At 42.0% G+C, this 127,417-nt stretch overlaps 3 protein-coding genes, 1 long non-coding RNA gene, 41 other non-coding genes and 1 pseudogene across 63 annotated transcripts; 44 read left to right on the forward strand and 2 right to left on the reverse strand.

Moving 5' to 3' along the window:
* The first annotated feature begins 19,944 nt into the window (after positions 1-19,944).
* Positions 19,945-20,051, forward strand: LOC145909786 (U6 spliceosomal RNA). The gene has a single exon (XR_014403154.1). It is a non-coding gene; the product is annotated as a U6 spliceosomal RNA (small nuclear RNA).
* A 1,038-nt stretch (positions 20,052-21,089) lies between these two features.
* Positions 21,090-21,196, forward strand: LOC145909798 (U6 spliceosomal RNA). Its single transcript, XR_014403165.1, has one exon. It is a non-coding gene; the product is annotated as a U6 spliceosomal RNA (small nuclear RNA).
* Positions 21,197-22,234: 1,038 nt separating this feature from the next.
* On the forward strand, positions 22,235-22,341 carry LOC145909809 (U6 spliceosomal RNA). Its single transcript, XR_014403176.1, has one exon. It is a non-coding gene; the product is annotated as a U6 spliceosomal RNA (small nuclear RNA).
* A 1,038-nt stretch (positions 22,342-23,379) lies between these two features.
* Positions 23,380-23,486, forward strand: LOC145909820 (U6 spliceosomal RNA). Its single transcript, XR_014403185.1, has one exon. It is a non-coding gene; the product is annotated as a U6 spliceosomal RNA (small nuclear RNA).
* A 1,038-nt stretch (positions 23,487-24,524) lies between these two features.
* LOC145909776 (U6 spliceosomal RNA) lies at positions 24,525-24,631 on the forward strand. The gene has a single exon (XR_014403144.1). It is a non-coding gene; the product is annotated as a U6 spliceosomal RNA (small nuclear RNA).
* Positions 24,632-25,669: 1,038 nt separating this feature from the next.
* On the forward strand, positions 25,670-25,776 carry LOC145909777 (U6 spliceosomal RNA). The gene has a single exon (XR_014403145.1). It is a non-coding gene; the product is annotated as a U6 spliceosomal RNA (small nuclear RNA).
* A 1,038-nt stretch (positions 25,777-26,814) lies between these two features.
* Positions 26,815-26,921, forward strand: LOC145909778 (U6 spliceosomal RNA). The gene has a single exon (XR_014403146.1). It is a non-coding gene; the product is annotated as a U6 spliceosomal RNA (small nuclear RNA).
* Positions 26,922-27,959: 1,038 nt separating this feature from the next.
* Positions 27,960-28,066, forward strand: LOC145909779 (U6 spliceosomal RNA). Its single transcript, XR_014403147.1, has one exon. It is a non-coding gene; the product is annotated as a U6 spliceosomal RNA (small nuclear RNA).
* A 1,038-nt stretch (positions 28,067-29,104) lies between these two features.
* LOC145909780 (U6 spliceosomal RNA) lies at positions 29,105-29,211 on the forward strand. Its single transcript, XR_014403148.1, has one exon. It is a non-coding gene; the product is annotated as a U6 spliceosomal RNA (small nuclear RNA).
* Positions 29,212-30,249: 1,038 nt separating this feature from the next.
* LOC145909781 (U6 spliceosomal RNA) lies at positions 30,250-30,356 on the forward strand. Its single transcript, XR_014403149.1, has one exon. It is a non-coding gene; the product is annotated as a U6 spliceosomal RNA (small nuclear RNA).
* Positions 30,357-31,394: 1,038 nt separating this feature from the next.
* On the forward strand, positions 31,395-31,501 carry LOC145909782 (U6 spliceosomal RNA). Its single transcript, XR_014403150.1, has one exon. It is a non-coding gene; the product is annotated as a U6 spliceosomal RNA (small nuclear RNA).
* A 1,038-nt stretch (positions 31,502-32,539) lies between these two features.
* Positions 32,540-32,646, forward strand: LOC145909783 (U6 spliceosomal RNA). Its single transcript, XR_014403151.1, has one exon. It is a non-coding gene; the product is annotated as a U6 spliceosomal RNA (small nuclear RNA).
* A 1,038-nt stretch (positions 32,647-33,684) lies between these two features.
* LOC145909784 (U6 spliceosomal RNA) lies at positions 33,685-33,791 on the forward strand. The gene has a single exon (XR_014403152.1). It is a non-coding gene; the product is annotated as a U6 spliceosomal RNA (small nuclear RNA).
* A 1,038-nt stretch (positions 33,792-34,829) lies between these two features.
* Positions 34,830-34,936, forward strand: LOC145909785 (U6 spliceosomal RNA). Its single transcript, XR_014403153.1, has one exon. It is a non-coding gene; the product is annotated as a U6 spliceosomal RNA (small nuclear RNA).
* A 1,038-nt stretch (positions 34,937-35,974) lies between these two features.
* LOC145909787 (U6 spliceosomal RNA) lies at positions 35,975-36,081 on the forward strand. Its single transcript, XR_014403155.1, has one exon. It is a non-coding gene; the product is annotated as a U6 spliceosomal RNA (small nuclear RNA).
* A 1,038-nt stretch (positions 36,082-37,119) lies between these two features.
* On the forward strand, positions 37,120-37,226 carry LOC145909788 (U6 spliceosomal RNA). The gene has a single exon (XR_014403156.1). It is a non-coding gene; the product is annotated as a U6 spliceosomal RNA (small nuclear RNA).
* Positions 37,227-38,264: 1,038 nt separating this feature from the next.
* On the forward strand, positions 38,265-38,371 carry LOC145909789 (U6 spliceosomal RNA). Its single transcript, XR_014403157.1, has one exon. It is a non-coding gene; the product is annotated as a U6 spliceosomal RNA (small nuclear RNA).
* Positions 38,372-39,409: 1,038 nt separating this feature from the next.
* On the forward strand, positions 39,410-39,516 carry LOC145909790 (U6 spliceosomal RNA). Its single transcript, XR_014403158.1, has one exon. It is a non-coding gene; the product is annotated as a U6 spliceosomal RNA (small nuclear RNA).
* A 1,038-nt stretch (positions 39,517-40,554) lies between these two features.
* On the forward strand, positions 40,555-40,661 carry LOC145909791 (U6 spliceosomal RNA). The gene has a single exon (XR_014403159.1). It is a non-coding gene; the product is annotated as a U6 spliceosomal RNA (small nuclear RNA).
* Positions 40,662-41,699: 1,038 nt separating this feature from the next.
* LOC145909792 (U6 spliceosomal RNA) lies at positions 41,700-41,806 on the forward strand. Its single transcript, XR_014403160.1, has one exon. It is a non-coding gene; the product is annotated as a U6 spliceosomal RNA (small nuclear RNA).
* A 1,038-nt stretch (positions 41,807-42,844) lies between these two features.
* Positions 42,845-42,951, forward strand: LOC145909793 (U6 spliceosomal RNA). Its single transcript, XR_014403161.1, has one exon. It is a non-coding gene; the product is annotated as a U6 spliceosomal RNA (small nuclear RNA).
* A 1,038-nt stretch (positions 42,952-43,989) lies between these two features.
* Positions 43,990-44,096, forward strand: LOC145909794 (U6 spliceosomal RNA). Its single transcript, XR_014403162.1, has one exon. It is a non-coding gene; the product is annotated as a U6 spliceosomal RNA (small nuclear RNA).
* A 1,038-nt stretch (positions 44,097-45,134) lies between these two features.
* Positions 45,135-45,241, forward strand: LOC145909795 (U6 spliceosomal RNA). The gene has a single exon (XR_014403163.1). It is a non-coding gene; the product is annotated as a U6 spliceosomal RNA (small nuclear RNA).
* Positions 45,242-46,279: 1,038 nt separating this feature from the next.
* Positions 46,280-46,386, forward strand: LOC145909797 (U6 spliceosomal RNA). Its single transcript, XR_014403164.1, has one exon. It is a non-coding gene; the product is annotated as a U6 spliceosomal RNA (small nuclear RNA).
* A 1,038-nt stretch (positions 46,387-47,424) lies between these two features.
* On the forward strand, positions 47,425-47,531 carry LOC145909799 (U6 spliceosomal RNA). The gene has a single exon (XR_014403166.1). It is a non-coding gene; the product is annotated as a U6 spliceosomal RNA (small nuclear RNA).
* A 1,038-nt stretch (positions 47,532-48,569) lies between these two features.
* Positions 48,570-48,676, forward strand: LOC145909800 (U6 spliceosomal RNA). The gene has a single exon (XR_014403167.1). It is a non-coding gene; the product is annotated as a U6 spliceosomal RNA (small nuclear RNA).
* Positions 48,677-49,714: 1,038 nt separating this feature from the next.
* LOC145909801 (U6 spliceosomal RNA) lies at positions 49,715-49,821 on the forward strand. The gene has a single exon (XR_014403168.1). It is a non-coding gene; the product is annotated as a U6 spliceosomal RNA (small nuclear RNA).
* Positions 49,822-50,859: 1,038 nt separating this feature from the next.
* Positions 50,860-50,966, forward strand: LOC145909802 (U6 spliceosomal RNA). Its single transcript, XR_014403169.1, has one exon. It is a non-coding gene; the product is annotated as a U6 spliceosomal RNA (small nuclear RNA).
* Positions 50,967-52,004: 1,038 nt separating this feature from the next.
* On the forward strand, positions 52,005-52,111 carry LOC145909803 (U6 spliceosomal RNA). Its single transcript, XR_014403170.1, has one exon. It is a non-coding gene; the product is annotated as a U6 spliceosomal RNA (small nuclear RNA).
* A 1,038-nt stretch (positions 52,112-53,149) lies between these two features.
* LOC145909804 (U6 spliceosomal RNA) lies at positions 53,150-53,256 on the forward strand. Its single transcript, XR_014403171.1, has one exon. It is a non-coding gene; the product is annotated as a U6 spliceosomal RNA (small nuclear RNA).
* A 1,038-nt stretch (positions 53,257-54,294) lies between these two features.
* LOC145909805 (U6 spliceosomal RNA) lies at positions 54,295-54,401 on the forward strand. The gene has a single exon (XR_014403172.1). It is a non-coding gene; the product is annotated as a U6 spliceosomal RNA (small nuclear RNA).
* Positions 54,402-55,439: 1,038 nt separating this feature from the next.
* On the forward strand, positions 55,440-55,546 carry LOC145909806 (U6 spliceosomal RNA). The gene has a single exon (XR_014403173.1). It is a non-coding gene; the product is annotated as a U6 spliceosomal RNA (small nuclear RNA).
* A 1,038-nt stretch (positions 55,547-56,584) lies between these two features.
* LOC145909807 (U6 spliceosomal RNA) lies at positions 56,585-56,691 on the forward strand. Its single transcript, XR_014403174.1, has one exon. It is a non-coding gene; the product is annotated as a U6 spliceosomal RNA (small nuclear RNA).
* A 1,038-nt stretch (positions 56,692-57,729) lies between these two features.
* On the forward strand, positions 57,730-57,836 carry LOC145909808 (U6 spliceosomal RNA). The gene has a single exon (XR_014403175.1). It is a non-coding gene; the product is annotated as a U6 spliceosomal RNA (small nuclear RNA).
* Positions 57,837-58,874: 1,038 nt separating this feature from the next.
* On the forward strand, positions 58,875-58,981 carry LOC145909810 (U6 spliceosomal RNA). The gene has a single exon (XR_014403177.1). It is a non-coding gene; the product is annotated as a U6 spliceosomal RNA (small nuclear RNA).
* A 1,038-nt stretch (positions 58,982-60,019) lies between these two features.
* Positions 60,020-60,126, forward strand: LOC145909811 (U6 spliceosomal RNA). The gene has a single exon (XR_014403178.1). It is a non-coding gene; the product is annotated as a U6 spliceosomal RNA (small nuclear RNA).
* Positions 60,127-61,164: 1,038 nt separating this feature from the next.
* LOC145909813 (U6 spliceosomal RNA) lies at positions 61,165-61,271 on the forward strand. Its single transcript, XR_014403179.1, has one exon. It is a non-coding gene; the product is annotated as a U6 spliceosomal RNA (small nuclear RNA).
* Positions 61,272-62,309: 1,038 nt separating this feature from the next.
* On the forward strand, positions 62,310-62,416 carry LOC145909814 (U6 spliceosomal RNA). The gene has a single exon (XR_014403180.1). It is a non-coding gene; the product is annotated as a U6 spliceosomal RNA (small nuclear RNA).
* A 1,038-nt stretch (positions 62,417-63,454) lies between these two features.
* Positions 63,455-63,561, forward strand: LOC145909815 (U6 spliceosomal RNA). Its single transcript, XR_014403181.1, has one exon. It is a non-coding gene; the product is annotated as a U6 spliceosomal RNA (small nuclear RNA).
* A 1,038-nt stretch (positions 63,562-64,599) lies between these two features.
* On the forward strand, positions 64,600-64,706 carry LOC145909816 (U6 spliceosomal RNA). Its single transcript, XR_014403182.1, has one exon. It is a non-coding gene; the product is annotated as a U6 spliceosomal RNA (small nuclear RNA).
* Positions 64,707-65,744: 1,038 nt separating this feature from the next.
* Positions 65,745-65,851, forward strand: LOC145909817 (U6 spliceosomal RNA). Its single transcript, XR_014403183.1, has one exon. It is a non-coding gene; the product is annotated as a U6 spliceosomal RNA (small nuclear RNA).
* A 1,038-nt stretch (positions 65,852-66,889) lies between these two features.
* LOC145909818 (U6 spliceosomal RNA) lies at positions 66,890-66,976 on the forward strand (annotated as a pseudogene).
* Positions 66,977-72,434: 5,458 nt separating this feature from the next.
* Positions 72,435-119,635, forward strand: LOC145908231 (uncharacterized). 19 transcript variants are annotated; one of them, XR_014402961.1, is made up of 8 exons: positions 72,435-72,688; positions 72,779-72,909; positions 72,968-73,017; positions 73,253-73,368; positions 73,980-74,106; positions 118,206-118,304; positions 118,396-118,928; positions 119,331-119,635. It is a non-coding gene; the product is annotated as an uncharacterized LOC145908231 (long non-coding RNA). The 19 variants fall into 19 exon arrangements; XR_014402962.1 differs by having other exon boundaries at positions 72,968-73,012; XR_014402967.1 differs by having other exon boundaries at positions 72,435-72,586.
* LOC145908789 (uncharacterized) lies at positions 86,486-87,555 on the forward strand. Its single transcript, XM_082996119.1, has 6 exons — positions 86,486-86,652; positions 86,717-86,867; positions 86,929-87,040; positions 87,100-87,249; positions 87,307-87,357; positions 87,416-87,555. Exons 1-6 carry the CDS (start codon positions 86,486-86,488, stop codon positions 87,553-87,555), a joined length of 771 nt encoding a protein of 256 aa, XP_082852245.1.
* On the reverse strand, positions 90,136-93,231 carry LOC145908790 (uncharacterized). The gene is made up of 9 exons (XM_082996121.1): positions 93,220-93,231; positions 92,991-93,084; positions 92,792-92,931; positions 92,622-92,735; positions 92,413-92,562; positions 91,645-92,332; positions 91,314-91,539; positions 90,843-90,982; positions 90,136-90,608 (listed from the first exon to the last, which is right to left on the reverse strand). Exons 1-9 carry the CDS (start codon positions 93,229-93,231, stop codon positions 90,136-90,138), a joined length of 2,037 nt encoding a protein of 678 aa, XP_082852247.1.
* A 2,566-nt stretch (positions 119,636-122,201) lies between the features above and the next one.
* On the reverse strand, positions 122,202-123,680 carry LOC145909669 (general transcription factor II-I repeat domain-containing protein 2B-like). Its single transcript, XM_082997023.1, has one exon. The coding sequence runs from the start codon at positions 123,678-123,680 to the stop codon at positions 122,202-122,204; it is 1,479 nt and encodes a 492-aa protein (XP_082853149.1).
* Between the last annotated feature and the right edge of the window lie 3,737 nt (positions 123,681-127,417).

Genomic DNA, 127,417 nt, shown 5'->3' on the forward strand with positions numbered 1-127,417 from the left:
TGAGAGAGTAGATTCTAATACCTTTTAGGTTTTCAAATTCGCATACCAAATGGCCCTGTAACCCGAAGGAAAATTTTGTCAATGGTTAGCTCTTTTTATGACCCACTCGGTTTAGCAGAACCTGTGTTGCATTCTCCAAAAGTGTTGTTGCAAAGATCAATTTGACAAATCTAACATATCTGTTTGAAAGGTCTTAAGTGACACTTGGTAACGCAGCGCAAATGATTTGCCAGCGTTAGAAAAAAACGACAAATTGGGGACCTTCAGTAAGAGTTGAAATCCATACCTTTTGTGACGCATCCTTGACAGACTACGGTTGCGTTTTGTATGTTCGCTTTTTCGATAGCAACGATCATATTCATTGTAAATTTTTGTGTGGGAAAACTAAGTTAACCCCAACGAAGCCAATGGTCGTCCCAAGATTGGAGCTGTGTGTTGCAAACGTAGCAGCAAAACAAACTGAATATGTCCAAGCCATGCCAGTGGTAGAATGTGCCGACTTTTGACAACCCTGCTGACCGCGTGTCAAGGGGACTAACAGTGACGAGATTTTTGAAGTGTAAGCGATGGCTGAACGGGCCAGACTTTCTTCGGTGCAGTGATACTGGTTTTCCTCGACAACCTAATTTCTCAAACGCCATTTCAGATAATGATCCAGAAATTAAACTGGCAGCAACAACATGTACTGTTGTTACAAATTCCAATAGTGTTTTGCACAGGGTGTTCGAGAGGTCCTCAACCTGGCAATCGATGATTCGTATTGTTGGTTGGGTTCTTAGGTTTCCAGAAGCATTACGCAATCCTGACCAGAGAACAACTTTAGGCACTCCAACCGTAAATGAACTGAAGCAGGCGAAAAATCGAACACTCTTTATGGTTCAACAAGAGCATTACGGTAAGTATAAACTCCTAGAAGTGGGGAAACATATCCACGAATCCTTGTTTAATTGATGAACTAATTTGTGTTGGCGGGAGAACTGGCCTTTGTAAAGCGCCTTAAGTAGACCACAACAAAATTTCACGTAATTTCTGACCACAGTGGAAGGGAACACGCTTTAGCTCTGATAAGAGAACAATTTTGGATGGTCAGAGCTAATACTCTGGTGCGTTCTGTGTTGTGTGGACTGCAAAAGAAGAACGGGAAGGCGTGGCGTACAACAGTTGGCGTCCTTACCAGAGGACAGGTTTACCCGATAAGCCGCCGTTTACGTTTGTGGGAGTTGGCTACTTTGGTCCTTTCAATGTAAAGCGTTCTCGATCACAAGTTAAAAGATACGGAGCATTATTTACTTGTCTTACAACCAGAGCTATTCATATAGAAGTAGCAAATAGCTTGGACACAAGTTCTTTTATTTTAGCCGAGCTTCGACGAGGACAAGTGGCCGAGCTTCGTTCCGACAATGGAACCAATTTCGTCGGTGCCAAACGAGAGCTATGGCAGGCGCTCCAAGAGCTGGACCAAACTAAAATCGTAAATTTTTTGTCTTCAAACCAGATCAAATGGCACTTCAATCCAGGTGCGTCCCATCACGGTGGAATATGGGAACGATCAATACGTACTGTACGGATGGTTCTATCGGCCATCACCAAGGAGCAAGTCTTTGACGAAAAGGGGTTAACAACTCTGATGTGTGAAGCACAGGCAATTGTTAATGGGCGACCTCTGTGTACAACGGTGTCCGGCGATCCTGATGATTTGGAGCCCTTGACTCCTATTCACCTTCTACATTTAAAATTTTACCAAACGAGGCATTTATTCAAGGCGCAGTTTTTGAAGCAGTTTCTTTAGCGTAGATTTGTTGCGGTATTGTAATCCACTCGTGTTGTCTTTGCTGACCAGGGACAAGATGAGGTTGATGGTAAAGTACACTGGAATATTAGTAAAAAGACTCGACACATCGAGTGTGGCCCAAATGGAATTCACTGGCAGCGTTTTAATTCTGTCAATGAATTCGAAGGTGTCCTTCACGGTGTTCCCGTAGACTCGTGAGACTCGTGAGACTCGCAGATTTGTAATTTGTAGGTAAAACTGCTGATTGATCGTCTGCTGCTGATGGAGTCGCCGCCCATACAACAGCAACAACCACAACCTAATGTGGACGGCCCTTCTGCACAACTGTTTTTTATTCAATGTGTAATGTGTTTTTTTTGCGTCTTATGCCGTCTTTTTTTTTTTTTTTTTTTTGACCACACCGGGATTCGAACCGCTGATATCCTGGCCACGTCTTTTGCGTATTTTGCATTTTGCGTCGCTTACTTTTCCGCCTCTAGTGGTGTGTGGCCGACAGCAAAATGACGTCACCACCCGCGCAAGCCTTATCTGTGACATCGGTCAGGTCAGTTCCTTACAATGATGGAGCTACACCAACCGCGTCATTCAAACTGATGAAGGCATAAGTTTTTGCCGAAACGTTTACTTTTTGACATGACTAAAGAAAAATGGATATCCACTCAAGTTCATTGCGAACTGTGTACGTTCGGTGCTACGTAAACAATATCAGGTGGACACCACAAAACCCACACAAGAAATTTTTGGGTTAATCGATTTTTTTCGGCCACGGCCTGAAGCTGAAAAAAAGAACGAGAACGGGGAACAGAGAACTAACACTGAGCGAGAAGGCTTTCGTCGCTGCATTTTAACGTTGTATGTTTTCAACCAAGGTATGTTTCTTTATCGTTTCATGTTTTGATTAAAAAGTCGCAAAGGTAGTACTTGGTATATGTTTTTTGATAGTAATAGGAGTCAGATACACGGTGTGTTTTTCTCTGCAAAACGTGAGTCCCTGCACATGAGCCATGCAAACTTGCGCAGCAGTTTCCATTCAAAGATCGCTAGAAGAACCTGTACCTCTCGTCCGTGGTGTATAAGCTATCCTGTTTATGCGGACAAACCTACATCGGACAAACATCTCGAAACTTGTACACGCGGATCGCTGAGCACAAACGATCGCCAAAATCGGAGGTGTGCAAACACCTACTTGACCACCCGACTCACAAGGTTAAGTTTAGTGAGCCAAAAATTCTTGCGCTGGCGAGAGACAGGTATCGTCTCCTGCTGATGGAGTATAATTAGAACAAGGAATAGAAGTTCCTAAAAAAGCGAGTGGGTGCGTGTGTTATAAAGCGGTCTTTGACATTCATCCGAGATATCAGAAAGCTAGAGTGAGTGTTGCTCAGGTATTTAGCATGGAAGCCGCTCAACGTAAGTTTGTTTGTCAGAATTTTCAAGCCAAGTTTTGGAACCCCGACCAGCTTGATCTACATATGGTGAACTGTGATGTCAAAAATGTGTGCAAGAATATATTTGATTGCGTAATCGTAGTTTTGCATTAAATTTTTTTTTAGCAAACAGTTTTAGCAACAGGAACAACCGGGATCAGAGATTGGAGACCGATCGTTTGCTGTCAAAGTGCAAAAGTCGAATTCCGGAAAGATATTAAGGTTGTGCTAAAGTACGTTTAAGTAAGAAATGTCGTATTTAACCATTATGTTTTTCCGTAGTATTGAAAGCTGGGATTGTGTCGCGATCAGCTCTGTCGATGAACAAACCTCTGCTACGAATTCGATCAAAAAACAAGGTGAACAAATTATTTCTGCGTTTATCACATTTGGTTTTTGACAACAATCATGTTTTGTTTTTGTAGAACCTATGAGAATTGCGATGTTGGCTTGTCTGTCGACCAGTTAATTAATTCAACAACTGATCAAGTGAAAGTGGATAACCCGCAAGCTGGTGTATCTGGGTAGGTTGCATGCGGCGAGGAAATGTTTTTCCGTTGGATTTTTTTCATGTTTTTTTTCCGTTTTAGAATTACTAATCATGAAAACCAACGTGCGGAAGGTTTTTTGGATACACCTCAATTTATCGATGTGCAATCTCCGGGCGAAATTTCACAGCATTCATTTGTCGAAAGGTTCGTTGACTAATTTACTTACTTGTTATGAAGTAACTGACATATTTCCCTGCGTTATTTCCGTGTTGTTGTGTACCTTACAGCTCCGACACATTCCCGGTTGATTTTCGTCTAACGCTACGTGAACATACCACTGAAACGTTGGAAAATGGAAAAATAGTTGTTGCATTCCAAAAGTCTTCGAAAGATCAAACAAGGTTTGAATTAGTGTTGACGTTTGAAACAGTTAATATATGTTGTGTATCGCAGCAGCGTCGATGAGGAAAAGATGTAAAAGGGGAGTGAACAAGTACAGGGATATAGTCTGTACACGAAAACCGACTCTAAAATCCTTGAATATTGCGCTATAATCGAAAAGGCGATGGAACTTGAACTACATTGAAAGCGGGGAACGAACGCCCCTGCTACAGGATCTGAGTGAGTACAAGTTATATCGTTGTTTGATTTGGCCGTGATAACATCTGAACGATGTATGGGTGTAACGTGCAGGTAATTTATGCTGGGTTTGTTCTTACAGTGTAAGAAATGGCGGGTTGATCCAGTTGCAAGAAGACGAAAAGCCACAGGAAGAAATAGAAGTAGACGAAGAAGATGGTGGAAACAACAGCAAGAATTTGAATCAAAGTAAGTACAAGTTTAATACGTGGGTATTTTTAAACCTAATTGTTTGTATATGCATTCTACGTTGCTATAACGTGTTTAGACCGGTTTTGATACTTGTAGTGTGACCGAAGGTGGCTTGATGGGAGACGATAATGAAGGTTTTCATTTGGAATCGATCGAAGTAGGTGGGTATTCTGTCGAATGTAATTGACAAGAGCTGGTTAAAAAGTAAACACTGAATAATTGTTTAGTGAAAAAAGCGATGGGAGACCTCGAACACGCTCTCAACCAATTCAACATCGGGAATCTCCCCCGGGTGTACGCAACTTTCAAAGACGGGAAAATGTTTTAGCTTTTGCCTACCGATAAACTGGGAACAAGTAAAAAATGACGCGATCTCCATTTCTATTTGACAAACATTCCGATTCTGACGTATAACGGATCATCATATGATTTAAATCTCGTAAAAAAGTATCTCATACCCGCTCTGATAAACACCGAAACAATTTTGAAAGTAGTAAAACGAAACAATCAGTATTTGTCGATAAAAACAAGGTGCTTTGAATTTCTCGACTTGCGGAATTACGTGGTGACAAACTGTTCCTATGACATGTTGTTACGCGCGTTTAAATGTAATTGCTGAAGGGGAGTTATCCCTATGAATATATGACAAGTATCGAAAAGTTGAAAGAACCTTGTCTACCCCCGCAGACGGCTGTCTTCAATTATCTCAAAAGAACCGGTATTTCAGACGACGACTACCGGAGGTGTTTGGACACATGTCTTTCGGAAGGCATGACATCCCTCAAAAAAGACCATCTCATCTGGTACAATAATCGCGACGTCGATCCGTTATGGAGGTTGTTTCAAAACTTTGCACGTTTTTTGAGGGGCTCGGCGTGGATCCGTTTAAAGAAGCGATTTCCGTTCCCGGAATAACTCTTGTTTATTTTATAAAAACGATCAATCCGGACATCGGTCTAACGCTCTTTGGTAAAAAGTTTAAAGACATTTTTAACCTTGACGCGAAAATGTTGTAGGTGCCCCTGCCATTATTTTCCATAGGTATCACGAGCGCGGCATCACCAGAAAACGCTCGGTGAAATTTGGTCCACAGGCGAGAGTTTGTCAAGCTGTCGTTGGCTACGATTGCAACGCTCTCTATCTCTCTGCAATGGGAAAGGCCCACGGGACGTCTTTTTGTTTCTGTGCTCACCTATGAGGCTAATACCCGCCATCCCTTTGGACGGTTATTGTCGCGAACACAGAAATATTTTTCAGTTTCACGGTTGCTATTTTCACGGGTGTGAAACGTGCTCATCGCGTTTTCGTCACGGCCTATTTTCAGCGCCTTGGGTACAAGGTTTTGCACGTATGGGAGTGTGAATGGTATGCACTGCAGCGTCGCGACAAGTCAATGCGCGATTTCGTTTCTGTTCGAATGTTTTAAAAACTTCACATTCCAACGGTTCGTAATTTTGCGAACGTACTCGAGGCTGTCCGTTCCGGCACCTTGTTTGGTTTGGTGGAATGCGATATCGCTGTTCCACTCGAAAAGCGCGAATATTTTAGCGAGATATGCCTCATTTTCAAAAACATAGATGTTTCGCGTGCCGATATCGGGCAATACATGAAAAATTTTGCAGAAGAACATAGCATCCTAACCACCAAACGTCGATCTTTAATCGCTAGTCTCAAAGGGGACAAAATTTTGCTTGCCACCCCTTTGTTTCGGTGGTATTTATCGCACGGTCTGGTTGTCAGTCACATTTACCAAGTCATATGCTACGAACCCAACCGTTGTTTCGAATCGTTCAAGGACGCGGTCACCACGGCACGTCGCTTGGGGGATGTTGAACCTGACAAAAAGCTAATCGGAGACACGTTCAAACTACTCGGTAAATATTGTTGTTTAGTCAAATGTTTTTGTTGTGTTTTTTTGTCACTTTTGTGTTAAATTTTGGTCCTTTTCCAGGCAATGCCAGTTACGGTAAAGTAATCACGAACAAACGAAAACATTAGGAGACAAAGTACCTGCGCGAAAAAAACGCAAAAAGATTGATCATCTCTCCCCGCTTCAAGCATGTGGAAAAGGTTAACGACGATCTGTACGAGATTAAACTCAAAAAGCGAACAATCCATCAAAATCTACCGGTTCATGTTGGTTTCTTTGTTTATCAATATGCCAAATTGCGCATGCTCGAGTTCTACTACGATTTCATCGATCGTTTTGTCGACCGTTGTATTTTGGGTTGACAGTTTCGGACACTGATTCGTTTTTTATTGCTTTGGCAGCCGACAGTTTCGATGACGTGGTTCGCCCTAGCTTGAAACGAGAATTTTTTTAAAACATTCACAAATAGTTTTCTTTGCCTTGCTGTGACCTCCATTGCTCCGGAGTTTCTCGAAACACGTGTCGTCAACCGTCCGTTGATCCAGCATCCGTACTGTAAAGTTCGCGAGCGTTCCGACCTTCGCACACTCGGTCTTTTCAAGATCAAGTGGTGGGGAACCGGAATTGTAAACCTCGCTGCAAAAACATATTTGACGACAAGCAAACGTTAAAAAGACCGACGTGGACGACAAGCAAACGTTAAAGGGACTCAACAAATCCCAAAACCGGCACTATCTCGACGTGCTAAACACCGGCGTGAGCGTGACGTGAAAAAAACACCGGATTCCGGGTCATGAACGAATCCGTTTTCACCTACGAACAATCATGAAGTGTAATCGCCAATTTTTATTGTAAACGTAAAGTCTTGGTCGACGGCGTTTGCACCGCACCGTTGGATTTGTGAACCGCCGAGATTTTTTGAACATCGACAGTCGTCGCTTGTGCATCGAACCCTTTACTTTCTTTCTTTTGTTTTTGGTGTGTGTGTGTTTTTTGCGTGAATGCGTAAAGAAATAAAACAAAAACAAACGGTTGGTGGTGGTGGGGAAGAGCTTCAAGGTCAGTTCGGGTTGGTGCGAATGATGATTGAGGACGATTTGACAACAAGTTACAGTTTCGAAATTGCGGCGTGGACAATTCTGTTGTTTTTACTCATGTCGAATGAAAAGGTTTTGACAATCTGCGACATAGAATAACCGCGCGCGCGAAACAGTAAATAGTAGATGCAATGGGCACCGCACGCCGACGACAAGGGGTGTTGGACGACACGCGAATTCGACGTCCACCGGGTGGCGTTTTTATTTAAAAAATTTCTCTGTGAAAATGTCGCCGACCGAAGGTGTCGTAATATTCGCCGCGACCCTCTGAATCGAAATACAAAGCGAGCCAATGCGTTCCTTCGCGGTTACTTTCGTCGGGTCTTACGAAGTAAGCCTTGGGATTGGGGTGATTCAGGTTTGTCATCTCGTCGCTGCGGGTTTTTCGCGTATGTTCCGTTGTACGCGTCGTTGTCCACAAAACCGATCACCATGCGTCTGGGAATTTGACCTAAGATCGGGTAAAGCGAGCTCGATTTTTCCAACGCTTTCAGGTGACCGAACATTACGGGTTCGGTCGGTATGATCTTGCGAACAAACGGATGGAAGTTTGGCCAACATTCGAATGTCCTGTCTATTGCTCGGGCTCGTCTCGCCGTAAAACCTCTGTTTCGACCGTCTAGCGTTTCGAAGTGACCGGCGGTGTCACTGTGCCAAAGCGCCGCAGCGCCGCCGTCAATTGCGTGGTTTTCGCGTCGCTTCCGAAGTTAAGCAAAGCCTCGATGTACGCCCTATAGGAATAGGTGTTGCTCTCCGGCGTGCCGAGTTTGTTGTTTAAACTCAGATCCACCTGATCAAAAAGGGAGTGCATCCAATAGTTGCAGAGCGCCACCGCGACGTCGGCGTCCATATTTGTTCTGTCTCCCTTGTTAACGCGGGCTGTACACAAAAGCATTGTATTGGATAAATCAATGTAGTCTTCACCGGTTCCGGAAACCTGGAACTCGATTGGTCCCGCATCGGTAAGGGTCGAGAGGGGTGCGAATTCAACCCAAGTCGATTGTTCTACGCTGACTTGGGTCGGTTTGACCGCGAATAAGTCGAGTACTTTTTGCGCACCTTCCAGAGTGTTGGTTTATGACGCTGCCCATGTTACGAGAATATGTCACAGTTTTGTCGCCTCGGCGCACGTTTTGCGCGGCAAATCTCCGGCGAATTCCGCCCCCGAATGAATTATTTGCTTCCCAACCTGTTTAGCTTCACTTTTCAAAAAAGGCAAAACTGCTATGGTGTATGCTGCCTAAACCGTGGCCTCGTTGTGAAACGGACCCCGCAAAGAACGGCATCACGCCGCCGGCCTGTGTAACGTAATATCTTTCGAAATCGTGTATGTCATTTTGGACGCAATAAGGAACACCTCAATGTTTCTCGAATTGTATTGGTTTCTTTCGGAGGTGAAGAGTAATTACAACGCGAATGCCTTCAAAAGGTACCGCCGCGCCAAAGTCGTTTCTGGCACCCCTCGGGTATATTGACAGTGGTATAACGCGTCACGAGGTCGAAGACAACGAGATTTTATACAGTTTCATCGCTTGGGGAAAATGTTCGGTCTCCAAGCCACGAAGAAGTCTTCTGAAACCCTTCGACCCTTGTTATCTCAATAACGTCATCATCCCGCGCACAATTTTCCTTCCCGATTCGTAGTGGCCGTCGGGCAGCACAAAAGTTTCCCTGGCAATTTCGTCCGTTTCGCTTATTTTAATAGCGAACCACATTTCGTTAAATTTCACGTTCGCCCAACTGTACGGATATTGAATGTCGCTCAGAGCGATCTCTTTTATCGCCCCTGATCGAGGTGGATCGCTTTAGGAAGCTTGGTCGTGTAATTCGTCGTCATGTTCTGGGGGTAATACTGCAAACTGCTGTTGCTCGGAAGCTTTATGAAAAACATGTTACTTTTGCAAACTGGATGCCGGCAACAGATAATCGACGCCGCTCGCGAGTAAAGCTGTTCAAACATACGGGTTCGGATTGCCCAGATTCAAATTCCCGAGACTTGCGGCGACCACAATGAACACGAGAATGACTTGAGTGAAAAATACAACTTCTTCGCGGGGTAAATTCGACCGCACCAAATCCAATCGCTTTTGGGCGTTATCGAAATGTCAGCGGGTCTGCAAATGTACAACGTCCTTCGCGTTTACCGAGGAATTAAAACTTTCAGGGTAGTTTGACCATTTTGAAAGCAGCTCTTTCATCCCAGCCTTTTTCGTTTTCAAGAAAAGATTTTTTTCCACGTTTTGTAATTCCTGTTCGTAAAAGGAGCCGCTTATTAGCTCCCCGTTATAATCGATCAGGGAATAGGTGTGGGGGTTTGTCCGACGGCGAGCTTTTACAAGAAAACCTCGTCCGACCAGTTTGGCAGATATCCTTTTTTGAACGTTCGACGAATGACGGCGTTTCGCACCTGGGCCCCAACCGCCCACGCCTTGGCCGGTCGCGGAGGATCGCCGTATAGGTTTTCCCAAACTAACTCCTGGTTCGCTGGGCTCGTTCGAATGCTCCTGTGGAAGGAATTGTTATAGCTCTCAAAGAGTCCTCCAGCACGTCGGTGTACTTTATTTCGCCCTTGTGCGTAAAATACTGCCACATGCGCTGTTTTAAGGTACGATTAAAACGTTCTACGACCGACGCCCAGGTTTCGTCGTTGAAGGTTGTAAAAAACTCAGTGTTGTGTTTTCGCAACCAATCTTGAAACTGTTCATTAAAAAACTCCTTGCCACGATCCGTGTGCAGTTTTTTGGTCTACGTGTGGTGCTTTGAAAGATCGCCTCGAACGCACGGACAAGAGCGACACCTGTTTTCGTTTTTATTGCAACGACCCAAGCGAATTTCGAGAAAAACGTCAATAACAGTAAACAAGTACTTAAACCCGTTGTTTCGCGAACTCAATTTCGACAGGTTGATGAGGTCCGCCTCCCACTGGCTGTCGATACCCCCCACCACCACCCGCATACGTTTAAACTTTCGACGCAGAGGCCTGTGAAGCGTATAAGTGTCCTGCTTTTGCAGCCCCTTTTCGACATCACCTCTATTCCGTCGAGTGGCGCAAGCGAGTCGGGCGACGCCTCCGAAACTACCGCGATGCGAAGGAGAAACGTATTCGTTTGAAAAATCTACAGATTGATCCATGGCTGAGGAAAGCGTCTCGTCTTTGCCCGTCACGCCGCGGGTGCAACTGGGTGCGCTCGACTTGGAAGGCCGCTTTTTTATACGCAAGCATGGTTGATGGTACGTTGACTTTTTCCAACGCCGAAATGAAATCGGTCCAGCCGGCAGGTTTGACGGCGAGACGCGACGGCCGCACAGCGGAATGCACCTAATCCTCGATGCGACTTCAGTCGATTGCACGTCATTGCACCAACAGTCGTCTGTTCGACGAGAAATCGATATCGGGGTTTTCGCGAACGATGTCCATCAGTCGTTTTGCTTTGTTTTTTAACGTTTTCGGCGTTGATTCAATTAGTCTTTTCTCTAGCATTACTTTTTCGGTATTATTGTTCGGTTCGGCGCTGCTGTGCTGTTTGTCGGCGACCGCAACTTCCAAAGGTTTATTGGCGACGGTTTCGTTGTAAAAGCGGTAACGATGAAGTGCTTGATTGTAAAGCTTCACTTTTTCCTCTAGCGGTTTCGGTTCGGACAAAATATCTTGCATTTTTTTGTCCAACCTCGATATAACACCTTTTCAACGGGCGTTGATCGCGAGGTAATTTTGTCCTGGAGGGACTTTAGAGTGCTCGGATCCACGAGGGCAAGTTTTTGTACACCTTCCATCTCACTTTCCGCCGGTTAGGAGTTTACCGAGGACTGGAATTACCGATCCTATGAGAGGGCCAATCAATGCGGAAAGAAAGCCACCTCGTTGGATAATTCGACGTTTTTTGGCTAGCGACACCGACTTTTTTCCCAACTCGCGAATCCCCTTTTTATATCTGCAAAGTTCGACGCGTTGGGCGCGAGTCGACGGTACGTTCCCCTTAAGACGTTATACGCACACTCGCAAATGCACTGAATTAACTGTCGTTCGGAAGGATTTATAATCGTGCGAACCAGTTTCGGTTTTGCCGACGCCAGAGTGAGGAGAGTCGGAGCGACTTGACATGTTACACCGTTTTCGTAACGTACACAATCTGAGTTTCCCCGCGAAACACGTTGGTCAGCATGCGATATTGCTCAGGTGTTGACTGTTTAAATTCCAAGACTAAATAACCGTGCGGCCTGCTTGTTGCGTCTCTATATGATTCCTGCAGGGCTCTTCCGCGTTCAGGTTGGACTTGCTTGGCGAGATAACCGATTTGCGACGCGTCTCTGGTCGCCATGCCGCGAACAAACTCGACGCCGTCTAGCCCTTGATGGACGGATGGCCACTCACCGTAACACCAAACAACGCGCTCGGGATTTGAAACAGTTATTTTTTCCTTTATTAATCGCTTTCGGAGCAACCGCGTTTTGTACACCCTACCGCCCCTCGACAAAAGTTAGTGTCACAAAACAAGCTTCTCGTTTTAAACAGTTTATTTTTTGCACAACACACAACAAAAACACAAACATTTACAAGACACAAAAATGCATCAAAAGCCCCTGAGAAAGTAGCTGAGCGTCTCGGCTATTTCCGGTGCCAGCTTCTGTCGCTCCTCTCTCAGACACGCTTCTTCCCAATTCGGACTGCAAACGTCGAAACCTTCCCCGCTTCTCGTCGCAACAGAAACTCACATCGTGGTGAATGTCGGGCGTACTCCACCCACGGGGAGTCGTTTGTTTCCCAGTGAAACAAACCTCGCCCGCAGTAATAACATTTCACCTTGTCCTTGCGACCTGTGAAATAAAATCCGGCCTCCGCGAGCTCTGCAGGTGATGCCGTGATGTGGAATGGCCACAGTCCGCTCTGAAAAGACCGCCAGCGCCGTCTTTCGTCCGCCATGCACGGCACTCGTGGTTGAAGACACCGAAATCTTCTTGCTCGTTCCACGAGCCAGGTAGGTGTTCCCATACTTTACAGCTCACCAGCGGTCAGCGTGATCCATCCATTCGTTGTTCGACATTGTTTTTTAGTTACCAAGAAAGCTGTATGTCTATCTTGCAAACCGCGACAGTATTTTTGCACCACAACTTACCGCCGAAAAACGGCCTTTTCCGTTTACACTTGACCACACAAAACAAATAACAGAAAATCAATCGCCCAACAGGAAAACACAGTGTTGTTTTCTTGTATTTGAAAGTATCAGGCAATAGCACGTACAAATTAAGACTGTCCATTGGGTAGTGCAACCGTGGTTTTATAGGGAATGCGGCTAATCACATTTCTGTGCAATTAACGTTGGAATGTTTACAGGGTGCGAAATCATACGATACAGGGTACGAAAAATGTTACACTTCAATGATCACAACACCTCCCCAACAAGATTATATTATAAGCAATGTGGAGCCAATAATATGAATTGTGTATAAGCTGCAGACAGATGGCCACTGTTTCGACCTAAAAGGTCTCATCAGTGCAGATTATATTAATGTAACACTTATATTACATTTGAAATAATTGTCGCGGTTTGCGCGTGCGATTGGAACGCCGAAGGTTCAAAGGTCCATACTCCAGTAGTACCGGAAGAGTAGCTCTCTCTGGAACTACTACCTCGGGTTCATCGTGAATTACATCCTTGGGCTCATCATGATCTGAAACATGATCATCAACCGGTGTGTCAGTAATGTTACTCGGTGGAGACGACACCTGGTTGGTTCACCGCCAGGCTCCTCGTCTTCTGTGGAAGTGTATCGTGGACGGAGTTGTTCCACATGTCTCCGCCACACTGCACCATTTGGATACACGCGAACATCAACACTGCGTGATCCGTGACGTTTAAAGACAGTTGCAGGCACCCATCGTACTTGACGTAGATCTTTTGTATCGAAATGCAAAAGCATGGATATCCGCTTTGGTACGAGATTTTCTTGCGATTTTTCCGAGCTTCTTCTGACTTTCTAAGCAAGTCTCGTTTGCCGACCTTGCGCCACGTGTACAGGCGATGGCAAGAGTATGTCCAACTTTGTGCGGATTTGACGACCGTTTAACAATTCACTTGGTGGATAGCTGTTCGTCGTAGGAGTTCTTCTGTACTGCATTAGGAACTCTTGTAAAGCATGTTTTGGTGGTTTTGAAGACTTCTTGAATGACTGTTTAAAAGTTTGAACAAGTATTTCTGCCGCACCTTTCGTTGCAGGATGATAGGGGGCACCACTTAGGTGCACGATTCCTTTGGAGTTGCAGAATTCCTGGAATTCTTTTGAACGAAATGTTGGTGCATTATCCGTCACTATGGTGTGAGGATATCCAAAATGCGCAAAATCCATTTCCAACAAGTCGATAGTGGCCTTTGCAGTAATTGACTGAGTGAATCACAGGATATTTCGAGTAGCTGTCAATCAAGACCAACCAATTATGACCCATAAAGTTAATTGCGTGGTCCATATGAACTCTGCTCCACGGCTTTTCTGGGATTTCCTAGGGATGAAGAGCGCACTTCTGGCCAACATTCTGCTGTGTTGCACATGACTCACATTTACGACATAAATCAACAATGTCGCTGTCAATGTTCGGCCAATATACCGCGGTACGTGCCAGCTGCTTCATTTTCTGCTTACCGAAGTGTTCTTTGTGAAGTAACCCCAGAACCTTAGGTCGCAGTTCCTCAGGAATGATAACGCGAGAACCGTACAACAAATACCCATGACAAGAACTGAGTGATTGCGAAAACTTCTGAAATGGTTTAAGAGCCAAGTCTGTAATACTTCTGTGCCAACCAACCTTAGTGTATCGCATGATCGTCGATAACGCACGATCTTTTGCAGACTCTCTTTTCTGAATCCGCTGGTTTCACTTGAAGGCTAATTGACCGAATCGTGCAAACTGTATCCACGTCATGACACCTCTCTTCCTCGACAAAAGCATTGTCCGGTGCAGCTGGGAATAGGGTGGAAATTTTGTCTAAACCCACCTATAAAAGGTGTAAAATCATTTTTTTTTAAATCCACCTTTTCAGTTTACAGTGTACAACTACCCAGCAAACATTTTCGAACCGGGTGGCTCCTGCCGCAACACTTTATATTATTCTTTGTTATTCATTGTGTATTGTTGTCAAAGTCGCGTACATGCGCATATGTTATTTTGGGTTAATCGCTTCGCTCCTCCTTGACATATGGGTATATCTCTGACGTACGGAAAATCGGCTTTGGGTTTAATAATCAAATTGACGTTTTCATAATCTTGTCCATTACTACGTTTCCATGGCCACATTTGTACATAGCCCGAAAACATGGCCCGATCATATACTATGCCCAAACGAACAGGCGCAAAACGGCCTGCGTTTCCATGTCCGTTTCGCGACTGTTCAGACTTGTGCATGTTATGGAAAATACAGCTAAATAATGCTGTCTTTCTGGTTATTAGACATAAAAGAGTGCCACAGTACATTGAATTCCCAAGAAAATTATAAAATACCGTCAAACACCACCAACCTAGTCTATTTCCACTTTTTGTAGAAATTTGTACACATTACAGATTACATCATATAACTGTGCCCAGCATGAGACAGTAACATACTTTCTATATCTTTGATTTTTTCCTGACAAACCGAACAAAAGTTTGTGATTTAATAAATTGAATTGAAACAAAACATGGTACACAAATTCATTCATAGGTGAGCATTCACAAGATCCATCTTCTTTCAATGTTTAGGTCCATGCACACATAATACTGTGCACCATGACCAAGCCCATGTTAAGTTTCAATGACTGGATTAGCAACCCAACAGAGCATTTGTATGTGTTAACAAGTCGTCAAAATGTAATTCCTAAATCCATCATTTCGTGGAATGCGGTTTTGGTAATAGACAACTTTTTTCGGTGGGAGACGTCTTGCCCAAGCATGTATATGCTTCGGCATGGCGTGGACAAACGCGAAAAAGACGCCAATAAATGTTCGTATGGAGAGGGAATGTTGGCGTATTCAGCTGTTATGCCAAATAAAAACATTTCTTCATTGGGCAGTTTCTCTGCAAACGCGTATTCCTTTTAAGCGCCACACCTATTTCGCAAAAATTAAGAAATTTTTACTAGTTTTCTTCATCAACTTCAACCTTGTATAACTCTTTTTCCACAAACGCTAAACATAAAAATCATAGGCAATTTACTAATCTACACATTTATCGTATGTTTTTGCAATAATCTTATTCCATTAAATTGTTACACCATAAAATGCAACCACGCCTGATGGAAAAAATACTGAAACATAGTGTCTGTTTCCAAATTGCCATGAGTTTTTTCCTTACCGAATTTTTAAAAAATTCAACTGTTACACCAAGCAGTGTGAACGCAATCTCCAAAACTAGCGAAAATATGGCGTCGCTACATTTGATTATTTTGCGTTGCTACGGCGGAGATTACACTGCATTTTTTGAAGATTTCTTGATACATATCTTGGAAACAAACTATTGTTGAAATCGCTTCTCAGTTTTTAGTTCATGGTCATAGGAGACGATAGTGACAGTAATTCTATCACCTTGACCGACAATCTGGGGAAGAGATCGACTCCACAGCTGACGAACTTGACCAAATTGCTTCTGATGATGAAGAAGAAGAAGCAACTGAAAAACACCTTCTAAGAAAAGAGGCGAAGCTGTCAGCGAAGCATTTTCTTGGTTCGCTGAGCGGATGATGCCTGGATTGGCAACTTCAATCAGCAAGTTGGTTGCTTCACCTGTCAACTTCCTGGAGCTGTTTTGGACGCCACACTTCTGGTAACGTTTGGATCGTGAAACCAACAAATACGCTGACGAGCGTATAATGAAATTGTCGACATTAGGAAAACTGACACAAATGGAAGCCTGTGACGACAGGAAAGACAGAAACGAACCAGGATATGATCGTCCTTTTCAAAATGGACCTCATATTACCACAATTTTATTTATTTTATATTTTAAGTATTATGTGTATTTTTGAGTTTTCTATATTTTTTACCATTATGCACCACACCAAACAAGTCTCACTCGATGAGATGGCAATGGTATTCAAGGGAAGAACTTTGCACGATTTTTTTCTCTGCTTACAGCTAAAACCCGGAGGTAAGCAATATCCTTACATGCAAGAACAAGACGAATGTCTTCAAAAACAAGTGTTCAAACAGGAAGCACGTGTGATGATCACCTAACAAAGCCAGCAGCTCGTCCATTAACGCCGATAGCTTTCGGGCGCCTAAGGCAGGCAAGTTGAATAAGCGTGATGCGCGCTCCTGGCGAGAAAAGTCGAAAGTGTCGAGCCACTGTGCCTTGATGGCTGCATATTTTTCTTTTTCAGGTGGCCGTTCCAAAATATATATGAGTCGACGTGCTGTGTTCTGGTCTGTCTTTATGATTCTAAAGTGCGCATTGTGCTTCCACTTACTGCAGCAAAACACGCGGCTCAGAAAGCCAAAAATGTAGGTAGGATACCGTAACAGAATTTCCGATTCCATCTTGCGTGTCAACTTCCTACAGAAAATCGTTGTTGGAATTCGGGAACACCAGTTAAAGCGGTTGCAACTTTACTTGTAAGCACTACAGTAAAACAACCAAAAACGCAAGCGTTCAACATTTTTAAATGGAAACAATACCCGCGCAAAAGGCACACTGCACACTTCGGTGTACAAAGGTTGTTGAACGTTCAGTGAGGTCGCGAAACCACCATCCATCAACAATCCACTGAAATAATTTTGGAAATACCAAACTTAAGACTTATTTTCCTCAAGATCTTTAAACCACATTTGAGAAATGTAAATGTGATATTTAAATCAATAACCAATTACATATCGATGTATTTTAAGGACGGAAAGTAATACCTGGCCATATATTATTATAGTGACAAAGTATTTTTAGATGCCATTGCCGCAATGGATGCGGAAGATTGCTAAGCTCGTGAACCGGGGGCAAACAACACTCGACTCCGAACTTGTTAATCACTTAGCAGAGACTGGCGTACATTCTGACCGGGATTTTTGCCCGTCCGCGTGGTACTCGAATTGGCCAACTCTCCGTCTTTCGTTTTTCAAGTAACGAAATATGACACTCCCGACCTCGTCACCTTCTGAACCGACTAGTCGGCCTAACGCAATAAATTGCGTTGGCGTTTTAAGTCACTTTACGACTCCCGTCGATCGATGCGGCTGTCTGTACCCGCAAATCCCTCTCAACGCTTGCAACCAATCTCGATTCATTATGAATCCATTTATTGTTGGTAATCCTGTGACGAAATATCGCATATAGCGCAGTAGTGTCGTCAGCACTTACAAAGTACTAATGTTGAACCAACAACCTAGATCCTCACTCGACAACTGTGAGTCAATACTGATCTGCAGGTAGTATTTGTTTTACTTATATAGTAGGACACTTGTTGATACCTGATATGCAGTTGTTTATTTGTACCTTGAACATTTTTATGACTTCCTGCCCTAATAAGGACTTGTTTATCATTTAGCCCAAAACTCCGTCTACAAATTTGGAATTGCTTAAACAACTTGAAATGACTTACCGATTAGTTCGATAACGTCAGTATCATATATAGCTTGATTACCTAAGTGTCCCAAATAGGAACACTGTTTGCGGATTTGCTCATAATTCTGTGAATCCGGGTTGATGATGGCTTAAGTTCATGCCGAAACGTTTTTTCGTACGAAAGATGACAATGTTGACGACAGTATTGGCCAGTCTCAGAATTATGCCCTAAATAGGTTATTTATGTTGACTTGACTTTATTAGTCATTGGCCAATAAATACTTATGTCTAATTTGACATTACTTGCGTAATTAGATTGGTTACTGAGGTTATTATTAGGTTTATAATGCAATTATAATGTCCCCAAATTCACTGGCTTGCATTCACTCCACTGCTACCAGATCTGCAAGTTTTTGCAACTGAATTGTCCGATAAGGCCTTGACCTAAACAGTCTTTTTTTCCCATGCCACGTTGTTGGATATCACAACTTGGTAATGCTTGGAACGCATGGATTGCTGTAACTTTTGAGTTAAATCTCGGCCATAACATAGTAACATGTGTTGTGTAGCGACATCATATTGTGTGGGACTCAAAAATACTTGACAACGACTCCACGAAATCACAAAACTTCAAAATATTACATGATTAAGGTATATTTCTATAGTGGCCACAGTTTCGACGCTGGGATTAAACCTGGTGGGAATAAACCTGGTGGGAATAAACCTGCGTAGACCTCTGTCATGAATAACTAATAGTTTGTAACAAAGAAACAATGGGTAACAATTACACAATACTCGGTGCTTGATATAAAGGTTATACCGTTAGGAAATTTGAAGTAAGATGGAATTTAAACTTCTACTACGTTTATTTGCATGCTAAATCAACAAAATCATAGCTTTTGCTACCTTAAAATGTTCCTTGCGCAGTTGCGCGGGGACCATTGTCATCCCTGCGCCAACCCTTGCACTTTGTCGGCTCAAGTTTATTAGAAGCTTTGACAGGGTGGGGGGCAAAAAAGATGGCGGAGGTATGTTGAAGTGCTCCCTCCAGTGGCAAAAAGCCGCTGCCGCCACGTCGCACAGAGCCCCATCAAAACGGATCCCTGCATTGCGCACGGTTTTCGGATCCCTGCATTGCGCAAAATTGAATACCCAGGTTTTCTCGAATTCCAGCTTTCTCCGACAAAGAAAGTTTTGCACTTTGCCAACGTATGGGTGACAATCTCTCCAGGAGCAGATTTACGGGTAAACTGGCGCGTTGTAGAGCACGTGTGGCTCATAAAAGTAACAAGACGAACTTGTTTTTCAATGTCGTCTGCAACAACACACCCTACCGAATGTTCGGACAGCCTGCTAAAAAACAATTGTTTTGGCTTCCTACTCATGAGGGGCCACAAAATATTCTTTGGGAAAAATACTGCGGTCTCGTTGGACAGAGCAAATGTCCAATCAGAGGTCCAATGCCCCAGGGGCGGTAGCCAATCCATACTTTTCTGGTTACTTTGTGACGTAATCTGAACTATTGTGACAGAGGATCTCGAAAAGGGCAATTTCCCACCTACGAAACTTACTTCAATAGAAATACAGGTATGCGTTCTTCAAAACTTGGCCCCGGGAGCGATGGAGCTATGTTTGCAGCGCATTTCAACGTACAGGTGCAATCGTTCAAAGAATTTTTTCCTGTGGCAGATTTATCAATTGACTTTCTTGCGGCGAACTTGGAATATTGCTCATTTCACAAAACGGTTGTTTAAATGTTCTCGTTGCCCACCCCTGCGCTTTTCCGCTCCCCAACAGTGTAACAGGAGCAACGTACAGACAACGTAGTGGTCTTAATCCGGCGGCAACGGCTTAAAACCACAAATAGGAGGACAGCGAGGAGTGATCCTCACTTATATGGGGGTGAAGCACTCACTCTCGTACCTGCTTCGGCGGTACATATACTAAAATTGGAACGATACAGAGAAGATTAGCATGGCCCCTGCGCAAGGATGACACGCAAAATCGTGAAGCGTTCCTCATTTTCTTTTTCACCATCGTTTCCGCATTAAACAATGATCAACATCGAAACAGGAACAACAGTAGTTCTAGGGATGCAGTCCAATCCTTGCACTTTGTCGGCTCAAGTTTATTAGAAGCTTTGACAGGGTGGGGGGCAAAAAAGATGGCGGAGGTATGTTGAAGTGCTCCCTCCAGTGGCAAAAAGCCGCTGCCGCCACGTCGCACAGAGCCCCATCAAAACGGATCCCTGCATTGCGCACGGTTTTCGGATCCCTGCATTGCGCAAAATTGAATACCCAGGTTTTCTCGAATTCCAGCTTTCTCCGACAAAGAAAGTTTTGCACTTTGCCAACGTATGGGTGACAATCTCTCCAGGAGCAGATTTACGGGTAAACTGGCGCGTTGTAGAGCACGTGTGGCTCATAAAAGTAACAAGACGAACTTGTTTTTCAATGTCGTCTGCAACAACACACCCTACCGAATGTTCGGACAGCCTGCTAAAAAACAATTGTTTTGGCTTCCTACTCATGAGGGGCCACAAAATATTCTTTGGGAAAAATACTGCGGTCTCGTTGGACAGAGCAAATGTCCAATCAGAGGTCCAATGCCCCAGGGGCGGTAGCCAATCCATACTTTTCTGGTTACTTTGTGACGTAATCTGAACTATTGTGACAGAGGATCTCGAAAAGGGCAATTTCCCACCTACGAAACTTACTTCAATAGAAATACAGGTATGCGTTCTTCAAAACTTGGCCCCGGGAGCGATGGAGCTATGTTTGCAGCGCATTTCAACGTACAGGTGCAATCGTTCAAAGAATTTTTTCCTGTGGCAGATTTATCAATTGACTTTCTTGCGGCGAACTTGGAATATTGCTCATTTCACAAAACGGTTGTTTAAATGTTCTCGTTGCCCACCCCTGCGCTTTTCCGCTCCCCAACAGTGTAACAGGAGCAACGTACAGACAACGTAGTGGTCTTAATCCGGCGGCAACGGCTTAAAACCACAAATAGGAGGACAGCGAGGAGTGATCCTCACTTATATGGGGGTGAAGCACTCACTCTCGTACCTGCTTCGGCGGTACATATACTAAAATTGGAACGATACAGAGAAGATTAGCATGGCCCCTGCGCAAGGATGACACGCAAAATCGTGAAGCGTTCCTCATTTTCTTTTTCACCATCGTTTCCGCATTAAACAATGATCAACATCGAAACAGGAACAACAGTAGTTCTAGGGATGCAGTCCAATCCTTGCACTTTGTCGGCTCAAGTTTATTAGAAGCTTTGACAGGGTGGGGGGCAAAAAAGATGGCGGAGGTATGTTGAAGTGCTCCCTCCAGTGGCAAAAAGCCGCTGCCGCCACGTCGCACAGAGCCCCATCAAAACGGATCCCTGCATTGCGCACGGTTTTCGGATCCCTGCATTGCGCAAAATTGAATACCCAGGTTTTCTCGAATTCCAGCTTTCTCCGACAAAGAAAGTTTTGCACTTTGCCAACGTATGGGTGACAATCTCTCCAGGAGCAGATTTACGGGTAAACTGGCGCGTTGTAGAGCACGTGTGGCTCATAAAAGTAACAAGACGAACTTGTTTTTCAATGTCGTCTGCAACAACACACCCTACCGAATGTTCGGACAGCCTGCTAAAAAACAATTGTTTTGGCTTCCTACTCATGAGGGGCCACAAAATATTCTTTGGGAAAAATACTGCGGTCTCGTTGGACAGAGCAAATGTCCAATCAGAGGTCCAATGCCCCAGGGGCGGTAGCCAATCCATACTTTTCTGGTTACTTTGTGACGTAATCTGAACTATTGTGACAGAGGATCTCGAAAAGGGCAATTTCCCACCTACGAAACTTACTTCAATAGAAATACAGGTATGCGTTCTTCAAAACTTGGCCCCGGGAGCGATGGAGCTATGTTTGCAGCGCATTTCAACGTACAGGTGCAATCGTTCAAAGAATTTTTTCCTGTGGCAGATTTATCAATTGACTTTCTTGCGGCGAACTTGGAATATTGCTCATTTCACAAAACGGTTGTTTAAATGTTCTCGTTGCCCACCCCTGCGCTTTTCCGCTCCCCAACAGTGTAACAGGAGCAACGTACAGACAACGTAGTGGTCTTAATCCGGCGGCAACGGCTTAAAACCACAAATAGGAGGACAGCGAGGAGTGATCCTCACTTATATGGGGGTGAAGCACTCACTCTCGTACCTGCTTCGGCGGTACATATACTAAAATTGGAACGATACAGAGAAGATTAGCATGGCCCCTGCGCAAGGATGACACGCAAAATCGTGAAGCGTTCCTCATTTTCTTTTTCACCATCGTTTCCGCATTAAACAATGATCAACATCGAAACAGGAACAACAGTAGTTCTAGGGATGCAGTCCAATCCTTGCACTTTGTCGGCTCAAGTTTATTAGAAGCTTTGACAGGGTGGGGGGCAAAAAAGATGGCGGAGGTATGTTGAAGTGCTCCCTCCAGTGGCAAAAAGCCGCTGCCGCCACGTCGCACAGAGCCCCATCAAAACGGATCCCTGCATTGCGCACGGTTTTCGGATCCCTGCATTGCGCAAAATTGAATACCCAGGTTTTCTCGAATTCCAGCTTTCTCCGACAAAGAAAGTTTTGCACTTTGCCAACGTATGGGTGACAATCTCTCCAGGAGCAGATTTACGGGTAAACTGGCGCGTTGTAGAGCACGTGTGGCTCATAAAAGTAACAAGACGAACTTGTTTTTCAATGTCGTCTGCAACAACACACCCTACCGAATGTTCGGACAGCCTGCTAAAAAACAATTGTTTTGGCTTCCTACTCATGAGGGGCCACAAAATATTCTTTGGGAAAAATACTGCGGTCTCGTTGGACAGAGCAAATGTCCAATCAGAGGTCCAATGCCCCAGGGGCGGTAGCCAATCCATACTTTTCTGGTTACTTTGTGACGTAATCTGAACTATTGTGACAGAGGATCTCGAAAAGGGCAATTTCCCACCTACGAAACTTACTTCAATAGAAATACAGGTATGCGTTCTTCAAAACTTGGCCCCGGGAGCGATGGAGCTATGTTTGCAGCGCATTTCAACGTACAGGTGCAATCGTTCAAAGAATTTTTTCCTGTGGCAGATTTATCAATTGACTTTCTTGCGGCGAACTTGGAATATTGCTCATTTCACAAAACGGTTGTTTAAATGTTCTCGTTGCCCACCCCTGCGCTTTTCCGCTCCCCAACAGTGTAACAGGAGCAACGTACAGACAACGTAGTGGTCTTAATCCGGCGGCAACGGCTTAAAACCACAAATAGGAGGACAGCGAGGAGTGATCCTCACTTATATGGGGGTGAAGCACTCACTCTCGTACCTGCTTCGGCGGTACATATACTAAAATTGGAACGATACAGAGAAGATTAGCATGGCCCCTGCGCAAGGATGACACGCAAAATCGTGAAGCGTTCCTCATTTTCTTTTTCACCATCGTTTCCGCATTAAACAATGATCAACATCGAAACAGGAACAACAGTAGTTCTAGGGATGCAGTCCAATCCTTGCACTTTGTCGGCTCAAGTTTATTAGAAGCTTTGACAGGGTGGGGGGCAAAAAAGATGGCGGAGGTATGTTGAAGTGCTCCCTCCAGTGGCAAAAAGCCGCTGCCGCCACGTCGCACAGAGCCCCATCAAAACGGATCCCTGCATTGCGCACGGTTTTCGGATCCCTGCATTGCGCAAAATTGAATACCCAGGTTTTCTCGAATTCCAGCTTTCTCCGACAAAGAAAGTTTTGCACTTTGCCAACGTATGGGTGACAATCTCTCCAGGAGCAGATTTACGGGTAAACTGGCGCGTTGTAGAGCACGTGTGGCTCATAAAAGTAACAAGACGAACTTGTTTTTCAATGTCGTCTGCAACAACACACCCTACCGAATGTTCGGACAGCCTGCTAAAAAACAATTGTTTTGGCTTCCTACTCATGAGGGGCCACAAAATATTCTTTGGGAAAAATACTGCGGTCTCGTTGGACAGAGCAAATGTCCAATCAGAGGTCCAATGCCCCAGGGGCGGTAGCCAATCCATACTTTTCTGGTTACTTTGTGACGTAATCTGAACTATTGTGACAGAGGATCTCGAAAAGGGCAATTTCCCACCTACGAAACTTACTTCAATAGAAATACAGGTATGCGTTCTTCAAAACTTGGCCCCGGGAGCGATGGAGCTATGTTTGCAGCGCATTTCAACGTACAGGTGCAATCGTTCAAAGAATTTTTTCCTGTGGCAGATTTATCAATTGACTTTCTTGCGGCGAACTTGGAATATTGCTCATTTCACAAAACGGTTGTTTAAATGTTCTCGTTGCCCACCCCTGCGCTTTTCCGCTCCCCAACAGTGTAACAGGAGCAACGTACAGACAACGTAGTGGTCTTAATCCGGCGGCAACGGCTTAAAACCACAAATAGGAGGACAGCGAGGAGTGATCCTCACTTATATGGGGGTGAAGCACTCACTCTCGTACCTGCTTCGGCGGTACATATACTAAAATTGGAACGATACAGAGAAGATTAGCATGGCCCCTGCGCAAGGATGACACGCAAAATCGTGAAGCGTTCCTCATTTTCTTTTTCACCATCGTTTCCGCATTAAACAATGATCAACATCGAAACAGGAACAACAGTAGTTCTAGGGATGCAGTCCAATCCTTGCACTTTGTCGGCTCAAGTTTATTAGAAGCTTTGACAGGGTGGGGGGCAAAAAAGATGGCGGAGGTATGTTGAAGTGCTCCCTCCAGTGGCAAAAAGCCGCTGCCGCCACGTCGCACAGAGCCCCATCAAAACGGATCCCTGCATTGCGCACGGTTTTCGGATCCCTGCATTGCGCAAAATTGAATACCCAGGTTTTCTCGAATTCCAGCTTTCTCCGACAAAGAAAGTTTTGCACTTTGCCAACGTATGGGTGACAATCTCTCCAGGAGCAGATTTACGGGTAAACTGGCGCGTTGTAGAGCACGTGTGGCTCATAAAAGTAACAAGACGAACTTGTTTTTCAATGTCGTCTGCAACAACACACCCTACCGAATGTTCGGACAGCCTGCTAAAAAACAATTGTTTTGGCTTCCTACTCATGAGGGGCCACAAAATATTCTTTGGGAAAAATACTGCGGTCTCGTTGGACAGAGCAAATGTCCAATCAGAGGTCCAATGCCCCAGGGGCGGTAGCCAATCCATACTTTTCTGGTTACTTTGTGACGTAATCTGAACTATTGTGACAGAGGATCTCGAAAAGGGCAATTTCCCACCTACGAAACTTACTTCAATAGAAATACAGGTATGCGTTCTTCAAAACTTGGCCCCGGGAGCGATGGAGCTATGTTTGCAGCGCATTTCAACGTACAGGTGCAATCGTTCAAAGAATTTTTTCCTGTGGCAGATTTATCAATTGACTTTCTTGCGGCGAACTTGGAATATTGCTCATTTCACAAAACGGTTGTTTAAATGTTCTCGTTGCCCACCCCTGCGCTTTTCCGCTCCCCAACAGTGTAACAGGAGCAACGTACAGACAACGTAGTGGTCTTAATCCGGCGGCAACGGCTTAAAACCACAAATAGGAGGACAGCGAGGAGTGATCCTCACTTATATGGGGGTGAAGCACTCACTCTCGTACCTGCTTCGGCGGTACATATACTAAAATTGGAACGATACAGAGAAGATTAGCATGGCCCCTGCGCAAGGATGACACGCAAAATCGTGAAGCGTTCCTCATTTTCTTTTTCACCATCGTTTCCGCATTAAACAATGATCAACATCGAAACAGGAACAACAGTAGTTCTAGGGATGCAGTCCAATCCTTGCACTTTGTCGGCTCAAGTTTATTAGAAGCTTTGACAGGGTGGGGGGCAAAAAAGATGGCGGAGGTATGTTGAAGTGCTCCCTCCAGTGGCAAAAAGCCGCTGCCGCCACGTCGCACAGAGCCCCATCAAAACGGATCCCTGCATTGCGCACGGTTTTCGGATCCCTGCATTGCGCAAAATTGAATACCCAGGTTTTCTCGAATTCCAGCTTTCTCCGACAAAGAAAGTTTTGCACTTTGCCAACGTATGGGTGACAATCTCTCCAGGAGCAGATTTACGGGTAAACTGGCGCGTTGTAGAGCACGTGTGGCTCATAAAAGTAACAAGACGAACTTGTTTTTCAATGTCGTCTGCAACAACACACCCTACCGAATGTTCGGACAGCCTGCTAAAAAACAATTGTTTTGGCTTCCTACTCATGAGGGGCCACAAAATATTCTTTGGGAAAAATACTGCGGTCTCGTTGGACAGAGCAAATGTCCAATCAGAGGTCCAATGCCCCAGGGGCGGTAGCCAATCCATACTTTTCTGGTTACTTTGTGACGTAATCTGAACTATTGTGACAGAGGATCTCGAAAAGGGCAATTTCCCACCTACGAAACTTACTTCAATAGAAATACAGGTATGCGTTCTTCAAAACTTGGCCCCGGGAGCGATGGAGCTATGTTTGCAGCGCATTTCAACGTACAGGTGCAATCGTTCAAAGAATTTTTTCCTGTGGCAGATTTATCAATTGACTTTCTTGCGGCGAACTTGGAATATTGCTCATTTCACAAAACGGTTGTTTAAATGTTCTCGTTGCCCACCCCTGCGCTTTTCCGCTCCCCAACAGTGTAACAGGAGCAACGTACAGACAACGTAGTGGTCTTAATCCGGCGGCAACGGCTTAAAACCACAAATAGGAGGACAGCGAGGAGTGATCCTCACTTATATGGGGGTGAAGCACTCACTCTCGTACCTGCTTCGGCGGTACATATACTAAAATTGGAACGATACAGAGAAGATTAGCATGGCCCCTGCGCAAGGATGACACGCAAAATCGTGAAGCGTTCCTCATTTTCTTTTTCACCATCGTTTCCGCATTAAACAATGATCAACATCGAAACAGGAACAACAGTAGTTCTAGGGATGCAGTCCAATCCTTGCACTTTGTCGGCTCAAGTTTATTAGAAGCTTTGACAGGGTGGGGGGCAAAAAAGATGGCGGAGGTATGTTGAAGTGCTCCCTCCAGTGGCAAAAAGCCGCTGCCGCCACGTCGCACAGAGCCCCATCAAAACGGATCCCTGCATTGCGCACGGTTTTCGGATCCCTGCATTGCGCAAAATTGAATACCCAGGTTTTCTCGAATTCCAGCTTTCTCCGACAAAGAAAGTTTTGCACTTTGCCAACGTATGGGTGACAATCTCTCCAGGAGCAGATTTACGGGTAAACTGGCGCGTTGTAGAGCACGTGTGGCTCATAAAAGTAACAAGACGAACTTGTTTTTCAATGTCGTCTGCAACAACACACCCTACCGAATGTTCGGACAGCCTGCTAAAAAACAATTGTTTTGGCTTCCTACTCATGAGGGGCCACAAAATATTCTTTGGGAAAAATACTGCGGTCTCGTTGGACAGAGCAAATGTCCAATCAGAGGTCCAATGCCCCAGGGGCGGTAGCCAATCCATACTTTTCTGGTTACTTTGTGACGTAATCTGAACTATTGTGACAGAGGATCTCGAAAAGGGCAATTTCCCACCTACGAAACTTACTTCAATAGAAATACAGGTATGCGTTCTTCAAAACTTGGCCCCGGGAGCGATGGAGCTATGTTTGCAGCGCATTTCAACGTACAGGTGCAATCGTTCAAAGAATTTTTTCCTGTGGCAGATTTATCAATTGACTTTCTTGCGGCGAACTTGGAATATTGCTCATTTCACAAAACGGTTGTTTAAATGTTCTCGTTGCCCACCCCTGCGCTTTTCCGCTCCCCAACAGTGTAACAGGAGCAACGTACAGACAACGTAGTGGTCTTAATCCGGCGGCAACGGCTTAAAACCACAAATAGGAGGACAGCGAGGAGTGATCCTCACTTATATGGGGGTGAAGCACTCACTCTCGTACCTGCTTCGGCGGTACATATACTAAAATTGGAACGATACAGAGAAGATTAGCATGGCCCCTGCGCAAGGATGACACGCAAAATCGTGAAGCGTTCCTCATTTTCTTTTTCACCATCGTTTCCGCATTAAACAATGATCAACATCGAAACAGGAACAACAGTAGTTCTAGGGATGCAGTCCAATCCTTGCACTTTGTCGGCTCAAGTTTATTAGAAGCTTTGACAGGGTGGGGGGCAAAAAAGATGGCGGAGGTATGTTGAAGTGCTCCCTCCAGTGGCAAAAAGCCGCTGCCGCCACGTCGCACAGAGCCCCATCAAAACGGATCCCTGCATTGCGCACGGTTTTCGGATCCCTGCATTGCGCAAAATTGAATACCCAGGTTTTCTCGAATTCCAGCTTTCTCCGACAAAGAAAGTTTTGCACTTTGCCAACGTATGGGTGACAATCTCTCCAGGAGCAGATTTACGGGTAAACTGGCGCGTTGTAGAGCACGTGTGGCTCATAAAAGTAACAAGACGAACTTGTTTTTCAATGTCGTCTGCAACAACACACCCTACCGAATGTTCGGACAGCCTGCTAAAAAACAATTGTTTTGGCTTCCTACTCATGAGGGGCCACAAAATATTCTTTGGGAAAAATACTGCGGTCTCGTTGGACAGAGCAAATGTCCAATCAGAGGTCCAATGCCCCAGGGGCGGTAGCCAATCCATACTTTTCTGGTTACTTTGTGACGTAATCTGAACTATTGTGACAGAGGATCTCGAAAAGGGCAATTTCCCACCTACGAAACTTACTTCAATAGAAATACAGGTATGCGTTCTTCAAAACTTGGCCCCGGGAGCGATGGAGCTATGTTTGCAGCGCATTTCAACGTACAGGTGCAATCGTTCAAAGAATTTTTTCCTGTGGCAGATTTATCAATTGACTTTCTTGCGGCGAACTTGGAATATTGCTCATTTCACAAAACGGTTGTTTAAATGTTCTCGTTGCCCACCCCTGCGCTTTTCCGCTCCCCAACAGTGTAACAGGAGCAACGTACAGACAACGTAGTGGTCTTAATCCGGCGGCAACGGCTTAAAACCACAAATAGGAGGACAGCGAGGAGTGATCCTCACTTATATGGGGGTGAAGCACTCACTCTCGTACCTGCTTCGGCGGTACATATACTAAAATTGGAACGATACAGAGAAGATTAGCATGGCCCCTGCGCAAGGATGACACGCAAAATCGTGAAGCGTTCCTCATTTTCTTTTTCACCATCGTTTCCGCATTAAACAATGATCAACATCGAAACAGGAACAACAGTAGTTCTAGGGATGCAGTCCAATCCTTGCACTTTGTCGGCTCAAGTTTATTAGAAGCTTTGACAGGGTGGGGGGCAAAAAAGATGGCGGAGGTATGTTGAAGTGCTCCCTCCAGTGGCAAAAAGCCGCTGCCGCCACGTCGCACAGAGCCCCATCAAAACGGATCCCTGCATTGCGCACGGTTTTCGGATCCCTGCATTGCGCAAAATTGAATACCCAGGTTTTCTCGAATTCCAGCTTTCTCCGACAAAGAAAGTTTTGCACTTTGCCAACGTATGGGTGACAATCTCTCCAGGAGCAGATTTACGGGTAAACTGGCGCGTTGTAGAGCACGTGTGGCTCATAAAAGTAACAAGACGAACTTGTTTTTCAATGTCGTCTGCAACAACACACCCTACCGAATGTTCGGACAGCCTGCTAAAAAACAATTGTTTTGGCTTCCTACTCATGAGGGGCCACAAAATATTCTTTGGGAAAAATACTGCGGTCTCGTTGGACAGAGCAAATGTCCAATCAGAGGTCCAATGCCCCAGGGGCGGTAGCCAATCCATACTTTTCTGGTTACTTTGTGACGTAATCTGAACTATTGTGACAGAGGATCTCGAAAAGGGCAATTTCCCACCTACGAAACTTACTTCAATAGAAATACAGGTATGCGTTCTTCAAAACTTGGCCCCGGGAGCGATGGAGCTATGTTTGCAGCGCATTTCAACGTACAGGTGCAATCGTTCAAAGAATTTTTTCCTGTGGCAGATTTATCAATTGACTTTCTTGCGGCGAACTTGGAATATTGCTCATTTCACAAAACGGTTGTTTAAATGTTCTCGTTGCCCACCCCTGCGCTTTTCCGCTCCCCAACAGTGTAACAGGAGCAACGTACAGACAACGTAGTGGTCTTAATCCGGCGGCAACGGCTTAAAACCACAAATAGGAGGACAGCGAGGAGTGATCCTCACTTATATGGGGGTGAAGCACTCACTCTCGTACCTGCTTCGGCGGTACATATACTAAAATTGGAACGATACAGAGAAGATTAGCATGGCCCCTGCGCAAGGATGACACGCAAAATCGTGAAGCGTTCCTCATTTTCTTTTTCACCATCGTTTCCGCATTAAACAATGATCAACATCGAAACAGGAACAACAGTAGTTCTAGGGATGCAGTCCAATCCTTGCACTTTGTCGGCTCAAGTTTATTAGAAGCTTTGACAGGGTGGGGGGCAAAAAAGATGGCGGAGGTATGTTGAAGTGCTCCCTCCAGTGGCAAAAAGCCGCTGCCGCCACGTCGCACAGAGCCCCATCAAAACGGATCCCTGCATTGCGCACGGTTTTCGGATCCCTGCATTGCGCAAAATTGAATACCCAGGTTTTCTCGAATTCCAGCTTTCTCCGACAAAGAAAGTTTTGCACTTTGCCAACGTATGGGTGACAATCTCTCCAGGAGCAGATTTACGGGTAAACTGGCGCGTTGTAGAGCACGTGTGGCTCATAAAAGTAACAAGACGAACTTGTTTTTCAATGTCGTCTGCAACAACACACCCTACCGAATGTTCGGACAGCCTGCTAAAAAACAATTGTTTTGGCTTCCTACTCATGAGGGGCCACAAAATATTCTTTGGGAAAAATACTGCGGTCTCGTTGGACAGAGCAAATGTCCAATCAGAGGTCCAATGCCCCAGGGGCGGTAGCCAATCCATACTTTTCTGGTTACTTTGTGACGTAATCTGAACTATTGTGACAGAGGATCTCGAAAAGGGCAATTTCCCACCTACGAAACTTACTTCAATAGAAATACAGGTATGCGTTCTTCAAAACTTGGCCCCGGGAGCGATGGAGCTATGTTTGCAGCGCATTTCAACGTACAGGTGCAATCGTTCAAAGAATTTTTTCCTGTGGCAGATTTATCAATTGACTTTCTTGCGGCGAACTTGGAATATTGCTCATTTCACAAAACGGTTGTTTAAATGTTCTCGTTGCCCACCCCTGCGCTTTTCCGCTCCCCAACAGTGTAACAGGAGCAACGTACAGACAACGTAGTGGTCTTAATCCGGCGGCAACGGCTTAAAACCACAAATAGGAGGACAGCGAGGAGTGATCCTCACTTATATGGGGGTGAAGCACTCACTCTCGTACCTGCTTCGGCGGTACATATACTAAAATTGGAACGATACAGAGAAGATTAGCATGGCCCCTGCGCAAGGATGACACGCAAAATCGTGAAGCGTTCCTCATTTTCTTTTTCACCATCGTTTCCGCATTAAACAATGATCAACATCGAAACAGGAACAACAGTAGTTCTAGGGATGCAGTCCAATCCTTGCACTTTGTCGGCTCAAGTTTATTAGAAGCTTTGACAGGGTGGGGGGCAAAAAAGATGGCGGAGGTATGTTGAAGTGCTCCCTCCAGTGGCAAAAAGCCGCTGCCGCCACGTCGCACAGAGCCCCATCAAAACGGATCCCTGCATTGCGCACGGTTTTCGGATCCCTGCATTGCGCAAAATTGAATACCCAGGTTTTCTCGAATTCCAGCTTTCTCCGACAAAGAAAGTTTTGCACTTTGCCAACGTATGGGTGACAATCTCTCCAGGAGCAGATTTACGGGTAAACTGGCGCGTTGTAGAGCACGTGTGGCTCATAAAAGTAACAAGACGAACTTGTTTTTCAATGTCGTCTGCAACAACACACCCTACCGAATGTTCGGACAGCCTGCTAAAAAACAATTGTTTTGGCTTCCTACTCATGAGGGGCCACAAAATATTCTTTGGGAAAAATACTGCGGTCTCGTTGGACAGAGCAAATGTCCAATCAGAGGTCCAATGCCCCAGGGGCGGTAGCCAATCCATACTTTTCTGGTTACTTTGTGACGTAATCTGAACTATTGTGACAGAGGATCTCGAAAAGGGCAATTTCCCACCTACGAAACTTACTTCAATAGAAATACAGGTATGCGTTCTTCAAAACTTGGCCCCGGGAGCGATGGAGCTATGTTTGCAGCGCATTTCAACGTACAGGTGCAATCGTTCAAAGAATTTTTTCCTGTGGCAGATTTATCAATTGACTTTCTTGCGGCGAACTTGGAATATTGCTCATTTCACAAAACGGTTGTTTAAATGTTCTCGTTGCCCACCCCTGCGCTTTTCCGCTCCCCAACAGTGTAACAGGAGCAACGTACAGACAACGTAGTGGTCTTAATCCGGCGGCAACGGCTTAAAACCACAAATAGGAGGACAGCGAGGAGTGATCCTCACTTATATGGGGGTGAAGCACTCACTCTCGTACCTGCTTCGGCGGTACATATACTAAAATTGGAACGATACAGAGAAGATTAGCATGGCCCCTGCGCAAGGATGACACGCAAAATCGTGAAGCGTTCCTCATTTTCTTTTTCACCATCGTTTCCGCATTAAACAATGATCAACATCGAAACAGGAACAACAGTAGTTCTAGGGATGCAGTCCAATCCTTGCACTTTGTCGGCTCAAGTTTATTAGAAGCTTTGACAGGGTGGGGGGCAAAAAAGATGGCGGAGGTATGTTGAAGTGCTCCCTCCAGTGGCAAAAAGCCGCTGCCGCCACGTCGCACAGAGCCCCATCAAAACGGATCCCTGCATTGCGCACGGTTTTCGGATCCCTGCATTGCGCAAAATTGAATACCCAGGTTTTCTCGAATTCCAGCTTTCTCCGACAAAGAAAGTTTTGCACTTTGCCAACGTATGGGTGACAATCTCTCCAGGAGCAGATTTACGGGTAAACTGGCGCGTTGTAGAGCACGTGTGGCTCATAAAAGTAACAAGACGAACTTGTTTTTCAATGTCGTCTGCAACAACACACCCTACCGAATGTTCGGACAGCCTGCTAAAAAACAATTGTTTTGGCTTCCTACTCATGAGGGGCCACAAAATATTCTTTGGGAAAAATACTGCGGTCTCGTTGGACAGAGCAAATGTCCAATCAGAGGTCCAATGCCCCAGGGGCGGTAGCCAATCCATACTTTTCTGGTTACTTTGTGACGTAATCTGAACTATTGTGACAGAGGATCTCGAAAAGGGCAATTTCCCACCTACGAAACTTACTTCAATAGAAATACAGGTATGCGTTCTTCAAAACTTGGCCCCGGGAGCGATGGAGCTATGTTTGCAGCGCATTTCAACGTACAGGTGCAATCGTTCAAAGAATTTTTTCCTGTGGCAGATTTATCAATTGACTTTCTTGCGGCGAACTTGGAATATTGCTCATTTCACAAAACGGTTGTTTAAATGTTCTCGTTGCCCACCCCTGCGCTTTTCCGCTCCCCAACAGTGTAACAGGAGCAACGTACAGACAACGTAGTGGTCTTAATCCGGCGGCAACGGCTTAAAACCACAAATAGGAGGACAGCGAGGAGTGATCCTCACTTATATGGGGGTGAAGCACTCACTCTCGTACCTGCTTCGGCGGTACATATACTAAAATTGGAACGATACAGAGAAGATTAGCATGGCCCCTGCGCAAGGATGACACGCAAAATCGTGAAGCGTTCCTCATTTTCTTTTTCACCATCGTTTCCGCATTAAACAATGATCAACATCGAAACAGGAACAACAGTAGTTCTAGGGATGCAGTCCAATCCTTGCACTTTGTCGGCTCAAGTTTATTAGAAGCTTTGACAGGGTGGGGGGCAAAAAAGATGGCGGAGGTATGTTGAAGTGCTCCCTCCAGTGGCAAAAAGCCGCTGCCGCCACGTCGCACAGAGCCCCATCAAAACGGATCCCTGCATTGCGCACGGTTTTCGGATCCCTGCATTGCGCAAAATTGAATACCCAGGTTTTCTCGAATTCCAGCTTTCTCCGACAAAGAAAGTTTTGCACTTTGCCAACGTATGGGTGACAATCTCTCCAGGAGCAGATTTACGGGTAAACTGGCGCGTTGTAGAGCACGTGTGGCTCATAAAAGTAACAAGACGAACTTGTTTTTCAATGTCGTCTGCAACAACACACCCTACCGAATGTTCGGACAGCCTGCTAAAAAACAATTGTTTTGGCTTCCTACTCATGAGGGGCCACAAAATATTCTTTGGGAAAAATACTGCGGTCTCGTTGGACAGAGCAAATGTCCAATCAGAGGTCCAATGCCCCAGGGGCGGTAGCCAATCCATACTTTTCTGGTTACTTTGTGACGTAATCTGAACTATTGTGACAGAGGATCTCGAAAAGGGCAATTTCCCACCTACGAAACTTACTTCAATAGAAATACAGGTATGCGTTCTTCAAAACTTGGCCCCGGGAGCGATGGAGCTATGTTTGCAGCGCATTTCAACGTACAGGTGCAATCGTTCAAAGAATTTTTTCCTGTGGCAGATTTATCAATTGACTTTCTTGCGGCGAACTTGGAATATTGCTCATTTCACAAAACGGTTGTTTAAATGTTCTCGTTGCCCACCCCTGCGCTTTTCCGCTCCCCAACAGTGTAACAGGAGCAACGTACAGACAACGTAGTGGTCTTAATCCGGCGGCAACGGCTTAAAACCACAAATAGGAGGACAGCGAGGAGTGATCCTCACTTATATGGGGGTGAAGCACTCACTCTCGTACCTGCTTCGGCGGTACATATACTAAAATTGGAACGATACAGAGAAGATTAGCATGGCCCCTGCGCAAGGATGACACGCAAAATCGTGAAGCGTTCCTCATTTTCTTTTTCACCATCGTTTCCGCATTAAACAATGATCAACATCGAAACAGGAACAACAGTAGTTCTAGGGATGCAGTCCAATCCTTGCACTTTGTCGGCTCAAGTTTATTAGAAGCTTTGACAGGGTGGGGGGCAAAAAAGATGGCGGAGGTATGTTGAAGTGCTCCCTCCAGTGGCAAAAAGCCGCTGCCGCCACGTCGCACAGAGCCCCATCAAAACGGATCCCTGCATTGCGCACGGTTTTCGGATCCCTGCATTGCGCAAAATTGAATACCCAGGTTTTCTCGAATTCCAGCTTTCTCCGACAAAGAAAGTTTTGCACTTTGCCAACGTATGGGTGACAATCTCTCCAGGAGCAGATTTACGGGTAAACTGGCGCGTTGTAGAGCACGTGTGGCTCATAAAAGTAACAAGACGAACTTGTTTTTCAATGTCGTCTGCAACAACACACCCTACCGAATGTTCGGACAGCCTGCTAAAAAACAATTGTTTTGGCTTCCTACTCATGAGGGGCCACAAAATATTCTTTGGGAAAAATACTGCGGTCTCGTTGGACAGAGCAAATGTCCAATCAGAGGTCCAATGCCCCAGGGGCGGTAGCCAATCCATACTTTTCTGGTTACTTTGTGACGTAATCTGAACTATTGTGACAGAGGATCTCGAAAAGGGCAATTTCCCACCTACGAAACTTACTTCAATAGAAATACAGGTATGCGTTCTTCAAAACTTGGCCCCGGGAGCGATGGAGCTATGTTTGCAGCGCATTTCAACGTACAGGTGCAATCGTTCAAAGAATTTTTTCCTGTGGCAGATTTATCAATTGACTTTCTTGCGGCGAACTTGGAATATTGCTCATTTCACAAAACGGTTGTTTAAATGTTCTCGTTGCCCACCCCTGCGCTTTTCCGCTCCCCAACAGTGTAACAGGAGCAACGTACAGACAACGTAGTGGTCTTAATCCGGCGGCAACGGCTTAAAACCACAAATAGGAGGACAGCGAGGAGTGATCCTCACTTATATGGGGGTGAAGCACTCACTCTCGTACCTGCTTCGGCGGTACATATACTAAAATTGGAACGATACAGAGAAGATTAGCATGGCCCCTGCGCAAGGATGACACGCAAAATCGTGAAGCGTTCCTCATTTTCTTTTTCACCATCGTTTCCGCATTAAACAATGATCAACATCGAAACAGGAACAACAGTAGTTCTAGGGATGCAGTCCAATCCTTGCACTTTGTCGGCTCAAGTTTATTAGAAGCTTTGACAGGGTGGGGGGCAAAAAAGATGGCGGAGGTATGTTGAAGTGCTCCCTCCAGTGGCAAAAAGCCGCTGCCGCCACGTCGCACAGAGCCCCATCAAAACGGATCCCTGCATTGCGCACGGTTTTCGGATCCCTGCATTGCGCAAAATTGAATACCCAGGTTTTCTCGAATTCCAGCTTTCTCCGACAAAGAAAGTTTTGCACTTTGCCAACGTATGGGTGACAATCTCTCCAGGAGCAGATTTACGGGTAAACTGGCGCGTTGTAGAGCACGTGTGGCTCATAAAAGTAACAAGACGAACTTGTTTTTCAATGTCGTCTGCAACAACACACCCTACCGAATGTTCGGACAGCCTGCTAAAAAACAATTGTTTTGGCTTCCTACTCATGAGGGGCCACAAAATATTCTTTGGGAAAAATACTGCGGTCTCGTTGGACAGAGCAAATGTCCAATCAGAGGTCCAATGCCCCAGGGGCGGTAGCCAATCCATACTTTTCTGGTTACTTTGTGACGTAATCTGAACTATTGTGACAGAGGATCTCGAAAAGGGCAATTTCCCACCTACGAAACTTACTTCAATAGAAATACAGGTATGCGTTCTTCAAAACTTGGCCCCGGGAGCGATGGAGCTATGTTTGCAGCGCATTTCAACGTACAGGTGCAATCGTTCAAAGAATTTTTTCCTGTGGCAGATTTATCAATTGACTTTCTTGCGGCGAACTTGGAATATTGCTCATTTCACAAAACGGTTGTTTAAATGTTCTCGTTGCCCACCCCTGCGCTTTTCCGCTCCCCAACAGTGTAACAGGAGCAACGTACAGACAACGTAGTGGTCTTAATCCGGCGGCAACGGCTTAAAACCACAAATAGGAGGACAGCGAGGAGTGATCCTCACTTATATGGGGGTGAAGCACTCACTCTCGTACCTGCTTCGGCGGTACATATACTAAAATTGGAACGATACAGAGAAGATTAGCATGGCCCCTGCGCAAGGATGACACGCAAAATCGTGAAGCGTTCCTCATTTTCTTTTTCACCATCGTTTCCGCATTAAACAATGATCAACATCGAAACAGGAACAACAGTAGTTCTAGGGATGCAGTCCAATCCTTGCACTTTGTCGGCTCAAGTTTATTAGAAGCTTTGACAGGGTGGGGGGCAAAAAAGATGGCGGAGGTATGTTGAAGTGCTCCCTCCAGTGGCAAAAAGCCGCTGCCGCCACGTCGCACAGAGCCCCATCAAAACGGATCCCTGCATTGCGCACGGTTTTCGGATCCCTGCATTGCGCAAAATTGAATACCCAGGTTTTCTCGAATTCCAGCTTTCTCCGACAAAGAAAGTTTTGCACTTTGCCAACGTATGGGTGACAATCTCTCCAGGAGCAGATTTACGGGTAAACTGGCGCGTTGTAGAGCACGTGTGGCTCATAAAAGTAACAAGACGAACTTGTTTTTCAATGTCGTCTGCAACAACACACCCTACCGAATGTTCGGACAGCCTGCTAAAAAACAATTGTTTTGGCTTCCTACTCATGAGGGGCCACAAAATATTCTTTGGGAAAAATACTGCGGTCTCGTTGGACAGAGCAAATGTCCAATCAGAGGTCCAATGCCCCAGGGGCGGTAGCCAATCCATACTTTTCTGGTTACTTTGTGACGTAATCTGAACTATTGTGACAGAGGATCTCGAAAAGGGCAATTTCCCACCTACGAAACTTACTTCAATAGAAATACAGGTATGCGTTCTTCAAAACTTGGCCCCGGGAGCGATGGAGCTATGTTTGCAGCGCATTTCAACGTACAGGTGCAATCGTTCAAAGAATTTTTTCCTGTGGCAGATTTATCAATTGACTTTCTTGCGGCGAACTTGGAATATTGCTCATTTCACAAAACGGTTGTTTAAATGTTCTCGTTGCCCACCCCTGCGCTTTTCCGCTCCCCAACAGTGTAACAGGAGCAACGTACAGACAACGTAGTGGTCTTAATCCGGCGGCAACGGCTTAAAACCACAAATAGGAGGACAGCGAGGAGTGATCCTCACTTATATGGGGGTGAAGCACTCACTCTCGTACCTGCTTCGGCGGTACATATACTAAAATTGGAACGATACAGAGAAGATTAGCATGGCCCCTGCGCAAGGATGACACGCAAAATCGTGAAGCGTTCCTCATTTTCTTTTTCACCATCGTTTCCGCATTAAACAATGATCAACATCGAAACAGGAACAACAGTAGTTCTAGGGATGCAGTCCAATCCTTGCACTTTGTCGGCTCAAGTTTATTAGAAGCTTTGACAGGGTGGGGGGCAAAAAAGATGGCGGAGGTATGTTGAAGTGCTCCCTCCAGTGGCAAAAAGCCGCTGCCGCCACGTCGCACAGAGCCCCATCAAAACGGATCCCTGCATTGCGCACGGTTTTCGGATCCCTGCATTGCGCAAAATTGAATACCCAGGTTTTCTCGAATTCCAGCTTTCTCCGACAAAGAAAGTTTTGCACTTTGCCAACGTATGGGTGACAATCTCTCCAGGAGCAGATTTACGGGTAAACTGGCGCGTTGTAGAGCACGTGTGGCTCATAAAAGTAACAAGACGAACTTGTTTTTCAATGTCGTCTGCAACAACACACCCTACCGAATGTTCGGACAGCCTGCTAAAAAACAATTGTTTTGGCTTCCTACTCATGAGGGGCCACAAAATATTCTTTGGGAAAAATACTGCGGTCTCGTTGGACAGAGCAAATGTCCAATCAGAGGTCCAATGCCCCAGGGGCGGTAGCCAATCCATACTTTTCTGGTTACTTTGTGACGTAATCTGAACTATTGTGACAGAGGATCTCGAAAAGGGCAATTTCCCACCTACGAAACTTACTTCAATAGAAATACAGGTATGCGTTCTTCAAAACTTGGCCCCGGGAGCGATGGAGCTATGTTTGCAGCGCATTTCAACGTACAGGTGCAATCGTTCAAAGAATTTTTTCCTGTGGCAGATTTATCAATTGACTTTCTTGCGGCGAACTTGGAATATTGCTCATTTCACAAAACGGTTGTTTAAATGTTCTCGTTGCCCACCCCTGCGCTTTTCCGCTCCCCAACAGTGTAACAGGAGCAACGTACAGACAACGTAGTGGTCTTAATCCGGCGGCAACGGCTTAAAACCACAAATAGGAGGACAGCGAGGAGTGATCCTCACTTATATGGGGGTGAAGCACTCACTCTCGTACCTGCTTCGGCGGTACATATACTAAAATTGGAACGATACAGAGAAGATTAGCATGGCCCCTGCGCAAGGATGACACGCAAAATCGTGAAGCGTTCCTCATTTTCTTTTTCACCATCGTTTCCGCATTAAACAATGATCAACATCGAAACAGGAACAACAGTAGTTCTAGGGATGCAGTCCAATCCTTGCACTTTGTCGGCTCAAGTTTATTAGAAGCTTTGACAGGGTGGGGGGCAAAAAAGATGGCGGAGGTATGTTGAAGTGCTCCCTCCAGTGGCAAAAAGCCGCTGCCGCCACGTCGCACAGAGCCCCATCAAAACGGATCCCTGCATTGCGCACGGTTTTCGGATCCCTGCATTGCGCAAAATTGAATACCCAGGTTTTCTCGAATTCCAGCTTTCTCCGACAAAGAAAGTTTTGCACTTTGCCAACGTATGGGTGACAATCTCTCCAGGAGCAGATTTACGGGTAAACTGGCGCGTTGTAGAGCACGTGTGGCTCATAAAAGTAACAAGACGAACTTGTTTTTCAATGTCGTCTGCAACAACACACCCTACCGAATGTTCGGACAGCCTGCTAAAAAACAATTGTTTTGGCTTCCTACTCATGAGGGGCCACAAAATATTCTTTGGGAAAAATACTGCGGTCTCGTTGGACAGAGCAAATGTCCAATCAGAGGTCCAATGCCCCAGGGGCGGTAGCCAATCCATACTTTTCTGGTTACTTTGTGACGTAATCTGAACTATTGTGACAGAGGATCTCGAAAAGGGCAATTTCCCACCTACGAAACTTACTTCAATAGAAATACAGGTATGCGTTCTTCAAAACTTGGCCCCGGGAGCGATGGAGCTATGTTTGCAGCGCATTTCAACGTACAGGTGCAATCGTTCAAAGAATTTTTTCCTGTGGCAGATTTATCAATTGACTTTCTTGCGGCGAACTTGGAATATTGCTCATTTCACAAAACGGTTGTTTAAATGTTCTCGTTGCCCACCCCTGCGCTTTTCCGCTCCCCAACAGTGTAACAGGAGCAACGTACAGACAACGTAGTGGTCTTAATCCGGCGGCAACGGCTTAAAACCACAAATAGGAGGACAGCGAGGAGTGATCCTCACTTATATGGGGGTGAAGCACTCACTCTCGTACCTGCTTCGGCGGTACATATACTAAAATTGGAACGATACAGAGAAGATTAGCATGGCCCCTGCGCAAGGATGACACGCAAAATCGTGAAGCGTTCCTCATTTTCTTTTTCACCATCGTTTCCGCATTAAACAATGATCAACATCGAAACAGGAACAACAGTAGTTCTAGGGATGCAGTCCAATCCTTGCACTTTGTCGGCTCAAGTTTATTAGAAGCTTTGACAGGGTGGGGGGCAAAAAAGATGGCGGAGGTATGTTGAAGTGCTCCCTCCAGTGGCAAAAAGCCGCTGCCGCCACGTCGCACAGAGCCCCATCAAAACGGATCCCTGCATTGCGCACGGTTTTCGGATCCCTGCATTGCGCAAAATTGAATACCCAGGTTTTCTCGAATTCCAGCTTTCTCCGACAAAGAAAGTTTTGCACTTTGCCAACGTATGGGTGACAATCTCTCCAGGAGCAGATTTACGGGTAAACTGGCGCGTTGTAGAGCACGTGTGGCTCATAAAAGTAACAAGACGAACTTGTTTTTCAATGTCGTCTGCAACAACACACCCTACCGAATGTTCGGACAGCCTGCTAAAAAACAATTGTTTTGGCTTCCTACTCATGAGGGGCCACAAAATATTCTTTGGGAAAAATACTGCGGTCTCGTTGGACAGAGCAAATGTCCAATCAGAGGTCCAATGCCCCAGGGGCGGTAGCCAATCCATACTTTTCTGGTTACTTTGTGACGTAATCTGAACTATTGTGACAGAGGATCTCGAAAAGGGCAATTTCCCACCTACGAAACTTACTTCAATAGAAATACAGGTATGCGTTCTTCAAAACTTGGCCCCGGGAGCGATGGAGCTATGTTTGCAGCGCATTTCAACGTACAGGTGCAATCGTTCAAAGAATTTTTTCCTGTGGCAGATTTATCAATTGACTTTCTTGCGGCGAACTTGGAATATTGCTCATTTCACAAAACGGTTGTTTAAATGTTCTCGTTGCCCACCCCTGCGCTTTTCCGCTCCCCAACAGTGTAACAGGAGCAACGTACAGACAACGTAGTGGTCTTAATCCGGCGGCAACGGCTTAAAACCACAAATAGGAGGACAGCGAGGAGTGATCCTCACTTATATGGGGGTGAAGCACTCACTCTCGTACCTGCTTCGGCGGTACATATACTAAAATTGGAACGATACAGAGAAGATTAGCATGGCCCCTGCGCAAGGATGACACGCAAAATCGTGAAGCGTTCCTCATTTTCTTTTTCACCATCGTTTCCGCATTAAACAATGATCAACATCGAAACAGGAACAACAGTAGTTCTAGGGATGCAGTCCAATCCTTGCACTTTGTCGGCTCAAGTTTATTAGAAGCTTTGACAGGGTGGGGGGCAAAAAAGATGGCGGAGGTATGTTGAAGTGCTCCCTCCAGTGGCAAAAAGCCGCTGCCGCCACGTCGCACAGAGCCCCATCAAAACGGATCCCTGCATTGCGCACGGTTTTCGGATCCCTGCATTGCGCAAAATTGAATACCCAGGTTTTCTCGAATTCCAGCTTTCTCCGACAAAGAAAGTTTTGCACTTTGCCAACGTATGGGTGACAATCTCTCCAGGAGCAGATTTACGGGTAAACTGGCGCGTTGTAGAGCACGTGTGGCTCATAAAAGTAACAAGACGAACTTGTTTTTCAATGTCGTCTGCAACAACACACCCTACCGAATGTTCGGACAGCCTGCTAAAAAACAATTGTTTTGGCTTCCTACTCATGAGGGGCCACAAAATATTCTTTGGGAAAAATACTGCGGTCTCGTTGGACAGAGCAAATGTCCAATCAGAGGTCCAATGCCCCAGGGGCGGTAGCCAATCCATACTTTTCTGGTTACTTTGTGACGTAATCTGAACTATTGTGACAGAGGATCTCGAAAAGGGCAATTTCCCACCTACGAAACTTACTTCAATAGAAATACAGGTATGCGTTCTTCAAAACTTGGCCCCGGGAGCGATGGAGCTATGTTTGCAGCGCATTTCAACGTACAGGTGCAATCGTTCAAAGAATTTTTTCCTGTGGCAGATTTATCAATTGACTTTCTTGCGGCGAACTTGGAATATTGCTCATTTCACAAAACGGTTGTTTAAATGTTCTCGTTGCCCACCCCTGCGCTTTTCCGCTCCCCAACAGTGTAACAGGAGCAACGTACAGACAACGTAGTGGTCTTAATCCGGCGGCAACGGCTTAAAACCACAAATAGGAGGACAGCGAGGAGTGATCCTCACTTATATGGGGGTGAAGCACTCACTCTCGTACCTGCTTCGGCGGTACATATACTAAAATTGGAACGATACAGAGAAGATTAGCATGGCCCCTGCGCAAGGATGACACGCAAAATCGTGAAGCGTTCCTCATTTTCTTTTTCACCATCGTTTCCGCATTAAACAATGATCAACATCGAAACAGGAACAACAGTAGTTCTAGGGATGCAGTCCAATCCTTGCACTTTGTCGGCTCAAGTTTATTAGAAGCTTTGACAGGGTGGGGGGCAAAAAAGATGGCGGAGGTATGTTGAAGTGCTCCCTCCAGTGGCAAAAAGCCGCTGCCGCCACGTCGCACAGAGCCCCATCAAAACGGATCCCTGCATTGCGCACGGTTTTCGGATCCCTGCATTGCGCAAAATTGAATACCCAGGTTTTCTCGAATTCCAGCTTTCTCCGACAAAGAAAGTTTTGCACTTTGCCAACGTATGGGTGACAATCTCTCCAGGAGCAGATTTACGGGTAAACTGGCGCGTTGTAGAGCACGTGTGGCTCATAAAAGTAACAAGACGAACTTGTTTTTCAATGTCGTCTGCAACAACACACCCTACCGAATGTTCGGACAGCCTGCTAAAAAACAATTGTTTTGGCTTCCTACTCATGAGGGGCCACAAAATATTCTTTGGGAAAAATACTGCGGTCTCGTTGGACAGAGCAAATGTCCAATCAGAGGTCCAATGCCCCAGGGGCGGTAGCCAATCCATACTTTTCTGGTTACTTTGTGACGTAATCTGAACTATTGTGACAGAGGATCTCGAAAAGGGCAATTTCCCACCTACGAAACTTACTTCAATAGAAATACAGGTATGCGTTCTTCAAAACTTGGCCCCGGGAGCGATGGAGCTATGTTTGCAGCGCATTTCAACGTACAGGTGCAATCGTTCAAAGAATTTTTTCCTGTGGCAGATTTATCAATTGACTTTCTTGCGGCGAACTTGGAATATTGCTCATTTCACAAAACGGTTGTTTAAATGTTCTCGTTGCCCACCCCTGCGCTTTTCCGCTCCCCAACAGTGTAACAGGAGCAACGTACAGACAACGTAGTGGTCTTAATCCGGCGGCAACGGCTTAAAACCACAAATAGGAGGACAGCGAGGAGTGATCCTCACTTATATGGGGGTGAAGCACTCACTCTCGTACCTGCTTCGGCGGTACATATACTAAAATTGGAACGATACAGAGAAGATTAGCATGGCCCCTGCGCAAGGATGACACGCAAAATCGTGAAGCGTTCCTCATTTTCTTTTTCACCATCGTTTCCGCATTAAACAATGATCAACATCGAAACAGGAACAACAGTAGTTCTAGGGATGCAGTCCAATCCTTGCACTTTGTCGGCTCAAGTTTATTAGAAGCTTTGACAGGGTGGGGGGCAAAAAAGATGGCGGAGGTATGTTGAAGTGCTCCCTCCAGTGGCAAAAAGCCGCTGCCGCCACGTCGCACAGAGCCCCATCAAAACGGATCCCTGCATTGCGCACGGTTTTCGGATCCCTGCATTGCGCAAAATTGAATACCCAGGTTTTCTCGAATTCCAGCTTTCTCCGACAAAGAAAGTTTTGCACTTTGCCAACGTATGGGTGACAATCTCTCCAGGAGCAGATTTACGGGTAAACTGGCGCGTTGTAGAGCACGTGTGGCTCATAAAAGTAACAAGACGAACTTGTTTTTCAATGTCGTCTGCAACAACACACCCTACCGAATGTTCGGACAGCCTGCTAAAAAACAATTGTTTTGGCTTCCTACTCATGAGGGGCCACAAAATATTCTTTGGGAAAAATACTGCGGTCTCGTTGGACAGAGCAAATGTCCAATCAGAGGTCCAATGCCCCAGGGGCGGTAGCCAATCCATACTTTTCTGGTTACTTTGTGACGTAATCTGAACTATTGTGACAGAGGATCTCGAAAAGGGCAATTTCCCACCTACGAAACTTACTTCAATAGAAATACAGGTATGCGTTCTTCAAAACTTGGCCCCGGGAGCGATGGAGCTATGTTTGCAGCGCATTTCAACGTACAGGTGCAATCGTTCAAAGAATTTTTTCCTGTGGCAGATTTATCAATTGACTTTCTTGCGGCGAACTTGGAATATTGCTCATTTCACAAAACGGTTGTTTAAATGTTCTCGTTGCCCACCCCTGCGCTTTTCCGCTCCCCAACAGTGTAACAGGAGCAACGTACAGACAACGTAGTGGTCTTAATCCGGCGGCAACGGCTTAAAACCACAAATAGGAGGACAGCGAGGAGTGATCCTCACTTATATGGGGGTGAAGCACTCACTCTCGTACCTGCTTCGGCGGTACATATACTAAAATTGGAACGATACAGAGAAGATTAGCATGGCCCCTGCGCAAGGATGACACGCAAAATCGTGAAGCGTTCCTCATTTTCTTTTTCACCATCGTTTCCGCATTAAACAATGATCAACATCGAAACAGGAACAACAGTAGTTCTAGGGATGCAGTCCAATCCTTGCACTTTGTCGGCTCAAGTTTATTAGAAGCTTTGACAGGGTGGGGGGCAAAAAAGATGGCGGAGGTATGTTGAAGTGCTCCCTCCAGTGGCAAAAAGCCGCTGCCGCCACGTCGCACAGAGCCCCATCAAAACGGATCCCTGCATTGCGCACGGTTTTCGGATCCCTGCATTGCGCAAAATTGAATACCCAGGTTTTCTCGAATTCCAGCTTTCTCCGACAAAGAAAGTTTTGCACTTTGCCAACGTATGGGTGACAATCTCTCCAGGAGCAGATTTACGGGTAAACTGGCGCGTTGTAGAGCACGTGTGGCTCATAAAAGTAACAAGACGAACTTGTTTTTCAATGTCGTCTGCAACAACACACCCTACCGAATGTTCGGACAGCCTGCTAAAAAACAATTGTTTTGGCTTCCTACTCATGAGGGGCCACAAAATATTCTTTGGGAAAAATACTGCGGTCTCGTTGGACAGAGCAAATGTCCAATCAGAGGTCCAATGCCCCAGGGGCGGTAGCCAATCCATACTTTTCTGGTTACTTTGTGACGTAATCTGAACTATTGTGACAGAGGATCTCGAAAAGGGCAATTTCCCACCTACGAAACTTACTTCAATAGAAATACAGGTATGCGTTCTTCAAAACTTGGCCCCGGGAGCGATGGAGCTATGTTTGCAGCGCATTTCAACGTACAGGTGCAATCGTTCAAAGAATTTTTTCCTGTGGCAGATTTATCAATTGACTTTCTTGCGGCGAACTTGGAATATTGCTCATTTCACAAAACGGTTGTTTAAATGTTCTCGTTGCCCACCCCTGCGCTTTTCCGCTCCCCAACAGTGTAACAGGAGCAACGTACAGACAACGTAGTGGTCTTAATCCGGCGGCAACGGCTTAAAACCACAAATAGGAGGACAGCGAGGAGTGATCCTCACTTATATGGGGGTGAAGCACTCACTCTCGTACCTGCTTCGGCGGTACATATACTAAAATTGGAACGATACAGAGAAGATTAGCATGGCCCCTGCGCAAGGATGACACGCAAAATCGTGAAGCGTTCCTCATTTTCTTTTTCACCATCGTTTCCGCATTAAACAATGATCAACATCGAAACAGGAACAACAGTAGTTCTAGGGATGCAGTCCAATCCTTGCACTTTGTCGGCTCAAGTTTATTAGAAGCTTTGACAGGGTGGGGGGCAAAAAAGATGGCGGAGGTATGTTGAAGTGCTCCCTCCAGTGGCAAAAAGCCGCTGCCGCCACGTCGCACAGAGCCCCATCAAAACGGATCCCTGCATTGCGCACGGTTTTCGGATCCCTGCATTGCGCAAAATTGAATACCCAGGTTTTCTCGAATTCCAGCTTTCTCCGACAAAGAAAGTTTTGCACTTTGCCAACGTATGGGTGACAATCTCTCCAGGAGCAGATTTACGGGTAAACTGGCGCGTTGTAGAGCACGTGTGGCTCATAAAAGTAACAAGACGAACTTGTTTTTCAATGTCGTCTGCAACAACACACCCTACCGAATGTTCGGACAGCCTGCTAAAAAACAATTGTTTTGGCTTCCTACTCATGAGGGGCCACAAAATATTCTTTGGGAAAAATACTGCGGTCTCGTTGGACAGAGCAAATGTCCAATCAGAGGTCCAATGCCCCAGGGGCGGTAGCCAATCCATACTTTTCTGGTTACTTTGTGACGTAATCTGAACTATTGTGACAGAGGATCTCGAAAAGGGCAATTTCCCACCTACGAAACTTACTTCAATAGAAATACAGGTATGCGTTCTTCAAAACTTGGCCCCGGGAGCGATGGAGCTATGTTTGCAGCGCATTTCAACGTACAGGTGCAATCGTTCAAAGAATTTTTTCCTGTGGCAGATTTATCAATTGACTTTCTTGCGGCGAACTTGGAATATTGCTCATTTCACAAAACGGTTGTTTAAATGTTCTCGTTGCCCACCCCTGCGCTTTTCCGCTCCCCAACAGTGTAACAGGAGCAACGTACAGACAACGTAGTGGTCTTAATCCGGCGGCAACGGCTTAAAACCACAAATAGGAGGACAGCGAGGAGTGATCCTCACTTATATGGGGGTGAAGCACTCACTCTCGTACCTGCTTCGGCGGTACATATACTAAAATTGGAACGATACAGAGAAGATTAGCATGGCCCCTGCGCAAGGATGACACGCAAAATCGTGAAGCGTTCCTCATTTTCTTTTTCACCATCGTTTCCGCATTAAACAATGATCAACATCGAAACAGGAACAACAGTAGTTCTAGGGATGCAGTCCAATCCTTGCACTTTGTCGGCTCAAGTTTATTAGAAGCTTTGACAGGGTGGGGGGCAAAAAAGATGGCGGAGGTATGTTGAAGTGCTCCCTCCAGTGGCAAAAAGCCGCTGCCGCCACGTCGCACAGAGCCCCATCAAAACGGATCCCTGCATTGCGCACGGTTTTCGGATCCCTGCATTGCGCAAAATTGAATACCCAGGTTTTCTCGAATTCCAGCTTTCTCCGACAAAGAAAGTTTTGCACTTTGCCAACGTATGGGTGACAATCTCTCCAGGAGCAGATTTACGGGTAAACTGGCGCGTTGTAGAGCACGTGTGGCTCATAAAAGTAACAAGACGAACTTGTTTTTCAATGTCGTCTGCAACAACACACCCTACCGAATGTTCGGACAGCCTGCTAAAAAACAATTGTTTTGGCTTCCTACTCATGAGGGGCCACAAAATATTCTTTGGGAAAAATACTGCGGTCTCGTTGGACAGAGCAAATGTCCAATCAGAGGTCCAATGCCCCAGGGGCGGTAGCCAATCCATACTTTTCTGGTTACTTTGTGACGTAATCTGAACTATTGTGACAGAGGATCTCGAAAAGGGCAATTTCCCACCTACGAAACTTACTTCAATAGAAATACAGGTATGCGTTCTTCAAAACTTGGCCCCGGGAGCGATGGAGCTATGTTTGCAGCGCATTTCAACGTACAGGTGCAATCGTTCAAAGAATTTTTTCCTGTGGCAGATTTATCAATTGACTTTCTTGCGGCGAACTTGGAATATTGCTCATTTCACAAAACGGTTGTTTAAATGTTCTCGTTGCCCACCCCTGCGCTTTTCCGCTCCCCAACAGTGTAACAGGAGCAACGTACAGACAACGTAGTGGTCTTAATCCGGCGGCAACGGCTTAAAACCACAAATAGGAGGACAGCGAGGAGTGATCCTCACTTATATGGGGGTGAAGCACTCACTCTCGTACCTGCTTCGGCGGTACATATACTAAAATTGGAACGATACAGAGAAGATTAGCATGGCCCCTGCGCAAGGATGACACGCAAAATCGTGAAGCGTTCCTCATTTTCTTTTTCACCATCGTTTCCGCATTAAACAATGATCAACATCGAAACAGGAACAACAGTAGTTCTAGGGATGCAGTCCAATCCTTGCACTTTGTCGGCTCAAGTTTATTAGAAGCTTTGACAGGGTGGGGGGCAAAAAAGATGGCGGAGGTATGTTGAAGTGCTCCCTCCAGTGGCAAAAAGCCGCTGCCGCCACGTCGCACAGAGCCCCATCAAAACGGATCCCTGCATTGCGCACGGTTTTCGGATCCCTGCATTGCGCAAAATTGAATACCCAGGTTTTCTCGAATTCCAGCTTTCTCCGACAAAGAAAGTTTTGCACTTTGCCAACGTATGGGTGACAATCTCTCCAGGAGCAGATTTACGGGTAAACTGGCGCGTTGTAGAGCACGTGTGGCTCATAAAAGTAACAAGACGAACTTGTTTTTCAATGTCGTCTGCAACAACACACCCTACCGAATGTTCGGACAGCCTGCTAAAAAACAATTGTTTTGGCTTCCTACTCATGAGGGGCCACAAAATATTCTTTGGGAAAAATACTGCGGTCTCGTTGGACAGAGCAAATGTCCAATCAGAGGTCCAATGCCCCAGGGGCGGTAGCCAATCCATACTTTTCTGGTTACTTTGTGACGTAATCTGAACTATTGTGACAGAGGATCTCGAAAAGGGCAATTTCCCACCTACGAAACTTACTTCAATAGAAATACAGGTATGCGTTCTTCAAAACTTGGCCCCGGGAGCGATGGAGCTATGTTTGCAGCGCATTTCAACGTACAGGTGCAATCGTTCAAAGAATTTTTTCCTGTGGCAGATTTATCAATTGACTTTCTTGCGGCGAACTTGGAATATTGCTCATTTCACAAAACGGTTGTTTAAATGTTCTCGTTGCCCACCCCTGCGCTTTTCCGCTCCCCAACAGTGTAACAGGAGCAACGTACAGACAACGTAGTGGTCTTAATCCGGCGGCAACGGCTTAAAACCACAAATAGGAGGACAGCGAGGAGTGATCCTCACTTATATGGGGGTGAAGCACTCACTCTCGTACCTGCTTCGGCGGTACATATACTAAAATTGGAACGATACAGAGAAGATTAGCATGGCCCCTGCGCAAGGATGACACGCAAAATCGTGAAGCGTTCCTCATTTTCTTTTTCACCATCGTTTCCGCATTAAACAATGATCAACATCGAAACAGGAACAACAGTAGTTCTAGGGATGCAGTCCAATCCTTGCACTTTGTCGGCTCAAGTTTATTAGAAGCTTTGACAGGGTGGGGGGCAAAAAAGATGGCGGAGGTATGTTGAAGTGCTCCCTCCAGTGGCAAAAAGCCGCTGCCGCCACGTCGCACAGAGCCCCATCAAAACGGATCCCTGCATTGCGCACGGTTTTCGGATCCCTGCATTGCGCAAAATTGAATACCCAGGTTTTCTCGAATTCCAGCTTTCTCCGACAAAGAAAGTTTTGCACTTTGCCAACGTATGGGTGACAATCTCTCCAGGAGCAGATTTACGGGTAAACTGGCGCGTTGTAGAGCACGTGTGGCTCATAAAAGTAACAAGACGAACTTGTTTTTCAATGTCGTCTGCAACAACACACCCTACCGAATGTTCGGACAGCCTGCTAAAAAACAATTGTTTTGGCTTCCTACTCATGAGGGGCCACAAAATATTCTTTGGGAAAAATACTGCGGTCTCGTTGGACAGAGCAAATGTCCAATCAGAGGTCCAATGCCCCAGGGGCGGTAGCCAATCCATACTTTTCTGGTTACTTTGTGACGTAATCTGAACTATTGTGACAGAGGATCTCGAAAAGGGCAATTTCCCACCTACGAAACTTACTTCAATAGAAATACAGGTATGCGTTCTTCAAAACTTGGCCCCGGGAGCGATGGAGCTATGTTTGCAGCGCATTTCAACGTACAGGTGCAATCGTTCAAAGAATTTTTTCCTGTGGCAGATTTATCAATTGACTTTCTTGCGGCGAACTTGGAATATTGCTCATTTCACAAAACGGTTGTTTAAATGTTCTCGTTGCCCACCCCTGCGCTTTTCCGCTCCCCAACAGTGTAACAGGAGCAACGTACAGACAACGTAGTGGTCTTAATCCGGCGGCAACGGCTTAAAACCACAAATAGGAGGACAGCGAGGAGTGATCCTCACTTATATGGGGGTGAAGCACTCACTCTCGTACCTGCTTCGGCGGTACATATACTAAAATTGGAACGATACAGAGAAGATTAGCATGGCCCCTGCGCAAGGATGACACGCAAAATCGTGAAGCGTTCCTCATTTTCTTTTTCACCATCGTTTCCGCATTAAACAATGATCAACATCGAAACAGGAACAACAGTAGTTCTAGGGATGCAGTCCAATCCTTGCACTTTGTCGGCTCAAGTTTATTAGAAGCTTTGACAGGGTGGGGGGCAAAAAAGATGGCGGAGGTATGTTGAAGTGCTCCCTCCAGTGGCAAAAAGCCGCTGCCGCCACGTCGCACAGAGCCCCATCAAAACGGATCCCTGCATTGCGCACGGTTTTCGGATCCCTGCATTGCGCAAAATTGAATACCCAGGTTTTCTCGAATTCCAGCTTTCTCCGACAAAGAAAGTTTTGCACTTTGCCAACGTATGGGTGACAATCTCTCCAGGAGCAGATTTACGGGTAAACTGGCGCGTTGTAGAGCACGTGTGGCTCATAAAAGTAACAAGACGAACTTGTTTTTCAATGTCGTCTGCAACAACACACCCTACCGAATGTTCGGACAGCCTGCTAAAAAACAATTGTTTTGGCTTCCTACTCATGAGGGGCCACAAAATATTCTTTGGGAAAAATACTGCGGTCTCGTTGGACAGAGCAAATGTCCAATCAGAGGTCCAATGCCCCAGGGGCGGTAGCCAATCCATACTTTTCTGGTTACTTTGTGACGTAATCTGAACTATTGTGACAGAGGATCTCGAAAAGGGCAATTTCCCACCTACGAAACTTACTTCAATAGAAATACAGGTATGCGTTCTTCAAAACTTGGCCCCGGGAGCGATGGAGCTATGTTTGCAGCGCATTTCAACGTACAGGTGCAATCGTTCAAAGAATTTTTTCCTGTGGCAGATTTATCAATTGACTTTCTTGCGGCGAACTTGGAATATTGCTCATTTCACAAAACGGTTGTTTAAATGTTCTCGTTGCCCACCCCTGCGCTTTTCCGCTCCCCAACAGTGTAACAGGAGCAACGTACAGACAACGTAGTGGTCTTAATCCGGCGGCAACGGCTTAAAACCACAAATAGGAGGACAGCGAGGAGTGATCCTCACTTATATGGGGGTGAAGCACTCACTCTCGTACCTGCTTCGGCGGTACATATACTAAAATTGGAACGATACAGAGAAGATTAGCATGGCCCCTGCGCAAGGATGACACGCAAAATCGTGAAGCGTTCCTCATTTTCTTTTTCACCATCGTTTCCGCATTAAACAATGATCAACATCGAAACAGGAACAACAGTAGTTCTAGGGATGCAGTCCAATCCTTGCACTTTGTCGGCTCAAGTTTATTAGAAGCTTTGACAGGGTGGGGGGCAAAAAAGATGGCGGAGGTATGTTGAAGTGCTCCCTCCAGTGGCAAAAAGCCGCTGCCGCCACGTCGCACAGAGCCCCATCAAAACGGATCCCTGCATTGCGCACGGTTTTCGGATCCCTGCATTGCGCAAAATTGAATACCCAGGTTTTCTCGAATTCCAGCTTTCTCCGACAAAGAAAGTTTTGCACTTTGCCAACGTATGGGTGACAATCTCTCCAGGAGCAGATTTACGGGTAAACTGGCGCGTTGTAGAGCACGTGTGGCTCATAAAAGTAACAAGACGAACTTGTTTTTCAATGTCGTCTGCAACAACACACCCTACCGAATGTTCGGACAGCCTGCTAAAAAACAATTGTTTTGGCTTCCTACTCATGAGGGGCCACAAAATATTCTTTGGGAAAAATACTGCGGTCTCGTTGGACAGAGCAAATGTCCAATCAGAGGTCCAATGCCCCAGGGGCGGTAGCCAATCCATACTTTTCTGGTTACTTTGTGACGTAATCTGAACTATTGTGACAGAGGATCTCGAAAAGGGCAATTTCCCACCTACGAAACTTACTTCAATAGAAATACAGGTATGCGTTCTTCAAAACTTGGCCCCGGGAGCGATGGAGCTATGTTTGCAGCGCATTTCAACGTACAGGTGCAATCGTTCAAAGAATTTTTTCCTGTGGCAGATTTATCAATTGACTTTCTTGCGGCGAACTTGGAATATTGCTCATTTCACAAAACGGTTGTTTAAATGTTCTCGTTGCCCACCCCTGCGCTTTTCCGCTCCCCAACAGTGTAACAGGAGCAACGTACAGACAACGTAGTGGTCTTAATCCGGCGGCAACGGCTTAAAACCACAAATAGGAGGACAGCGAGGAGTGATCCTCACTTATATGGGGGTGAAGCACTCACTCTCGTACCTGCTTCGGCGGTACATATACTAAAATTGGAACGATACAGAGAAGATTAGCATGGCCCCTGCGCAAGGATGACACGCAAAATCGTGAAGCGTTCCTCATTTTCTTTTTCACCATCGTTTCCGCATTAAACAATGATCAACATCGAAACAGGAACAACAGTAGTTCTAGGGATGCAGTCCAATCCTTGCACTTTGTCGGCTCAAGTTTATTAGAAGCTTTGACAGGGTGGGGGGCAAAAAAGATGGCGGAGGTATGTTGAAGTGCTCCCTCCAGTGGCAAAAAGCCGCTGCCGCCACGTCGCACAGAGCCCCATCAAAACGGATCCCTGCATTGCGCACGGTTTTCGGATCCCTGCATTGCGCAAAATTGAATACCCAGGTTTTCTCGAATTCCAGCTTTCTCCGACAAAGAAAGTTTTGCACTTTGCCAACGTATGGGTGACAATCTCTCCAGGAGCAGATTTACGGGTAAACTGGCGCGTTGTAGAGCACGTGTGGCTCATAAAAGTAACAAGACGAACTTGTTTTTCAATGTCGTCTGCAACAACACACCCTACCGAATGTTCGGACAGCCTGCTAAAAAACAATTGTTTTGGCTTCCTACTCATGAGGGGCCACAAAATATTCTTTGGGAAAAATACTGCGGTCTCGTTGGACAGAGCAAATGTCCAATCAGAGGTCCAATGCCCCAGGGGCGGTAGCCAATCCATACTTTTCTGGTTACTTTGTGACGTAATCTGAACTATTGTGACAGAGGATCTCGAAAAGGGCAATTTCCCACCTACGAAACTTACTTCAATAGAAATACAGGTATGCGTTCTTCAAAACTTGGCCCCGGGAGCGATGGAGCTATGTTTGCAGCGCATTTCAACGTACAGGTGCAATCGTTCAAAGAATTTTTTCCTGTGGCAGATTTATCAATTGACTTTCTTGCGGCGAACTTGGAATATTGCTCATTTCACAAAACGGTTGTTTAAATGTTCTCGTTGCCCACCCCTGCGCTTTTCCGCTCCCCAACAGTGTAACAGGAGCAACGTACAGACAACGTAGTGGTCTTAATCCGGCGGCAACGGCTTAAAACCACAAATAGGAGGACAGCGAGGAGTGATCCTCACTTATATGGGGGTGAAGCACTCACTCTCGTACCTGCTTCGGCGGTACATATACTAAAATTGGAACGATACAGAGAAGATTAGCATGGCCCCTGCGCAAGGATGACACGCAAAATCGTGAAGCGTTCCTCATTTTCTTTTTCACCATCGTTTCCGCATTAAACAATGATCAACATCGAAACAGGAACAACAGTAGTTCTAGGGATGCAGTCCAATCCTTGCACTTTGTCGGCTCAAGTTTATTAGAAGCTTTGACAGGGTGGGGGGCAAAAAAGATGGCGGAGGTATGTTGAAGTGCTCCCTCCAGTGGCAAAAAGCCGCTGCCGCCACGTCGCACAGAGCCCCATCAAAACGGATCCCTGCATTGCGCACGGTTTTCGGATCCCTGCATTGCGCAAAATTGAATACCCAGGTTTTCTCGAATTCCAGCTTTCTCCGACAAAGAAAGTTTTGCACTTTGCCAACGTATGGGTGACAATCTCTCCAGGAGCAGATTTACGGGTAAACTGGCGCGTTGTAGAGCACGTGTGGCTCATAAAAGTAACAAGACGAACTTGTTTTTCAATGTCGTCTGCAACAACACACCCTACCGAATGTTCGGACAGCCTGCTAAAAAACAATTGTTTTGGCTTCCTACTCATGAGGGGCCACAAAATATTCTTTGGGAAAAATACTGCGGTCTCGTTGGACAGAGCAAATGTCCAATCAGAGGTCCAATGCCCCAGGGGCGGTAGCCAATCCATACTTTTCTGGTTACTTTGTGACGTAATCTGAACTATTGTGACAGAGGATCTCGAAAAGGGCAATTTCCCACCTACGAAACTTACTTCAATAGAAATACAGGTATGCGTTCTTCAAAACTTGGCCCCGGGAGCGATGGAGCTATGTTTGCAGCGCATTTCAACGTACAGGTGCAATCGTTCAAAGAATTTTTTCCTGTGGCAGATTTATCAATTGACTTTCTTGCGGCGAACTTGGAATATTGCTCATTTCACAAAACGGTTGTTTAAATGTTCTCGTTGCCCACCCCTGCGCTTTTCCGCTCCCCAACAGTGTAACAGGAGCAACGTACAGACAACGTAGTGGTCTTAATCCGGCGGCAACGGCTTAAAACCACAAATAGGAGGACAGCGAGGAGTGATCCTCACTTATATGGGGGTGAAGCACTCACTCTCGTACCTGCTTCGGCGGTACATATACTAAAATTGGAACGATACAGAGAAGATTAGCATGGCCCCTGCGCAAGGATGACACGCAAAATCGTGAAGCGTTCCTCATTTTCTTTTTCACCATCGTTTCCGCATTAAACAATGATCAACATCGAAACAGGAACAACAGTAGTTCTAGGGATGCAGTCCAATCCTTGCACTTTGTCGGCTCAAGTTTATTAGAAGCTTTGACAGGGTGGGGGGCAAAAAAGATGGCGGAGGTATGTTGAAGTGCTCCCTCCAGTGGCAAAAAGCCGCTGCCGCCACGTCGCACAGAGCCCCATCAAAACGGATCCCTGCATTGCGCACGGTTTTCGGATCCCTGCATTGCGCAAAATTGAATACCCAGGTTTTCTCGAATTCCAGCTTTCTCCGACAAAGAAAGTTTTGCACTTTGCCAACGTATGGGTGACAATCTCTCCAGGAGCAGATTTACGGGTAAACTGGCGCGTTGTAGAGCACGTGTGGCTCATAAAAGTAACAAGACGAACTTGTTTTTCAATGTCGTCTGCAACAACACACCCTACCGAATGTTCGGACAGCCTGCTAAAAAACAATTGTTTTGGCTTCCTACTCATGAGGGGCCACAAAATATTCTTTGGGAAAAATACTGCGGTCTCGTTGGACAGAGCAAATGTCCAATCAGAGGTCCAATGCCCCAGGGGCGGTAGCCAATCCATACTTTTCTGGTTACTTTGTGACGTAATCTGAACTATTGTGACAGAGGATCTCGAAAAGGGCAATTTCCCACCTACGAAACTTACTTCAATAGAAATACAGGTATGCGTTCTTCAAAACTTGGCCCCGGGAGCGATGGAGCTATGTTTGCAGCGCATTTCAACGTACAGGTGCAATCGTTCAAAGAATTTTTTCCTGTGGCAGATTTATCAATTGACTTTCTTGCGGCGAACTTGGAATATTGCTCATTTCACAAAACGGTTGTTTAAATGTTCTCGTTGCCCACCCCTGCGCTTTTCCGCTCCCCAACAGTGTAACAGGAGCAACGTACAGACAACGTAGTGGTCTTAATCCGGCGGCAACGGCTTAAAACCACAAATAGGAGGACAGCGAGGAGTGATCCTCACTTATATGGGGGTGAAGCACTCACTCTCGTACCTGCTTCGGCGGTACATATACTAAAATTGGAACGATACAGAGAAGATTAGCATGGCCCCTGCGCAAGGATGACACGCAAAATCGTGAAGCGTTCCTCATTTTCTTTTTCACCATCGTTTCCGCATTAAACAATGATCAACATCGAAACAGGAACAACAGTAGTTCTAGGGATGCAGTCCAATCCTTGCACTTTGTCGGCTCAAGTTTATTAGAAGCTTTGACAGGGTGGGGGGCAAAAAAGATGGCGGAGGTATGTTGAAGTGCTCCCTCCAGTGGCAAAAAGCCGCTGCCGCCACGTCGCACAGAGCCCCATCAAAACGGATCCCTGCATTGCGCACGGTTTTCGGATCCCTGCATTGCGCAAAATTGAATACCCAGGTTTTCTCGAATTCCAGCTTTCTCCGACAAAGAAAGTTTTGCACTTTGCCAACGTATGGGTGACAATCTCTCCAGGAGCAGATTTACGGGTAAACTGGCGCGTTGTAGAGCACGTGTGGCTCATAAAAGTAACAAGACGAACTTGTTTTTCAACGTCGTCTGCAACAACACACCCTACCGAATGTTCGGACAGCCTGCTAAAAAACAATTGTTTTGGCTTCCTACTCATGAGGGGCCACAAAATATTCTTTGGGAAAAATACTGCGGTCTCGTTGGACAGAGCAAATGTCCAATCAGAGGTCCAATGCCCCAGGGGCGGTAGCCAATCCATACTTTTCTGGTTACTTTGTGACGTAATCTGAACTATTGTGACAGAGGATCTCGAAAAGGGCAATTTCCCACCTACGAAACTTACTTCAATAGAAATACAGGTATGCGTTCTTCAAAACTTGGCCCCGGGAGCGATGGAGCTATGTTTGCAGCGCATTTCAACGTACAGGTGCAATCGTTCAAAGAATTTTTTCCTGTGGCAGATTTATCAATTGACTTTCTTGCGGCGAACTTGGAATATTGCTCATTTCACAAAACGGTTGTTTAAATGTTCTCGTTGCCCACCCCTGCGCTTTTCCGCTCCCCAACAGTGTAACAGGAGCAACGTACAGACAACGTAGTGGTCTTAATCCGGCGGCAACGGCTTAAAACCACAAATAGGAGGACAGCGAGGAGTGATCCTCACTTATATGGGGGTGAAGCACTCACTCTCGTACCTGCTTCGGCGGTACATATACTAAAATTGGAACGATACAGAGAAGATTAGCATGGCCCCTGCGCAAGGATGACACGCAAAATCGTGAAGCGTTCCTCATTTTCTTTTTCACCATCGTTTCCGCATTAAACAATGATCAACATCGAAACAGGAACAACAGTAGTTCTAGGGATGCAGTCCAATCCTTGCACTTTGTCGGCTCAAGTTTATTAGAAGCTTTGACAGGGTGGGGGGCAAAAAAGATGGCGGAGGTATGTTGAAGTGCTCCCTCCAGTGGCAAAAAGCCGCTGCCGCCACGTCGCACAGAGCCCCATCAAAACGGATCCCTGCATTGCGCACGGTTTTCGGATCCCTGCATTGCGCAAAATTGAATACCCAGGTTTTCTCGAATTCCAGCTTTCTCCGACAAAGAAAGTTTTGCACTTTGCCAACGTATGGGTGACAATCTCTCCAGGAGCAGATTTACGGGTAAACTGGCGCGTTGTAGAGCACGTGTGGCTCATAAAAGTAACAAGACGAACTTGTTTTTCAATGTCGTCTGCAACAACACACCCTACCGAATGTTCGGACAGCCTGCTAAAAAACAATTGTTTTGGCTTCCTACTCATGAGGGGCCACAAAATATTCTTTGGGAAAAATACTGCGGTCTCGTTGGACAGAGCAAATGTCCAATCAGAGGTCCAATGCCCCAGGGGCGGTAGCCAATCCATACTTTTCTGGTTACTTTGTGACGTAATCTGAACTATTGTGACAGAGGATCTCGAAAAGGGCAATTTCCCACCTACGAAACTTACTTCAATAGAAATACAGGTATGCGTTCTTCAAAACTTGGCCCCGGGAGCGATGGAGCTATGTTTGCAGCGCATTTCAACGTACAGGTGCAATCGTTCAAAGAATTTTTTCCTGTGGCAGATTTATCAATTGACTTTCTTGCGGCGAACTTGGAATATTGCTCATTTCACAAAACGGTTGTTTAAATGTTCTCGTTGCCCACCCCTGCGCTTTTCCGCTCCCCAACAGTGTAACAGGAGCAACGTACAGACAACGTAGTGGTCTTAATCCGGCGGCAACGGCTTAAAACCACAAATAGGAGGACAGCGAGGAGTGATCCTCACTTATATGGGGGTGAAGCACTCACTCTCGTACCTGCTTCGGCGGTACATATACTAAAATTGGAACGATACAGAGAAGATTAGCATGGCCCCTGCGCAAGGATGACACGCAAAATCGTGAAGCGTTCCTCATTTTCTTTTTCACCATCGTTTCCGCATTAAACAATGATCAACATCGAAACAGGAACAACAGTAGTTCTAGGGATGCAGTCCAATCCTTGCACTTTGTCGGCTCAAGTTTATTAGAAGCTTTGACAGGGTGGGGGGCAAAAAAGATGGCGGAGGTATGTTGAAGTGCTCCCTCCAGTGGCAAAAAGCCGCTGCCGCCACGTCGCACAGAGCCCCATCAAAACGGATCCCTGCATTGCGCACGGTTTTCGGATCCCTGCATTGCGCAAAATTGAATACCCAGGTTTTCTCGAATTCCAGCTTTCTCCGACAAAGAAAGTTTTGCACTTTGCCAACGTATGGGTGACAATCTCTCCAGGAGCAGATTTACGGGTAAACTGGCGCGTTGTAGAGCACGTGTGGCTCATAAAAGTAACAAGACGAACTTGTTTTTCAATGTCGTCTGCAACAACACACCCTACCGAATGTTCGGACAGCCTGCTAAAAAACAATTGTTTTGGCTTCCTACTCATGAGGGGCCACAAAATATTCTTTGGGAAAAATACTGCGGTCTCGTTGGACAGAGCAAATGTCCAATCAGAGGTCCAATGCCCCAGGGGCGGTAGCCAATCCATACTTTTCTGGTTACTTTGTGACGTAATCTGAACTATTGTGACAGAGGATCTCGAAAAGGGCAATTTCCCACCTACGAAACTTACTTCAATAGAAATACAGGTATGCGTTCTTCAAAACTTGGCCCCGGGAGCGATGGAGCTATGTTTGCAGCGCATTTCAACGTACAGGTGCAATCGTTCAAAGAATTTTTTCCTGTGGCAGATTTATCAATTGACTTTCTTGCGGCGAACTTGGAATATTGCTCATTTCACAAAACGGTTGTTTAAATGTTCTCGTTGCCCACCCCTGCGCTTTTCCGCTCCCCAACAGTGTAACAGGAGCAACGTACAGACAACGTAGTGGTCTTAATCCGGCGGCAACGGCTTAAAACCACAAATAGGAGGACAGCGAGGAGTGATCCTCACTTATATGGGGGTGAAGCACTCACTCTCGTACCTGCTTCGGCGGTACATATACTAAAATTGGAACGATACAGAGAAGATTAGCATGGCCCCTGCGCAAGGATGACACGCAAAATCGTGAAGCGTTCCTCATTTTCTTTTTCACCATCGTTTCCGCATTAAACAATGATCAACATCGAAACAGGAACAACAGTAGTTCTAGGGATGCAGTCCAATCCTTGCACTTTGTCGGCTCAAGTTTATTAGAAGCTTTGACAGGGTGGGGGGCAAAAAAGATGGCGGAGGTATGTTGAAGTGCTCCCTCCAGTGGCAAAAAGCCGCTGCCGCCACGTCGCACAGAGCCCCATCAAAACGGATCCCTGCATTGCGCACGGTTTTCGGATCCCTGCATTGCGCAAAATTGAATACCCAGGTTTTCTCGAATTCCAGCTTTCTCCGACAAAGAAAGTTTTGCACTTTGCCAACGTATGGGTGACAATCTCTCCAGGAGCAGATTTACGGGTAAACTGGCGCGTTGTAGAGCACGTGTGGCTCATAAAAGTAACAAGACGAACTTGTTTTTCAATGTCGTCTGCAACAACACACCCTACCGAATGTTCGGACAGCCTGCTAAAAAACAATTGTTTTGGCTTCCTACTCATGAGGGGCCACAAAATATTCTTTGGGAAAAATACTGCGGTCTCGTTGGACAGAGCAAATGTCCAATCAGAGGTCCAATGCCCCAGGGGCGGTAGCCAATCCATACTTTTCTGGTTACTTTGTGACGTAATCTGAACTATTGTGACAGAGGATCTCGAAAAGGGCAATTTCCCACCTACGAAACTTACTTCAATAGAAATACAGGTATGCGTTCTTCAAAACTTGGCCCCGGGAGCGATGGAGCTATGTTTGCAGCGCATTTCAACGTACAGGTGCAATCGTTCAAAGAATTTTTTCCTGTGGCAGATTTATCAATTGACTTTCTTGCGGCGAACTTGGAATATTGCTCATTTCACAAAACGGTTGTTTAAATGTTCTCGTTGCCCACCCCTGCGCTTTTCCGCTCCCCAACAGTGTAACAGGAGCAACGTACAGACAACGTAGTGGTCTTAATCCGGCGGCAACGGCTTAAAACCACAAATAGGAGGACAGCGAGGAGTGATCCTCACTTATATGGGGGTGAAGCACTCACTCTCGTACCTGCTTCGGCGGTACATATACTAAAATTGGAACGATACAGAGAAGATTAGCATGGCCCCTGCGCAAGGATGACACGCAAAATCGTGAAGCGTTCCTCATTTTCTTTTTCACCATCGTTTCCGCATTAAACAATGATCAACATCGAAACAGGAACAACAGTAGTTCTAGGGATGCAGTCCAATCCTTGCACTTTGTCGGCTCAAGTTTATTAGAAGCTTTGACAGGGTGGGGGGCAAAAAAGATGGCGGAGGTATGTTGAAGTGCTCCCTCCAGTGGCAAAAAGCCGCTGCCGCCACGTCGCACAGAGCCCCATCAAAACGGATCCCTGCATTGCGCACGGTTTTCGGATCCCTGCATTGCGCAAAATTGAATACCCAGGTTTTCTCGAATTCCAGCTTTCTCCGACAAAGAAAGTTTTGCACTTTGCCAACGTATGGGTGACAATCTCTCCAGGAGCAGATTTACGGGTAAACTGGCGCGTTGTAGAGCACGTGTGGCTCATAAAAGTAACAAGACGAACTTGTTTTTCAATGTCGTCTGCAACAACACACCCTACCGAATGTTCGGACAGCCTGCTAAAAAACAATTGTTTTGGCTTCCTACTCATGAGGGGCCACAAAATATTCTTTGGGAAAAATACTGCGGTCTCGTTGGACAGAGCAAATGTCCAATCAGAGGTCCAATGCCCCAGGGGCGGTAGCCAATCCATACTTTTCTGGTTACTTTGTGACGTAATCTGAACTATTGTGACAGAGGATCTCGAAAAGGGCAATTTCCCACCTACGAAACTTACTTCAATAGAAATACAGGTATGCGTTCTTCAAAACTTGGCCCCGGGAGCGATGGAGCTATGTTTGCAGCGCATTTCAACGTACAGGTGCAATCGTTCAAAGAATTTTTTCCTGTGGCAGATTTATCAATTGACTTTCTTGCGGCGAACTTGGAATATTGCTCATTTCACAAAACGGTTGTTTAAATGTTCTCGTTGCCCACCCCTGCGCTTTTCCGCTCCCCAACAGTGTAACAGGAGCAACGTACAGACAACGTAGTGGTCTTAATCCGGCGGCAACGGCTTAAAACCACAAATAGGAGGACAGCGAGGAGTGATCCTCACTTATATGGGGGTGAAGCACTCACTCTCGTACCTGCTTCGGCGGTACATATACTAAAATTGGAACGATACAGAGAAGATTAGCATGGCCCCTGCGCAAGGATGACACGCAAAATCGTGAAGCGTTCCTCATTTTCTTTTTCACCATCGTTTCCGCATTAAACAATGATCAACATCGAAACAGGAACAACAGTAGTTCTAGGGATGCAGTCCAATCCTTGCACTTTGTCGGCTCAAGTTTATTAGAAGCTTTGACAGGGTGGGGGGCAAAAAAGATGGCGGAGGTATGTTGAAGTGCTCCCTCCAGTGGCAAAAAGCCGCTGCCGCCACGTCGCACAGAGCCCCATCAAAACGGATCCCTGCATTGCGCACGGTTTTCGGATCCCTGCATTGCGCAAAATTGAATACCCAGGTTTTCTCGAATTCCAGCTTTCTCCGACAAAGAAAGTTTTGCACTTTGCCAACGTATGGGTGACAATCTCTCCAGGAGCAGATTTACGGGTAAACTGGCGCGTTGTAGAGCACGTGTGGCTCATAAAAGTAACAAGACGAACTTGTTTTTCAATGTCGTCTGCAACAACACACCCTACCGAATGTTCGGACAGCCTGCTAAAAAACAATTGTTTTGGCTTCCTACTCATGAGGGGCCACAAAATATTCTTTGGGAAAAATACTGCGGTCTCGTTGGACAGAGCAAATGTCCAATCAGAGGTCCAATGCCCCAGGGGCGGTAGCCAATCCATACTTTTCTGGTTACTTTGTGACGTAATCTGAACTATTGTGACAGAGGATCTCGAAAAGGGCAATTTCCCACCTACGAAACTTACTTCAATAGAAATACAGGTATGCGTTCTTCAAAACTTGGCCCCGGGAGCGATGGAGCTATGTTTGCAGCGCATTTCAACGTACAGGTGCAATCGTTCAAAGAATTTTTTCCTGTGGCAGATTTATCAATTGACTTTCTTGCGGCGAACTTGGAATATTGCTCATTTCACAAAACGGTTGTTTAAATGTTCTCGTTGCCCACCCCTGCGCTTTTCCGCTCCCCAACAGTGTAACAGGAGCAACGTACAGACAACGTAGTGGTCTTAATCCGGCGGCAACGGCTTAAAACCACAAATAGGAGGACAGCGAGGAGTGATCCTCACTTATATGGGGGTGAAGCACTCACTCTCGTACCTGCTTCGGCGGTACATATACTAAAATTGGAACGATACAGAGAAGATTAGCATGGCCCCTGCGCAAGGATGACACGCAAAATCGTGAAGCGTTCCTCATTTTCTTTTTCACCATCGTTTCCGCATTAAACAATGATCAACATCGAAACAGGAACAACAGTAGTTCTAGGGATGCAGTCCAATCCTTGCACTTTGTCGGCTCAAGTTTATTAGAAGCTTTGACAGGGTGGGGGGCAAAAAAGATGGCGGAGGTATGTTGAAGTGCTCCCTCCAGTGGCAAAAAGCCGCTGCCGCCACGTCGCACAGAGCCCCATCAAAACGGATCCCTGCATTGCGCACGGTTTTCGGATCCCTGCATTGCGCAAAATTGAATACCCAGGTTTTCTCGAATTCCAGCTTTCTCCGACAAAGAAAGTTTTGCACTTTGCCAACGTATGGGTGACAATCTCTCCAGGAGCAGATTTACGGGTAAACTGGCGCGTTGTAGAGCACGTGTGGCTCATAAAAGTAACAAGACGAACTTGTTTTTCAATGTCGTCTGCAACAACACACCCTACCGAATGTTCGGACAGCCTGCTAAAAAACAATTGTTTTGGCTTCCTACTCATGAGGGGCCACAAAATATTCTTTGGGAAAAATACTGCGGTCTCGTTGGACAGAGCAAATGTCCAATCAGAGGTCCAATGCCCCAGGGGCGGTAGCCAATCCATACTTTTCTGGTTACTTTGTGACGTAATCTGAACTATTGTGACAGAGGATCTCGAAAAGGGCAATTTCCCACCTACGAAACTTACTTCAATAGAAATACAGGTATGCGTTCTTCAAAACTTGGCCCCGGGAGCGATGGAGCTATGTTTGCAGCGCATTTCAACGTACAGGTGCAATCGTTCAAAGAATTTTTTCCTGTGGCAGATTTATCAATTGACTTTCTTGCGGCGAACTTGGAATATTGCTCATTTCACAAAACGGTTGTTTAAATGTTCTCGTTGCCCACCCCTGCGCTTTTCCGCTCCCCAACAGTGTAACAGGAGCAACGTACAGACAACGTAGTGGTCTTAATCCGGCGGCAACGGCTTAAAACCACAAATAGGAGGACAGCGAGGAGTGATCCTCACTTATATGGGGGTGAAGCACTCACTCTCGTACCTGCTTCGGCGGTACATATACTAAAATTGGAACGATACAGAGAAGATTAGCATGGCCCCTGCGCAAGGATGACACGCAAAATCGTGAAGCGTTCCTCATTTTCTTTTTCACCATCGTTTCCGCATTAAACAATGATCAACATCGAAACAGGAACAACAGTAGTTCTAGGGATGCAGTCCAATCCTTGCACTTTGTCGGCTCAAGTTTATTAGAAGCTTTGACAGGGTGGGGGGCAAAAAAGATGGCGGAGGTATGTTGAAGTGCTCCCTCCAGTGGCAAAAAGCCGCTGCCGCCACGTCGCACAGAGCCCCATCAAAACGGATCCCTGCATTGCGCACGGTTTTCGGATCCCTGCATTGCGCAAAATTGAATACCCAGGTTTTCTCGAATTCCAGCTTTCTCCGACAAAGAAAGTTTTGCACTTTGCCAACGTATGGGTGACAATCTCTCCAGGAGCAGATTTACGGGTAAACTGGCGCGTTGTAGAGCACGTGTGGCTCATAAAAGTAACAAGACGAACTTGTTTTTCAATGTCGTCTGCAACAACACACCCTACCGAATGTTCGGACAGCCTGCTAAAAAACAATTGTTTTGGCTTCCTACTCATGAGGGGCCACAAAATATTCTTTGGGAAAAATACTGCGGTCTCGTTGGACAGAGCAAATGTCCAATCAGAGGTCCAATGCCCCAGGGGCGGTAGCCAATCCATACTTTTCTGGTTACTTTGTGACGTAATCTGAACTATTGTGACAGAGGATCTCGAAAAGGGCAATTTCCCACCTACGAAACTTACTTCAATAGAAATACAGGTATGCGTTCTTCAAAACTTGGCCCCGGGAGCGATGGAGCTATGTTTGCAGCGCATTTCAACGTACAGGTGCAATCGTTCAAAGAATTTTTTCCTGTGGCAGATTTATCAATTGACTTTCTTGCGGCGAACTTGGAATATTGCTCATTTCACAAAACGGTTGTTTAAATGTTCTCGTTGCCCACCCCTGCGCTTTTCCGCTCCCCAACAGTGTAACAGGAGCAACGTACAGACAACGTAGTGGTCTTAATCCGGCGGCAACGGCTTAAAACCACAAATAGGAGGACAGCGAGGAGTGATCCTCACTTATATGGGGGTGATGCACTCACTCTCGTACCTGCTTCGGCGGTACATATACTAAAATTGGAACGATACAGAGAAGATTAGCATGGCCCCTGCGCAAGGATGACACGCAAAATCGTGAAGCGTTCCTCATTTTCTTTTTCACCATCGTTTCCGCATTAAACAATGATCAACATCGAAACAGGAACAACAGTAGTTCTAGGGATGCAGTCCAATCCTTGCACTTTGTCGGCTCAAGTTTATTAGAAGCTTTGACAGGGTGGGGGGCAAAAAAGATGGCGGAGGTATGTTGAAGTGCTCCCTCCAGTGGCAAAAAGCCGCTGCCGCCACGTCGCACAGAGCCCCATCAAAACGGATCCCTGCATTGCGCACGGTTTTCGGATCCCTGCATTGCGCAAAATTGAATACCCAGGTTTTCTCGAATTCCAGCTTTCTCCGACAAAGAAAGTTTTGCACTTTGCCAACGTATGGGTGACAATCTCTCCAGGAGCAGATTTACGGGTAAACTGGCGCGTTGTAGAGCACGTGTGGCTCATAAAAGTAACAAGACGAACTTGTTTTTCAATGTCGTCTGCAACAACACACCCTACCGAATGTTCGGACAGCCTGCTAAAAAACAATTGTTTTGGCTTCCTACTCATGAGGGGCCACAAAATATTCTTTGGGAAAAATACTGCGGTCTCGTTGGACAGAGCAAATGTCCAATCAGAGGTCCAATGCCCCAGGGGCGGTAGCCAATCCATACTTTTCTGGTTACTTTGTGACGTAATCTGAACTATTGTGACAGAGGATCTCGAAAAGGGCAATTTCCCACCTACGAAACTTACTTCAATAGAAATACAGGTATGCGTTCTTCAAAACTTGGCCCCGGGAGCGATGGAGCTATGTTTGCAGCGCATTTCAACGTACAGGTGCAATCGTTCAAAGAATTTTTTCCTGTGGCAGATTTATCAATTGACTTTCTTGCGGCGAACTTGGAATATTGCTCATTTCACAAAACGGTTGTTTAAATGTTCTCGTTGCCCACCCCTGCGCTTTTCCGCTCCCCAACAGTGTAACAGGAGCAACGTACAGACAACGTAGTGGTCTTAATCCGGCGGCAACGGCTTAAAACCACAAATAGGAGGACAGCGAGGAGTGATCCTCACTTATATGGGGGTGAAGCACTCACTCTCGTACCTGCTTCGGCGGTACATATACTAAAATTGGAACGATACAGAGAAGATTAGCATGGCCCCTGCGCAAAAGATGCCACGCAATCTTCTCTGTCCTGCGCACGAAAAAAAAAAAAAAAAAAGAAAGAAAAAAATGAAAAATAAAGCTTGACCATGCAGAAATGGTTGATGCCGACTGTGATTTGATTGCTTGTTGGCAAAAAATTAACATTCTCCTCCGAAAATCAACCTCCAACTTTATCGTATATACTTGACCTTGTATTTCAAAAGAACTTTGTCCACTATAGAATAAATATGAAAGTCCTAATCAAAATCACATTAATCATGTCTAGGTGAAGGTGTTGTTGAAAAAGAAAACAAAATAAAATACAGCTATGTTAATACAAATTAAGTAATGCTAATTTTTCTCTCTTTGTAAAAAATTGGGTGGCCCTGAAAAGAGCCGTTGACGTTGAATGATGGTACATCATGTCGTCGTCGTCCTCACTGCTGCTTTGCCAACTTGGTGGTTTTCAGTCGGGCCAACCACTCTTCTTTTGTCTCCTTAGCCGGGTTCTGTGGACAGTAGAGGTATCCCCTTTGACAACTGTGCCCCGTTTCCTTGGTACGGGGCAGTCCACACACCTTGCAGCAATTGTGGCTTTGCCTTCGCACATTTACTCGCTGAAGGCCCTTCTCTTGCCGCTTTCTGTTGCGGTATGCTGTTGTTCGGGAAGTGGAAGCTGCAGCCTCCACAACAACATTCGAGGCAACATTGTCTTCAACGAGCAATGGCTGGGGCATGGGCATGGCGCGCTTGCGGGAGACTGCCTTTCCTGCCGTGTTCTCTGGGAGCGAATAGTGATGCTCCTCTCTGTGGTCGTATGTCAGAGGAACCGGCAGGAGCTGTCGAGCAGTTGGTAATGGCTGGGAAGCGGTAGCAGCAGGATCAGGCAGATCTAGGCCTTGAAGCAGGACTTGCTTTTCCTGCTTTTTGACTTTTTTGATGTACCTGAAATAGATTCGACACAAATTAATATTGCACAAGCAATTATCGCAACACCGAACATTAGTGTTATATAGACTTTCACGTACCATTGTGACAACGTCCTTTGGTTAATTTCAAATAGCTGGAGTGAGGTCTGGCTCATCACATGGTGGTTGTTGATGATCAGCTGCCTGATGGAACTGTAGGCAGCTGAAATCAAGCTCCAGCGTGGAGTTGATGAAGCACCAACTTTCTTGGGGGAAGGAAACAGCCTGCAAAGGTGTTCGCAAATGGCCTCGACAAGCCGACTGCTGTCAGGCCAATTTGCAGGACCTGTCCGCTCCCCCACCATACAGCGCCTGACGCTGTCGGCTCCTGGCACTGTGGTGGTTTTGGCCCTTTTGAAGCGACCTTGGATGAGCTGAGGCTGGTGACGAGCATGATAGGCGATCTTAACTTTGTCCTGATCATGCAGCTTCTCCCACAAACCAACTATATGGGATGCCTGGTTTTGACTGATGGAGGTTTGGTCACGGAGACTGGCAAGATAGCTTGCCAGATCCTGAACCTTGTCAAAACCAGGGATATTGTCAGGTCCAACAGACACAGATGTGTCAGCAACTGGTTCACTGGAGGGTTCAGACATCTCCACATCATCTGGCTCACCGGTGGATGGAATTGGCCACTGCACAACGCGCGCACAACCGCTGGATGCTGACATGGCGTCAGGTGGGTGGCGGCGTTTCCTCGGACTTTTGGACAAGCTGGGGAGGGCATCGGAGGCACGAGATATGGGCACCATAGGTGCCGGGTCATTGGATGCCACACCAATGGTTTCATTATCGTCGTCCTCAAATCCTTCATCCTCATCAAAGTGAAGGTCATCCTCCTCATCAGCCTGATCAGAGTCGAGGGGTGGTGGCGCAAGGGTCTTGCCAGTTTGATGGTAGAGGTACTGAACCCCTACAAGTTCACCTGTAAAAGAGAAAGCTACAGTTTAAGTCAACATGCATGGCTTTTACAAATAAAGTCATATTATTATCGTTATTGCATTTCTGGAAACAAACATACCAGTGTATTTTCCGGGAAGGGGGAGGGAATTATCCAAAGGCTGGCCATGAATTTTCATGTTCAGCTTGTTCACAGCATGTAACAGGTGACTGTCATACGACCGGATTGTCGCTTTTGGACCTTGCAAAGCAGCAGCACCGCGGTCTTTATTCCAGCGGACAATCCCTTCCAGCAAGTAGGCCTGAAAGTTTTGGTCGTTGGCAGTTACACCTGCACAATAAATAAAACAATTAAAGAACACATATCCTGAACTTTCCCAAACACACATCGGTTACATTTAACTTTTAATACGTAGCATTGAAACATTGTTGGCTGTTTGTCATACTTCATCAAATCACTTTTAAACAATTTAGTGGATTAATAATTTTACTAACCAGGTATAAAATTCTTTAGGTGAGCATGAAACGATTCAAGGGAAGTCGAACCCCTCGCACACCGGAAGATCTTCAAAACAACACCGCCCTTGGTGAGGGTGCCTGTCTGGGTGTACAGAGGAGGTCCTTCTTCCAGATCCTGAATGCAGACCACGTGTTGTTGTTGCGTATCCCAGGTGTGTTTCATCCTCTCGTTGTTGAAGAGAGGCACACCCATGGTTTCTCTGCCATGGTCTGACATTAGGACCTCGATGAGATGCCCAATGAGACTGATGGTCTTATATGTGCCTCTGGTTCGCCGACGACAATGACGAGCAAGCTCCTTTCTGCCAATTTTCTTGGCGACATCATCGTCGGACAAATTCGGGAATCCCTGCACTCGCAGTTCACCCTGCTTGGCAAGAATGAGTTGGTGGAGATCTTCTGCATCCCATTCAAAAATACAAGCAGACAACTTGGACATGAATGCACTGTACAACGGATGACTTTCAGTTGTACAGCAAGTGGCCAACCTTCTCATGAAGTGCCAGATGTCCAAGCGGATGTGAATATCGGGCCACCCTGAAAACATTGAGGCAGTACTCCCTTTTCCAGATTTGGCACAGCAGTCTCTGTCCACGTACATTAACTTGGGTGGAGGCACAGCTGCAAGAGCATAGCGGTGCACTAAACCTTGAGCCATGTGATGTAGTCCAAAACCCTCTGTTGCTGTAAGAACAGACATGAGCACCTCACCACGTTCATTACCTACGTTGGTCACCCATGCAGCTGTTCCAGCCGCATGGCCTGCAAGTTTCTTGGTGACCTTTTTTGTCGAGTCCATTTTTAATACTTCACCATAAGTTGAAGTGACCTGGGCCAAGACTTCCTCCATGCGCTGTTGAACATCCCTCACAAACACAGCAAGAAGCCACTGCGGTTGAGGTAGTTCTGCAAGTGATGGTTGCTTTTGCAAAGCGACAGGAGTCAGCAAGGCAGAGGACACAAAGGGCTCACAGGCGGTCAGGTAAGCTGCTGAGCGACGCAGCCACTCCTCGCTGTGACCCTCCCTCAACTTTTTTTGTAGTTGGGTGTCAGTATTTCCAAGTCCTCTTTCGCGCAGCATACAAAGTACGCGCAGCGAACATGAATAACGGTATGTCAGCACCAGTAAAAAAATGGCCTGACAAAAAACAGATCCGCATTGGATGGTGGCTTGGAGTAGATGGCTGGGGCGGGTAGAACCACATCTGATCAAGCTGGCGCAAGACCGGAGTTCCCCCTGCACCAGCAGTAAACAGAGCCCGGGACACCCAACGATGTTGATGAGGCGGTAGACCTTCCTTCCAGGGTTTGGGAAGTAGGATCTAACAAAAAAAAACACATGATTAAGTGTAAAATCAATTTTAATGAAGAAACACATAGTATTGCTTGTGTTATATTACTTAATGTTGTTAAGTTTTATTTGTTATTTGGATAGGTTTTTGACAAATAAAAACCCAAAATTACCTCCGGGTTAGCTTTTGTAGTTGTGGTAATTGTACCAGAACTGGTGCTGGGTTGAGATTGATCTCCTGTTAATAAAAAAACAATCACTAAAAAGTAATACAACCATGATTCTGCTAGTTCTTCAAACAGAAGTTGATACATACAAGTCTTACCAGCAAGCTCGGTCGATACAATATGCTCAACAAGCTCAGCGTCAGTGACATCATCGACTCGTTTCCCTTCACATTGCGGGAAATACAGTTGCAGCTTGTGAAGGGTCGAACCCTTGTTGACCTGACTCTTGCCAATGATGAGCGGCTGCAAATCATTTACAAAACATGAGCCAAAATGCAAATACTAGTAACATTTATATACTTTACAGCTCATATAATGGTCTTGTACAGCACAATATGTACATAACTTGCCGGTATGAGACATGCTCAGGCGACTGTGACTTGTACGAGTCAGACCGCTTCATCCGAGCATATTTGCCGAAGCCAACAAGTTCCTGAGCCGCTGATGCTGAGTTTGCCTTCTGAAGTTGGTGGATTGCTGCAACAACCAGAGGAAAAGATGTTGCATAACGAAGCAGTGCAGCCTTGTTGGTCATGTGGGCAGTTGCCTTTACATTGGCTGTGCTCCGAGATGTTTCCTCCTACAACCACAGTGTTCTAATATGGAATGTGAATAGTTATCACACAACTATACAATACACAAAGGGTACACTATATTATGTTAACAAAGCAAATGACTGCACAACTTTTGAATTCTTGGAGTTGGGTGACTATATATATATATATACATAGTATATATACATGTATATAAAAAAACTGTGTATGTCATTTAGGTGTGGAAACTGTTTGTTATAGTTATATAAACATATTGTCTAAGTTATGTGTAGTTGTGTATATGTCTAGATATGGTTCCAACATAGTATATATATATATGAACATAAAACTACATGTATATATATATATAGTACATATACATAAAACTATGTACATACACATCATACATACAATATATGTAATGTACTCAAAAAAATTATTGGCCTTACCTCATGTGAAGCTGCAAGGCTGACAACTAGTGATGTTCCCAGTTGCAAATTATCCGACCCGGCCGGATACGGATAGTTACCAATCAAATCCGGCCGGATAATTTGGATCCGGCAGTTTGTTAACACCGATTTATGTATTTTATCGGTATTGATTGCCAAACAGAATGCTATGTTTAGGTTAGCTTATCATGAGTGGAAGAAATAAACGTGGGTATTTAATAATATGGTACAAGACGTCAAGAAAAAACCTTAATAACAAACATCCGAAAAATCGGAAGTCGGCGAGTTTCACAGACCGGGTCCCAAAAAACGTGTAATTTGCGAATGTTTGTCCGTTTTTAGGACAAAAATGCTTTCAAAACTATCCGGTAAAATCAAGTGTATTATCCGGCCGGGTCCGGGTATTGAAAATTGGTCAATATCCGGCCGGGTCCGGGTACCCGGATCCGGCGCAAGACATCACTACTGACAACCCACCCCACTTCATTTTCTAAGAGCCACAAAAAGATCTGCCCTCTATACCTTCCAAACTGCGGTTCCTCTAAATATACCGGGTTGGCAGGGTTGGCCACGTATTAGCTGGGTTACAGGCAGTGTTAGTGTTTTTTGCAGTTTAGATAAGTAAATAATTTTCGTTTGTCAAGTGAATACCTATGAACTAGTATGTTTTTGTATAAGTCGTGCTTTATGTATTTTACTAACATTAATCCACGAAAACTTATACTGGATTCCTCTAAAAATTATGTATATACAGCCCACAGGTAAGGTTTATTACATCCATGGTTTTGTAGGGTGTAGTTGCTATCAATGCTACTGGTCCAGTACTAACTTGAAAGTGATGTTTCCAGCCCCAAGTTATCCAAGTAGGCTATTGATAGTTTTTTATCACTTTTATGCCTCTTATACTCTTTAATCACTCTTAAATATGTAGATATAATTTTTGCTTTTATTAGGAAAAGAAGCAAAAGAAGAAATGAAATCTGGACTAAAAATTCTCAAAGTTTCATTTTTTTGTGGAAGGTCACCTTTTCAGCCCTCCTTCGCTTTCTCTGGTGTGGCTTTTTTCCACAACAGCTTGCTGGAGGTATTGTATGCACATTGAAAATATTTTTGCTGTTAAGATTGTGTTTCATGTATTTCAGAAAGCATTTTCCTCTTTCTTCCTTAGATAGTTCGCACCAATCTGAGTATGGTATTTCATGTTCTTTGTATTTTGGTCTTAAACTAAACGGTCCTAATTTTATTAATGCTTTTTCTGCTTCTGTGTACTGGCACTTTACCACTCCATAAATCATTGTAACTAGTTCCGGGAGCTTCAATTGTTTCCATTCAGATTTTATCTTTGAAACATGGTTTATGCTTTCTGCATAATTGTTGGACCATCCTAAGTCAACTTTTAACCTTGGTTCCCAAACTTTTTCTTTTAGAAGTGGCAAGAATCTGCAACTCAGATAGGTGTGAAGAGTTGATGGATATTTTTCCATAAATCCATGCAGCATTCTTGTTTTTTCTTCCTCGAACTCTATTTCATCAACGGATAAAAGTAAGTTAAACACTTCATCAATTATTTTGTTTCTTTCTGTATTATTTAGGCCAATTTTGTCGGATGCTGTAAGTATTGCTTTAAATGCCTTGTACACAAAACATGCACTCATTTGGAAAAGCTTCCATAATGGCATGGTGCAAGGCCTTCTCGTCATCTGTTCCGAAGATAATGTTGTCGTTTTTTAATGCAAACTTTAGCGTTTGGAAAAATTCCAGGTAAGTTTGAGTGTCAGACCTTGTGTAGAAATAATGGATGCTTTTGGGTTAAATTCCGAGTTAATGAAAGATTTTGGCACACAGTTGTTGTAAGAAATGTTTTATCCACACACAGGACAGCTTTGGAATTACAGCAAAACCTATTTATATCTAAAATTTGTTCTTCTGTGTAACAAATTATTGAAATTGGGCGTCCCTTGTAATTTAAACACTTCTGAACAAATTCATGTGTCTGGGCCATGTCAATTATTTTCATCACCTCCTTTTTAACTGAAGTTGGGTCTTTTTGCTTTTTTAGATTGTACTTTGTATTATATATTTGCTGCAAATTCCTTGGCATTGATGTTAGATTATCTGTATTTTGCATTTTTTCATCGTATATATTTTTGGCAGTTTTCAGTGGAACTTCTTTGCGGAGCTCATCAACAACTTCTGGACAAGTCCGAATGTAGTTGCTCTGATTTGTTTTGCTATTTCCATGGGGTATTTGGAACGGTTGATTTCCTTTGTATTCAACCAGGTATAATGGTATCACTTCGTCATTTCCATAATATTCCAAAAATGATATTCTGCGCTTGTAGTTAGTATTATTGCAATGGGAGCCAATAAATTTGTTCAGTTTTATCAAGTTTGATTTCATTGGCTGTGGATCTAACTGGTGATATTTGTATTCGGGTGTGGTTTGTTTGGTGCACATTTTGTTTCTATATTGATACAGCTGCTTGAAACCGTTCCTTTCAAAATAAGATGAGAAATAGGATTTTTTTTTCATGCTCCTCAGTCGTCCCAAAACTTGTTTTTGAACCCTAGTTTCTTTCGCTGAATGTTTTCTGTGTTTTGTATGACAAAATAACAATTTTCTTTTTTTCCGAAAGGTATGCTTGCAAGTCCAGTTGTTGTTTTGTTTGTCAAAAATTGTAGAACCTTATGGGTGGGCAGAAACTCATTGCATTCCAGTTTTCCTTCGTTAGTTTTTGAAATTGTTTCTTCAAAAGAATCAGATGTTGACTTTTTAGGATTTGAATTTTCCTCATTTGCTTTTAGATCACCAGGAGTAAAAGAGTCTTGATTTGCTTCATTTTCTGTTGAATCAAACCAAACTGATTTCGAATTTTCCTTTTTTATGCAATTGGGTAAAATGTTAAGACCAGATTTATTTTTTTATTTTTGTCCATTATTTCTTCTGTGTCTGTTGTATCCGATTCTGAATTTTCTCTTTTGTTTGCAGTTGATGAAGTATGCGAAATGTTAAGATCAGATTTATTTTTATTTGTTGACTCTAAGGGATCTGGAACATCTGTAGTAGAATCGAAGCAAACAGAAGAAGGTGGTTCTGGTATAATTTTTTCTGACTGAGTTTTACAAGGAGATATTAAGTTTACATTGCTTTCTGAACCTTCCTGTTTAATTGGTTTCAGACAGTATCCTGTTTTGGGGTTTACTTGCTCAGAATCTACATCATATTCTATTTCAAGATCGTATTGATTGACCACTGCACAAAAATGATTTGAAGTCCAAATTTTTCCTTTTGTTTCTTGTGCAATTCTTGTCCACATTATATAAATTATTCCATTTGAACATTGACCAATTGGTGAGAATGTTTTATTTCACATGGTATACACTTCATCTTCTGGTCCATTGCATTTGGGGTAAATGGAACGTATATCCATTGCTATTGCATCACAAAGTGCCATTATGGTCCAGGTAGAAGAGTAGCCACCATCTACAATACAGTCCTTAACGGACTCCCAGTATTCTGGAGATATAAATTTCCAGTTTTGTGCTGAAATGTTTGTTTCATATTTTTCTGCATTACAGATCATATTTATGGCATTCCTTAATCGAAGTTCAGTTGCCAAAGACTCATCACCTGCAAGCCCTACAGAAACTGCATTGAATAAGCAGTTTCCATCTGGAGTTGTTCTTACTGCAACTTTGGATTTATAATTTGGTAAGTCTTTTAACAGAACATTTGAGTGATTATCCAAATTTATGCTGTTTATCGCCAACTGTTTGTTTGTAAATGTATGATTGAAGTTTTTCAGAAGCAAATCCTCTCTCTGTGCTTTTTTGATCAATACATCTTTACTGAAACCACACTGAAAAATAAAAAAAACTAAATAAATAACTATCCTAAGATTGTCAAGATGTTGTTTTATGACCTTTTTCTGAACATCTGCTAAAGTGTATACTTATGTATCATGCTATGCTAAAAGTCTTCACTTATTTTTTAGTGCATTCTGGTACTTTTCTTTAAAACTGTTATGTCTGCTGCTAACCTTTATGCTAATTCACTAAAATAGCTTACAATGACAAACATGTGATTTTAAAACACAAATATCATGTTCTTACAGTGCCAAGTCTTCTAAGTGACTGTTTGTAATTGAATCCTCTACTTCCTGCTGTACAACACATCTGGCACAAAAATGCTTCCTGTGTCAAATCCTTCCAGTCATTCAGATCAACATTCTCACATTTCCAGTGAAACCATTTTTTGCAATTTTCACAATAAATGCAATCTGTTTGGCAATTTTTTTCTACATCTCCCACAGGGCCAATATTTTCTTCGAGGCATTTTTATTTGCAAAAACCAATTTGTATGAACTAAAATAATTTACTGTAAAAAGATATCATGTCACTTTGAAGCTGGTTTACAACAACCTACTAATATTTTCCTCAGGTTAACTAGCTGTTTAGTTCTTTTAGTACACTTTTTTTTAGATGTTGTGTTGTTCATGTATTTATCAAATTTTGTTTCAATTCGCAAGACATTACATATTTGTTGCAAATGTCTCGTGTTTTTCTAAGGTACACTTTCAGATGCAGTGTTTTCAGTAACTTTGGTTCTCCTATCAACTTGCAAGACATTACACAAGTTTTTTTCTAGCAGTTACAGAATAGTAAAGGATAAAAATAGCAGTAATAGGGGTGCGTTTTCGTTTGTGTTGCGTGTATTTGCAGTAACACAAATTAACATTTTTCCTGGCATGTCTGTTTAATGCACTTGGCAAACCTCCAAAACCCACCAAATACTGAAAGATGTACAAGACTTGGCCTTACTTTTATGTATTTTTTAATACATAACGGGCAAAGAAACTGCATTTCACAATAAAGTTAAAAACATCGATAAACAGTATATCACAATACTTTTGACTGAATGCACAAGTAGGCTACTGCATTTTTTCATAAAAGGACATGTCATGTTGTGGGATCCAAGTCTCTGATGATATGGCCTCTCTCAACACAACCTGCAGACAAAGTTCCCTGTTAACCCTGCCGACCCGGCATACCCTGCCCACCCGGCATACCCTGCCGACCCGGCCAACCCGGACTTGTAAGTTATTTTCTGAATGTAACCTGAATTGGGTGTTCAAACAAAAAGCAAAATATGCGACTTACCGAAAGCCATGATTACCTTTGTCTCTCCTGTAAAGTTTGTAGCAAAAAATATTAACTGTTTGAACGGCAGAAAAAGGGACTACGATTTCTATGCCGATGATTAAATAAAAAAATTCTCACCGTAGTCATATATCAATTATTAAATAAAATTAGCTAATTCGCAATTATTCTATTTTATTTATCTTCTTTATTAATTTTTGTAAAATAATATTCGACCGTTTTAATTTTGCACAGACATCGTATGCGTGTTTCAATTTGTTTCAATTTTACCACGAACATCGCCGTTCGAGGATGCCACGCAATCTTCTCTGTCCTGGGCACGAAAAAAAATGGAAAAATACTTACGTAGAGATGTCAGGTAAGCCTTTTTCTCACCTCTCTCTCGGTCGCCTTTTTCGCTCTCTCACACATGTTTGGCGCGTCCTAAAGCAAGAAAAGAAGACTTACGTAGACAAGTCGGGTATAGTTTGGCGGGAACGTATTTGGCATAGGACACCAAAAAGTTTCTTGTTGCAAAAATAAACCTCTTTCTATGACGTGGAAACACTAAACATTTGTTTGTGTTGGTTTACTTCTGTTGTAAAGAAAATGAGTTTTAGCAATTGCACTATCAATATTGATAAATTGTTTTGCACAGCACCTGCACTGTAAAGCGTAAAGGTGGAAAATTCGGTAGGGTGGAAAATTACCCACCCTACGCATGGGTGGAAAGTACAATTTACAACCCTATGTAGGTGAAAAATTAATAATCTACCTTTTTCGATCATGACCAAAGGATAAATCTTTTGATTCCACCTCAGATAGGAGGCGCACATACATTTTTAATTTTTTTATGATAGAAACGAAAGTGCACTAAAATCCACGCTATGTTTCCGTTTGTGGCAACCACCTACACTCAGAATTTTTGATTTAGGCTAAATCGTTTACAACTTCCTCCATAGCGGTGTTTCCTCATCTGTGAGTCGCGACTCAAAGTTGGGTCGCTTATTGCAAGTAAAGCAAAAAATTGTGTATTAGGACTTGTGAATATGGATGCTTTGTAGTTTTTTAAGTGTTTGTTACGTCAAACTGACTTTTATGCTTGTGCGCGATAATTTTGCATTATAGAATTTAAAAAATAGGGTTTCCTGAAAAAAGGTTGGGAATTATTGCTCTGTGGTAACACCACAAGTTTATTTGGTAGTAACTAGTGGAAGGAGGCGGATATGCAAAAGTTAATTAAAGAGAGTGTTTTAGCAGTATCTTCAAGCAAAAATAAAATTAATACAACAACTGTATCAATAAAGAGTGTGTTTTAGCAAAGGACGATTTAACTGCGCACCGCAGAACTTGTGCCATAACACGTGACGCGGCGGATGAATATTGGCAAAAAAGGAATTATGAAATTTTTTCTCTGCTGCATAATTCTTGAATCGTTTTAAGTTATTTTTAATCCAAATTAATATATTGTTAAAATACTTTTGAAGAATACTCGAATCGATTAAATATATATCAAACAATTTGTAGTTGTACACGTGGGGACTACTTTGTCTTTGTGGCATGTTACTTGTTAACTGATCTCTTTATTGATTGCGTCCTGCGTCGCCTGCACGTGTTGTTGCAAAATATTTCAGTTATACAGGAGTGGTTTGTTATTTGTAGACCTGGAAGTGTTGGACAAGTTTTTTGGTTGAAAAACTGGCCCTTATATTTTGTGTGGTAAGTAGCCCTTGAAGCAGATACTTCTAATTTTCTTGAAAAAAAATATAAAAATTTAAGTTGGTAAAGTGTGTACAAGACGACCATGCTAAAGTGCCCTTACCCAGGATGTGATGTGGTACAAAGTTCATTTAAGCTTCACTTAAAACATCTTCGAAGCAGCCATTTGCATGAAGGTTTCACCGATCGTTTTAAATGTACATTGGAGAACTGCAACAGGACGTACACATCTTATGAATCGTACCGTGTGCATTTGTACAAATCACATAAATGTTTAAATGACTTGATTGATTGTGGTGAGACCAATAATAATCCTAATGCAAATTTATTAACTGTAAAGCGAAAGGATGAAGAAGTATGTGAGGAGGCTCTTCCCGAATTTCAATTTGATGACTCTTTTATGTCACTGTTTTTAAAGCTGCGCGAAAAGCACGTTTTGCCAGTAACTGTGTCTTTAGACATTATGACTGATGTTGCACAATTTGTTTGTCAGTTCCATACTGAGAGTCCTTTAACTTCTATCAAGCATTTTCTGGCTGACCAACATCAAACGTTATGTAAAAAAATCAAAAATGAATCATTTTACAGGAATTATTGCCTGTCTGTTGGTTTGGTTGAATCTAAGGAAATTAGTTTGGGTATGGACAATGGAAGTTTTCAGTATGTACCAATTACTGAAACTCTAAAAAGATATATCTCCCATAGTGATGTTGCAGACAGTATTGCCAGAAATTTACAGCATTCACATGTAGGATTATGTGATTATACAGATGGAGAAGCTTTTCGACTAAATGCATATTTTAAAGGGGATCGATATAAATTGAGAATACAACTATATTGCGATGATATTGAAGTGTGTAACCCTCTTGGAACATCCCGTGGTATTCATAAATTAACCTGTTTTTATTTTACGATTTGCAATATGGAAAAAAAAGTATCTTTCGAATCACAGCAATATACATTTGTTAATTGTTGCCTTGTCTACACAAAATAATAAAGAATGTGGGATATGGGCCAGTTCTGCATAAATTCTCTGAAGACATGGAAAACTTGGAAAAGTTTGGTTTGACTGTTAATGTAAATGATGGCCGGACTATTCACTTTATGTGTGGAGTTTCTTGCATATGTGGGGACAATTTGGCCATGCATGACATTGGTGGGTTTCGCAAGACATTTTCTAGTGGCCGTGTTTGCAGATTTTGTTTGTGTACTCATAATGAAGTGAAGTCCAAATGTCATGAAAGCATGTTTGCTTTGCGAACAGCACAAAATCATATATCACATCTATTGCTGAGGATAACTCTCTAATTTCTGCATACGGAGTAAGGTGCTCACCCATACTTTCAAACCTTTCATCATTTGATGTCATACTAGGCCTACCCCCAGATATTATGCATGATATGCTGGAGGGGGTTATTCCAGTTACTTTAAACCTGATAATTGAGGAACTTGGAAGATCAAAGAAACTGTGTCGATCTGACATTATTCACAAATTAAAAGACTTTCAGTTTGGCCGCAATGACAGGCAAAACAAGCCTGTTAGTTGGATTCTCGGAACTTCATGTGCCCTAAATGCACATGAGTCATGGTGTTTGTTTAGGATTTTTCCGTTTTTGTTGGGCCAATTTGTTTCTGTGGATTGTACTGTGTGGAAACTATATAAGTTGTTGTCAAACATTTGTGACATTGTGTTTGCCCCTGAAATTGCTACAGAATGGATCAATGAACTCGACATACTTATACTTGACTTTTATCAGCTAGTTATGGAAGTAGATAAAACAAAACTGAAACCGAAGTTTCATTTCATGTTGCATTACCCAAGATTAATTATACGCTTTGGTCCACTACGACACTTGTGGTCAATGAGGTTTGAGTCTTATCACCAACGGGTAAAAAAGGTTGTGAAAAGATCTTGCAACTTCAAAAACATTTGCCTTACTGTAACCAAGCGTATCCAGGGACTGAGGTGCTGGGAACAAAGTGGGATGAACTGTCTAAGCAATGACAAAATGTTAAAAGGTCATGTATCCATTAAATATATTAGTGTCAACTCTATGCCAACTGCTGCATTTAATCTCCTCAGTAATACTTTTAGCGTGCTAAACCCTAACTTAGAATCGACCAGGTGCTTGTCGTTTGACTGTTGTCGCTATTGTTTTAATGATTTTTTTGTCATCGACATAATCGAGGAGCAGCCTATTTTTTTGCAAACAAAGTTTATATTGCTTATTAATGAGGGATGGTATATAACTGGTAATTTGTATTATTCCAATTACTGGCATATTTTTAAGGCTGGAATGGAAATGAGTCGTGCTCATGATATATATGTGGTTAACAAGCATGAGTATATAAAGCTCAATTATCGCATTTGCCCTCATGAATGACTTGACATAAAAACGTAAGCTAACAGTGGCCATCTGTATGCAGCTTACGGAAATCATTATTGCCTCCACTTGCTTATATAAAAGTTTATAATTGTTTTTTTTGTGGTTTTCTAGAAGCTAGTCAAAAATGTTTCATGTGACTTATGGAGATGTAAAAAAAGTTGTAACAGTAAGTTCACTGGAAAATCTACATGATGTTCTGAAAAAAACTTTTGGTGTAAAAAATATTCAGCTGCAAGTGTTTAACAGTCAATTTCAGGATTGGGTAGATGTGGAAAATAAAGAAATTATTCCAAATTTAAGTGAACTAAAATTACAATCAAGATCACCAGAGGAACCAACTACAAGCCCGAGCACTAGCACAGCAGAAGAAAGTGATGTTACATCACCATTTGAAGAGTCGTTTTCGAGCACTTGCAGCATTGAAGAAGAGTTACTAAGTGGCCATTGGTATATAAATTGCCACCATTTCCGATGTGTGTTACTGCTTCTATAAAAGAGGAAGAGGCAATTATACCAGGTAGAACTAGAAGGCAAATTGTAAATATCATTTTTAATGATATGCGAAAATACACAAAGTAAGTATTATTTTGTTTCGTTGCAAAAACGTGCTGTGCAGTGATATTGTGTTTTTATTTTTAGTTATCCGATGCCAAATCAGTATAGAGAAGTCTGTTTGTCTCTTGTGACAACATACCCAGCACTGCGAGACAGGTTTTCACCAACTGGATCATTTCATGTAAGCCCTCGTTTGTTAATACAAAAATTGTGTTAATTTGTATCTTTATGTTAGACTTCTTGGCTCAACATGTTGCGAGGCAAGTTCAAGGATTTCAGAAGGCATCTTGTTGAAGATGCTATTAGAAACAAAATGAAAGAAAAGTATGGCCAGTGTTACAAGCGTAGAAAGCAAGATGACGTGGTAGAGACAGTAAGCAAAAAGAGAAGAAGCAAGCTTTCGGATAGTGTGAGTTAACAACATATGTTTTCTTTTGCAAGTAAGTGTGTTTCATTAGCATTGTTTCTGTACATATACTCGGAATTCGAGTGCAGAAGATGAATTCAGCATAAATTATCACAAAGAAGTATTAAAAAAGGAAATAAAACAGAAGAATCCTAATTTTTCTGTAATCAAAGACAGGCTTATGAGGACTTTCTCTGCAAGGAGAAAATTAATTCTGGAAGGGTTGCCCATGAGCGCATTGTTTGAAGAGTACGAGGCATTACAGTTTTCGACATGGGTAAGCATTATGTTGGAAAGTTTTTTTTTGTGGTGAGCTTTTTCAACTCATATGTGAGGATCAGTCATTTTGTTTTTGTGCAGAATGGTGAGCAAATTCATTTTTTAGAATATAAAAATGAAAAGTTTTTGTGAAGTTATTGGAAGAAATGAAGCAAATAACCAATGTTGATGTTGAGAATCTTCTACAAACTGCGGAACTAAGAAAGGCAAAAAAGTTAATTCGTTGGGGTGATGTTCCAGAGGCTTGGAATAAAATTTTAGGTGGACATGCTACTGAGCAAAAAACTGTTTATTAATAGAATTGTTTTTGGTTTATAAAGTGTTAGTATATCTTCTTATGTATGGGGTGCTGCTTGTTAAAAAAGATTATACATGTATCATGTGTTGTTTTAGATCAAGATGTTTTTTTCTGGATGCTTTGTATTCCAACATTGTTTAAAGAAAATTTGGCCTATTTCTTTGCAATGGACAAGGCAAGTGAATTGATAATTGTTTCCCCTTTCAAGCAAATACATTAATAAATTATATTTGCAGGATGTTATCTCACCATATCCAACCTTACAGTATGATGCTGATAAAACATGCTTCTTTGTTTTTGTGGATGGTTGGGCTGTATCAGTCAGTGGTGGTATCTTGCAAGGGTTATCCACACTTATTGCTGCTTATTGGGTTTTTGATGTAACCATTCCCAAGCAAATTTCCAAAACAATGTCATTGTTATGTGGGTATATTTTATATATTTATATATTTGAATGTAAAAGTGGAAGTGCCTGTGTTGAAAGTGATTAACAAACTGTAAAGTTTGGCCAGTTTGTTATGCATCAAAAATGAGCTGTTCATTTTCTTGGGAGTTCCCAGACGTAATTGTCTCATGCATTATGTGTGGATATGTTTTACATTTGAATGTAAGTGAAGTGCCTGAACCTGTGTTTAAAGTAATTAACTAACCTTGAAGTTTCGCCAGTTTGTTATGCAGTAAAAACGAACTGTTGATTTTATTGAATCCCAGACAACTGTCGTGATGCATCTAAATCGAAAAAATACAAACTGATGCTGGACAATAAAATATGTGTTTGTATTGTGCTGTAGGGTGGAAACTGCTACTTCATGGGAGGGTATGGAAAAGTATCCTCTCCAGTAGGGTGGAAATTGCACTATCATGGGGTGGTTTAGTAACATCCACCCTTGGGTTATATAATGTATTTCATCCCTATGGGAGAAAAAACTGTATCACCCACATAGGTGCAAATTTCCACCATTACAGTTTACAGTGTGGGGCACCCCTGCCTTCACTGCCTCAAAATGGTGCCCCAGGTGCAAACCATAATCAGGAGAAACAAGCACAAGTAAGAGTTGGAAATTTAAATGTTGAGGTCTAAGTTGAAATATATTTTGTTTCGCAGAAAAGAAAAAATATGCCCAAAGGTATTGTTATACACTTTTGCTTTGGACATGCTTAAGTAACTTTGTGTAATTTTACGCAGATACCTGACTCAAAGCGAATTCAGAAAGCTACAAGAGTAAGTAAATGTGCATTTACACATAAAATCAACTGAAAAAAATAACCCACTTGTTTTACTTTTTTAGTATGAACAAAATGTCAAAGACGGCAAAGTAAGTAGCCTAATTGCTAAACACTTATCATGAACATGCACTAGTAGTAATTAATATCATTTGTTTGCTGTTCAGATGGGTATCACCCCAATATTTTCAGGAAAATGTAAGTTGTATTTTAAGTAAGTCATGAAAACACAGGTGGAATAATTTTTAATGTTTTTATAAATCACATTTATATATTTATTTCCCAAGTTGTACATTACTGTTTTTGGTTCAAAAAGTATTAAATCATTGTTTTTTTTTTGTGATGTACATCACTATTTTCAGTTTAAAAAGAGAAAAGCAACTGCGGTGGTAAGTGTTGTGTAATGCTGGTTGCACAGTTCACTGCTAACATATTCAATCTGCTTATTGACACTCATACTACATTATGTTATACATCAACTTATTTGTAATATTATTAATTATGTGCAGACTGACAAAGCCAGGCAGTGCCTTGTGAGTAACTTTTGTACAAAATAAATTCTAATTTGTTCACTAACATATGATGTGTGTTTTTTTGTGTAGACAAACGGAGCCAAACAGTTTCTGGTAAGTTTTAAAAACATTTATTCTTTGACAACATTTAAACCATTACATTTTTGCAGAATAATGAAGTGAAGCAGTTTGTTGTAAGTGACTACATTGCAATGTTAATTATAAGTTAAAATCTTTTTTTCATTAACTTACAAACCACAATTTAATTTTGTTTTTGTGCAGATTAATGAAGACAAAGCGCCAAAGGTAAGAACTAAATTGTAACACCCGTAGTGCCTATCTTCATTAACTTATAAACCTGATCTAATTTTGTTTTTGTGCAGATTGATAAAGCCAAAGTACCAGAGGTAAGAACTTAATTGTAACACCCGTAGTGCCTATCTTCATTAACTCACAAACCACATTTCAACTTTGTTTTTGTGCAGATTGATAAAGCCAAAGTACCGGAGGTGAGTAACACTACTACCTATCTTCATTAACTTACAAACCACAATTTAACTTTGTTTTTGTGCAGATTAACGAAGATAAAGCGCCAAAGGTAAGAACTAAATTGTAACACCCGTAGTGCCTATCTTCATTAACTTATAAACCTGATCTAATTTTGTTTTTGTGCAGATTGATAAAGCCAAAGTACCAGAGGTAAGAACTTAATTGTAACACCCGTAGTGCCTATCTTCATTAATTCACAAACCACATTTCAACTTTGTTTTTGTGCAGATTGATAAAGCCAAAGTACCGGAGGTGAGTAACACTACTACCTATCTTCATTAACTTACAAACCACAATTTAACTTTGTTTTTGTGCAGATTAATGAAGATAAAGCGCCAAAGGTAAGAACTAAATTGTAACACCCGTAGTGCCTATCTTCATTAACTTATAAACCTGATCTAATTTTGTTTTTGTGCAGATTGATAAAGCCAAAGTACCAGAGGTAAGAACTTAATTGTAACACCCGTAGTGCCTATCTTCATTAACTTATAAACCTGATTTAATTTTGTTTTTACAGACATAGAAAAGCAGACATTGTAAGTACATTCACAAAATTCATGATGTGTGTCATTCACATTGCTGTTTTTATTTAGATGTCACCAATAAAGAACCAAAAGATTTGTTTATTGATTTTTTTGCAAAAAGGGTTTTGCAACCTTCGCACAGCATAGTGGCATATACACCTCACTCGATAACAAAGCGTTTGCACTGGCTAGGGTTTTGCAACCTTCGCACAGCATAGTGGCATATACACCTCACTCGATAACCAAGCGTTTGCACTGGCTAGGGTTTGTAAAATATGATAACATTTTTATGATTAATTTGGACAAACAAAATATATACCATTTGATGCATCATCAACAGTTTTGCCTACACACTCTGTGTGGAACCATTGTATGCATCTTGTACATTCAACCCAAAGAGTCTTGGAATTATCATTGCAAAACTTGCACATGTCTCTTTTGGGTTTACCATTTAGGCAGTTCCCTGCAATTGTATCAAATATTTCTTTGCGGTATGAGTATACAGAACCTCTTTGTTCAAGGCTTGTTGCCATAGTAAGCCACTTGGCATACATGCAAACAAAAACTCCACAACTGCCAGAATGAGGTTGGTGTACTCGTTTTGGGGATTCCAACGATTCAAGCTGAAATTTAAATTTTTCTGACAGCAAATGGTTGACCATTGATTTTGCCATAGAAAGACCTTTCACATATACTATGTTTCCATGTCGCGATTTGGCTTAGCCCAAATATTTGGTCCATGTCTTACGTTTTTGGCCAAAAACGGGTCGTGTTTCCATGTCGCGTACGCATTCAAGCATAACAGTGTTTCACACTTCGCTGATCAATTCCCGGGGTTTGTGTAAGTGCGAAAACCTGGCAAATCGCCTCTGTTGGTCACCAAAACAGGCAAATAGGAGTGAAATGACGGTCCATATGGCAGTTGTATGGAGGTTAATTGCATTTTATGTATTTAATGGCCAGTTTACTTAAAAAAAGGGTTCAAAAGTGTTGTTCCAGTCTAGTCACCAAAAAGACAGTTTTATGACACTTTTCTGTCAAGTATCAGAAAACGTTTGTTTATAAAGTATGGAGGACACAAGGCAAAGGTGGAGTAAACAGCAGGTTTTAGACCTAATTTCAGTTGCAAAGGAGGTTAAGTTAATAGAAAAGTCTGACAGTAAATCCTGCAGAAACAAAGATCTATTAAGTGATGTGGTGATCAAGATGAACGAAAAGGGCTACAACTTCACCATGTAAGATATTATTGTATATATGTGTCTACTTTGCAATTTTCATTAAAACTTTGTTTTTTTGTAGTTCACAAGTACGAAGAAAGTGGAAAAGCTTGAAAAGTGAATATCATAAAATAAAAATTGGTCTTGGAACATCCGGTCATTCATCAAAAGGATTAAATTGGCCATATTTTGAACCAATGGATGAATTGTTTGGTACGAGACCTCGTTCCATGGTGAGACTTATAATCAATTTGAACATAATGTTAATTGTTACAGTTTAATGTTTATGTTAAGTCATCAGCTTCCTCATTTGGATTTGAGTCTTCTGATAGGCCACCATTGCAAGAAGTTTTAGAGATGGAAAATGAGCAAGAACATCAAGAAAATGTTTTTGCAACTTTGCTAGGTAGGCATGTGATTATAAAGGGCATTAATTTGTGTTAATGTCTAACATTTGTACTGCAGAGGACAATTTAGACGAAAATGCAAGACAGGGATTTGAAGAGGCAAGCAGCTCAAGCAGAGTGGATCCGCCATTTGTCGAATCACAAAATGTTCCAAACCTACAAGCAACGCAAGAAGATAGCATTCAGTCAACCCCTGGAGTAACAAGAGGTAGGTTTTGATTTAAACATTCTGTATTATTGTTGTTGATTGTTTCTTTTTGCTTAGGAACATCAAGGAGATCATTTCAACGGAGAACAAGAGCAACTAGGGCTCAGGGTAAGGGACTTTGGATAATTAAATCAAAGTACATCAATTGTGAACATATATGTTTAAGATACTGGAAGTCCACAGGCAAGACATGAAGAATTGCTTGCACACTTCAGAGAGGTGGAGGCAAGATCAAGTGCTCAAGTAGACAGAATGCTGAACATTTTGGAACGATTAGTGGATACTATAGACTCCACTCACCGTTAAGCAATTGTGTTTCCTTTCAAATAAAATGCTCAAAAATGCAACAATGAATTTTATTGAAAACATGACATTTCTCAGTTCGACATATTATACAGATAATCGGCAATTGTAGCTCTAATTGTGTTATCAGATGCTGCGTCAGAGAGTGTTTGTGAGGGGACATTTTCTTCATCAACATCCCTTTGTACAGGCGTTTGGGCCTCTTCACATATATTATGTAGTATGCAGCATGCACCAACTATTAGCGGCACTTTATCAATTTTAACATCAAGGGCTCTTTTCAAAAAACGCCCTCTTGCTTTTAATCTACCAAAAGCATTTTCAATAACAATGCGGCTACTGCTGTGGTGAAAGTTGAACTTTTCCTGCTTGTTCGTTAGTGTAGATCCTGTGTAAGGCCTCATTAACCATGGTAGCATTGGGTAAGCTGCATCCCCCAAGATCATTAGTGGGATTGCCTGGGCACCAATAATAATCTCACTCTAAAAAAAACAACAGAATGTTATTGTATATGAAGTAAATCAGTGCATAATGACATATTTACGTATTACCTTTGGCAGATTAGATGAGTTTTTGTAAAGGAATGATTTTTTCAAAACAGATGCATCATGCTCACTTCCAGGACATTTTATGGAAACATCTCTAAACCTTAAATTTATGAATGCAACATTATATTTTTTGTGAGTATTGCCAAACATCATCAATTCCTTACCTGTACTGATTGTCTGCTACTGCTTGCAAAACTATTGAATGAAATCGCTTTCTATTCAAATAATCCCTCGATCCTTCACTTGGGGCACGGACTGCTATATGACAACCATCAATAGCCCCATACACTTGAGGAAAACTTGTTTTTTGAAAGTTGCTTTCAGCAAGTTGTTTTGCTTCTGATTGATTGGGCATTTTTATGAAAGTTTCTTTTCTTCTTGCAAGTGCTTGACAGAAACTGACAACATACAATGGTTAGGCATTTTATGCAAATGTTTACAATGTATTTAACACACCTGTGCAAAAAGCGATGAACTGAAGTTTTATGAACTCCAAATAAAGATCCAACCACTCTAAATTCACAGGCTGAGGCTAATTTAAAAATTGCAATTGCAACTCTCATGTCAACAGGAACAGGTTTTCTGACCCAATAGTCATCTGCAACACAACATATATTTTATAGGCTACTGTGTATATGCATCTCCCTGTTATTTTTGGAAGTTTCTTAAAACTAACCAGGTTTCATATCATCCTCAACCAACGACACGATTTCATCAAAAGTTGATTTTCTCATCCTAAAACTTTCCATCCATTCAATGTCAGACACTGAAACTTTAAATTTTGGCCACCAATCTGTTGATCTATATTATGCACAATTTTAAAACAAAACCTAAACAAAATTATTATCATTGCCAACCTGTTTCTCATCCAAAATCTTCGCTGCTGCTTGGTATGACAATCTTCTAACATCGACATGCATAAAATTCTTTGTAGTTGTCTATTTTTTGCATCATTTAACATAGTTATCATCACTGCATCAACAACACATTTAACCACTGTTTTTGTCTCCACTTCCATATTGAACTTCTGAGCTGACCAACAAGCTATGCTACAACACATTCACACAGCAATACAGGGCAGGCAGGCACACAAAAAAAGCCTGTAGTGAACCTGTTTTCCTGAAACAGGAAATTTAATTGGAATAAAGCTACATACTTGACTTTTACTACTTAACGATGTACTTAAATCAAACTGATGTCGTAAATTAAGCAATTAGTGCAGTCTGCGACGAGACAACGACGTTGCTTGTATCATGCGATACGTAACTGCGCCAAAACATCCGAAAAACTACTGTTTACTGCGCAAAAAGCTACCAAACCTTGCTGCAATTACTACATGGCCTAAAAATTACTTGGCCAAAGTCAGTTAAGGACCACCTATTTTGATGGCCCAAAAATTCAGCCGTTTTGGCCAAGTACTCGGCCTGCGTCATTTGCGTCACTTCCATATTTGGTCACATGGCCCAAATACATGGACAAAACTCGCGACATGGAAACATAGTAATAGTCAACACAGGAATTTTGTAATGGGTCGACATACAACAATTTCCGTTTTCCAATGTTGACAGCAAGAAGAATCCAATGTCTTTTAGTTATCCAAGGCAAAAAAATTATTTGTTTTTTGTCAAGAGAGATGCCACTCCACAGTCGTTTAATAGAGCCTTTTTGTACTAATGTACGGACCACCATAGAACATACATACAGTGTATGGCTGTTGGCAGTGGTTAATCTCCACAAGTAACTGTTAATAACTTCATCAGTTAACCAGCCAGGGATGAACTCTTGATCTTTAGATTTTAACATCGCTTTTTCACTGTCCGGTAAAACAGGTTCAACTGTTTTTAGATCCAACATACAGAGAGAATGTGGCCCATTTTTTAAAATCTGCTGATCAATCTTGGTTCGTTTGTTTACAATCTTTGGGGTTTAATGTTTGTGGCTTGCACCTTTTTATGTGATTTGTTTGCAATATAGGCTGGTGTGACAAAGTCATCATCCGTGTGTTCTAAAATAAATGTCTTGTTTGATTTTTATTTCAACCCTGTTGCAGGAAACAAGGTTTTGACTTGTGTAAAGGTCTCATGAGGTTTGCTATAGCACCAACTCTTGAAGTATATGGATTTGGTTTTGGTTGTTTTCTGGGCAGCTCATCATTTTTCGATAGTGGATATGATGGTCTTTTTCTTTTAAGGGTCTTCAGTTTGGGGGTTTGACTTATTCTAAAACCACCATCGAAAGAACATGCCTTCGTAAAATTTGATAACCATGTTTCAATATTTGCAGCCGCATCATCCAAAACATCTGATGAAGTAACATCATAGGACATATCCAGCAAGGCCTTTGTCACTTCAACAAACTTATGGTGGCTTTTCTGCAATTTTGAACTTTTATTGGAAGGAACGCTGTTTTCTTCATAATCATTTGAATGTGTTGGTTTATCAAATTGCTTGGTTGCAGGTTCATCCATTTTCTTTGATGCTTGTTGAACCGATAGTTGACCAACAATTTCTGGATCCAGTATCATATGTACTGAATTGTGGTACCATGGAGGTAGACTATACCAGTCTACATCATTGTACTTTTCAAAAACAGCAAACATGTGCTTGCAAGGCAAAAAATACCTTGTAAAATCTGCACATGTGCATTTGGGAAAAGCAGCAGTTCCTCCGAAATTTATGGAATAAATTTCATCCTTTGAGCAACTTTTTGTCGAAAAAACATTCCCATTCCTTTCAATTGTACTTGCTGTGACATTCGATGATTCCCCAATTCGCTGCATGCAATGCTTCACTATTTTTCGAGGTCGGTTTTGAAGGAAGAGGGGAACAAAGTCACTGTAGCTTCGATAGTGACTTGAGGATCTCATATTTTCTTGTTGATACCTAAAATGACAAGTGTAACCTATTTGCTAATGATTTTATACATTTACACATACACACAGTGTAATTTAAACTTACTTAACCAACCCTTCTGGCAGAAACTCTTTATGTAAAACTGTAATCAGGCCAGAAAGAGATCTGTCTGTTCTAAAACGAATGTGACATTCTTTTAAAATTCGATTTTGTCATTCAACGCCATTGTTGGTTCGTATAAGAACCTTTAGGCGATCTGCTCGGTAAACCCACAACCATCTCTAAAACACAGCAAACAGTAGTAGATGTATCTGTATTAATACTATGTTAAACCTCATTTCTTCCTTCTTTTTCTGCCAACCAAACAATAGTGAAATATTTTTGAAGCCTTTTGTTGTCTTTCCAGTAAGAGCTAGACTGAAATTTGTTTAAAGATTTTTGAAAACATTCCTTGCTTTCAGCATTTGCAATAGCTCTCATAACGGCTAACACACTTTCTCTATAATCCCCAACATTATTTTCAGATTTTTTCACCCAGCGCTCCCATGCCTGCTCTCGGTGGAAGTCACATATAAGCACTCGACAATCTGAAGTGATAAATGATAATATCATCTAGCATTAATGTCTATTTAACCTCTCTTAAAATGCAAGGTAACGAAACACTCATAACATATATAAACAAAATCTCTTACCTTTAAAAACACTTTCAAGTGCATGAATTTCAGCATCGCATTTGTCTGTCATGAAAAATGCTGGTTTCCAATTTGGTGTCCATTGTTTAAGAACTGAGAGTGCTTCTTCTATGTCAAATTGCCGTTCATTTTGAGTGATGAAAGTTGCAACAACTTGATACCCAACGTTTGTCTTCACACAAACAAAAAACAATGGCAATGCATATTTAGATGTTTTATACGTGGCATCCATAAGGCAAATGTCTTGACCATAACGCAGTAGAAGTCTGCGCTGCCAAGCAAATTGATGGACAAACAGCATCGTTTGTTCATGTGGATTATCTTGACATTTTTCAGCATTGGGATTATCACTCCAACCAACACCGGCTTTATTTGGTCGAAACAAAATATTGTCACCCTTCTCTGCATTTTTTGGCCAGTCATCAACTAGGCATTGGACATTTGTTTGATCGATTTTGGAGAGTCTTTGCCTAGTTACGGCTTTATGATAATGCGATTGAATGTCTTTTTTGGTTGGGAAGAATCGCCTGTTAGTTGGTGCTGATTTACTGCTATTTTTAAAGATTTCATGAATGACATAATATTTGAGATGCCGCATGATTTCGTCAACAGAACGGACACCTTCAGATACTAACTCATCAATTTTCTCAATCAATTGTTTATCAACTGGTTGCAAGAATCCAGCTTCCTGAAATAAGATATATCAATATGCAGTTTTTAAACACATCTATATGTTTTCACCAAACAATATTTTAGAAAATAATGTACTTGTCCCAAAACATGGCCAGAATGCTCGCTTTGATTTGGAAAGCAAATTTTGTACTCCATAATTTGTTCAATGCCTTTATCATTTGCAGCCAACAGGCATTTGATGGTTGCACTTGATTTTGTTTTGCTGTGTTTTTCATCTTTGAACAACTACAGAGTAATAGAATAATTTTGTTTCTTTGTTACTAAACTTTTAACTACATCATTACTTTAAATTGTGGTAATTTGAGGACTTCTTGAATGCATACTTTTGCTTTGCAATCTTTTTTCTTAGTGCCTTGGACACACAAGTTTCGTTTACAAGGATTAGGATGATCTTGTAACTAATGTAAAAGAAATAAATTTTTTTCAACCTATAAAACACTATTTGAATATTCACCGATTCAGGAGTTTTCATTTTTCTCTTTTCATTGTACTTTTTGTTTCGATCAGTTCCATGTTGGCATTCGAACCACATAGTTTTTAATATGACATATGGACTTAATGACTCCCCCCACCGTACAAAACTTTTGGAAATGTCTGTAAATCACAAATCTTAAAAAAAATTATGCACTTTAGTTTTTTCCCATAAGTTCTACCATATGAAATCTTTCTCTGTTGAATGAATTTGGTCATGGTGGAAATTTCAAATTCTTTGATTGCATTTCGACAACTTTCCATTGAAGTAATCCACTAAAAACAAAAAATTACTTAAAAAACTACCTGTGTTTCACAGTCTTTTGTTTCGCAACGCTTTACATCCATTTCAAAAAACAAGTTCAAATCAAATACACTTTAATAGTAATAGCGGGTAATTAACCTACTTACCCCACCGTGCATAATCCAAAATTACAAAAGTTGTACGCTAACAGCCATCTGTAAGTTCCCGCCAAACAAGTGAGAAAGAATCTTACTCGACTTGTCTACGTGAGAGAGAGGTGAGAAAAAGGCGAGTCTTACCTGACTTGTCTACGTAAGCATTTTTTTCCAAAAAAATGATAAAGAATGCTTGATCATGCAGAAATGGTTGATGCCGACTGTGATTTGATCGCTTGTCGACAAAAAACAAACATTCTCTCTCAAAATCAACCTCCAATTTCATCGTATAATTGACCTTGTATTTCAAAAGAACTTTGTCTACTATAAAATAAATATGGAAGTCCTACTTAAAAAAGCATTAATCATATCTAAGTAAAGGTGTGGTTAAAAAAGAAAACCAAATAAAATACAGCTATATGAATGTGCCTTATGTAAAAAAAGGAAACAATGCTAATTTTTCTCTTTCTTCAAATTGGTTGGACCTGAACAGAGCCGTTGGCGTTGAGTTGATAAAAAAAAAAACATTCTCTCTTAAAATCAACCTCCAATTTTATCGTATAATTGACCTTGTATTTCAAAAGAACTTTGCCTACTATAGAATAAATATGGAAGTCCTTATTAAAAACGCATTCATCATGTCTAGGTAAAGGTGTGGTTAAAAAAGGAAACCAAACAAAATACAGCTATATGAATGTGCCTCATGCAAAAAAGCAAACAATGCTGAAAAGAGCCGTTGACGTTGAATGGTGGTACATCATGTCGTCGTCCTCAATGCTGCTTTGCCAAGTTGGTGGTTTTCAGTCGGGCCAATTCTTGGCGACATCGTCAGACAAATTTGGGAATCCGTGCACTCGTAGATCACCCTGCTTTGCAAAAATGAGTTGGTGGAGATCATCTGCATTCAATTCAAATGCAAGCAGACAAATTGGACATGAATGCACTGTCTAACGGATGACTTTTAGTTGTACAGCAAGTGGCCAAACAAACTCATGAAGTGCCAGATGTCCACGCGGATGTGAAGATCCGGCCACCCTGAAACTCCCTTTTCTAGATTTTGCACAGCAGTCTCTGTCCACGTACATCAACTTAGGTGCAGGCACAGATGCAAGAGTATAGCGGTGCACTAAACCTTGAGCCATGTGATGTAGGCCAAAACCCTCTGTTACTGTAAGAACAGACATGAGCACTTCACCGCGTTCATTTCCTACGTTGGTAACTCATGCAGCTGTTCCAGCCGCATGGCCTGCAAGTTTCTCGGTGACCTTTTTAGTCGAGTCCATTTTAAGTACTTCACTATAAGTTGAAGTGACCTGGGCCAAGACTTCATCCATGCGCTGTTGAACATCCCTCACAAACACAGCAAGAAGCCACTCTGGTTGAGGTAGTTCTGCAAGAGATGATTGCTTTTGCAGAGGACACAAAGGGCTCACAGTCGGTCAGGTAAACTGCTGAGCGACGCAGCCACTCCTCGCTGTGACCATCCCTCAATTTTTTTTTGTAGTTGAGTGACATAATATCGCGCAGCATACAAAGTACACGCAGCGAACACGAAAATCGGTATGGCAGCAAGGCTGGAAATTGCGAACGATATCCAACTGACAGCTGTTTTACCAAGACAAAGTTCATGCTGCATACTTTTGCTGACAGTTACCACACGCCACATATTCTGTCCCCATGAAAAAGTAGCCACCAACGTCCAGAACGCGGCGGACAGTTTTGTTCAGGCCACAGGCTGTGAGTTGCCTGTTACTGCATGCCTCAACAGGGCAGTGAAGCCTCATTTTCCATAACTTGTAGTGGCACCAGTAAAAAAACGGTCTGACAAAAAAACAGATCCGCATTGAATAGTGGCTGAGAATAGATGGCTAGGGGTTGGAGCGGGTAGAACCACATGTGATCAAGCTGGGGCGGTAGACCTTCCTTGCATGATTTCGGAAGTAGGATATAACATAAAAACACATGTTTTAGCGTAAAATGAAATTTAATTGTAAAGAACTACATCCAAGCATATTTGCCGAAGCCAACAAGTTCTTAAGCCACTGATGCTGAGTTTGCCTTCTGCTATTGGTGGATGGCAGCTACAACCAGAGGAAAAGATGTTGCATATTGTTGCAGTGCAACCTTATTGGTCATGTGGACATAACAAATAGTTTTCATACATGGTTAGGAGTGGAGGTCTGATGCATTTGATATTTTATATTGTTGCGATCTTTTGCATGCTGGCAAATGGCGAGATTTTAGACATCCGATGATGTCGATTATTGGCGGGTGATTATGTGTTATGTCCATTCTTCTGTTGTACTTATTATCAAAGGAAGTGTTTCGGCAATTTGGGCATGTCTTTTGCAGCCAGGAAATCTGAAGGGCAAATAAAATTGCCATGCGATATTTCCAAGGAAGAGTTTTACCTTCTGTTTTAAGTCCACTGTATCATCTGATTGGAAATCTGAGTTCAATTATAGACTGTTAGAAAAACCAGATTCGAATGCATAAGGCATGACTTAATGACTCCTTTGTTACTCTCCTCCTTTGTGTGGCCTTCTATAATACATGCATACAGGGTCGTTTGGGTTCGGATTAATCCAGGACTTATTTGAAAAGACAGCTGTGTTGCTGGAAGTGTCACGGAATATGATTAGCCGGATATTTAGTTGTCTTCCGTGCAACGAATGAATAGAGCGCCCGCCGTTTGGGTTGAAATGGGTTCGTGGCACAACATAACAAATGATGTGAAATTCACTGTGGATTAGTTTATGTTGACAGTAACTTTGTAAGAAGTAAGTTCTGCTATTATGTTGTGAAAAAATGATCAAAAGCAATGCGTTCGTAGAAAGCCTGCAAAACAAAAAAAGAGCAGCTGTGTAGAGAACTGTCTAAATATGAAAGCACTATCAGCGATAGTGACAACTTTGAATGTACAAAAATCCCTGGCAAAAAAAGTTTTCCTTGAACCAGTGATTTTTCTTGTACTTCGTTTGTAGAGAGTGATTACCAACCCGAAAAATTCATCCCTTGTGAATTCATCTATTATGCTAGGGCAACTGCTTTTCAAGTCAACCAAGTAGCAGTAGATGAACGTTTCAACTATTTGCTCCAGTAGTTTGCCATTTACATGCGTACCCTTTTATCCACCCCAAAACCTGTAGCCCTTTAAATCAAATCTGGAATGCAATATTACTATTTTAGTTTGCGATTCGTATTTACAAAAAGTGACCTGTCATTTAATGTTGACGGGTTTCCAATATTTAGGAGCTCTTGCTTCGGCCAGTGCTTGGCATGTTTTTCCTGTCACCCTTACATATAGAACTTCCAAACCTACATTTCTTGAGTGATTTTATTTCTGAATTAAATGAATTGTTAGAAAGTGTTTTAAAAGTTGGTAATCATGTAAACTACAAGTTCAGTGCATTGTATGTGATGCTCCAGCTCGTGGAAAGGACTGATGACTGATTCAGACTCCAAATTAACTCTTTTTGGAACAATTTCCTATAGATTGCTGGACCAAAACAAGTGAGGCCAAGTGCCCAGCAGTTTATGGGGCGCCGTTTTGAAAAAAAAAAAAGTTGCCGCAAGATAGCGAATTATAAAGCTTTGTTGCCGCCGCTGAAACGTAGGTAGAGCACATATTAAACACTTTCATGTTCGAAATGTGTTATTCCCAATAGAGGTAAAACTCACGAAAAAGTCTATATCATGCTAAGTTGTATTCCCTGTCATTCAACCAGTAAGTAATTTACTTTACTGCTGTAGATTGCATAATATTTAGCTTTACTGCTGTAGATTGCATAATATTTAGCTTTGATGTGCTCGTAACATATGGTATATCCAAAAACATTCCAACTTGTTATAAATGTAATATTCAACTGCTGTTCTTTAATTTTCTGTCCATTAAACTCGGCAGGAAAGGGGGTTGTTCAAGAATGGTTGTATTGAATATGTCAATGCCATATGTAATATGTTATGTATCCTTAAAAGCAAACACAGGAATATGCTCTGTTGACTGAAGAAACTAGTAACAGTGTTGAAGTTTCTGAAGAGAAGGAAAATTGCAATACTTGACCAGATACATCATTGGTTGGTTCCATAACCGCGACAGAATCTTTGATTTATCGGTAACATTGAATAATTCCTATGCCTTTCCTACTATTTAAGTCTGAGTAACTAACAATATTATGTGGATTCACTTTTGAAAATAATGCATTGTTACAATGGCATTGCAGGAAATTGCATGACACTGCCACCGCAGAACAGTGCCTGGAATGATGAACATGCTGTCAATAAGTTCAATGTAAAACCCCATGGCTAGGATGTGAATTTGAGGGAGCTGTGGATGCTGGAGGTCCAACCAGAGAGTTTTTACGTTTGGAAGGAAAACAAAGCAAAAAGTTTCTTTCTACTAACCCTATAGGTAATCTTAAGTTTTCTTTGCAAATCATATGAATAATTAGATTTTGCTTTCTTTTTCAGCAATTGACAAGGATTTGTACTACATTTATGGAATTCTTATATCCCTTTCACTATTGCATGGCGGGCCAGCTCCAATCAAGGCTTTTGTTCAGACAAAAGACAAATTCTTGGCCTCCCAAGGGACTAAATAGCTGGTTTAACTGTATTGATGTTGCTGAAGTGTTCAGAATTACTTTGTGAACTCAATGATTGTTTGTTAAAGTCATTCATATACATACGGACTAAATAGCTGGTTTAACTGTATTGATGTTGCTGAAGTGTTCAGAATTACTTTGTGAACTCAATGATTGTTTGTTAAAGTCATTCATATACATTTTTAAAACTTGCTGGCTGTCACACTGTACAAACTTATAAATAATGCAATATACCGAAGGCAAGAAAGAACCACTTACCAGGTTTGTAAAACTATGTATAAAATGTGAAAGGCTGAAAGTAACAGAAGAAAGAAAGAAAATTTGGTGATGACCTGGTGGAAAAGCTTTTTAGATGATGTGGAAGGTGCCAAGTTATTTTTGTTTTAAAAAGTAGCAGCTTATGAAATATATACTCTCTTTCTTTAGAAAGAGATTCTGAATGTTCACTTCAGGGCATATTAGTGTTTGCAACTGGGGCAGATGAAACACCTCGGATTATGACACTTAGGATCAAACATTACCTGATAGCAGTGTTTGTTGAAATGTTGTTTTGTTTATTGCGAACTGTGATTGTAACCAAGCTATTTCATTAAAACTGTTTTAAAGACCTGAGTGTCTGTTCATGTGGCCTTCACATAACCACTTTCGGATACCTCAGTACTACATACACTGTCATATCTTACCTGCTACAGAATCGTTTTCAAACAATTTGAATACAGCCAATATTTTCTGTTCATTTTCAAAATAAATCATGAAAACTCGTGTGATGCGTGTATTAAGCAGTATGGTGTCCATGTAATGAAAAACTACTAAACAAAGCATTCACTGTTCAACAAGATAGTTACTAACAAATTCAACAGCACACTTATATTTGTTCATACTGTTACTTTCTTGACCTAACGTCAACATTGCTGGTACTTGCGCCTGAAACTGTAATAGCTGGCGATTCATGTAAAAAAGATTGATAACTTTCAGTTGAAAGCACGTGGTGGTTTGTTGCAGTTACAAACTCCGCCAACCTTTTGTTTATGATATCTTTGTGACACCTATTCATAATTAATTAATATCTCTGTTGAGCCGCTCAATTCGTTGATTGTGTACTGAACTTCCAGTAACATATACTTCCACACATGAACATTTTCTCCACCAAAATCACTTCGAGTAATTAATCTAAAAAGATATATTTATGTTTACTGTTGTGCAGAGCAAAATGAAACCCGTAGAATGTAAATGTTGCTTCTATTGTTCTCATTCACATTTTTATGCACAGTTGCAATGTTTCGAACAATTATAAAACAAAAAATGAAACAAATCAAGGTAAAAGATAAAAGGTGTCAAAGTTTTACCTAAAAGCAAGGAAACAAGAGAATTTCCATCCAGTATTTCAACAATCCCCTTCAAACATTAGATGAATTGGAAACCAAATTAATGGAAAAATCATTCAAAAATTCATTTGTATGTAACACCTGATAATGGTATTATTAAAACCCTATGCTGAAACATGTATTTTTTGCAAAGTCATGGCGGTTCCACTGTTGGGGACCTAGTAAGTAGGATGTGAAAGGCAAACTGTGGTCCACATATAGCTACAAAGAAAGAAAGGGAAAAATACCTTTTTGTTCAACAAATACAAACAAGGCAATAATAAGTACGTGTCGTAAAACCCACTAAGTTTTCCTTATAACTCAGCCATTTCGATGTGCTAACTTCTGGAATCTGATCTGTGGTATTGCTGCACTTGAATAAATAATATGGGGACTGATGCAATAAGATAAAATTTGTTTCAAATTACTTTTAACACCGCAATTTCCCAGTTTAGTGGCTGAATAACCACTTCTGGGCTATGCAATTATGTCATTTACTTTGGCCTTAACAAATCACTACATATTTGTTTTTACATGTTTTCTAATGCAATCCTACGAGTTGAGGGAGTCACTGCTTTTTTAAATATATATTTTTGAACAACTTATGAAGCATGCTGCATTAGTATGTCAAACATAGCTGTTCGGACCAAAATAGCAACCATTATTTGTGATGTTAGAAAAAATACTAACGAAGTCATATTTAGAAATTGGACGTCTTATCAATTTTACAGAATGCATGATGGAGTGCGGCTCGGCCACCGAAAAAGAAATAAATGCGGCCTTGGCGGACTGCTGAAGGTTCGCCCCGTTTAGAAAATCGTCTTCGTGTGCATCTTTAGACGACTCATTGACGCAATAAGATTATACGTGTTTGCATAATAAATTCACTTCTGGAAATATTGTGTACCTATGAATGTCAAGGTACAGAGTTTTAACACAATAGCAACTTTGTTTTGGTTTGTTTTTTTAATCAGTTTGCGTCTACTACTGGAAAAAGGTTGTACGTTTTTAAAATAACAAACAAAAACAAACTTGAAATTTACGTTAGACAAGCAAGATAGCGCAAGTTAGCTGACACAATTAGCGATTTGAAGCGGGAAAATATAATTTATAGCTCTATTGTTGGACGCTATCACTGTTTCGTATTCTTCTTTGCTAATGGTCAACGGTCATATCTGTGGATGTGTAATGGCGATGCATTAATTTAAATCTAACCCCAAAAAATTACAGATATGACGTGGGAATGCCAAGTATAAGAGCAGATAAAGTCGGAAATACATGGTGTAGAATTCAAGCCCTTTATTAATTCGACCTTGCAGTATAAGGTCGGCCAAGTTTTAATATGCACATTTATTCCAGCACTTTTGATCTCAAAAGATTTTCTGGCCACAGCTATTCAAAAAGAATTTTAAAGACACTACAGGTTCATTACACCATGGCTGCAGCATCAACATTAAACCGGCCAAAACGTGGGGATTGTACGTGCTTATTGCGTCACAAGGCGTCGACAACAAAATCACGAAGTGGCGGAAAAATTATTTGTACTGGGGAGCTTATTGCCCGTAACACATGGTAATCTCATATTTAGGCTAGAATAAGCTTTTTCTGTTGATTTGTTTTACAACACTTAGATAGCTCCATTATTATTTCTTTTGATCATAACTCCTGATAGAGCACTATGTTATAGGTAGCTTAAACAGCAATAGGCTATAGGGGAGTTTCCAGGTACATATCTAATTTCATGGTTATAGCCTAGGAATTGTTAAAAATCCTGTTACTCATAATGAATGTTTCCTTTATTTTGCTAGAATCTATCCTCCTACCAGGCATTGACGAAGTCAATAATGTGAAACTTCAACTGACTTCAATATCGTGTTGAGCGAATTGTTCAAATACCTTTATTTGCCATGAGTTCAATTTTGAAAAATGATTTCTGCGTTTTTCGCACGAGCAATTAGCGAACGAAGCGTTTGGAAGGGTTATAAAATTAGGAATAGGTTAGGAATAAATGAGTTGCAGTTTATTATGTTAATAATTGTGTTTTACCTTGTTTAGGGTATTTTTAAAGGTGCAGAAAAGGGATGATTCCTTGTTCTTATTTCTCGTGTACTCTATCATTTAAGCCGCGAACACCCCCCGAATATCGTCCTACACGTGTAAAAAGGGAAATTGCCAGAAGATGATTTAAATGTTGCTACGACTAGTTTAGCAGCAGCTTCAGGTGAACAACAGGCAAACTTTTAACAACATTATTCATAAAAACACACCCCAAGTTTAGTAGACAGGCATGCAAGCACTCCTATAGTGAGAAAAAACATGAGTGGTAAGGAAAAACTATTTGTCTTTAATAGATCAGTTTAAGACAAAAGTTCCGAGATAAATGGCGTAACATGACTAGTCATCCAAAAGTACTTAACCAATCCGTCTGGTAGAAACTCTTAATTTAAAATTATAATAAGAAAGGGATTTGTCTGTTTTAGAACGGATTTGGCATTCTTTTAAATTTCTAATTTGTCTTTGAACGCCATTATTGGTTCGTTTTAAGAACCCTCAGATGCACTGTGTTCTGCTAACCAAACATTAATGAAATATTTTTGAAGCCTTTAATTATCTTTCCAGTAAGAACTGGACTGAAATTTTCTCAAACATTTTTAAAAACTTACCTCGCTTTCAGCATTGGCAACAGTTCTCATTAAGGCTAACACACTTTTTCTGTCATTCCTAATGTTATTTTCTGATTGTTTTACCCAGCGCTCCAATGCCTGCTCTCGATGAAATCACATATAAGAACTTCACAATCCGCTGTAGTAAATGATTACATTGGGTAGCATTTAAAACTGTACACCCTTGTCTGGAAAATCTAAGCCCGTTAATGTAACAATCACACAAATTAACAGATTTTTTCACCTTCGAAAACACCAAGATGATGTCCACTGTTTTTTGAAAATGAGAGTGCTTCTTCTATGTTCAAATTGTCTCTCAATTCGGGAGATAAAAGTTGCAACGACTTGAAACAAAGGCCAGGCGTGCTGCGCTGCCAAGCGAATTGATGAACAAACAGCATGGTTTGGTTGAGTGGTTTATCTTGCCATGGTTGACTTTCATTGACGCATCCATATCATATAATCAGTGACTTAAATTGTTATGATGTTAATGGTTTATTTCATACATGAGGCTTTAAGTCACTGTAACTAAGAAACAACTGCAAAACACATTGGTCAAAAGAAAACAGTACATACGCCTGGACAAGAACGAAAAACCACACTAACAGAACACGTGCTCGACAGCACACAGTCAATAGAGCGCGCAAGGCTTAGGGCAATAAGACAAGAAATCGAACGCTTCAAGAGACTCAAATTGCACGCGAAAGCCTGGATGGAGAAGCGAAGTCAATTTGTGAAGGAAAAGGCCAGGGTTGCACTGCAGGGACTTCTGGCAATATTAGAATATGAAATGCGTGAAAGTGAAAATGGAGATATGCAAAAGAGCAGAAATAGTAAAAGCATTCTGAAGATTAATGTTCTAAAAGACATCTGCGCGAATTGTGTGCAGACAGGGCTGCCGATCTTCGGTGATCACGGATATGACAAGACAAGAACTCCAAAATGCGACTGTAACTGTGGAAAAGCAATTTATAATTGTGGTTAAGGAACAGAAAGAAAAAATATATCATGTTGCAATACTGTTCCCTTAGTTTTTTCCGAATCAGCGACACCAATCTCCTATTTAGTATAAGAATTCAATGAAACTAGCAGAAGTTTCGAATTGATTCAGCTGATTTATTAGTAAAAAATCGATTTCGCCTGAACTGGCATCCTCGGTTTCTTATTCAGGCGAAATCGATTTTTTACTAATAAATCAGCTGACTCAATTCGAAACTTCTGCTAGTTTCATTGAATTCTATCATGTTGCATTGTCGTTTCCCTGGACGAACTTAAATGTCTCAGAAAAGTGTATTCAAAAATGTGGCAATATCTGTATAAAGAACCGGAAGTAACAAGCAAAGTATTCCCCTCATTTTCCGGCGTAAACAGTGGGGACGCATGAATGCATCCCAATTTAATGTCATCTTTCAAAAAGTATCCATGAAAATTTCCGGGAAACTTATAACAGTTTACAACGAGCATGCGAAACCAAAGTGCTGAAGACCAGAAAGGCTTTAGAAAAAATTGCTCGAGGTAATAATAATTTTTGCATATATAGGTTCTTTTCTCGCCCATTTTTATACATCACATGATTTCACAAGCGGTGTTAGCGTTATCCCCTTTTTCGTGTTGGCACGTTTTTTTGCGTTAGTTGTGTACTGTACCTGTCTCATTACCCTGAGGAAGCCTTGTTGTATAACAGGCGAAACGTCGGAATAAAGTTACGTATGCCTGGCAGCAATAAAAACATTAGGTTCTATAATGTGTTACAATATAACAGGGCTCATAATTATGACTTGTACTGCTGACAGGTGAGTGTAACTCCGCAACTGGCCAGGCTCCCTCCAAGAGTGGTGAACACATAGGCACTCCAGAGAGCAGCTTAAGGAGGAATACAATTCTAGATTAATCGAGTACAATCCTTACAGAAATACTGCAAATCATACACATATTTTTGCGGATAATTTTTCTGAGTTGGTCTATAATTGTATGGCCTGCTGACCTAGCAAATAACTCACACGGTCAAGCCTAATGAAAATACATTGTTTGTTTTTACAGACAGTTACACCACAGTAAAACTTTTGGAAGATGGTGTAAAGAGGTCTACTTCAACCCGCACCAAGTCAAAAAGGATGAAGAAGTTTGCCAAGACTTTTCCAATATCAAAAATGGACAAATACAAATTTCTACGATGCAATTGTTGTGGAAGTAGGTGGGCAATTGCTATTTTTTTTTCATTATTGGCTTTATTTCTTTGAATTAAAGGCAGATCAGAGAGATGCCAGTCGGACTCGGAATGCTCTTCTCCGCATAAATAGACAAACTGGGATCTCATTTTTTTGTGTGTATTGTGTTCCTGTTGTACTTTCCATTCTTTCATATACTGTGCTTCTATTCATTTATTTTGTATCGGCTATTGCTTCCAGCCGGTTATTCACTTTATGGTTTTCCACTTGTGCTTGTAAATATTGTGGTGGGCTTTTCCATTCAGTTCATGTTCAGTCAATAAACCGTTGATAGTTTGTCCTATTCTGGCCAACGCGCGTTCGACGGTGTTAAATAATTTTGAGAGTGGTATCGGATGCATACAACGAATTTTTCAAAATTGTTCGATAACTTGCGCGAGACGGTGTACGGAGCAATTACAAAAGTGTCTGTAATTGCGTTAATTTAGACTCCTTCCACCTGATATTTTACGCACGCATATTAGAGCCTAGTCGGAAACGAGCTGTGAAAACGAAATTGGCTTTTTTATTCCTGGCCGAAAATGCATGTTTGAAACTATGGTGGTGGCTAAGCTTCGGTGGAATTAACTAACTTTGCCCGCTTGCAATTAAACAATTTTAAATCAAGCGACACAAATACTAGATGCCACTACAAAGCAACCAAATTGAGCTATGTCAACGAATGTTTCACTACGGTTCGGTGGAAGGAACTAATTTTGCCACAAGTGTAAAAGTCCATGTTACATGAACATGTAAACGTAACACACACCTTAGGCCCCTTAAAAGCAGAAATTAAAATGTTTGCCTTCAAATACTTTAACAAAGCCTTGTCGTCAATCTGCAAAATTTAAATTTACCAACAACTTTACCACCACAACACGTTTTGCCTTCGGTGTCGAAAAACTCGCAATTTAAGAGCTGATAAACGGTTCTTGATTATGCATTCTAATGGATGATGATACAAAACCTAGAAAAACGTGTTTTGGTATTTGATTGGCTGTATCAAGCAACACAAGGTTGACAGTTTGTATAACGACCAAAAAGAGGAGCTTTAAATTATTGAATAATATGCCTGGCAGCATTAGCAACAAACTACCCAAGTAGTATCTGGTTTGGTTTCACTGTTGTTGGATTCGACAAAAAAAATTTATAGCATTAGTTGGGCCCAGTCAAATTGCACAAAAATGTCGAGTAAAAAACACATTAACACTACATTTATAACAAGAAGCTACTACAAACAATGACTGTGAACAATTCGTCCAACCAAATGCAACAAAAGTTTTGCAATATTGGATAAGCTTTCAAGTTGTTTCCCGTTTTACAATCTAGTGATTGAATATATGACTAATAATTTGCGTAACAAATAGGTTTGTTGTCCCCGGAGGTGGAATTTTTACCAAAAGTTACAAGAAACAATTGGTTGCTGGACTCCGAAAATTTGACCATTATTTGTGAAGCAACAAAAAAACGAGTTGATTTGGATTCCATTAAGATGGTGGAGGACGCATTCGACAATATGGAAATCTGTGAGCACGTTTAGTTTTTTGTGAAATTTTTAGCCGAAAGTTGAGGATTTAGATGAACAGTTCCACCCTCCAGCGAATCGGATTAAAGCAGAAGTTCAACACAAAAATTCACTTCAAACTAAACAAGAAATAATATTAGAATTGGAACAAAAGAAATATTTTGCAATTCATGTGGGCACGTTTTCGGACCCTGTGCCAGAAAATATCTTCGTATGCAAAACTTGTGATGCTGCTTCGACACATCTTCCCCAAGAGTTTTTGTGACAAGGGTATGTTCTGGCCACGTTTCTAATGTCAATAAACATGCTGTATTTCGACAGTTCATTATTTACTTCGACACAAATCATTTTCACTTATGACCTGTTTGGAGGTTTGCAAAACTTGTGATGCTGCTTCGACACATCTTCCCCAACACTTCCAAGTTTTTTGTGTTTGTTCCCGCCTCTTGCTTTGTGACATGGGTATGTGCTGGTCACCTTTCCACTGTTAATATTGTAACATGCTTTATTTCGACAGTTCATAATTTATTTAAAACGGTTTGTTTGGATTTGCCGCCAGGATCGAAAAAAGTTAATATCGTGTAACAGAGAACTGACGCTATGTATGGCTACTGCTGCGAGAAGCCGGAACGGGGTCGCTTCCCGCATAAGAGAAAAATCGAATGTGACAGTTAGCACGTTCCAGGCCGTGCATATTTTACGTGGCAAATTACAATTGTTATACCAGGTACGACGCGAGTTAAGGGCTTGGTGATTGGAGAAAGGAACCTGTGCCATTAAAAAGCACAACGACAGTTTTATTCATGATGTGTAAGCTGAGAAAAAAATTAGCACTCTATTCACAAAATGAGATACTGAGAAAGAAAAGTAAACATCATTGAACAAGCCCAAAACAATCGCTTGTTTCCCAAAAGAAAACTGCAGATTGTTGTCGGGTTATCCATGTTTGCCACAAGATGCACTAAATAGGAATGCATGGTTGCCATCTTTCCAGTTTCTGTTCCTCGGTCTAATCGCAAATAAGCAGGAATCCACTGCTCTTCAAAAATGTATTCCAAATATTTCTTTCCTACCAAAGGATTCGAGTTTTATTTTTCTTGAAAATGTATCCATACACCTATAAACCCCAAGAGGGAATGTGTGATTTTGATACCCACAGAGTTTATCGTGCCCGTCCAATGATACAGTCCAAAGCGGGCCTCTAGATGTGGTTGTTTGGCATGCTTTGGTTGTTTGGCTGTGTTCACAGCGCAACTTTTGGTTCATTGCCCCATATCCCAATAATCGTCCAGGACCATTCAATTCCTTTTTAACTGCTTGAGCAAGATCATTTATAGATGATTTATGCAAAATATATGAAAGTATCTTAATCGTCTATCCAATGTTCTTAAGATTTTGTTTCACATATATAATTAAGTCTTTTTTGAGACTTTCATCGGACATCCATATACTATTCATTATGCCTGAAACGAAGAATATATTGCATAATTAGTCATAACATCACTGTTGACCATATGAAAATTGGTTTACAAACATATATGTTCAAGCGATGTGATGTAAGGTTTAACATGGCACAGAATTTTCTGCAAATATGTGTTTCAATAAATGCGTTAGTTGCCTCTTCTGCTAAGTTACCAGTACAAAACAAACTTTCACTGTTATCATCACTCATCAGTTTAGCAGAAGCGATTTCGGGGTCATACAGTTGAAACTCTGTACCTTGGAGATCTAAGATCATAACATTGTTCTTAGAATAAGCAAAACTAAAATGAACAAGACTTTCAGCTTTTTTCTGTAGATCATCACTTTCACTTGCAATACATAGACCATTATTATTTATGTACTTGCGAAACTTTCCTTCGTGAAACTGCTCAACTGTCACAGGTTTCTCATCAAATTTTGCAAAATACACTTGCCCATATTTAAAGGTATCTCCAAACTGAGGTGGGACACTGCTTGCACATTGTTCTAGCTACACTGTGCATCTGTACTTGTTTCCTTGTATGTTCCTCTACAGTCAAAAGTAAATCTTTGTGAATAGTGTCCATTGTTTCTTGTCTATACCCGAAAAGCTCCATGTGCAAACCTTGTTGCTTCAATGTCAAATGCAACTTTACCAAATTCAACCCAGTTTGGGTTTGTAGCATTAAAAGAGAGTAAATTTAATGATGCCCGTCGTTGTCGAAGTGTTGTCACCAACTTTCCGGCTTTTAGCAAATGGCTCATGGAAATTGATAACGACAAAAATCTGACCAAAAATATTTTTTCCCCTAACCTGGTCAATTCTTGTGCATGACGGTCCTCTGTAGCCTGATGTTTCATTGTAAAACGCTTCACACGATTTTTTAACGTTTTCTAAATTAAGGTCATCATGTAACAATGGTACAAAGTCACGAGCCTCCAGAGGCTCATATTTTTTCAATCTTCCTGTAGGGGCACTTTGTGTCCGCTGGACTGGTTTGTTTTCTTCACATGTTTCTTTACACCACATACAATTAGTTTGCTTCAATAGTCAAAAATAAAGTATATTTAGAAAACATTACAATTTTATTGCTAGCTTGAAAACAGTATCTATACGTCTCGCTAGACCCGACCCCTTTCCTGCTACATATTAACGCAATAAACAAATGTCTAGCTTTCCACGGCTTCGGACTACCAATTACTTTATTTACAACAAATCTGCCGCAGAACGAAGACACGCGGTAGATTGAGATGTGTCGCCTAATTCGCAAATTGTAGATAAGCAGTTGCGCTTCAATACCTATAAATGAGGACCCGCAAACAAATTTTTTGAAATCGCATGTTTCATCGAAGTAAAATTGTAAAAAACACTTGTGGCAACACGCATGTTTTCCCTGGCCTAGTTCTGACCACGCCGCATGTTTTCTGAAATTCAATACTGGAACACTAGACGGAAAGGATGCAGGCGGAGCTAAACCTTCCTGCAGAGTTCAAACCAAGCTGCTGATATCCCGCTGGACAACCACGTTTTTCCTGAATGTTTGTTATAAAACGCCCTCGTAGTAATTGTTCGCTCTCTTGAGTCGCTCGTATTCTCTCGACCCTGTCGTTATTCTTGCCATCGCGCTGTAAACGTTCGCACGTTCTTTTAATAGTTAAATTCGCTGCAAATTCAGTCACGTGTTAAACGCGCTTGAAACAAGTGCAATCGTGGTTTCCATTAATAAAGAAGTCTGTTCACGGAGCTTTTAATTCTGTAGTCTATATCAGCAAGAACACGCAAACAGACTTTAGCTTCAGCAAAGCAGCGACGGGGAATCCTATTTGTACGCTGCACACTGGGACAGCAGTATGTGTAAAGTATATTTTGAAGTGACTCATATATATATATATATATTTCAGGTTTGAAAGTGTGCGAAATTTTGTGTGTTCTCTTGCATAACAGTTGCTTTCACCTAAAACTGTGGTTTCCTGATAAGTACATCAATTTAATTTTAAAACAAAAATTACATTCAGAAATGAAAATAAATTACTAAATAAAAATGAAATTTAAAATGCTATTCAAAATAGAAAAAATATGTTGATCAAAATTAATTTATATTCAATGAAAACTCGTGGCAATGATGGGCCACCATACAACAGCGAATTAACTACAAAAGAACGTGCGAACGTGACAGCGCGATGGCGAAAATAATAGCAGGCCGAGGTCTATCGAAGGATTACGAATGGGCGTTTTATAACGAAGTGCAAGAAAAAATGTGTTGTCCAGCTGGATGCCAGAAAGCTTGTGGGATCTCTTGCAGGAATGCTTAATTCCGCCTGCAACCTTTGGTCCGTCTGTGTTCTAAATGTGTGAAGCGCGAAAAACGGAAGTGGCGTAGTAAAACGATGCGCTTTACTGCGGCTGAACTGGCGATCGGTCGGGCGGTCTGGAAGGGGTTGCCTGACGGAGTTGAGGCGTAGCATACTCGGTTCGGTTTTGTTGACGTTGTAAGAGTTAGTTCTACGAATGGCGTTAGTGTTGTTAACCTGCGTAGTAACCATTTATTTGAAATAATATCCATGCATTGAGACAAAAATATGATTAGCCACCTTGCAAAAATACGATGAACCTGATTGTGGTAGACGTACTACACAGCAGGTTGCTGATGAATTTAGAAAAGTCAGTTTCATTATTTCTGACTAATTATTTGCAATCTTATTGTTTTTTGTCATGTAGCTACTGGCTTGAAAAGGCAGAGCTATCATTCACAATCTAATGATATGCTGTCCTTGTTAGCACAAGACAATGCATTAGGTTGCTAATACAGTTTAAAGCTCATGCAGACATATGATCACAATGTTTTGTGTGGTTTATCAGGACTTTAAAAAGATCAAATATATAGAAAATATGTTATTGTCTTATGCTGGGCACAGTGATGGAATCTGTAGTAAACTTCTTTTTTCCACAAAAAGTGGAATAGGCTGGGTTGGTGGTGTTTGAAAGTATTTTGTATTGTTTTTGGAATTCAATGTACTGCGGCACCCTTTTTTGTATAATAACCAGAACGACAGGTTTCTTTGCCTGCACAAGTCTGAACGGTCACGAAACGGAAACGCAAGCGGTTTTGCGCCTCCATGTTTTCGGGCTATGTGCGAAAATGGCCATGGAAACATAGTACATGTGACCCCAATAAGCGCTTTGATAAAAAAAAACATAATTTCTAGTTGTTTGGCATGGCATAGGTCTTTTGCCATCATTTTTGTATTAAGATTGAACCTCATCCTTGTTATAGACTTTTTTGCTTCGTCAGGAGTGTAGTTTTTTTACCTTCCAATCAGTTTTAAAAAGAGCCACAACACCAACACAATAAAAAATACGAATTTATTCACTCGCAACGAAGTGTAGCTATTGATTAATATTAGTGCTTCATGGTGGCACTGCGAGTCTACCTGAGCTGCAAGATGTTTGAAATTAAGCTGATAGGAGCAGTTCCTTTAAGTGTTGATGTGTCAAAACTGAACGATATTTTGACTTCATCACGGAATAAAATGACTCACAACAGTATGTTGTGCTGAAAATAGAAATTAGCCGGATAGATGTTTTCTTTTAAAATGCATGTCTAATTCATTAAAGAGCCTTCCTTTCCAACCACCGCAATCTTTCATCGTCTTCTGATTTAACTGGGTTTGTAAATCCACAATTTATAACCTCAAACCGCCTGCATTGAAGCACTTCCTGTGTAACTATTTTTTTTTAACTTTACTATATACATATACCTTGCAAAGCGAAGAACATATTCACTGGTTCCCTCAGCACCAGGAATATATTTAAGGCATTGGCTACAAGGTTAACTTTCATCAATTGTGTGTAAAGTTAACCAGCAAATTCATACTTCGTTGTGGCAGTTCAGCTCAATGTGACTTCTTGTTAAAAGTGTTCTGTTGGATACTTTGTGATAATAGTAAATCCATTTTTATTTATTAAGTTAGTTTCTGGTTATTACATTGTTTAACCGTTATAAACTGTTGCATACCCTGCTATTTTTGTTGCCAGGCATACTAATTAATCGGAATTGCTAAAGTGTTTATTTGAAACCGACGTTTCGTCTGCCATTCGGCGAGTCCGATTATATTGCATACCCTTTTGTCTGATGTAAGTGGTAGGTCCTGTCGAGTTTTTGGAGTACCTCTTTGATTTTTTCCCCCATAAAACACATATTGCAGCATTGCACACACACAGGTCATGCAAGTAATTATCCAAATTACATACCTGAGTTTTTAACATTTATTTCAAATGCAAAGCAATCATTTGCTACATACTTCTGATTTTATCCCCCTTTTCCTTAGTACAACTGCACTTAAATTCTCTCGATGCTGTCTTTCTTCCCTTGCAGCAATTATGGCATTGCCTTCGCACATTTACTCGCTGAAGTCCCTTCTCTTGACGCTTTCTGTTGCGGTATGCTGTTGTTCGGGAAGTGTAAGCTGCAGCCTCCACAACAACATTCGTGGCAACATTGTCTTCAACGAGCAATGGCTGGGGCATGGCGCGCTTGCGGGAGACTGCCTTTCCTGTCGTGTTCTCTGGGAGCGAATAGTGATGCTCCTCTCTGTGGTCGTATGTCAGAGGAACCGGCAGGAGCTGTCGAGCAGTTGGTAATGGCTGGGAAGCGGTAGCAGCAGGATCAGGCAGATCTAGGCCTTGAAGCAGGACTTGCTTTTCCTGCTTTTTGACTTTTTTGATGTACCTTAAATAGATTCGACACAAATTAATATTGCACATTGAATTTAGTCAATATAAGCAATTATCGCAACACCGAACAATAGTGTTATATAGAGTTACACGTACCATTGTGACAAAGTCCTTTGGTTAATTTCAAAGAGCTGGAGTGAGGTCTGGCTCATCACATGGTGGTTGTTGATGATCAGCTACCTGATGGAACTGTAGGCAGCTGAAATCAACCTCCAGCGTGGAGTTGATGAAGCACCAACTTTCTTGGGGGAAGGAAACAGCCTGGAAAGGTGTTCGCAAATGGCCTCGACAAGCCGACTGCTATCAGGCCAATTTGCAGGACCTGTCCGCTCCCCCACCATACAGCGCCTAACGCTGTCGGCTCCTGGCACTGTGGTGGTTTTGGCCCTTTTGAAGCGACCTTGGATGAGCTGAAGCTGGTGACGAGCATGCTAGGCGATCTTAACTTTGTCCTGATCATGCAGCCTCTCCCACAAACCAACTATATGGGAAGCCTGGTTTTGACTGATGGAGGTTTGGTCACGGAGACTGGCAAGATAGCTTGCCAGATCCTGAACCTTGTCAAAACCAGGGATATTGTCAGGTCCAACAGACACAGATGTGTCAGCAACTGGTTCACTGGAGGGTTCCGACATCTCCACATCATCTGGCTCACCGGTGGATGGAATTGGCCACTGCACAACGCGCGCACAACCACTGGATGCTGACATGGCGGGTGGCGGCGTTTCCTCGGACTTTTGGACAAGCTGGGGAGGGTATCGGAGGCACGAGATTTGGGCACCATAGGGGCTGGGTCATTGGATGCCACACCAATGGTTTCATTATCGTCGTCCTCAAATCCTTCATCCTCATTAATGTGAAGGTCATCCTCCTCATCAGCCTGATCAGAGACGAGGGGTGGTGGCGCAAGGGTCTTGCCAGATTGATGGTAGAGGTACTGAACCCCTACAAGTTCACCTGTAAAAGAGAAAGCTACAGTTTAAGTCAACATGCATGGGTTTTACAATTAAAGTCATGTTATTATCGTTATTGCATCTCTGGAAACAAACATACAAGTGTATTTTCCGGGAAGGGGGAGGGAATTATCCAAAGGCTGGCCATGAATTTTCATGTTCAGCGTGTTCACAGCATGTAACAGGTGACTGTCGTACGACCGGATTGTCGCCTTTGGGCCTTGCACAGCAGCAGCACCGCGGTCTTTATGCCAGCGGACAATCCCTTCCAGCAAGTAGGCCTGAAAGTTTTGGTCGTTGGCAGTTACACCTGCACAATAAATAAAACAATTAAAGAACACATATCCTGAACATCGGTTACATTTAACTTTTAATACGTAGCATTGGAACATTGTTGGCTGTTTGTCATACTTCATCAAATCACTTTTAAACAATTTAGTGGATTAATAATTTTACTAACCAGGTATAAAATTCTTTAGGTGAGCATGAAACGATTCAAGGGAAGTCGAACCCCTCGCACACCGGAAGATCTTTAAAACAACACCGCCCTTGGTGAGGGTGCCTGTCTGGGTGTACAGGGGAGGTCCTTCCAGATCCTGAATGCAGACCACATGTTGTTGTTGAGTATCCCAGGTGTGTTTCATCCTCTCGTTGTTAAAGAGAGGCACACCCACGGTGTCTCTGCCATGGTCTGACATTAGGACCTCGATGAGATGCCCAATGAGACTGATGGTCTTATCTGTGCCTCTGGTTCGCCGACGACAATGACGAGCAAGCTCCTTTCTACCAATTTTCTTGGCGACATCATCGTCGGACGAATGCGGGAATCCCTGCACTCGTAGTTCACCCTGCTTGGCAAGAATGAGTTGGTGGAGATGTTCTGCATCCCATTTAAAAATGCAAGCAGACAACTTGGACATGAATGCACTGTACAACGGATGACTTTCAGTTGTACAGCAAGTGGCCAACCTTCTCATGAAATGCCAGATGTCCAAGAAGATCCGGCCACCCTGAAAACATTGAGACAGAACTCCCTTTTCCAGATTTTGCACAGCAGTCTCTGTCCACGTACATCAACTTAGGTGCAGCCACAGCTGCAAGAGTATAGCGGTGCACTTAACCTTGGGCCATGTGATGTAGGCCAAAACCCTCTGTTGCTGTAAGAACAGACATGAGCACCTCACCACGTTCATTACCTACGTTGGTCACCCATGCTGCTGTTCCAGCCGCATGGCTTGCAAGTTTCTTGGTGACCTTTTTTGTCGAGTCCATTTTTGATACTTCACCATAAGTTGAAGTGACCTGGGCCAAGACTTCCTCCATGCGCTGTTGAACATCCCTCACAAACACAGCAAGAAGCCACTGTGGTTGAGGTAGTTCTGCAAGTGATGGTTGCTTTTGTAAAGCGACAGGAGTCAGCAAGACAGAGTACACAAAGGGCTCACAGGCGGACAACTCAATATTCAGCCAGGTTGGAGAATTTCACGCTTTTCCAGTTTTTTTTTTAATCTATATTTTCCTGCTTTTAGTGTTGATTTCCTGCTTTTCCCGCTTTTTCATTTTTCTGCTTTTAGTGTTACTGTTACCCCCTCAAGTCACTGTCTCCTCCAAATTATATACACAGCACTTGTAAATTATTTTTAAAAAGTAGCCTGAATTGGGTGTTTAAACAAAAGCAAAATATGCAACTTTCCGAAAGCCATGATAACCGTTGTCCTATAATGTTTTCAGCAAAAAATATTAAATAAACTTTATTTCAACTGTTAAGTTTAATCAATAATTGTAAACAAATATCCGAAGTCTTTTTTTCCCTGCAAACATACACACAAGCCGTTTGAACGGCAGAAAAAGGGGCTACGATTTCTATGCCGATGGTCAAACAAAAAAAATTTTCTTACTGTATTTATACATCAATTATTAAATAAAATTTTGCCTACTATAGAATAAATATGAAAGTCCTAATTAAAAACGCATTAATCATGTCTAGGTAAAGGTGTGGTTAAAAAAGGAAACCAAACAAAATACAGCTATATGAATGTGCCTGATGCAAAAAAGTAAACAATGCTAATTTTTCTCGAAAATTGGGTGGCCCTGAAAGGAGCCGTTGACGTTGAATGGTGGTACATCATGTCGTCGTCCTCAATGCTGCTTTGCCAAGTTGGTGGTTTTCAGTCGGGCCAACCACTCTTGGGCTACTTCTTGGCGACATCATCATCAGACAAATTTGGGAATCCATGCACTCGTAGTTCACACTGCTTGGCAAGAATGAGTTGGTGGAGATCTTCTGCATCCAATTCAAAAATGCAAGCAGACAAATTGGACAAGAATGCACTGTACAACGGATGACTTTCGGTTGTACAGCAAGTGGCCAACCTTCTCATGAAATGCCAGATGTCCAAGCGGATGTGAAGATCCGGCCACCCTGAAAACATTGAGGCAGAACTCCCTTTTCCAGATTTAGCACAGCAGTCTATGCGCACGTAGATCAACTTGTGCAGGCACAGCTGCAAGAGTATAGCGGTGCACTAAACCTTGAGCCATGTGATGTAGGCCAAAACCATATGTTGCTGTAAGAACAGACATGAGCACTTCAGCGCGTTCATTTCCTACGTTGGTCACCCATAAAGCTGTTCCAGCCGCATGGCCTGCAAGTTTCTTGGTGACCTTTTTAGTCGAGTCCGTTTTTAGTACTTCAACATGAGTTGAAGTGACCTGGGCCAAGACTGTTGAACATCCCTCACAAACACAGCAAGAAGCCACTGCGGTTGAGGTAGTTCTGCAAGTGATGGTTGCTTTTGCAAAGCGACAGGAGTCAGCAAGGCAGAGTACACAAAGTGCTCACAGGCGGTCAGGTAAGCTGCTGAGCGACGCAGCCACTCCTCGCTATGACCCTCCCTCAACTTTTTTTTGTAGTTGGGTGTCAGTATATCCCAGTCCTCTTTCGCGCAGCATACAAAGTACACGCAACGAACATGAATATCGGTATGTCAGCAAGGCTGGAAATTGCGAACGATATCCAACTGACAGCTGTTTCACCAAGACAAAGTTCATGCTGCATAATTTTGCTGACAGTTACCACACTCCTGATATTCTGTCACCATGACAAAGTAGCTATCAACATCCAGAACGCGGCGGACAGTTTTGTACAGGCCACGGGCTGTGAGTTGCCTTTTTCTGCATGCCTCAACAAAAAAGTAAAACAACTATGATTCTGCTAGTTCTTCAAACACAAGTCTTACCAGCAAGCTCAGTTGAGGCAGCATGCTCTACCAAGCTCAGCGTCAGTGACATCATTGACTCGTTTCCCTTCACATTGCTGGAAATACAGCTGCAGCTAGTGAAGGAATAAGCCCTTGTTGACCTGACTCTTGCCCATGATGAAGCGGCTGCAAATCATTTACAAAATATGAGCCAAAATGCAAATACCAGTATACATTTATATACTATACAGTTAATATAATGGTCTTGTACAGCATAATATGTACATAGCTTGCCGGTATGAGACATGCTCAGGTGACAGTGACTTGTATAAGACAGACCGCTTCATCCAAGCATATTTGCCGAAGCCAACAAGTTTTTAAGCCACTGATGCTGAGTTTGCCTTCTGCCGTTGGTGAATTGCTGCAACAACCAGAGGAAAAGATGTTGCATAACGAAGCAGTTCAGCCTTGTTGGTCATGTGGGCAGTTGCCTCTACATTGGCTGTGCTCCGAGATGTTTCCTCCTAAAACCATAGTGTTTTAATATGGAATGTGAATAGTTATCACACAACTATACAATACACAGAGGGTACACTATATTATGTTAACAAAGCAGATGACTGCACAACTTTTCAATTCTTGGAGTTGGGTGACTATATATATATATATATATATATATATATACATATACATAGTATATATACATGTATATAAAAAAACTTTTTCTTGTAGAAGTGGCAAGAATCTGCAACTCAGATAGGTGTGAAGAGTTGATGGATATTTTTCCATAAATCCATGCAGCATTCTTGTTTTTTCTTCCTCGAACTCTATTTCATCAACGGATAAAAGTAAGTTAAACACTTCATCAATTATTTTGTTTCTTTCTGTATTATTTAGGCCAATTTTGTCGGACATGTAATGCTGTAAGTTTTGCTTTAAATGCCTTGTACACAAAACATGCACTGCATTTGGAAAAGCTTCCATGATGGCATGGTGCAAGGCCTTCTCGTCATCTGTTCCGAAGATAATGTTGTCGTTTTTTAATGCAAACTTTAGCGTTTGGAAAAATTCCAGGTAAGTTTGAGTGTCAGACCTTGTGTGGAGAAAAACTGGTCCAAGAAAAAATGGATGCTTTTGGGTTGAATTCCGAGTTAATGAAAGATTTTGGTACACAGTTGTTGTAAGGAATGTTTTCCCTAAATTAAATGTTTTATCCACACACAGGACAGCTTTGGAATTACAGCAAAACCTATATATATCTAAAATTTGTTCTTCTGTGTAACAAATTATTGAAATTGGGCATCCCTTGTAATTTAAAACCTTCTGAACAAATTCATGTGTCTGGGCCATGTCAATTATTTTCATCACCTCCTCACTGTAATTGCTAGTTTTAACTGAAGTTGGGTCTTTTTGCTTTTTTAGATTGTACTTAGTATTATATATTTGCTGCAAATTCCTTGGCATTGATGTTAGATGTTCTGTATTTTGCATTTTTTCATCGTATATATTTTTGGCAGTTTTCAGTGGAACTTCTTTGCGGAGCTCATCAACAACTTCTGGACAAGTCCGAATGTAGTTGCTCTGATTTGTTTTGCTATTACCATGATGGTATCACTTCGTCATTTCCATAATATTCCAAAAATGATATTCTGCGCTTGTAGTTAGTATTATTGCAATGGGAGCCAATAAATTTGTTCAGTTTTATCAAGTTTGATTTCATTGGCTGTGGATCTAACTGGTGATATTTGTATTCGCACATTTCGTTTCTATATTGATACAGCTGCTTGAAACCATTCCTTTCAAAATAAGATGAGAAATCGGATTTTTTTTGCTCCACAGTCATCCCAAAACTTGTTTTTGAACCCTAGTTTCTTTCGCTGAATGTTTTCTGTGTTTTGTATGACAAAATAAAAATTTTCTTTTTTTCCGATAGGTATGCTTGCAAGTCTAGTTGTTGTTTTGTTTGTCAAAAATTGTAGAACCTTATGGGTGGGCAGAAATTCATTGCATTCCAGTTTTCCTTCGTTAGTTTTTGAAATTGTTTCTTCAAAAGAATCAGATGTTGACTTTTTAGGATTTGAATTTTCCTCATTTGCTTTTAGATCACCAGGAGTAAAAGAGTCTTGATTTGCTTCATTTTCTGTTGAATCAAACCAAACTGATTTCGAATTTTCCTTTTTTATGCAATTGGGTAAAATGTTAAGACCAGATTTATTTTTTTATTTTTGTCCATTATTTCTTCTGTGTCTGTTGTATCCGATTCTGAATTTTCTCTTTTGTTTGCAGTTGATGAAGTATGCGAAATGTTAAGATCAGATTTATTTTCATTTGTTGACTCTAAGGGATCTGGAATATCTGTAGTAGAATCGAAGCAAACAGAAGAAGGTGGTTCTGGTATAATTTTTTCTGACTGAGTTTTACAAGGAGATATTAAGTTTACATTGCTTTCTGAACCTTCCTGTTTAATTGGTTTCAGACAGTATCCTGTTTTGGGGTTTACTTGCTCAGAATCTACATCATATTCTATTTCAAGATCGTATTGATTGACCACTGCACAAAAATGATTTGGAGTCCAAATTTTTCCTTTTGTTTCTTGTGCAATTCTTGTCCACATTATATAAATTATTCCATTTGAACATTGACCAATTGGTGAGAATGTTTTATTTAACATAGTATACACTTCATCCTCTGGTCCATTGCATTTGGGGTAAATGGAACGTATATCCATTGCTATTGCATCACAAAGTGCCATTATGGTCCAGGTAGAAGAGTAGCCACCATCTACAATACAGTCCTTAACGGACTCCCAGTATTCTGGAGATATAAATTTCCAGTTTTGTGCTGAAATGTTTGTTTCATATTTTTCTGCATTACAGATCATATTTATGGCATTCCTTAATCGAAGTTCAGTTGCCAAAGACTCATCACCTGCAAGTCCTACAGAAACTGCATTGAATAAGCAGTTTCCATCTGGAGTTGTTCTTACTGCAACTTTGGATTTATAATTTGGTAAGTCTTTTAACAGAACATTTGAGTGATTATCCAAATTTATGCTGTTTATCGCCAACTGTTTGTTTGTAAATGTATGATTGAAGTTTTTCAGAAGCAAATCCTCTCTCTGTGCTTTTTTGATCAATACATTTTTACTGAAACCACACTGAAAAATAAAAAAACTAAATAAATAACTCTCCTAAGATTGTCAAGATGTTGTTTTATGACCTTTTTCTGCACATCTGCCAAAGTGTATACTTATGTATCATGCTATGCTAAAAGTCTTCACTTATTTTTTAGTGCATTCTGGTACTTTTCTTTAAAACTGTTATGTCTGCTGCTAACCTTTATGCTAATTCACTAAAATAGCTTACAGTGACAAACATGTGATTTTAAAACACAAATATCATGTTCTTACAGTGCCAAGTCTTCTAAGTGACTGTTTGTAATTGAATCCTCTACTTCCTGCTGTACAACACATCTGGCACAAAAATGCTTCCTGTGTCAAATCCTTCCAGTCATTCAGATCAACATTCTCACATTTCCAGTGAAACCATTTTTTGCAATTTTCACAATAAATGCAATCTGTTTGGCAATTTTTTCTACATCTCCCACAGGGCCAATATTTTCTTCGAGGCATTTTTATTTGCAAAAACCAATTTGGATGAACTAAAATAATTTACTGTAAAAAGATATCATGTCACTTTGAAGCTGGTTTACAACAACCTACTAATATTTTCTTCAGGTTAACTAGCTGTATAGTTCTTTTAGCACACTTTTTTTTAGATGTTGTGTTGTTCATGTATTTATCAAATTTTGTTTCAATTCGCAAGACATTACATATTTGTTGCAAATGTCTCGTGTTTTTCTAAGGTACACTTTCAGATGCAGTGTTTTCAGTTACAGGTTTACAGATTTCTTTAAACTTTAGTTCTCCTATCAACTTGCAAGACATTACACAAGTTTTTTTCTAGCAGTTACAGAATAGTAAAGGATAAAAATACCAGTAATAGGGGTGCGTTTTCGTTTGTGTTGCGTGTATTTGCAGTAACACAAATTAACATTTTTCCTGGCATGTCTGTTTAATGCACTTGGCAAACCTCCAAAACCCACCAAATGCTGAAAGATGTACAAGACTTGGCCTTACTTTTATGTATTTTTTAATACATAACGGGCAAAGAAACTGCATTTCACAATAAAGTTAAAAACATCGATAAACAGTATATCACAATACTTTTGACTGAATGCACAAGTAGGCTACTGCATTTTTTCATAAAAGGACATGTCATGTTGTGGGATCCAAGTCTCTGATGATATGGCCTCTCTCAACACAACCTGCAGACAAAGTTCCCTGTTAACCCTGTCGACCCGGCATACCCTGCCCACCCGGCATACCCTGCCGACCCGGCATACCCTGCCGACCCAGGATACCCTGCCGACCCGGCATACCCTGCCGACCCGGCATACCCTGCCGACCCGGCCAACCCTGTCGACCCGGACAGCCCTGTCAACCAGGTATATTTAGAGCAACCCTCCAAACTGTATAGCAGACTGACTCAGAATCCAATGTGGGTCAGATGGGATCCCGTGAAGCAGCTTCACCTTTGTGATGGCTGCAGCTTCCACTTCTTCCTTGCTCTGTATTGCAGATACTGCAGGACCAGAGCAACTCGCCTCTGCGGAGGCGCGCAACAGCAGTTCACCTTTGCGGTAAAAGCGAAACTGAGGTTGAGGCGCTGGAAGTTTCTGGGCTGACAAAGTATTTTCAAATAAAAAAATATAGCTCGCAACACTTCCTCACTGTCTTAAAATTAACCATATTCACACTGTTGAACAAACACTAAACTGTAGCCTACACTTGCTTACACCATTTTTAAATGCAATGGTAAATAATATAAATTGCTTTCATTGAAACACATCAGCTACTAAAATATCAGTCTCCTCCAAATTATATACACAGCACTTGTAAGTTATTTTCTGAATGTAACCTGAATTGGGTGTTCAAACAAAAAGCAAAATATGCGACTTACCGAAAGCCATGATTACCTTTGTCTCTCCTGTAAAGTTTGTAGCAAAAAATATCAACTGTTTGAACAGCAGAAAAAGTGGCTACGATTTCTATGCCGATGCTTAAATAAAAAATTTTCTCACCGTATACATATATCAATTATTAAATAAAATTAGCTAATTCGCAATTATTCTATTTTATTTATCTTCTTTATTAATTTTTTTAAAATAATATTCGACTTTCGCACAGACATCGTATGCGTGTTTCAATTTTACCACGAAGATCGCCGTCCGAGGAGGAAAAAATACTTACGTAGACAAGTCAGGTAAGACTCGCCTTTTTCTCGTCTCTCTCTCTAAGACTTAGTAGAGAAATCGGGTATTAGACTAGTCAGGTAAGATTCGCCTTTTTCTTGTCTCTCTCTCTCTCTCTCTTAGACTTGCGTAGACAAGTCGGGTATGGTTTGGTGGGAACGTATTTGGCGTAGGACACCAAAAAGTTTCTTGTTGCAAAAATAAACCTTTGTCTATGACGTGCAAACTACTAAACATCTGTTTGTGTTGGTTTACTTTCAAGAAAATGAGTTAAACACATGTAAGTTTCCGCCAAACATGTTAGAGAGAGAAAGACGAGAAAAAAGCAAGTCTTACCTGACTTGTCTACGTGAGAGAAAGAGAGAGACGAGAAAAAGGCGAGTCTTACCTGACTTGTCTACGTAAGTATTTTTTCCGTCCGAGGATGCCACACGATCTTCTCTGTCCTGGGCACGAAAAAAAATGGAAAAAATACTTACGTAGAGAAGTCAGGTAAGACTCGCCTTTTTCTTATCTCGCTCTCTCACACATGTTTGGCGCGTCCTAAAGCAAGAAAAGAAGACTTACGTAGACAAGTCGGGTATAGTTTGGCGGGAACGTATTTGGCATAGGACAGGGTTGTCCAAACTTTATGGGACGCGGGACGCGGGACGCATTCGGCAAGGAAATTAGATCGCGGGCCGCAGTTGACATTTTTCCTCTTATACACTGTCTCACCGTACCAGATGTAAAGTAAAACACGTACATGTGTAAATGAATCTTTATATTTATCATAAAAACATATTGGGGAATAGATTAAAGAAGCTAAGATGTGAATACTACGAATAAGAGAGTTTTGGAAATTTTGAGCAACGTCAGTAGACCAGGAAACCTTAAAAATAACTGACAAGTATGAATAAGAATAAACCATAAATTTATTCGTAAAAAATATTTAAGGAAGTACGTAAAACGGTACAGTTTACTTAAAATTCAGTGAGATGGGTGTGCCTGTATTTTGGAAGCCAGCTCCTTTGTGTCAATGTCAACTGAGGTTAAGGCTAAACGAAGGCAGGCTTCGAGAGATGTTTGTTTAAGTAGATTCCTCTCTTTGGATTTAATCGACTTCATTGCGGAAAATGCTGCTTCACAAAGGTAGGTACTGTCAAACATTGACAGCAAGTGCAATCCAAAACGGCGTAAATTAGGATAATGCTCTTCAGAAAGAAGAGGCCAAAATTGAGTGATTGGCAGTGTAGCTTTGCTTGATAAAAACTGGTCACTTTGCAAGTCACACAATTCAAGCTGCAAATCGTCATCGGCTTCTGATATAGTTATAGTCAGCGGAGCATTGAATACATTGAAGTTTTTCTCAAGGTGCCGGAAATCTTGAAATCGCTTGTTGAAGTCTTCAATCAGGGTATCAAGAGTTTCAACAAAGCAGCAGAAGTTATTGTCCTCTATTTCTTTAGAAATAACGTCACAACTTGGAAAGCGAATCAGAATGTTACTTTGCAGATTACTTTTGAAGAGACATAATTTTTTGCGGAAGCCATCTATGAAACCATACAGAGAAGCAATTGTTTGATTCCTACCCTGTAAACTTAAATTGAGCTTATTCAGATGCTGAGTAATAACCGTGAAAAATGCTAGACCTTTCAGAAAGTTGACGTCTTGCAATAAACCTTTAAACCCATCAGTGTCTGCATTCAGTTCTTCTAAAAAGTTTAGAATCTCATTACGCAGACTGAAGAACTGCTGCAAACATTTCCCAGCACTAAGCCAACGAACAGTAGAATGGAGTGAAACGTCAGAAAATTCTGTATCCAAATCTTTCAAGAAATCAACAAATAGACGATGTCTCAGCGCTTTATTACCGCCTCTAATGAAATTAATAATTTTCATTACATGCTGCATCACATCAGATAAACGTATACAGCGACTAGATAACGATTCTTGATGAATAATACAATGAAGCATTGGGCAGTCGACTCCAGCATCTCTCAAGTACCCTATAACCCCTCTTTTAGCTCCAGTCATTGATTTGGCACCATCTGTAACGATGCAAGAGCATTTCTGAAATCCACCATACTTGCTCACTAAAGAATTCAGCGCTTCATAAATATCAGATCCTTTCGTAGTGGTAAAAAGTGGGAGTAAGCCGAGTAACTCCTCACTAACATTAAACTGTGAGTCAATACTTCTAATAAAGACAAGCAACTGGCTGACATCCCTTATATCTGTGCTTTCATCAAGAGCGAGAGAAAAATAAACACACTGCTGAATTTGATTCATGACCTTCTCCTGAACGAAATTGCTAAGCTCTTCAATACGTCTAGCAACAGTTTGATGCGAGAGTGGAATTTTTTCAAACCCACGAGCTGCATCGTTAAAGCCCATGGCCTTTCCCATAGCTATTGCACATCGCTTAATGAGATCACCGTCAGAGAATGCCTTTTTGGATTTAGCCATCAAAAGTGATACATCAACCCTGGCATAGGACACCAAAAAGTGTCTTGTTGCAAAAATAAACCTCTTTCTATGACGTGGAAACACTAAACATTTGTTTGTGTTGGTTTACTTATGTTGTAAAGAAAATGAGTTTTAGCAATTGCACTATCAATATTGATAAATTGTTTTGCACAGCACCTGGGGCACCCCTGCCTTCACTGCCCCAAAATGGTGCCCCAGGTGCAAACCATGATCAGGAGAAACAAGCACAAGTAAGAGTTGGAAATTTAAATGTTGAGGTCTAAGTTGAAATATATTTTGTTTCGCAGAAAAGAAAAAATATGCCCAAAGGGTAATGTGGTGGAGTATATATATTGTTATACACTTTTGCTTTGGACATGCTTAAGTAACTTTGTGTAATTTTACGCAGATACCGGACTCAAAGCGAATTCAGAAAGCTACAAGAGTAAGTAAATGTGCATTTACACATATACTCAACTGAAAAAAAAGAACCCACTTGTTTTACTTTTTTAGTATGAACAAAATGCCAAAGACGGCAAAGTAAGTAGCCTAATTGCTAAACACTTATCATGAACATGCACTGGTAGTAATTAATATCATTTGTTTGCTGTTCAGATGGGTACCACCGCAATATTTTCAGGAAAATGTTAGTTGTATTTTAAGTAAGTCATGAAAACACAGGTGGAATAATTTTTAATGTTTTTATAAATCACATTTATATATTTATTTCCCAAGTTGTACATTACTGTTTTTGGTTCAAAAAGTATTAAATCATTGTTTTTTTTTGTGATGTACATCACTATTTTCAGTTTAAAAAGAGAAAAGCAACTGCGGTGGTAAGTGTTGTGTAATGCTGGTTGCACAGTTCACTGCTAACATATTCAATCTGCTTATTGACACTCATACTACATTATGTTATACATCAACGTATTTGTAATATTATTAATTATGTGCAGACTGACAAAGCCAGGCAGTGCCTTGTGAGTAACTTTTGTACAAAATAAATTCTAATTTGTTTACTAACATATGATGTTGTGTTTTTTTTTGTGTAGACAAACGGAGCCAAACAGTTTCTGGTAAGTTTTGAAAACATTTATTCTTTGACAACATTTAAACCATTGCATTTTTGCAGAATAATGAAGTAAAGCAGTTTGTTGTAAGTGACTACATTGCAATGTTTATCATAAGTTAAAATCATTTTTTCATTAACTTACAAACCACAATTTTATTTTGTTTTTGTGCAGATTAATGAAGACAAAGCGCCAGAGGTAAGAACTAAATTGTAACACCCGTAGTGCCTATCTTCATTAACTCATAAACCACATTTCAACTTTGTTTTTGTGCAGATTGATAAAGCCAAAGTACCGGAGGTGAGTAACACTACTACCTATCTTCATTAACTTACAAACCACAATTTAACTTTGTTTTTGTGCAGATTAATGAAGACAAAGCGCCAAAGGTAAGAACTAAATTGTAACACCCGTAGTACCTATCTTCATTAACTTATAAACCTGATCTAATTTTGTTTTTGTGCAGATTGATAAAGCCAAAGTACCAGAGGTAAGAACTTAATTGTTACACCCGTAGTGCCTATCTTCCTTAACTCATAAACCAGATTTCAACTTTGTTTTTGTGCAGATTGATAAAGCCAAAGTACCAGAGGTAAGAACTTAATTGTAACACCCGTAGTGCCTATCTTCATTAACTTATAAACCTGATTTAATTTTGTTTTTGTGCAGATTGATAAAGCCAAAGTACCAGAGGTAAGAACTTAATTGTAACACCCGTAGTGCCTATCTTCATTAACTTATAAACCTGATTTAATTTTGTTTTTACAGACATAGAAAAGCAGACACCGTAAGTACATTCACAAAATGCATGATGTGTGTCATTCACATTGCTGTTTTTATTCAGATGTCACCAATAAAGAACCAAAAGATTTGTTCATTGATTTTTTTGTATAAAGGGTTTTGCAACCTTCGCAGAGCATAGTGGCATATACACCTCACTCGATAACCAAGCGTTTGCACTGGCTAGGGTTTTGCAACCTTCGCACAGCATAGTGGCATATACACCTCACTCGATAACCAAGCGTTTGCACTGGCTAGGGTTTTGCAACCTTCGCACAGCATAGTGGCATATACACCTCACTCGAAAAAGTGATGCTTGTACTGTACCCAAAAAAATTGGGTTATCGTTTTGTTTTATTTTACCATACACACTCGTATTTAAACACATTTTTAATAAGAATCCAAATAAAAAATCAGATTGTACAACAAACATTTAAGGACTTGGCGACTCAAGTATGTCCCATTACACCAACACTGTCAACAGGTTCCAATCTAAACTTTGGTCGAATAACATGCAAAAACACACCAAATGGTGATAGGAGAGATAGAGGTTGTGGATATGTTAGCTTGCTTTGACATACATAGATGCACACAGAATTGATTTCAACAACCCATGCATGAAAGTGTTCATGAAAATAAAGGGTCTACTTTGCGTCCAACCAACCAACATTCGTTATTTGCATCTACACCAATCTTATCTATTAAAATGAACTCTGGCACATTATCTACTGATACACCAATGCACACAGTCAAGTTCACAGAATAGTTAATGCCATCAACAACAATTTTTTCAATCTATTCAGTTGTTGTTGGAATTCCTGGAAATTGTACAAAAAAAATCATTCCTTTTACATATGGTGCCTTTAGAAGGATTATTGTAAAAGCAAAAAAATGTCATGATCACTTATTTGTGTGGCTAAATATATTTGATGCTGAAGGGCTATTGAGTAAGGCACATTTTTATAATTATTTCCTCTGCACACAATATTTTTTAATGTTTTGAATATAAGTGGGCCAATTTTCCTTACAAACCGAGGATACATCAAAAGGTAATGAAACTTGGGCGTAATAGAACAATACGGGTGCAACACTTTAAACTCATTAAAAAGTTCCTGGAGGGTTATCTCTAAATCCACCAATGTCTCGTTTGATATTCTGGGAGAAACCATATAAAAAACCATATCCACAACATTAAGCAATGCCAAATACATTGCCCAATGCTTGTCATCCACAGGAACATAGTTTCCTATTAGCAATGAAAGATGTCTCACCAAGCACCAGTACTGTGAAGCTAAACATATTTTATAAGTATATCTACTTTTATTAAACACACAGACTTACCATTTTGATGAAGAGTTTTTGAATCCTTATTCAAGAGCTTGTGTTCATTAATTAAAGTTGTTTTTTTTTTTTGTCAACACCAAAATCAAAGTACGTGATTTTTGAATTTAGAAGTATTTTTTGGAGTAAATTAGGGTCTGTGGATAAAAAGATTTATGATTTGTTAAATCGCACAGGCTATTATATTTATTGCCTAATAAATTGTAACAGTGCAATATACACCTGCAGTAAGACTTTTAGTATATAAGGAACAACACCCTCAACAACATCATGATGTACATCCGCTGCATAATTGTCAATAGGGTGAAAATAATTTGACAAAAAAATAGAACATTTCCACTTAACACCAAGCTGTGGCTTTTTGGAAACCGAAGCTTCTTGCAAGCACCGTCTGTATGATGCTTTTGTCCTGACAACACACTGTTTGTATGAATTCTGCAAAAAGACTTTCTTAAGATATACTTAAAAATAATCATGTGCTTGAATCTGTTACCTTTTTTTGTATTGCAGCACCAGTACATTCACAGTAGCGTGATACGTAAGTAT

This window comes from Ascidia mentula, chromosome 7, assembly GCF_947561715.1.
Source record: "Ascidia mentula chromosome 7, kaAscMent1.1, whole genome shotgun sequence".
In the NCBI taxonomy this organism is placed as follows: domain Eukaryota; kingdom Metazoa; phylum Chordata; class Ascidiacea; order Phlebobranchia; family Ascidiidae; genus Ascidia; species Ascidia mentula.

Excerpts from the sequence above, each read along its gene's own strand:
- LOC145908789 (XM_082996119.1), top strand. The coding sequence starts at position 86,486 with ATGGAGGACACAAGGCAAAGGTGGAGTAAACAGCAGGTTTTAGACCTA. Across the intron at positions 87,041-87,099 it reads TGTTTTTGCAACTTTGCTAG|AGGACAATTTAGACGAAAAT; the intron begins GTAGGCATGTGA and ends TTTGTACTGCAG. Across the intron at positions 87,250-87,306 it reads AACCCCTGGAGTAACAAGAG|GAACATCAAGGAGATCATTT; the intron begins GTAGGTTTTGAT and ends CTTTTTGCTTAG.
- LOC145908790 (XM_082996121.1), bottom strand. Across the intron at positions 92,932-92,990 it reads ACAGAGAAAGATTTCATATG|ACATTTCCAAAAGTTTTGTA; the intron begins GTAGAACTTATG and ends TGTGATTTACAG. Across the intron at positions 90,983-91,313 it reads AAATATTTCACTATTGTTTG|GTATCAACAAGAAAATATGA; the intron begins GTTGGCAGAAAA and ends TTGTCATTTTAG.
- LOC145909669 (XM_082997023.1), bottom strand. The coding sequence starts at position 123,680 with ATGGCTAAATCCAAAAAGGCATTCTCTGACGGTGATCTCATTAAGCGA.